General features: G+C 38.9%; 3 protein-coding genes across 3 annotated transcripts; 1 reads left to right on the forward strand and 2 right to left on the reverse strand.

The window, feature by feature from the left end:
* Positions 1-60,341: 60,341 nt before the first annotated feature.
* Positions 60,342-84,021, reverse strand: SHISAL2A (shisa like 2A). Its single transcript, XM_053470400.1, has 4 exons — positions 83,695-84,021; positions 76,199-76,338; positions 61,938-62,143; positions 60,342-60,459 (listed from the first exon to the last, which is right to left on the reverse strand). The coding sequence occupies exons 1-3, from the start codon at positions 83,967-83,969 to the stop codon at positions 61,959-61,961; spliced, it is 600 nt and encodes a 199-aa protein (XP_053326375.1). The 5' UTR covers positions 83,970-84,021; the 3' UTR covers positions 60,342-60,459; positions 61,938-61,958.
* A 6,360-nt stretch (positions 84,022-90,381) lies between these two features.
* GPX7 (glutathione peroxidase 7) lies at positions 90,382-93,881 on the reverse strand. Its single transcript, XM_053470401.1, has 3 exons — positions 93,430-93,881; positions 92,178-92,439; positions 90,382-91,028 (listed from the first exon to the last, which is right to left on the reverse strand). Exons 1-3 carry the CDS (start codon positions 93,556-93,558, stop codon positions 90,865-90,867), a joined length of 555 nt encoding a protein of 184 aa, XP_053326376.1. The 5' UTR covers positions 93,559-93,881; the 3' UTR covers positions 90,382-90,864.
* Positions 93,882-96,243: 2,362 nt separating this feature from the next.
* On the forward strand, positions 96,244-121,309 carry TUT4 (terminal uridylyl transferase 4). Its single transcript, XM_053470397.1, has 31 exons — positions 96,244-96,403; positions 99,704-99,798; positions 103,046-103,646; positions 104,469-104,617; positions 106,824-106,940; positions 107,467-107,644; positions 108,768-108,856; positions 109,316-109,367; positions 109,508-109,577; positions 109,874-110,000; positions 110,343-110,462; positions 110,733-110,942; positions 111,238-111,412; positions 111,652-112,295; positions 112,814-112,964; positions 113,622-113,708; positions 113,924-114,027; positions 114,143-114,200; positions 114,312-114,415; positions 114,844-114,933; positions 115,371-115,484; positions 115,620-115,697; positions 115,805-115,982; positions 116,110-116,157; positions 116,506-116,588; positions 116,808-116,923; positions 117,149-117,309; positions 117,945-118,042; positions 118,249-118,747; positions 120,335-120,496; positions 120,652-121,309. The coding sequence occupies exons 3-31, from the start codon at positions 103,139-103,141 to the stop codon at positions 120,741-120,743; spliced, it is 4,662 nt and encodes a 1,553-aa protein (XP_053326372.1). The 5' UTR covers positions 96,244-96,403; positions 99,704-99,798; positions 103,046-103,138; the 3' UTR covers positions 120,744-121,309.
* Positions 121,310-121,896: the final 587 nt, after the last annotated feature.

The raw sequence follows: 121,896 nt of genomic DNA on the forward strand, positions 1-121,896 counted from the left end.
CATAACACACACAATAACACATATAACACATATAACACACAGTGACATCACACATAACACACATACACACACACTTACAATGCACAAAACACAAGGACCTTTTCCTTGTTATTTGCCCTGGCCTTCACTCACTAATAGCATTACATTAACACTATAACTCACACTTCACCCTATAACATTTTTCCATCCACATACCTGCCAACAGACCCAACTTTTTCAGGGACAGTCCTGCTTTTTTCCAGTCCTGTCCCATCTAATTTAGCTAAACTAGGTATGCAAAATGCAAATACACATAGGTAGGTATAGCTCGGTAGGTAACGCTACTATAAACATTTAATAAATATAATCAAGTACTAAATAATAAATCTAACTTTAAAATACATTTAAATAAACCCCTATTTTTTTTAAAAAAAAAACATTAAAATTAAATTATTATTATTTAGACATAATCCATCTTTAACCAAACCAGTGCACTGCTACTAATCTTAAACATAACCGTACATTAACCCTAAGCTATTTTTTAGTTCTTGTCCAACATTTTTCCATCAGCATACCTGCCAACACACCCAAGATTTTGGTGGACAGTCCTGCTATTTTCCAGTCCTGTCCAATAAGTAAGTTGGGTTGTTGCAAAGTATGCCATTGTAAATAGGTAGCAAATGTTAGGCATGTAAAGTGGTCCAAAATCAATTTAAAAATGTAAAATATTCCCTATTCTTTTATTAAACATCTATGGACAGTACACCTCGGTATGTGTGTGCAACTCTATTGGTCGTTTCGGCAGGGGGCTCGCCTGCCATCAACGAATGAAGTGCATTCTGCAGTTCTGCAATTCACTCGTTGATGCCAGACCAGCCCCCTGCCGAAACGACCAATAGAGCTGCACACACGTACCTTCACGGCAGCTGCTGCTGCTGTGATGTGTTATTAACCCCGTATTAACCCCTGCTAGGCAGCCAGGAGGAAAACGAAGATTAAACGAGCACGAAGAATGTCCGCGAATATTCGCCCGAAGAGAAGACAGGAACGGGCGAATATTCGCGGAATACGAAGATTTTTTTTCCCCCGAAGACGAGCACGAAGACGAACACGAAGAGCCCCCTGGTGCCCAAGTCTAGTTTCTATGAAGGTAGAGGAGGTTTTACATGCAGTAAGTTAATTACAGAGGATTTCACAACTGAATAAAAAGAGGCTAATATTTTTGTCTCAAAATATGTATTGCGGTTCTAGCATGCCAATATATCAGGCCTTCGTTCTTTTATGAAGAACATTTGTAATTTATGTGTGTATAGTGTGACATTGAATGGCTCCAGGAAGACATTGTGTGTAGACTGTATTTTATGTATAAATGTATGGGTCCCTGGGGTGGAGCATTTGGAGAAATCACTGAAACATCACAACCAGGGCAAGGAGAGGCCATGAAGAAGACCCCTGAGCCAAGTGTGGCACTACCTACCTAGACCTGGGTGTTTCGTCTGGGTAAGGTTTTCCAGAGCTTGGCTTAGGGTCTGGCCAGGGACATTTAAGTCAGTGGGTGTTAAATGAATCTTTTATGATCATCTTAGGGAATCTTGGAAGACATAGAATGGTCCCCAATTCTGGATTTCTCTAACACAGAACCATAAAAGTTGTCAGATGATCAATTCAGCAAATCTAGTGCACCTATTATCCCCGCTAAAGAAACTTCTAATCCTTCCAGATCCTTCCTTTTATTTTGTGTCAGGATACCCATATGTCTAACCCACGCAAGTTTAAATTTCTTCACAGTTTGTATCACTATGAATCCGAAGAAGAATGTGAGCCTGATAAGGGAATAGTCACTTGGGTGAATTGGAACTCAATCAGTAAGTTTGATTTAAAAATAAGATCACCTGCTGTTCTAGCAATTTTGCATTCTGGTGCAGCTTAAAAACAGGTGATGGGGACACAAAGAATCTCATCACATACATACTCATAATTCGGAATAAATGAGACAAGATATACAATTTGCTTGTCAGATGAAATTTCCATCCATGTGGACTGGGCAAAAGGTGGAAAAGGTTCAAATTTAGGATGAACATTTAAAGCTTCAAGCTGATAATTGTTATTAAAGTGTTGTTTTGTATTGCGGTTGCTTATTAACGAATGACATATATAACACAAAGTTGATCTGTTTTGTAGGACAAAGATCTAGCATTTCTGGTGACCTTGTACATCCAGTGATGATTGAATGATATTCCTCTCAGACAGATGGGCAGGTCACAGATTGTGGGTAGAGGTCATTATTCTACACAACATTTTTAGAGGGCTTGTTAGGCGTTTAGTATCTCTTCCCATGATAACAACACATGAATATCCACTTGATAAATCCAAGATACATTCTGCTTAAAACGATATGGTCCATGTCTTTTTTGGAAATTAATAGCAGCGATCTAAGTGTGTGTTTGTCTCAAATTTGTATCTCAGATTTGTCTCTTTGCCACCCGAGACTCCATCTCTAGGCGTGCAATGGGAAGAAGTAGGAATCTATATTTTAGATGGTAGTTTTTAGATCTTTATCTGCAGGGTAACTTGCCAGTCCATTGATCCACATTTCTCCCTCTATATTACCCATACATCCTCTCTATAAAAGTAAATATGAATGGGAATGTGTATTGGGAAGTCAGGGCCTCTGCATGTTCTGTCAAGCCTGCCCTATAGTTCCACCACTGGTATGTCCAAATGAAGAATTGTATTTGCATACAAAAAAAAAAAGAAAGAATGGTAAAAAGAAATATTACAAATTTAGTTTTTTTGTGCAGTGAGTGACTAAAGATTCATTCAAATTTCTTTTTGTGTTGCAATTTTATACAATCATATTCAGGACATAGTTACAAAAAGTGCAATAGGGAAATGTAATTACCTCCTTGCAACCTTTTCATTTTTTAGAATGTTCACAAATACTGTAAGAATATATTTTGTTGGTTGTATGGCTATATGTTGATTGTGGCTAGCTAAGCATGGGGTGCGGGTAGCCTGTACTACACTACAAAGATGGTAGGAGTGGGCAAGGCCAAACAAGACCAGCTGACATATCCAGGGCAAACTTGGAGAATTTCCATTAGCATCTTGTGACAAGACATCACAATTGCATTTAGGTAACATTAGTGGCTGGTCTAGACTGATGAAACAGCCCTGGAACTTTAAGGCTAACACATAAGTGCTGCCGGTGGCTGGATATGTACAGCCAGGCCTATCCAACTGCTGCACCGGATCTGCCATTCGAGCAGTGTATGGCGATGTTGACCAGCAGGCCTCTGGGTGTTTGTCTCATGATATTTCACATAGAAGGCCATGTTAGGTGTACCAAAGATTTCCAACTAATATAGTCTATGCATGTTTTGGACATTTATTAACTAGTTAATAAAGATACCTCCCAAGTGACCTTCTTTTTGCCCTGAATCGCACCATTTTTGGTGTATTTGGATGATAAGATGGCCCAAGTAACTATGGACATTTATAAAATGCAATGTGCTCGTCTACAATTATTTTAATACAGACCCACAGTCTACATTTGCCATAAGCAACTGTACTTTGAAGCACCGGTTCTCCAGATCACCACAGAGCATTGAGGAACACCGCACTCCTTGCTGTTTCTCCTCCTTGTGGGGCTACCCTGTCCGCAGTGGGCTGCTCCCTGACATTAGTGGATCACCCAGTAGACCCAGATCCCAAAAATGGGGGGCTCTGGGTAGCTGGAGCCTGAATGTTTCCGGGGATGCCCATAGGTCTCTTTATATTTCGGTTTTTTCACTCTAGAGGAGAGGTCGAAATGCTTCTGGACAATTTCATACATTTAATAGTTCTCTGCATTACTCAAAGCCTCAATGTTTTTATAAACGTGAAGTATCCCTCTACCCTCTATTTCCATTACAATTATTTTTTTCTCTGTACCCAATTAAAAAATGATAATTAACATAATTTAGTGTGAGATAGTGAATGCTGCATTATACAAACAGGCATATTAACAAAACCCTTCATAAAACTTTAATTACACTTGTGCTAATTGCCAATCTCTATCTCCAAGGCATAGTAACAGATTTTAAATATAACAAACAGATACGTCTTTTTTTTGAAGCAAAACAAGGAATTGCATACTGCGGTTATTTAGGATGATTTCTGCATAAAAAATGAACCATTTGTACGGAGAACATTACGCTGTATTGACTGTTGGAGGTGATTATGCACATTATTCAAAGAGTCTAGGAAGCGCTTTAAAGCAAGTGGCATAAAAGAACAATGTCTCTCATTGCAAGAATTATAAAAATTACACCAAAAATCCCAAAGGTGGCTGCAAAAGAGTGTCCTTCAAAGCATTGCTTTCCTCCTGATGGGCACTAGACAAGAGCCTGGTTTTCAGCAGTCAATGGCAAGAGGAAGTACTTGCCCCCGGTTTGTTGCTTGCCTTTGCTGAGCCATTTCTGATTATGGGGAATCAATCAGACGAAAGTGTAAGAACGGAAGAAGGAATAGAGGTTCAAATACATGAGGTGGGGAGGTGCGTGGAAGGAAAGGGAGGATTAAAGCGTGGAGAATCTTGCTGCTCATGCATCATAGACTACCAACACCCTAGACTTTTCAGAAGTGAAAGGAGAAAAAGCACTGGAGATAACTATAAAAATTAACCATTCTTTGTGAATATTAATACAGCAGGTAAACAATTTGATATATGTAGCATTAGCTATTTATTTTATGTAACTCACACACAGACATACACCCACACTGATGGATACATAAACACATTCTCCCACACACAAACATACATTCATAAGTACAAACATGCAAACATGCCATCCTTCACACATGCACTATATGGACAAAAGTATTGGGACACCTGACCAGTACACCAACAGGGGCTTTTATGACATCACATTCTAAATACATAGACATTAATATATAGTTGGTTCCCCCATATGCAGCTTAAACAGCTTCCACTCTTCTGGGAAGGCTTTCCTTTGGGCATAAAAGCCTGGCTTGCAACCTCCATTCTAGTTCACCCCAAAGGTGTTCACTGCCCTTCTGGATGAATCTTGTGGAAATCCTTTCCAGAAGAGTGGAAGCTGTTTTAGCTGCAAAGGAGAGACCAATGTCATATGCATCTCTGTGGGTGTAATGCTCAGGTGTCCCAATACGTTTGTTCATATTGTGAATATCTTTACCCACATACATATACACAGTGCCAGACTTTTGATCTCCACATGGGGGGTTGTGGTGTGTAACCTACATCTTTCCAATCTCAAGTTAAAGCAACCATCCTTCTTAGCAACTTTTACCCTGGAGCCAAAGTCAATAAAACCAAGGAAAACAATGAGCAGCTTCAGCAAAGTACACTAATTAGGTCAAGTATTACAGACAGTGAAAGAACTGCTTAGTAATTATATAGTCCATAAATATGGGTACACGTTTGAGAATAATATAAACACCTTTTTTGTTTGTCAAAAGATGGCAGTAGAAGAACATAAACATAGCAGGATCATTTACAATATATATATACATATATATATTTATTTATTTTTTATGCTATTTGCATTAATTATCAGATAGTTATCATTGCTGCAATATTTCATCAAATTTGTATGCAATTTTTTGCACCTAACCTATCAAATAGCTTATTAGGGCAGTTATGCTGAGGTGGACCCCCACAGTAGGATGTCCCCATAGATGTGGTCAATCTCTCTGAATCAGTGGGTTCATTCATGCAGAAAAATTCTAAAGAGAAAAATATTTTAGAAAATAAGGATATTTCTCTTGATTTATTCAGTGTCCCTTTTCACATGAAAGCAAAAATAATTTCATTTTCTGTGTGAGAGCCCTAAAGCACAAAAATGCAGTCTTCGGCCCATATATAATTCACAGACTTCCAAAGCCTAATGTGAACCTCGAAGATAAGATGGCAAGTTTTGTTAAAGGGACGGTATAATGTCCCATACACCAGCTATCATATGCATTAAAGTACATATGATGGCTGGAGTGTCCCTTTCATGGTATGAGAGTATCAAACTTTAGTCAACAAGACTCACATCCACACTAAGGGGAAACAGCATAGGTAACATGTATATCATATCCAGCTGCCTGGTAGGAGTAGGCAAAATATCATAAAAGCCCCCTAGCCCCCTTTCTTTCATCTGTGACCAGACTAGTTGAAGATATAATGGGTCAGTTAATCAAATGTCTGCTGCAAAATCTGTTGCTGCCTAGTGAAAAGGCCTTCAAGAGAAAGGGGCCAGAGACTGGAAATATAATCGTATTTCTTTTTTTGCTGACTTTACTAATCTTCTTCCAATGAAACGGAATTTGATTTTAGGACTATATACAGAGACACTGCTTACGTCTTTTATTTATGTCGGGATTTATATTGAATATTGAGTATAATTACGTAAATTTATATATCTTTTGTATGGGTTGTATTACCAGATTTAAACTTATATAATGTATCTCGGTAAAAGTCACATACTATATTTATATATTTAGTGGCAACAAAAGGTAAGTCAACCCTTTGGAATGTATAAATGTATCTTAAAATATGATCTTCATCTAAGTTACAATAATAGACAAACACAATCTGTTTTAACTAATAACACCCACATGATTGTATTGTTCTTGTCAATATTGAATACATAATTTAAACAATCGCAGTGTGGGTTGGAAAAGTATGTGAATCCCTAGACTAATCACTTCAACAAAAACTAATTGGAGTCAGGAGTTAGCAAACCTGGAGTCCAATCAATGTGTTTTAGGACTACTTTGATATAAAAAACTCAAACATTTTGAGTTTGCTATACGCAAGAACCATCTGCTGACGTGAACCATGCCACACCAAAAGAAATCTCAGACATACAATCAAGAAAACATCATCCCAATGGTGAAATAGGGTGCAGGGAGCATTATGATTAAGCGCTGCTTTGCTTTATGCAGGTCTGATCTGCAGCTACCGGAAGCGCTTGTTTCAGGTTATTGCTATAAAATTATAGCAATTATTAAATGCCAAGGATTCCCTTGCTTTTTCCACCAGTACTGTGAATGGTGTATGTTCAATGAAGATATGAAAGATTACATTTTTGGGTGTGTTATTAGCTTAACCACATTGGGTTTATCTATACTTGTGACTTACACATTTTATGAACCATTAATGAAGAAAACCTGGAAATTCCAAAAGGTTCACTTACTTTCTATTTGCCCGTGTAACTACAGAATACTAGTGAAAATGAAAACACTCCCAAGAACCTGATAATTGATAGTGAAGATTGTACCTGGGGACTGGAGACATCCTATTGTTGTGCTATAGAGGATTTGACACATTGACACATTGAAATGGATTTACATTTTATAGTGTATGTCTCCTGGGTACAGCTGTATTAATAATGCATGCACTGTGATTATGCCTCTTGGACAGAATGAAAACACCAAACATCAATCACGTGTTTGACTTATGTTTAGTTGGACCTGAAAGAAATCTGACTGTGGGATAAACCACTCCATTACTAGATTTTAATATCATACGCGACAGTTTGCATATGCACAAGTTGTTCTATTAAAAAAAGCAAGAAATCTCATCCTATTAGATACAATTGAGTCCCCTTTATTTAAGTGGAATTTCCATCATGATATAGCCAGTATAACATGCAAATGAGTGTATGGGGGTCATCACCTGTTCAGTCATAGGTGGTGTTAATGGGGCTAGAATCAAGATCCAACTCTGAGAGTTCACTAAAGTTCAACCGTATTTACTGGGGGAGTATGTGATGTTTATTTTGTCTTGGCTGTCTATTTTCAGTTTCTAATGATTGATGCCTGGAATCTCCCACAAATGCTCCCCTGATGTTCTACGTTTCTGTTTTATATGAAAGCTGGCCATGGTGGAGTTAAATAGGGAACAAAGGGGCTCAAAGAGGTAGACAAAGGAGGAGGAGATAGCCAAAACTAAGATAGGAGTTACCCTCGTCAAAAGCCACCAATCCTTAGTTGGCAACCATAGGGTTAAGCATTATAATTAGACATGTAAACTAACTAAAAGGTAAATATATTTTTTTTAACCTTGAACATTTTAGGGAGGCCTGGCCCAGGGGGGAAATGACTCCAAGATCGGTCCATATTCTTCAAATAGGGCAGGACCGCAGTTGTGCCACCATAACCTCAATTACAATATTGATGAAACCAATGAAGGACATTTTTTATGAGAATACTATTTGTAGAGAGGATCTTTACACTAACAAGAAAATCCTTTTTATTAGAACCTCCGCCTCTGCGATTTCAGCCTCTGTGAATATAATCAGTTGAATTAAGTAAACACACAACATAAAATCTATTTTGTGAATGATAACATGCTATATAAAACCATCTGCGTATGTATCAAAGGCCTTGCAGTTGACAGCATTATTAAGCTCACATAATTTGATTCCATCTGACACCATGTATCAATGTCAGCCTTTTTGTTGAATATATTAGTTCTTGTCAATATATCATTTGTTTTACTAGACTTGGCAGCTAGCGGCATTTGAGAAAATTAAACCAGTGGTGAACACCACACATCATATGAAGTCACGTTTAGGACAGCATCAGGTCAGTAAACAGATAAGTATTAACAGGCCTCACAACTGGGACCTGCTACAGGAGATCATAACCATGTACAAAAGTTCCCTGCAGCCATGGCTATGCTTTCCTGGTATCTCAGCCCCTTCCATTCTCCACATAAAGCAGATAGTTTGTAGCAGGATATTTAACATTTTGGGCGCCAGTGGATGGTGTCCCGCATGCCAACTGTAAAAAGCAGCGGTGCGCAATTTCCCTAAAGTTTTTTTAACTTGCCACGTTAATAAAGATTCTATGAGAGTAGTTTTTTCTAGGACACACATACATTTCACATGTTAGGTGTCCAGGAAAGTATGTTTGACGTGGTCACCTCATCAGCCACCAAGAGCTAGCTAGTAGAGATGTCCAGTTCATGAACGAATTGAACAGATCCTTTTCAATGAACCCTCCAACAGACATCTTTCATTGCTCTCTTATGCTTTTATTTGCCTCAGCACAGGATATCCCAATGCAAAAGCCATGCCGCCGTGCAGTGCCATAGATAGGGTTAGATAGGGTTAATTTAATGGTCAGGACTGAGGAGTTAATTTAATAATTTAATATAATTGTGTTCATTTCAGTGAACCGATGACTCATAGTTCCTCTGAACGATTCAGTGAGTGTTGTGTCTAGGATCATATTACCAGCGCAGTTAATGATTCACAGACTGAACGGTTACAAATTCATCGTTCAGTCTACTGAACTGAATCATCCGGTTCATTGAAAAAGATCAGTTTAATTCTTTCATGAACTGGACATCTCTGCTAGCTAGCTCTTGGTGGCTGATGAGGGGGCCCAATGGGCAGTTGCTGCAGGCCCTTGAAATACACCTGGCAGTTTAAACACTAGGTGGACATTAAACAAAGCATTATAATTAGAATATGTACACTAACTGAAAGTTAAACAGAATATTCGGCAACTTTTTAACCCTTTACATGTAGGGGTGGCCTTGCCGGGGATAATGTCTTCCAGCTGGGGAGGCCTTTCTCATGGCACTGCTTCACCTGTACTCTGTCCATAAGGCAAACATAGCCTAGAACTTCTGAGAGAGAAAAGGGGAGGAGAGTGGTGGGGGAAGAAAAGGCAGAGAAGGTGAGAGCTAATATTTTTATACCAGAAATATGACTGGACCCACTTGTTAGTAAATCATTCAATACATAACAAGTTCACAGGATGCATGGTCTTCTATGCTGAAATCAATCATATCGTTTTTGAAGAAGTATGGTGTGATCATCTGATAATCCTATATCTCATGTAATCAATTCTAAGAATTCTTATTAAGAATTTTAAAGACTTTTGCACATGAGATGCTACATCTGACCCGTGATGCTTCTAATGCAAACTCATTAATGTCATGCCATATATTGAACTGCAATATTGATTGTTAACCACGTATGAACTAGATTTAACCTCAGTGTCAGCTCAGTGTCACTTTATCAAAGGGACCCAATGGCCTATTAAAGCAGCGCTGTCACCTAGATGCCGTTGCTAGGGGTAAGCATAGGGTTAGTGAAGCCTAGGCGCAGTATTTCTTCTGTACCCCATTCCCCTTCCCCCCGTAAATAACACATAAGCTCGCTCTAACACCATACACCAACACACACACACTCACTGTATACCATACACTTACACATATACACATACACACTCTCTCTCCCTCTTTAAGTGACTCACCTCTGACACAATACTCTGGCACCATATACTAACACACAAGCTAACACCATATGCTTGCACACACTCTGCAACACCATATGCTTGCACACACTCTGCAACACCATATGCTTGCACACACTCTGCAACACCATTTGCTTGCACACACTCTGCAACACCATTTGCTTGCACACACTTACTCTTACACAAAGACTTATCCATGAATATACATATACAGGCTCTCTCTCACCTTCTCCTCCTCTTCCTATTTTTCCCTCTCTTCCCCTCTCTCCCCGTCTCCCACCTGCAGTGCAGCTCATTTTCTCTCCTGTGTCCATGTATTTGTATGTATTTTTATTTATTGAGTACTAATTATTTATTGAGTACTAATTGAGTACTAATAGATTTACTCTACAGTGCTCTACAGTTTACAGTATAAACTCTGCCACCAAAAATTCAGTTGACATTTAATGACACACCATAAAATCTGCCTTTATATTGTATTAACATATTAGGACTTTATGTTGGAGGTTTTAAACAGGCCCGTGGCTATCTGGTACACCAGGAGGATTTTGGTCCAGTAGGGGGCGCTTGTGTTTTTGATCGGTTTTTCGATTTGAAATACAAACAAACAAAATACTTATGATAGTGTAGTATGTCAAAAAAGCCTCTCAGTATAAAAAGTGGTGTGTATGCACTCACACTTTAAATGAGATGATCAAGCCTTGTGTATAACCACCGCGTTCCGTGTAAGAAGCATATGTGGAAAAAACAAAGATATAAAGAACACAATGGTGTGGTATTTTCAGCAGGGTCTGGCACGCCAGAACGGATTTGCACTTACAGTCAGCCACCGATGTGTCAGGCGTGTAGGGGTTTGGTGTCCTCAATCCTTCCCGGTCACGTGCTTGTGTATGGGAGTAGTATATACATTGATCCACCACGAGGAGATATATATATATATAAAGAATGAATTTATTCTGGGCATATGCCCAATTTTATAAAATACACTAAATGTATAGGCTAAGCCTATACCGTTCTTTTAAAAGTTAAAACAATAAAAAATAATAAAGTAAAAGTCAGTAAAAGTCCAAAAGTATAGGGACGGGAGCTCGATCCGTCCGTTCCTCTACGCGTTTCGCCTCAAATGCGGCTTCCTCAGGAGTATTCTTCGTGTTGTTTCGTTGGTGTTTTTATGTATACGGGGAGCGCCATCTTTGGTTCCTGACGCCTGCGTGCGTCTGACGTCAGCGTGAACCCTCCTCTTTGCGTCCCTCTTTGTTGTATGAAGTATCGTCTGTTCGGTTCCGCCTCCTCCATCTAATGCAATCTGCTCCGTTCGTTTCATATCGCGTGGATTAAGGGTAAGTATCCGATTTTATAAGTGGAGAGAGAGAGGTTGTTAACCGAAGAACATACATGACGGCGTTTCTTTCCTAATCAAACAGAGATCGGACAATTTATTAATTCTATTTCTATATATTTTTTCTTTTTTGGTAGGTACGTTTCCCGTTTGGAGGATGGTTTTTATTTGCATTAGGGGAAGGCTATTCCCGAAGACCCAGAATGGGATATATATATCTCTTAAGTTTGTAAATATAATTAAACCAAGGTATTTTATGAGAGGGTAATGAATCAACCAGATCTGGGAAGTGGGTAAATTTTAGCAAATACGCTGTGGTCAGTAAGATATCCCTGTAAAACTTTTATGTGGAAATAAAATCAAGGTTTAAGAATGAGTAAAGAAAACAAAAAATAAAAAATTGTAAATAAAAAAAAAAAAAAAAAAAAAATGTTTCTGGTGTCTATTTCATTCAAGTATATGTATCGGTATATATATCTGTTCTATATCTTTTAAGGTAATGTACATACAATACACTGATGTCTATAGATGAAGAAGAACATGAAAAAACAAACAAATATTTTTTATCTGATGATCATACAAGAATATGTGTGTATTGAGTCCTCAATTAGACTCATACTGATCTATTTGTTAATTTATATATGTGCTAGGATGTCCAATTCCATGTTCAGACCTCCTTTTTTAAAGGTTTTTAATTTAAAAATCCACTCAGTTTCTCGTTTTGATAAATTTTCTATTGTGTTGCCACCTCTCCAATTCGGGGGGACCCAGTCTATACCCATAATTTTAAAATTTTCTATTGAAAATTTTGAGCATGTATTACAGTGTCTTGGGACACTGTGTTTAATGTTCTTATTCCTTATATTGCCTATGTGCTCTAGAATCCTTTCTTTTAGGGGTCTGGATGTCCTCCCTACATATTGGATCCCACACCCGCATTCTAATAGGTAAACTACATTTTTTGACGTGCAGTTTATAAAATGTTTGATTGCATATGTTTGACCTGTGATGGAGCCTATAAAATGTTCTGTTTTCCTGGGTAAAAAAGTGCACATTCTACAGTGGCCACATTTGTGGAAACCCTTGGGTTTGTCACCTAGAAAGGAATGTGGATTTTTCTTAGTGTCTTTTTTGGGTAAAGTGCTTGGGGCTAGTATAGTTTTTAGTGATCCCATTTTCTTAAAAATGATTTGTGGTTTATCTGGCAATACCTGATTAAGAATATCATCATTTTTGAGTATATGCCAATGTTTTTCGAGTATTTTCTTGATCTTGTGTGCTTGGGTGTTGTACTGGGTAAAAAAGGAGAAACTGTAGTCCTTTGGTATTTTTATGTCAGTTTTTTTCCTCGTTAATAATTGAAGTCTATCCGTATTGACCACTTGTTGCAGGCTGCTGTCTAACCTCACAATTGGGTACTTTTTTTCAATAAATTTTTGTTTTATTTCCTCAGCTTTTTCTTCAAAATCTTCATCCCTTGAACAGTTTCTTCTGATCCTCATCAACTGGCCTTTCGGTATATTGTTTAGCCATCTGGGGTGGTGACAACTTGTATAGTGAATATACCCATTTCCATCTGTTGGTTTTGTGTAATTTTTTGAGCATATCATATTTCCTTCCGAGAATAATTCTACATCCAAGAATTCAATTTTTTCCCTCTGGATGTTGGAGGTGAACCTTAAATTAAATTCATTGTTATTGGTGTATTGTATAAATGCTTTCAAGTCGTCCTCTGTCCCTTTCCAAATGATTAATACATCGTCGATGTATCTTTTCCAGAGCACCAGGTCCGCACTGTAAGGGTTGTTGTTCCATATTGCGTTGTTCTCCCATTCCGCTACAAACAGGTTAGCATAGCTCGGTGCGAACCTGGTGCCCATTGCTGTTCCACAAAGTTGGAGGAAGTATTCTTCCTCGAACCAAAAGTAGTTATATTTCAATATGTAACTAATACATTCAAGGATGAAGGACCTCTGTGTTGATTTCATGTTAACATCTCTGGATAGGGTATAGTTGATTGCATTGATTCCTTGTTCGTGGTTGATGATGGTATATAAAGACGAGACGTCCATGGTTGCCCATATCCATCCAGGGGACCACCTTATTTCTCCAAGGGTGTTTAAAAGGTGAGTTGTGTCTTTAAGGTATGCCGGGATCTTCGTAACATATTTTTGTAGAAAAAAGTCTACATACTCTGATGTATTGCACGTTAGGGAGTCAATGCCGCTGATAATAGGTCTACCTGGTGGTTTTTCTACATTTTTGTGTATCTTAGGAAGGAAGTAGAAAACTGGTAGTCTGGGATGTTCCTTTTTTAAGTAGTTGTGTTCCTTCTTATTTAGAACTCCTTGTTCTAGGCCTTTATCTAATATATCATACAATACTGTACTATACTCTTTAGTGGGATCTTTGCTTAATTTCTTGTAGGTGGTGGTGTCCTCCAGGATCCTCTTTGCTTCTAGTATGTAATATGAGCGATCCATCACCACCGTGGCCCCTCCTTTATCTGCCTGTTTTACAACTATGTTATGTTTATCTTTGAGAGAACGTAGGGCTTGTTGTTCTTTTTTACTTAGATTATATGTCTTGGTTTTGTTCCCTAGTTTCTCCATGTCTTTCAAAATCAAATCTGTGAATACACTTATGTGTTCGCTCTTTTCGTTATAGGGATAGAATTTAGATTTTGGTTTAAGTTCTGTATGTGTATATTCCTCTCCCTGGTCATGGTTATCCTGTGTTATAGTGATAATGTTGCTATTAATTCTATCTGTTTTATTGAAAAATCTTTTAATTGTCAATTTTCTCAGATATTTTTGAGTGTCTAAGAATAGTTCGAACTGATTAGGGCCTTTGGCCGGGGCAAATTTTAAACCTTTTCTCAACACCAATAACAATGAATTTAATTTAAGGTTCACCTCCAACATCCAGAGGGAAAAAATTGAATTCTTGGATGTAGAATTATTCTCGGAAGGAAATATGATATGCTCAAAAAATTACACAAAACCAACAGATGGAAATGGGTATATTCACTATACAAGTTGTCACCACCCCAGATGGCTAAACAATATACCGAAAGGCCAGTTGATGAGGATCAGAAGAAACTGTTCAAGGGATGAAGATTTTGAAGAAAAAGCTGAGGAAATAAAACAAAAATTTATTGAAAAAAAGTACCCAATTGCGAGGTTAGACAGCAGCCTGCAACAAGTGGTCAATACGGATAGACTTCAATTATTAACGAGGAAAAAAACTGACATAAAAATACCAAAGGACTACAGTTTCTCCTTTTTTACCCAGTACAACACCCAAGCACACAAGATCAAGAAAATACTCGAAAAACATTGGCATATACTCAAAAATGATGATATTCTTAATCAGGTATTGCCAGATAAACCACAAATCATTTTTAAGAAAATGGGATCACTAAAAACTATACTAGCCCCAAGCACTTTACCCAAAAAAGACACTAAGAAAAATCCACATTCCTTTCTAGGTGACAAACCCAAGGGTTTCCACAAATGTGGCCACTGTAGAATGTGCACTTTTTTACCCAGGAAAACAGAACATTTTATAGGCTCCATCACAGGTCAAACATATGCAATCAAACATTTTATAAACTGCACGTCAAAAAATGTAGTTTACCTATTAGAATGCGGGTGTGGGATCCAATATGTAGGGAGGACATCCAGACCCCTAAAAGAAAGGATTCTAGAGCACATAGGCAATATAAGGAATAAGAACATTAAACACAGTGTCCCAAGACACTGTAATACATGCTCAAAATTTTCAATAGAAAATTTTAAAATTATGGGTATAGACTGGGTCCCCCCGAATTGGAGAGGTGGCAACACAATAGAAAATTTATCAAAACGAGAAACTGAGTGGATTTTTAAATTAAAAACCTTTAAAAAAGGAGGTCTGAACATGGAATTGGACATCCTAGCACATATATAAATTAACAAATAGATCAGTATGAGTCTAATTGAGGACTCAATACACACATATTCTTGTATGATCATCAGATAAAAAATATTTGTTTGTTTTTTCATGTTCTTCTTCATCTATAGACATCAGTGTATTGTATGTACATTACCTTAAAAGATATAGAACAGATATATATACCGATACATATACTTGAATGAAATAGACACCAGAAACATTTTTTTTTTTTTTTTTTTTTATTTACAATTTTTTATTTTTTGTTTTCTTTACTCATTCTTAAACCTTGATTTTATTTCCACATAAAAGTTTTACAGGGATATCTTACTGACCACAGCGTATTTGCTAAAATTTACCCACTTCCCAGATCTGGTTGATTCATTACCCTCTCATAAAATACCTTGGTTTAATTATATTTACAAACTTAAGAGATATATATATCCCATTCTGGGTCTTCGGGAATAGCCTTCCCCTAATGCAAATAAAAACCATCCTCCAAACGGGAAACGTACCTACCAAAAAAGAAAAAATATATAGAAATAGAATTAATAAATTGTCCGATCTCTGTTTGATTAGGAAAGAAACGCCGTCATGTATGTTCTTCGGTTAACAACCTCTCTCTCTCCACTTATAAAATCGGATACTTACCCTTAATCCACGCGATATGAAACGAACGGAGCAGATTGCATTAGATGGAGGAGGCGGAACCGAACAGACGATACTTCATACAACAAAGAGGGACGCAAAGAGGAGGGTTCACGCTGACGTCAGACGCACGCAGGCGTCAGGAACCAAAGATGGCGCTCCCCGTATACATAAAAACACCAACGAAACAACACGAAGAATACTCCTGAGGAAGCCGCATTTGAGGCGAAACGCGTAGAGGAACGGACGGATCGAGCTCCCGTCCCTATACTTTTGGACTTTTACTGACTTTTACTTTATTATTTTTTATTGTTTTAACTTTTAAAAGAACGGTATAGGCTTAGCCTATACATTTAGTGTATTTTATAAAATTGGGCATATGCCCAGAATAAATTCATTCTTTATATATATATATATCTCCTCGTGGTGGATCAATGTATATACTACTCCCATACACAAGCACGTGACCGGGAAGGATTGAGGACACCAAACCCCTACACGCCTGACACATCGGTGGCTGACTGTAAGTGCAAATCCGTTCTGGCGTGCCAGACCCTGCTGAAAATACCACACCATTGTGTTCTTTATATCTTTGTTTTTTCCACATATGCTTCTTACACGGAACGCGGTGGTTATACACAAGGCTTGATCATCTCATTTAAAGTGTGAGTGCATACACACCACTTTTTATACTGAGAGGCTTTTTTGACATACTACACTATCATAAGTATTTTGTTTGTTTGTATTTCAAATCGAAAAACCGATCAAAAACACAAGCGCCCCCTACTGGACCAAAATTATCTTTTCTAACACCGGGAGAGTGTTATTACGGGTTGCAGCTGTGTATCCGGTTTTAAAGAAAGGAAAGTATTTTTTGTTATTCTTTCTTGGACACTTTATTGACACTGGTTTTCTCACAACTTTTCGTTTCTATATACACCAGGAGGATGCCCAGTGGCCATATGCTGAGTGAGCATAAAAATGTAATGTGTGGCCTCTCATATTCAGCCACACTTAAGTCATTTGGTGGCCACTGGCCTTAAAGTGCCAGAGTCGCCTTGTTGTCCTCAGTCTGGCCCTGGCTTGAAATATATTTTAAATAAAAACAGCCTACCCAATGCGAACCATGTTGGGCATTTGCCTAAACCTTTTTCAGCAAACATACAGCATCATATAAAAAGTAAGTTATTCTGCACTTTTGCTTCCCAATTGAATGTCAAGTTGTTTGAAAGAGTACGGCAGCCCACAGATGGATGAAGTCAGCTGAGCACATCTTTTGTTACTGCGTAAGATCGTGCGTAATAGTCAAAGCAAACTAAAGTAGCTAACGCACTAAAAGCAGAGTTTGAGGAATTTCAAATTCAACAGATATTGAGTGTACTTCAATCTAAATGCTTGACTAATCCGTTGTTTGTGAAGCTGCTCTGAAATTTCTTCGTTCACTTCAGGTCAAAAGTATTTGCCAAACTGAGTTCAAGCTATATAGTACGCAAAACCAATTGAAATATTTCCAAGTAAAATAAAAATAACTAAAAATATCACTAGGTCATCTTAATCATGATTGTCACATAGAGTTGTGCGGCCGTCTGTGTCTGGTAGCAGTTTTCTGGACCAAGTTATGTGTATTGCGTAACATCATTGACGATTGATGATTACTAAAATCAACCTTAATAGATTGTAAACTCTTAAGAGCAGGGCCCTTCTCTATTATTATCTCTTAATGTGTGGATATTCTTGACATGTCTGTATTTTGTCAATTAATCTTAATGTTCACAATCCTCCTGTTGCAATAGCAACAATCTGCTGCTGCAATATAAATATGATGTAATATAATAGTGTACAGGTCATCAATCCAACATAACATGCTGGAAATCACCACTGGTTATCTCCCCACTTTACTCATTACAATCATTATGACCTGCTATCATAGACCTACAACATTTCCATTACCATATCCATTTAAAGTTTACAAATGCAATCGTGGAATGTACCGTCAATGGACCAGAGGATATCGTTCCACATAACAGCGTCTTCTGAATGATATTCTTAATATCTTGTTCTTAGGTAGCTCTTAATCCCTACATGCAGAGTATAGCTTTCTACATTAGTAGGAAGGGGAGTTAATAAAGAGGCCTGAAGAAGTCTGTTTTTTCAAAATACGAGAAGGCGGCAGTCTATTTTTAATTGGTTTTACTTGAAATGTATGACTGTTGCTTTTGTTATCTGGCCATTCAGCATTAAAATGTTCAATTTCCCATGGCAAAGGAGGGATTAAGAAACTACATTTCAATTAGGGTATTATCCATCTGTAGGGTACTAATGCGATAAATGAAATTTAAAAAAAACAGATAAGTACGAGGTTTTTTCTCCTTACTTCTTTCATCAAAGATGTCATCCGTACACCTTTGAGCGCAGCCCTATGGACAGGTGCCCTATTTCTCCCGCAATAGATATGGCTCTAAATGGAATCCAGCTATCATGGAGATATTTGTGATGTAGGTGACAATACTTGGTAAAAGCTATTGAGGTTTTCAATTAAAGAACACGCAATAGACCTAATATGCGATATATCATTTGCTTTATTGAACTATAGAAAAATGTGAGTAATGTGAGAAATCCTCCTGTGTCTGAAGGTTTAATCACTAATGGTTGAGTTGACCCCAAAACACCCCAAAATGAAACTCATTATTTTAGTCCTTGGTACAGCTTGTAAAAGCTCTTTCACAAATTCTGAGTCCCGGTCCTCAGGCCCTTTCATGCCTGACACAGATATTGGGAGTATGAAATCGGCCCGTTCTTTAGAGGGATAATACCAGCAAAATAATTAAGCTCTGATTTACAGTTACTAGGAATTTAGTTTAGACAACTCCTTCTCCCAAAGCACCCCCCAATACTGAAAAATACCCCTATAAAAATACTAACCCCCACACACACACACACACTAAACCAAAATCATAGTAGAGATAACCTTTATCCCGATCATAATATAAAAAAAGTAGCAGAGGCTAAGATTCTATGAGATTTGGTAATTTTCTTTACCTAATGAGATACGTTTGCAGCAAATTCTATTTCTAGCCAGTCAGCTTCCACTGTAAATATTTTAGAACAACGTGCATTAGAAGTATTATTATTGTATTATATTCTAATTGTGCACTGAATGGCTGGTGATTGACCTCTGGAAGTCCTCCCATTTTTCTATATTTCAGATAACGACATGTTTTGAAGCAGTAATTGTTTATTATGTGACATAGCAGTACAAGCGCAGCAGATCTCACGACATATAAGCCGGAGAGAAACCGCGAGGAGATGCAATATGGAGATTTCTGTCTGTATACACACACAATGTTCAAAAGTTTGGGGTCACTTGAAATTTTCTTGTTCTGGGGGGAGGAAACTAATTTTGACCATTAAAAATAACGTGAAATGGATCAGAAGTACAGTTTAGTGGAGACAACAGATATTTAATGGAATATTTTCATAGGTGTACAGAAGCCATTTATCACTCCTATCACTCCTGTGTTCCAATCCCTAGTGTGCCCAGGAGTCCAATAGGGTCTTAATTTGGCAATGTCTCCAGTGCGTCTCTATGTAAAGTCATTGGTGTTATATTGCTGTAAAAATCTCTGGTTACCATATCTGTTATTCACAATGAGCCTGAAAAACACTTGACTTCCATTATTGAGTAGTCTCAGCTACCCAAAGACACAAATGAAGCAGGCTTGGGCTGGCCATCTAGCACACCTGGCAAATGTCCAGTGTGTGCGGCTGCACATATGTCATTTAGCAGCGGCTGGCCTTAAAGTCCAAGGCTGCCTAGTCATCCACAGTCCAGCCTCGGTGGAAGTTCTGTACTCTCATGATGTCTGCACCATACAGACAAAATGTAAAAAAATCACATTTTGAATTCTGTCGTACTGTGCCTGTAAATAACCCTTACAGAGCAGACACCCATGCTATAATACTATCAGACCCTGTGTGAAACCAGGTGGAAGCCCCTGATAGGACTATGCGAGATATTTGTTCTTAATCTCCTTACTGGCAGCTTGGTTGGGATTATATTTTTGTCACTTTATTATAGACTGTCATTCCTTAGTCGGCTGTGAGAGTAGGCGCTCAGAGGAACTTGGCACACACATTTAATATAAATAAAGCATAATATATATATAATTTATTTATTCAATTTAAAAAATGTTTATGGTGGGGAAATGGTCAGTTCATCAAAGACAACATCTTCTTCTCTGCTCCCTCTGATGTTTATTGGAGCATAAAGCCAGTATCTGGTTAATATTTTCCATCAGTGCCTGTCTACCTGCTGCCAGGATAGCATCATGCCAGCTCTATGACTTGATCCTTAACGTCAACCGAATAAATGTAACATTTCCCTTTTACATCTAAGAAATGGCATCTTTTAGACATTTTATTATATGTATTTAATTAGATCAGTTTGCGTTACATCACTTAAAGGGGACAGCCACTTCCATTTCTTTCCATTTCTTCTTTTAATGAATTGATCTGTCTGAAAAAACAAATAGGCCACATAGTGGCAACATGAATGTATTTGAACAATAAAACATTTAAAATTGGGATAACTGTTCCTTAAAAACACCCTTAGCCATGAAGTATCCTGAGAAAAGCAGCGCTCCTCAGCTGAGTATAGGTAGGTCGGTTAGTATTTTCAGTTAGTCCTGAAATTGACCAACTTTACTTTAAAATGTGTGATTATTATTCCTCTATGTTATTCCAGAAAAAGTATTACATTATAACATTTTGACTTGACCTTTCTTTAAAAAGATAAATATGGTTACTTGACATATGCTCAGATCAGACAAGAAAACTAATCCTTTTAGAAACCATCAAACTGTTTCTGTGGACACGGGTTGGAAGGGAAAGGTCACTACAGATCGTGTCACTCTTGGCCTTTGATAAGGGACTATTGGCAGAGACCAGGGCCGGATTTGGGATTACTAAGCGGCCATGCTAATTTAAAACCAGCTGCTGATGACCCAATCTGCCACTGGAGAGGCAGTAAGGGTAAGTATAGGGTGATTTTGCCCAGTTGCAGGACACGAGCACTGGATACTCAAAACATTAAAGCTTACTCCCAGGAGGTACTCTTACCAAGTAGTACTACTCTAGTCCCAGGAATTTACACTCCCCCACAGTGCAGAACGGAAGTCATTCTATGACATAGCACGCAGTTTTAAAAGGCTTTGTTTAGTTAAATGTAGGCTCTCGTAAACTCAGCTAATCGTTTCTAAGGAAAGCCTTGCATGTTGTGGAAATATCTGATAAGATAAGTTTGTCTTATCAGTGCAGGAAAGCACATTTGCAATAAAACCACCTGGTTGTACAGATATAATTATCTATTGCTTGCTGAGTGGTTTGAGCTCTCACAGTCCTACATTAAGTGAATGTTTGATTGTTGTATGCCTGTTCACAGAACAGCTTAGACAGTATTTTCTAAATGTCTCTATATACGTGTTTTGAGCAGCAGCTGGTAGGCAAGCAGGGTTGCGGAACAACACAAGCTCAGCCTCGATGGAGCTGATCCTTGGGCTTGGTGCGTCAATCCTAGTTCTAGCAGAGCTGGACCTCCCCTCTGTATACAGAAAGTCCTTGAAAGCACGCTAGCTCACCCAGCTTTTCTCCATGCCCAGGAAGAGCCAATATTTATGCTCCGTATGGGAACCAGTAAGGGAAAATCTGGGTTAAGGAAGAAGGAGCAAGTTCCGCATGGGTGTGGTTTGTGCATTTTGCATCAGAGCAGGGGCAGGGAATGGGCAGGTCCAGACAGAGGAGTAGGCGGGGCGATCTCAGCTCTTGCACCCTCTCCTTCATTCTTGTAGAACTGGGACAAGACAGGCATTGGGCTATAGACTCACTGCAGTGACAGAGCTTTCCACTGCAATATACTGTTGCTTTCTCTAGATGTAAGCAATTTTATAAAAATTTATGGACAGAAATTTTGGTGCATTTGCATCATTTTAAGCCAGAGATAGAGTAAATAATACCCCCTACCGCTTTGCAAGTCATTGGGAGTCCACATGTAATAAACTAGTCTGTGAGGTTGACACCCAATTTTATCTATCAAAAATTCACAATATAGTGATTGGATATGCTATTTAACTTAGTATTATAATAATAATAGCCTTATTTAAGCGATATTTTATTTTCTTCTTAATATATTTCTGATTATCACCCCATTGCACACGAAAAGCCTATTTACATAAGTAGATCATTACAGAGCAATTTTGCTGATCAAGAAGACGGCTGAAAGCATTTTCTCTATTGATGTCTACAAATTGCAGATGTAATTTTCACATTCTCACATGTTTCAGTCTCCTTTATGATTTGAATGTTTATGGAAAAAACACCCGGACTCACAAAATTATATCCACACAAAGAATCCATTTACAAACGTATACCAAAATATTTAAAAATATAGTGTTTCTCACACAATAGGATCTAGAGGATTGTTAGAGGATGACTTACAAATCCAATAAATAAATAAATAAATGCGGCTCTGGCACTTTAGAACCTAATCTGCCAGAGCAGCAGTTATCTAAGTATTGGCCCTATTGGCCCTCGGCCCACTGAGCTTTTGCACGGTACGCTGCTGACTACACAGCTATACCATGTAAAAGGGACACACAGTCCTGAAATGTTTTCCCTCTTGGTGAATAATACAAAAAATCCTTCACTCTGAATTATTTTGGAATACATGGTATTTCTGTTTTGTTTGCGAGATTGTATATTATATATTATCAATTTTTCATGATGTTCTGTTCAAACGTGTTTCACATACAAATGCTGTCTTCCCAAAGATTTCCCTAAAAAGATTCATCATCACCCCATTCAGTAGACACAGATCTCGCCTGAATGGTATGGAAACTCAAGTGAGCACTCCAGTGTTGCTCAATGAAACTACTGAATTATGTTTGTATATTTCAAGGAATAAAATAGATATTTCTATCAGAATATTAATCCTCCAACTTTATACTTCTCCGCATGAGTATTGTTAGTAGGGTGTATGCTACCATAGAGCGACGTTTGTGTTTGGATATTGCTATCAAGTAATGAAATAGCTTTTTAATGAATGCGGGTTTCATGGACTGCATTGGTCTACTGACTCATCTGTGGAGCTATTGAACACATACGGTGTTGGAGGTATTAAAGAAACGATGTTGAGAAAGTCTGACCTACAGTATGCATGCTGGGGTATTTGTATAGGGGTGTTGCCCTAGGCCTGAGATAGACAATACAGTTTCCCAGTAATGACATCCATACCTGGGAATTTTCAGGCTTCAGCTACCCGGAGCCCCTTTGCGGGATGCGGCTATGAGGTCCCGCTGATGTCACGGGTGGTCCCTCTAATGTTGCGGGTGGTCCCGCCAGCTTTGCGGTACCCATGCTATTTTTAAATGGGTAGTGGGCGGGGAGTGAGGTAGGCAGAGAGAACACTGATGTCTTGGCAGGAGATCAAACTCCACCCCAGAGGATCCAGTAATAGTGATTTAGACCCAGGCATGATCATGTGGCTGTAGACGCAATTGCAGCTTGTTTGAGGCTGGCCTACAAGGCCTAGTTGGTAAGCGTGTTGAAAGTGAATTGAAACATTTCACTGATTTCACCTGCTTGTTCGCTCTTGAAGGGGACACTTATGTGGTTGACCCTTCATACTGGCTGGTAATAGTGTTTTATAATCAGCTTCTCTGCAACCTGCAGTTTAGTGAATACATTTCTTTGTCTGAGTGCCTCTTTCACCTTTCCTAAAGTACCCCTCAGACTAAAATCAATTAATTAGATACTGAAAATGTGCTGTTCCCTATTATTTTAACAGCATTACTGGATAAAATCACTGTAACCTGACACGATACATGGGGCAATGGAAGAAAACAGGTTAGATTATTTGGAGTGTGTGAAATATCACATATTAAAGTCACTCAGCTTGATAGAGACAAACATTTAAGAGCTCCACAGCCATAATAGATAGCTTACTGTAAAGAATACTTGTCAGAACCCCCACTACTTCCCTACCTATTATCAGCTACAAGCCTTGATATTGTTCCTTGCTCATAATTCACAGGTCAGGTTGCAATATTATCTCTTAAAGAACAATTTCTAAGACAGCCTGTTTAACACCATAGTGCTACGTTTATTTCTATTTGTTCAAGGTCTTTCTTTGTTCTCATTGAATTTACTGAACTCTTTTATTCTTCCTTTTCAGATGTCGCCGGCAGAGGTTCTTTCCATCTCACTAAGAAATAAAATGCGGTACAATTTCAACATCGCTGTCCGCCAGATTAAACGACGTAGATAATTGTGCTCTTTAGTTTTCCCCATTTTTGAAATAATTTCATTTTCCGTGAATAAAAATCACCATTTTAGAATGATGTTATTCTGTGTAATATTTCATTGAATCTGACTGTACCTGGTTGCTGTGCTGTACTTTTCAGGAGCTGCATGTTGATGATATACTTGTACGTTCATGTTTATAATGAAGACACATTCTTCTGGGAAAATAGTAATTATTTTCTGTTTTAAGTCCAATTATTCTTCGCTTCCACTCTGGAGGTTTTTTTTTTATTTTTCATTTGAAGATTTCTGCTGTTTAATATAAGTTTGTGTTATGGGGAAAAAGCAACTCTACTTTTCTCTTCAAAGAAGCTAATTCAATTATCTAAAACATCTGCCTTCTCTTCAGATCTGACTATGACGCATTTGGCTTTTATTTTTTTCTGGAAGGCTCAGCGGCATTCCTTATTTCTTCGTTTCTTCAAAAATACTTCTTAAACCTGCATGTGTCCAGAGTCATAGTTATCTCTTTTCTTTAATATAATGTTTGTTTTAGTGTTTGTATGCAACCCTGCCGGTGATAAGAATATGTAGGATGTCCTTGTACACAAACATGAATTTGACACTCACTGGGGGGTCCAATATGTTTGATTTGATGAGCTGGAGGAAAGTTGTTGTCCCTCTCCATATAACTCCAAGCCTCAGAGTTTTTCTTTTTCATTTTTACTCAGCGGCAGCTATTCTTCTGAAATGTAGGGAGAGATAGTAGACGTTCAGTAAAGAGAGGTTTTCATCTTGCTCATAACAGGTGCTGTTATAATGTCTCGACTGTGTCATCTCAAGTACCATCAGATCAATGTGAAATATGACATCAGAATGAACTTTGAGAGGACTGTCTTTAATGATAATGGAGCTCTGGTACGGATATGGATGGTATGAGGTTTGGATATCATCTTTCCACCAGTGGAAACTATGTCTTAGCTGTGCCTGATATCAATTTCTATCATATGCATCTAACTGGGACAGAGGAATCTTACTTAATTTTTGGGGAAAGGGAGATAATTGGCTTTTCCTCCCCTGTCCTTGACCTGTGTTCTTGTCTATAGACAGACATGCTTTACTGTTTTGTATCTTTTCCTATAACGTATTAATATGATGATGAACCTTGGTATGAAAACACTCAAAGGTTCAGTAGTTTTGGAAATCTAAAAGAATACATGGTGAACCTTTTTCCTTTCTTTTTACTCCCTGTTGATTTAAATTTGAGTTTTAATCAGAGTCTTTGTGGCTCGCTGCACGTTCCAATTCTCTTTCATTTAGGTGCAAAGAATGACTTAAATGTCAGAAGCAGTACACGCAAAGGCTGTAACCTGTAAATAGGAATAATTTCTTTAGATAGCACTATTTTCTTGCCTTACCCTCCACTGTGACATTGAGTAATTTAAGAAATAGTGTTACGTTTGGGTTTATTTCTCAGCATCAACAACACACCTGGTATATTACTAGGACCACACATGTAGGCCAATCCAGCATGTTCCCAGGTATGTGCAGCATGTGCCATGTGTAGCATGTTATACGTTGTTCTGAGGACTGCTTGCATAAAATGCACACTCATTAGGGGGGCAGGCTTGGCGTTGGATATAAAAATCTGGAACTGCTTTGCAGAAGCACTCTAGTTTGGTCCTGCTTATTGTGATTGCTTTATTGGTTTCTGAAGTTCGACTTGATTCCTGGTTTGTCTGACTACTCTTTGTCTAATGATTTTGTACCTCGCTGACCTGATCCGTGTACCATACCTGGATATCGTGACTATGCGCTCTGTGTACCAACCTTGGCTTTGTCTGACTACCTGTTTAGTGTACCGAACCCGGCATTGGCTACCTACCTGTCCTGGCTTTCAGTGGCACCTGTCCTGGCATTTACCTGCAGTATTACCTACATAGGTATCTAGCTACTCTTGTAGTGCCTTGCTACTTACACTCATGGGATCGTCCAAGTCCCTGTCCGCTTTTCTTAGGGTTCAACCCTAAGGTGTTTTAAGGTGAAGAACTCTTTCGGTGAGCGCTCCTGGGTCACAGCAGTCGTGAAAGTCAGGTCATCAGTTTGGCCATTAATCAAACGTTTCCATCTTACAATTTTATGTAGCATAATATATATGATATTACTGTCAAATATCCCATGTGCTCTGTACGTAAAGGAAACTTGGTTGCCATCAATCTAATGTGATCCAGCACTAAATCAGCACTGGACAGTTCTTCATTTGTATTGCAGTCACAGTTTACTTGCACCATGCACTTGGAGTAATCGAGTGCCGGCTATTCTGCGAGTGGGTGCTCAGTTCCGCCTGCATCAGAGCTTCCATGGAAGGGCAATGTTTAAGATTGTTGGAACAGTTTGGGGAAGACCCTTTTCCAGCCCAGCATGACTTTACCCCAGCGCACAAAGCAAGGTCCATAGAGATATGGTTGGATGAGTTTGATGTGGAAGAACTTGACCGGCCGCACAGACCCCTGACCTCAACCCCATCGAACACCTTTGGGATGGACAGGAACGGAGATTATGAGCCGGCCCTTCTCATCCAACATCAGTGCCTGAGAAATGGAAAGTGTATTCAGAAAAATGTTCCATCTATATACAGCCTCGCATTATCTATTAAACACATGAAAATGTTGGACATAATTCAATTTGGGAGTTTTTTACTTTCCATTTCAATCCTGTAGCTGCATCATTGTCCGTGCACTTTTCTAAGTTTTTTTTTTCTGGTACAGCTCTTTTTTTCCTATCTTCCCATTTTCCTTTTATCTTTTAGATTACAAAAATCTTGTTCCGGGGAAGTGGATTTCTTTGTTGTTATTTTTCTTTTCATGTCGTCCTGAAATTAACTTTTTCATGTATTTTTTTATTGCTTTTATTCAGCTGGGTCCAATTCAGTTCCTAAGCAGATGTCTTCGCTCTGCTCTGTATATTACAGTGGTTTAAAAGAGCCCAGTTCCCCACCCAAACACTACAAGGGAGCTTCAAATGTCTGTGTGGGAGAAAAATCAATTAGGTTCTTATGGACCATCCTTTAATTTGACAATCAAACTACGAAAGCCAAACTTCAGTTGGATTTATAGCTTTTACATGCGTTATAGCACTAGACTGTGCTTGATGTTCCACATCAATATATATGGACTGACCAAAGGTATCTCTGGTAGATAAAACTTTAAACAATGCAAGATTGTATGTAATATCCTCGTGTCCACATTACATATTATACCGTGTCATGATTTATTCAACAAATAGATACACAGTTTTTTATTAGTGTATATTTTATTTAAAAAAAAGGCTGATAAACCATCTGTGTGTAACGCATCATAATCTTTGAAGCCAAAAATCAAACCAAGTAAACTAAAATTCTATTTTCTTTACAGGGACAGCAGATTAAATCAGAATATTTGCCTCTGTCTTCCACCCCAACTTCATTTTTAACCCCCCCCGCTTTTTTTCTGTTATTGAATCAGAACTATAAATCTCAGTGATCAGAAAAGGAAAGGGACAACTCCACTAAGTGTCCCAATGGTTAAAGAGACCAAAACCCTTTTGAGAGACAGTACACTGATTTTGAACTCTACTGGGCTCTCCAGCATACATCTGGAAGAACTTAATTGAAAAATCCATAAAGGAGGCAGCAAGGGTCTAGTCAGAGTTCTGCCTAAACCTCTTGGTAACCTTGAAACTCAGAGTGGCTTCGTCAGGGATTAAAAGTAAAACACACAAAGGTTCTTCAAGCAATGGGCTGAAATCTTAAAATCAAAGCAAGCCGGGGAACAGTTGCCCCATGGCCAACCCTTCCTTTGGTCATAGACTAAATTAGGATTTCACAGTATATATGGTAGTTTCAGTGGGTACACAGCCTGATAATGCTTCTTATCAGGCAGATTCACCCAACCCAATCCAACCAGTTGTTTGCACCTGTGAATTTAATGTATTTAATTATCTGATTAATGCTTTAAATTGTCTCTATCACGCTGGCCCGTTCTCTTTTTCTTCCTGAGCTAGTCATATATTTGGGTTCACTGGCAGAATACCAGCTTCCATCGTGGGAGCTTGCTATGATCCATAACACAATATCTCTCCAATGTTTGAAAATTAGAATGAAATAATATTGGACCAAGGATCGAAGATTGGGTGGTACTGGGAGAATAGTTTTTTATTTGTCTTTTGGCAACACTTTACACTTAGTAATAATCACACTTTTCTATTCTTATACAGTGTAGTAGGTCATTAGTTACAATGAACGCTGTGGGCATCGGGGAGCACTTTCTCCAAGTGATACATGCTTTCGCTTACCCTACAATTCCTGTAGGTTGTGTCTCCTATAAAATGCCTCAAACCCATTATTCTTTACTATAGAAATCACTCTAGCTCCTTTTACAGCATCTCAATCGGTTCAGATCCTTTCTCTTCTAATTCATTATTTCCTCTAGGGAATAGTTATCACAAGCTAGATAGTTACCTCTCTTGAATGCATTCTATTCACAAAGTCTCTCATCTTCTCTGATATTGGCTAGAGATAGAGAAGAAGCTTTTGTAACCATGAAGTTTATGAAAGCAAATCTCACAATCGTGCCATTCTAAAGCCTTAATAATGCGAATGAATAAGTAATGGTGATTGTGGCAGGTGCTGAAAGACTATAGAAGTTGTTGGCAGGTAATCCATGCATTTTTTTACATACTCAAAAGATTTGTAACAGAGCTGACTTTCCTGGGAGAATTAAACTGTTTAGGGCAAATTTGTAATTCTTTTCATTCTTTCACTTTGAAAATAGACAGATTGCTGCAGAATTCATAAAAGTCCTCAAACTTGAGGGTGGCACGCATAGGGATCTGAACAACCTTTATTTAATCTAATATGGATTGTGTTCAAATAAAATGTATCAATAATTCATAGTAAAAAAAGGAGAGCATAGGTTTATGGACATGGACCTAATGCTTAGGTAAAGTTGGTGACCCGAGCAGATTGCAACTTCCACCCAATGTCCTGTAATTTAAGTACTTTTTGGAGGTTGGAGGTTACAATTTTAAGGGAAAAGTGAGAACGGTTTTAATCCTGGTTTGGATCGTGGAGGATCAGTCCTAATTAAAATCTTGGAATTATAAAGTTTATCAATTTGTGTACTTTTAAACCATAACAGTGGCGTCTAGAGATTTGATACTATATTTAATTTTCGTATTTCACAGCACTAATAGGATCTTGCCAGGAGAATGGACAGAACATCATCTTAGCACTTTGAGAAAGCAGACTTTCCACCACTTTCGTGTGGTGGATTGATCGGAAGAAATGCAGCTACTGTCCACCACCAGATCATGAGACGTTCTCATGCCCTGTCATCAGAGCATAACTGATCCAGGCTGGGAGGCTGGGATCATTTGTAGGGTTCTCAGAGGCTCAACCAAATAGAAGAGGGGGCTATTAATGATTAAACTGTAGTGCCAACATCAGGTACCATAGTCCTAGGGGTCATCGCCAGACGTTTAATTTAAAGTTAATATGGAGCAATATAATTTATAATTACAACAATGTAGATTGTATAGCCTCAGTGTTAAGTTATTCTTTAAGTGGGATTTAATGAGTCATTTTATTGGGATAGGAGAGCCTTTGAGTTTCCATGAATATTTTATCACAACTTGATAAAGACCGCCTTCGTTAATGCATGTTACTTTAAATGGTATCAGAGATCTTTAAAATGACAAACGATATTACTAGTATTAATATGCAATAGATAAATAACTGCATCTAACCATATAGAGCATGAGAAATATCCAAAATAAAATGCAGACAATAGCAAATATAACTTACAAGACACGATGTGCTGCATTTGTGGCTACGCCAACCACTTGTCAAGTTTTAGTGTTTCAAACTTTGATTGTAAATCCAAAAAGGGATTAAAAATTAGAGATACGGTGTATAAATTAGGCCTGTATGCTGACGATGTTATACTTACCCTTATAGACCCAAAAACATACCTCCCCCGGGTTAGCCCCCCCATATTAAATTTTTTTACAAAAGATCATGGCATTTGTTAGATCTTTGTTAGATCAGGTTTGATCAACTGTTTTTTTCGTTAGATCAACTCTAAAATAGGCAATATTAACAATCTTTTTCAGGGGGGGCTAACCCGTAGCCAGCCCCCCCTCAACAAAAATTTCAACAAAATGTTACTGATTATGATAGCTCTACGTTAGATCAGGTTTGATCAGACAAAATTTTTGTTAGATCTAGTCTAATTACTGAGATATTGCATATTTATCAACTGAAATTTGGATTTTTTTTAATGGATCTTGGTAGATATTCGTTAGATCAGGTTAGATCAACAGCTTTTTTCATTAGATCTACCACGCAGGAGGCGGTATTCACAATCCTATTTTGTGTGCGGGGGATGGGTACACATACGGTCTGGCCCCCCCTCAACTGAAATTTGGATTTTTTTTAATGGATCTTGGTAGATATTCGTTAGATCAGGTTAGATCAACTGTTTTTTTCGTTAGATCTACCACGCAGGAGGCGGTATTCACAATCCTATTTTGTGTGCGGGTGATGGGTATACATAGGGGCTGGCCCCCCCTCAACGAAAATTTGGATTTTTTTTAATGGATCTTGGTAGATATTCGTTAGATCAGGTTAGATCAACAGCTTTTTTCGTTAGATCTACCACGCAGGAGGCGGTATTCACAATCCTATTTTGTGTGCGGGGGATGGGTACACATACGGTCTGGCCCCCCTCAACTGAAATTTGGATTTTTTTAATGGATCTTGGTAGATATTCGTTAGATCAGGTTAGATCAACTGTTTTTTTCGTTAGATCTACCACGCAGGAGGCGGTATTCACAATCCTATTTTGTGTGCGGGGGATGGGTATACATACGGTCTGGCCCCCCCTCAACTGAAATTTGGATTTTTTTTAATGGATCTTGGTAGATATTCGTTAGATCCGGTTAGATCAACTGTTTTTTCGTTAGATCTACCTACTCACAATCTTCTTTTGATTTTACATATCCATGCCTGTTCATTTGCACATCAAGCCACAGGTGCATACCTCTCAACTGTCTCGATTAATGCAGTACAGTCACGATTTGGAGGCTCTGTCCCGCTGAGCTCTACCTCTGTTCCATGGAATTCGGGATTCAGAATCCTGCGGGTCCTGGTCGTGTTCTCTGGTGCCTGGGTCACCAGAAAACGACTACTGGACATGCTCAGCATTGTACGCATGCGCAGTAACACTGCCAGCTTCAGTGACAGCACTAGCGCGCATGCGCGGTAACGCTGACACTCTGATCTTCACAGTTTAGGAAGAGTGATGGCAGCAATGCACATGCGCGCCAGCGTCCCAATTTGCCGAGATGTTGGGAGGTATGAGGTAATGTCATAAATAACAGACTCCACAGACACATTTAAAACACATTTTTCTCCGAATTTAGGCATTTTCTTGCAGTTTGCCTAACACAATGTATAGATAACTTTCAATATTTTTTATTCTCTGCATTCACAGTATGTGTACCCTTCCCCCGCACACAAAATAGGATTGTGAATACCGCCTCCTGCGTGGTAGATCTAACGAAAATAACAGTTGATCTAACCTGATCTAACGAATATCTACCAAGATCCATTAAAAAAAATCAAAATTTTCGTTGAGGGGGGGCCAGCCCCTATGTATACCCATTACCCGCACACAAAATAGGATTGTGAATACCGCCTCCTGCGTGGTAGATCTAACGAAAAAAACAGTTGATCTAACCTGATCTAACGAATATCTACCAAGATCCATTAAAAAAAATCCAAATTTCAGTTGAGGGGGGGCCAGACCGTATGTATACCCATCCCCCGCACACAAAATAGGATTGTGAATACCGCCTCCTGCGTGGTAGATCTAACGAAAAAAACAGTTGATCTAACCTGATCTAACGAATATCTACCAAGATCCATTAAAAAAAATCCAAATTTCAGTTGAGGGGGGGCCAGACTGTATGTGTACCCATCCCCCGCACACAAAATAGGATTGTGAATACCGCCTCCTGCGTGGTAGATCTAACGAAAAAAACTGTTGATCTAACCTGATCTAACGAATATCTACCAAGATCCATTAAAAAAAATCCAAATTTCAGTTGAGGGGGGGCCAGCCCCCCCTCATTAAATATGCAATATCTCAGTAATTAGACTAGATCTAACAAAAATTTTGTCTGATCAAACCTGATCTAACGTAGAGCTATCATAATCAGTAACATTTTGTTGAAATTTTTGTTGAGGGGGGGCTGGCTACGGGTTAGCCCCCCCTGAAAAAGATTGTTAATATTGCCTATTTTAGAGTTGATCTAACGAAAAAAACAGTTGATCAAACCTGATCTAACAAAGATCTAACAAATGCCATGATCTTTTGTAAAAAAATTTAATATGGGGGGGCTAACCCGGGGGAGGTAAAAACATCTGTATTTTTATTTATAAAAGAAATGTAAATTTACAGTGAGCTTTCGAAATGCTACAAAATCCCAGGCTATGCATATTTCTACTGCACAGGCTCAGCAGCAGGAATTGAGAGAATTATTTGATTTCAATAAAGGGAATAAATTATTTGGAAATTATATTATCTCTTAAAATGGAAGCGGTGTTAAAGGCTAATTATACAGGCCTTATAAGTGATATGCGGAAACAGCTAATTGAGTGGATGAATTTGATGGTTTAACATATTAAGGTCATTTGCAAAACAGTTTTTTTTTATTTTTTTTAGAGTACTTTCTCTTACAGCCCCCGACAGGTGGATTTTAGACGGACCATCAATGTTTTTTGTTTTTTTTTTGGCTAGATAAAAAAACCCAGGATATCTTATACCATAATAAAATAAGGCTTGGGTTTTCTTGATTTATTTAAGTACAGAAATGCAAGTTTATTGATGCATATAAATACATTACAATTGAAGATGTCCAGATAGGAACAACCAACCAAATTCTGGATTTGGAAAGTACAAAATAATGCAGCTATATCTGCTGGTGCTATATAAATAAAATGAAGCGTATATATATATATATTGTGGGACATTCACCCATCAGCTAAGAATGGCTAGATTTATATGTATTAATTGGTATGTATTAATTGGTTGTTTGGTCATATACTAATTGTTTTTTGATCTTAGTCATATGTGTTAATGAGTGTGGGACGATGTCATTTGAACTATGTAACTGACTTTATATGAGTGTAATAAACACAATGTATGAGATGATTACTGGATGTAGAATCTATTTGACGTGCTACAGGAAAATGGGTTCATCAACCAACAATAAGACTTTGAGCTAACTCTAGACGAGCTGGCGTGGGCTCAATCCGGTCTAATTTGTCACCTGGGAAGGAATGAGATACTGAAACGGAATAAGGTAACACCTCTCCCCATTGTGTCAGTAAAAACAGGAGAGTGACTGTCAGGTTTGCCCAAGGGTTGCAAATGCTTTGTTATAATACGGTTACAACTGAGAAAAAAAGCTGGAAATTAAAATCTCTTTCTTTTATCAACAGGTGAAATGATGTTAAAGAAGTGCTCCTGCTTATGCAGGGCCACTGCGGTTAATTGTGCCAAATAGTAGATAAAAGGAAGTGCAAGAGGCTAATATACTAAGTGAATTAAAACATACATGGGATAGACATATGGCTCCTAAATCTAATACAAGACCAAGGAGTGATTAAGGTCTGAGTCTTTGCATAAGGAAACATGGGCCGAGTAAATGGGTCGACTGGATCTTTTCGGCCCCCGAATTCTATGTTTTGATATCGCAATGCATTGTGAACTTGATATGTTGAAAATTAATGTTTCAACTCTCTGCAGCTTCTCTAGAATGTGACGGTTTAATGAACCCTCACAAAGAATACTGGTGTCAAACGGTGAGAGTAGGTATAACCCTGAATGGCAGCAAGGATCTCCGTCCATCTTGCAGAGAATATCAAATATTAATAAGTGCAGTGATTTAACCTAACACCCAAGCTTCTCCGTTTTAGAATGTGACACCTTTGCCTTCTTTTAATTTCCTAAACCGAGTTGCATCTTACAAACGACTTTGAGAAATTACTAGGAAGCCCAGGTACAAATCTGGAAATCCAGGTACAAGTCCGGGAAATCAATTTCAGCATGGAAAGTAAAAAAAAAAACAGAAAAACGAAAAACTACATGTGATAGGAATAGTCCCTGGTGGGTTCGCAGGGCTGTTCTTCTGGCTTTTTGCTATACGTTCGTACATTCGCAAGGATGTCAAGCCCAGCAGGTGTTTGATTTATTTTATTTAAGGTATCTGAGCCCCGTGAAAGAAGATGAGAAAATAATTCCAGGCTGTCCAGCTTGGGGTAAACAAAATATTAAATATTTCATGAGAAACAGGTCAAGACATTCTGGAATCACTGCTTCAGGGCAAATTCTTGAATTCAATTACACTCCTGTATTATTGCAGCCTTATTATACAGCCAAGCAACAATAACAAAGAAATAGTACACTGTGTTTGGCATTTTTAGTTACAGCGCTAACATATGTATTATTTAAAAAGTTAAAATATCTTAGTTCGCAAATGGAAAATGCTTGAAAGTGATAATTTGGCTCCGCTTTTAAATATAACAGCTTTAGAACTAAATGTAGCATTGAAAAGGTCATTCCTAGTGTTTTTGACATTCCCCGTGAACATGTTAATCATGAAAATTTGCCTCAATCATAATTTCCAAGTAAGCCATGTATTGGTAAAAAGGCCGCAAAATGGGGACTCTGACATCATCGGAGGCGGCTTAAAATGTCCTATTTTAACATTGAACCCAAGGAATCCATCCAATTTGCCTTGGCTGCCAAAACCCACGAAATAAGTGTTAATCAAACACAGTTTATATCATTCGTTCTATTACTCAATGTCTGAGACGGGCACCGGGCCGAGACAGCATAACATTAACAAGTCCATACTAACACGAAATACTTTCTGCTGATATCAGACTTTATAACGAGAACAAATGTATACATTACCTCCCAACCTTTTAAATTGCCAAAAACAGACACTTTGTTTAGGACTTTTTTACTTGACTTTGTGAATTCTCCATCGTTATTTATATAATCTAGGAAGGCATTTAGAAGAATAATAATGTTTTTCATTCACACAATTACATTTATTTATTCCCTGCAGTTTCTATACGCCGTGTTGTAACCTTCAGGGCTGTAGAACACAGATACACTCAGCAAACATTCTGAGATAATAATACAAAAGACGAACATCAGGCGGAGAAAGAAGGCGGAGAGGTTGGATGCCAAAACAGGGGCTGTGGCTTATAATCAGGGAAAGTTGTGAAAAGAGAGACTTAATAGCTGTTAACCCCTTAATGACAAGTACATGTACGGGCTCAAAATGCATTGTTTTCAATGGGTTTAGGGACTGCCCATTGTCCTAAAGGGGTTAAAAAACTGTGGAAGGGTTAATATTCACACATTAATGTTATCTCAATGACTGCCAATCTGGACTAGTCTGGTTACAAACGCAAGGAAAAATGGAACATAAGAAATGAATTCTATATTTCTTTCTTTTTTTTCTATATATTTTCTTATTTTTGTTGTTTTACGAGCGATATTTACATGTTCAAGCAGATGCCCCTTAAAGAATGTCCAGAAACCCTGTTGCTTTCCCATCACACCCGCATCCGGGTGGTTTGGGGTTTGTGGAAATGGGAACAGTCAATACTATGAACTCGTGTTTATTGTGTCACAGCAGCTACTAATGCATGTTTAAACACAATTGTTTTCTGCCAGATGAGGCCTGGGTAAAAATCTTTAAAAAAAAATCTATTTCAGAAAATGTAATGCTTTACTTCTGAAACTGATTTTTTTTCCCAAAAATGTCCCTGTAGGTTTATTGATTTTGTTGTCTGTATAGAGCAGCTTAAGGAACAATTGTAGCGGAGTGGTGGTTACGGATGACAGCGTGACGTCCCAGTACCATGCATGGTGGCTACTTTTACCATCAATGCCTGCATACAAAAGTATAAGTCCCCCATTCGCAAGCCCCCATGACTTATTTTTACTTCAATGATTTCTTCATCGTACTTATTATCACCATCATTAAATTCTTTCATTTCCTTGAAATAGCCACTGATTGCATCGCTATTGCTTTAAATTGACCAGGAGGTTCACTGGACAAAATTCTACAGGTCAGGTGTCTTTTTTTTGCCCCTGCCTGGAGACATCCATACCAAAATGGATGATGCTTTGGACAATTTATCCGAGGGCACCAGTCCACCAAGCATTTGCCCGATGGCTTGTGTGGACCTTGACAGTAAGCTCGTAAGAGACCTCTTTTCCTTCTCAGTATGTCTTGACAGTTATTCTCAGTTTTGGATATTGCTATTTTTAATGGAATTTGTAACAGTGTATTCTCTGCTATCGTACTGTCTTGAAGAATCTGAAGGAGATCTATAAGTAAAATATAATGTAACAATTAGAGAGTTACAACAGGGCAGACATGGACACCTACAATAACTTACACGAGAGCTAGAAGAACCCATGCCCAGAGGTGAGCAGAAGAGAGCCAGGGAGAGCACAACTGGAAGTGCTAAAATTAAAGTCAAACCTTTTCCCCTTTTAACCAGTGATACATATGGGAAATGTATGCCGTTCAACTGCATTTGGAGCATTGCTAAACTAGATGGATGCATTATTTATGTGCCCCTAGTTATAGTCACCCAATGCTGGTGGTTTATGAAGGTCTGCTAGGAGAACTGATACGCACATAGATCTGTATCTGGAGCGTGTGTATTGCATGTACCACTCAGTTCAGCACATATTAAAGTCTGTATATACAAGATCAGACAGGGCAGTTTAATATGAACCCTTCTGGCAATGGCTGTGGGGATCTGAGCCGAAACCTAAAGAAAAAATAGTACTCTGAATTTGAAAGTCTGGAAGCTTTCCTCCCTCTCCCCTCTTTGAAGATGCCCGAGGTTTAAAGAAAACTCTTTTAAAAACTCTTTTAAATTCCTGGAGCCTCCATTCCATGCAAAGGATTAAAGGCAAATATTCTACACCATGCTCTGAATGAATTTATTCTTCCAAATCCACCGGGTAAAACACATAATATTTGCAAAAACACTGTTTTGGACATTTTCGGATTCATTTGTTTTGGTAAATGTTATTATAATGCTTTCTAAAGCAAGTAATAAAGTCAAATGCCAAGTGACTTACAGCCGGTGGCTACTTCAAAACAACTTGAGAATAATTCTTATTTAATAGTATTGTTTTTGGCCTCTTGTTCTATAAATTGCAAATAAATTGTCAGCTCGTGTTTTCAAAAGGGTTATGTAGCAGCTTAGATCACACGACCCTCTATTTGGTCGCAATAGAAATGGGAGGTTTGTGTATTATAAAAAAAAAGTAACATTATCACCGAAGTCAAAAAGCTGCATGCCTCACGCATATGACAATTGCCTCAATATGTGATTTGTAACACCAGAATTATCAGATAAACGTTATATCATCATCTGTCCCCTAGAGGCATATCCTGTAAGTTCTCGTAACAGCATAGAATGATACAGCTGCTTATCAGATCACGGAGAGCATAAGGTTCCGCAGTTAACATTAACACTATATTCTATACCTACCGCTACTAGTGCTCGGCTATTTTCTTTATTTCTATGCTATTTCCAAATTTCTAAATCTATTAGACAGAGTAATAGATAGATAAATACAGGCCAGGACCGGCCATCTTGCACACGAACCAAACGTCCATTGGGCTTCTGGCCTACATCACCAAACTCACCCAATGTGCAGCTCCAGCGGCAGTCTGCTGCACTTATGTCTTCACCTTAAAGTGACGCGGCCATCCCATTATTGCCATTCTTCATAAAATATATCACATGGCAAAGCATGATCTGACTGTTTCCTATCTGGGCCATTAGAAATTGTATTAATGGGAAGCTATCATTATACTTGTGCATTTTTTTGATCATTGCACATGGCTCAGGGAAGTGGTCCTTGGACCATTTTACCTGACTAATGACCAGAGCTGAAAGTTGCCAGCCCTCCCCTGAGATAGACACTATAAATAATCACTATTGTGGTTTTATTGTTGTTTTTAGTTAATATTCCACTTTAAGTATTTGCATGGTTGAGTATATTTACTACATGGCAAGATGCTGCATTATCAGTTATGATAAGTGAATAGTAGCACATTTATCAGCCCTAAACTATATTTAAAGTTTGTGTCAAATGAATTGTCAAACCTTTCATACAATGTGCCCCTAGCCAGTTCAGAATTCAGCCAATCTGATTGATCTGGATTCTGACAGAACTGCTTAAAATGAAATACAAGCAGGTTATTTTTCCCAAATATGTCCTCCCTACAATTAATATTATCCCTCATCCGTATTTTTGGTTCTTTCCAAAGCTTTATTAACAAAAAGTATTTTTATCCTCAGGACATTACTGTAATGTAAAGCAAATACATGGTTTTAGGGGTAATAAAGATTCGTGAAGCATTAACTTAAATACGACTTAAAAATAAACAAATAAAACATAAAACACCAACTGATTCAGGCACATTTGTAGCATTTACTCTAATTTCCGAGCTTTTGCAGTAGTCGTATGTTTTATAGCAATTCTGACTTTTTAACCTTGACTTACATATGAATTACTACATGCTTGAAAAACAGCTATCAGCGGTCATGGTTATAATTATCCCATTTTAATTCATTGTTATTAACCCAGGCAAGTAAGAGTATCATTATACAGCACCAGGTTTACTTAAATTTTCTATGGGTTAGAAACATGCAGTATATATATATATATATACATATATATATATATATATATATATATATATATATATATATATATATATAGTTAATTTTGGACTTTTCCAAGTCTGTTTATTAGACTTTCATCAGGATATATATATATATATATATATATATATATACTGCTTCCTAAATATTTAGATCATCATTTTAAATACATAAGACATTAATAAGACGGTATGACTAAACAACAATGTTATAATAATTTATCTACATGGATTATTCTTTCATATATTTCTGAAATGACTATTTAAATATTTTAATATTCTATTAATATATACTGTATATATTATAAATTTATATATATTTATATATATATATATTCAACATGCATGTTAAATTTTATAGTGGTGCTACCTATGAGTAACTATTGTTAGTTTACATTATAAGGATAATATTTACAGTGATAGAGTATCATGGTGATGAGTCATTTACTAATTCTACAATCAGTGTACCAGAAATGAAACATTAATGTAAGGGTTATGTTATGGCGCATAGAATGGTCATTAAATATATATATATAGCCCATTATTAGCTATAGGAAAAGATTCTATGGAAAATAGCCTACTAAGTGGGATTTAATAATATTCTGTTTCAGTGTAATTTTATGGTTAATTTAATGTGTTATCGTAGTGAGAGCTGGGAGTTAGCATTAAGAGGTCTGCTTTACTGCATTTTAATGTATAAAGATATGCTCATGGCTTCAGCATAGGCTCCCAAAATAGGATTGTAGTCTATGATAGAGCGTTAATGACTCCTTGACTGTGCATAGGATATTAATGTACCCAGTGCCCAGGGTTAAGATTACTGTGGATTAGGAAAACAACTTCAGTGACATTGGAAGGTTAGGGATTCTAAACAGGGATTATGGAAGGCTATAAAAAAAATACACTATATGGACAAAAGTATTGGGACACCTGGCCATTCCACCAACAGGGACTTCGATGTCATCGATTCTAAATACACAGACATTAATATATAGTTGGCCCCCCCTTTGCGGCTATAGAAGGCTTTCCACAAGATTTTGGTGGATACATTTTAACATTGAAGGTACTTAGCTTGAAAATTGTAATACTAGTGGTACTTTATGCATGAAGCTGTCCTGAATATAAGACAAGAACAAGTACTGATTTAGGTCCGAGCCTTTAAATCAGGAAAAATGGGCAGACTAGATGAGCTACAAAAATAGACAAAAATGTTATTGAGATCAGGCTCATTTTACTGAAATGAATTCTTTATAACCATATTCCTTTTGCGATACACCAACGGCACACTATTACTGACACAGTTGTATGGAAAAAATCCAAATTGAACAATTAAATGAATGACTGTAATGCTGGACCAGCAGAAAACCAATTTGGGTTTTATTATATTTATTGTTTAATCTGCTGCAACACCTATAGCATTACAAGTTGTTTGTAAAATGGGGATAATTGCCCTTAATACACCCAAACATCTATATATATATATACCTTTTCCATATTGACTTTTAATTGTCTCAGTCCCCGGGAGACTTTTCAGAGGGAGGATGCAGAAAGAAATCTCAAAAAGGCTACAAATTTTCCAAGAATATTATCTGAGAAGACCTTGATTGTCACACAGAGAAATTGAGTGATACTGGCTAATTCATACAAGTGTGTGGCCAACGAAACACCAGATACTATATGTTCAACCACCAAGCATAGAGTAAATGGTTTTTTTCATTCACACAGAGAGCTAAAGTAGAAACAGAACAAATCAATCCCATCAATTTAATTAAATCTTTCAGTGTTGATCTACCACTGCCCCCACTAGAAGCACATAATCCCGAGGAAGTGAGGAGTCATCATCCACGCGATGTAAAGGCAGAAACTCGCTAGAGTTCTGGATCCAATTCCAAGTTGCCAGATTAAAAAAAAAAACAAAAAAAAAAACACCTTGAATGTCTCCATTTTTTATTAGCACAATTTTCTGTGATATTTTTTAATATAAAAAATTTACTCTTATTATTATCAATATAAATTATTATTCCTAAATTATATTTATTTGGTAATCTAATATGCTCTATCTAATAGATTTCTAATATTTTGTGTTGCAGTTACAGACACATTTTATATTTATATATATATATATATATATATATAAATATATATATATATTGTTTCATTTTAGTTGGAAAAAAAAATAAAAAATCCACACTGTCGAAGTAGAAGTTTTATAGAATATTAAAAACATATTATAAAGTGAAAAGAAAATACAAAGACATTTGTGGTTCTCAGATGGGCCAGATACTTCTTATGCAACTTATCACCCAGAGCTTATAACTTGCTATTGTTGGTTCCTGTAATTAAATCACCCAACGCGTTCCACCCGTCTCAGGGTCATTTCAGTTAGGCTGACAGTGTGCATAGAAAAAGACACCCAGCCCTACAAGTCAATCAATACACACCTTGATAAAACAAGTTTAAAATTGATTTTATGACACGTCTACCAAACAGAGATTAAATATGAATGCTAGGTATATTTGCAGGTATATTTTGCCATAATGATTAAATGCTGCAGGTAGCAATTATGTGGTGAATTCGGTATAAAAATCTTCTGCTAAAATTCTTCATTATTCATTAACTGAAGTTATCAGCAAACATCACTCGTCAATCGTTTTACCCTTGTTCTTATAATTAGATTTCCAGCAGATAGAAATGTTCCTTGGTTTCCCTTTTATGAAATCTTAGATTCACATCAGAGGTTATTTAATCTATCATCAGATTGCATGTGATTAAAATTAACTATCCATGTGAGTATCTAAAATGTGTCTTTGATCGTTAATAAAATGCTATTTCACGCTAACATAACATTGGATTTGAGTCTCTTTATTCTGTTTAGCAGAGATTGGTTTGGAATCAATTGGAGTGTCTTTTCATGAATGGCTGGGTTGGTGTCTGCATACCCAGGCTGTAAAATTGTCAAATGAGTCGAGAATTACCATTATGAGTATTCACTGAAATTCACTTGAACCTAACCTGTCTGGATTTGTCCAGGATTTGACCTTACAAAATCTAGGGAAAATTGTATTGTGATCAACCAAAGTCCGCATTCCCTAATACAAGAGAATACCTAGTAGGGATAACTCCACTAGATAGGCAGCTCAGGAATTATTCAACCTTGGCAGCTGAGATTCATGGCAAAAAACAGCAGTACTATCATATGAATTAATAGCCGGACATGACATCATCTTACCTTCTACTCCTCTTGCTGCCAACGCTAGCACCCATTAAAGAGGGAGAGCTGCTTCGCAAAAACAGGGGAATAATACTGAAAATACTGAGATAAGGATAAGTGGAAGTGGCTGCGTTCTGTGATAGTCGCATAAGCCAGGTTTATACATTTAGACTGCTTATATAAAACAGCTCTATATATTTATTAGGTGCACTCAACTGAAAAATGTAATATTTGGAAAAATTACAAGATGAAATAAAAAGATTCACAGGTAGTTTACTATAGTCTTATTTTATTTATTTGCCCAGGAAAAAAATTACATTTCAAAAGTGATAGAAACAAGGAATATTTATTTACATTTATTGCATTACATTTATTTAGAAAGTGCCAGCAGATTCCGCAGCGAATGACGACACGTTCTGGCGAATGGGGGGAGGTAAAGACAAGTGGTCCCATTGGAGCCTTACCTTACCTTACCATGTAAATGCATTGTAACAATATATAGATAGATAGATAGATAGATAGATAGATAGATAGACAGACAGACAGACAGACAGACAGATAGATAGATAGATAGATAGATATAGGTAGATAGATGGACAGATAGATAGATGGATGGATAGATAGATAAATAGATAGATGGACAGATAGATGGATAGATAGATAGATAGATAGATAGATAGATAGATAGATAGATAGATAGATAGATAGATAGATGACAGATAGATAGATGGATAGATGGGCAGATAGATAGATAGATAGATAGATAGATAGATAGATAGATAGATAGATAGATAGATAGTGAGATAGAAAATATCCCTGCACGTGAGCTAACAATGTGCTCTTAGATTATCCGTCTGCACGCAAGGGCCGTTAAGTAGATAAAGGACTTTGTCACCTATAAAAGTAAGTTTATATACCTTAAACTTTTAGAAGCGTATTACTTCATTTTTAGATTTCTAAAAATTAAATTAAAAGTGATTTGTTTTCTTTTAGCCTGATTTTTTAGTTAATTTGAAATTACTATGTAAAGAGTTAAATTACATGCACATGACCAGTGATAACGTTAGAGGTCTGAGTATTAAACTGAATTCTGAAGAAATTAGAAGAAAGGGCCAAAATTTAACCTCACCATATATAGAATAGAATCAAGCCTCGGTATAAAAAAACTAAAATTACCCAACTCAAGAGGGGCAGCCAGAAATTAAGGACACCCAAAATAAGATAAATCAAAAACATAAGTTAAATACTATGCCAAGGGCAATAGAGCAGACACAATTCTTACGAATAAATAGGACAATTATTTAATTCATTCTATAGTGAACGGTACAATTTACCCCCTAAGGAGAATAAGGAAGATATATTCAGAGCAAAAAGATAAATTTACCAATATCATTAGAAGAAGTCCAGACTGCAGTATCCAAACTAGTAACTAGGAAAACCCCCGGTCCAGACGGATTTATTAATCTCTTCTCTAAATTTTTTAGTCCTCAATTAGCAACCCATTTAACTACGACTTGTAACAGCATACTTCAAGAAGCAAAATCCTACAAGAAATGACACACGCTAATATTCTCCCTATATTAAAAACTGGAAAGTCACCCACAAACTATAGACCTATTTCATGTAGATATTAAAATGTTTTCTTCAATACTAGCCAATAGATTAAAAGAAGTTATTGACTCTTTGCTACATCCAGACCAAATAGGTTTTAGACCCTGAGTATCATTTTTTTTTTCTCTTTCATCTGTAACCAACTGCAAAAAAAGATCACTTAACTGCTGGCTCCCATGCCCCTCTCATCAGCCCGACCAATGCCCACCCTATTACCCCACCCATCACTCCGCCCATCACCCCACCCATCACTCCACCCATCACTCCGCCCATCACTCCGCCTTAAGATCCTTCCATGTGTATACCTTATGAGAACAGGGGCAAGCCTAGGGTTAATCGCCTCTAAGTGCTGTATTTCTTCAGGCCCCCCTATAACTAACACACACACACACATACAGAATTGCAAAAGGGTTTTCTAATGATAAAATAGCCTTTTAAATGTAAACTTCTATTAGCCAAAACAACGTGCCGCTGGAACACAGGAACCATAAAGGGTCTCTGTACACCTATGAAGATATTCTGTTAAAAAAAACAGCCATTTTGTTACTATATTAACAACCTCTGTACTGTATTTCTGATCCATTAGATGTTATTTTAATGAGCACATTTCAAAAACAATTACATTTCTGAGTGAGTCCAAACTTTTGAACAGTAGTATATACAGTATATAGAAAATCTTTATCAAACGGGTAAAATCATTTCTTACCCGTACTGAAATGAATGTTTGGGACCTCTCATCACACCTATTAATCACACACCACTCCCATCACACATCAGTCTCTCCCACTTCCCACCTGACATCCTTACCTTACCTGAAGATTTCCTTACAGCTACTTGCACAATGTGCAATATTACTATGGGGTCACGTAACATTACATTATGTGGCCCCAATATACTCCCCCCACTGTGAGTTGGCTGGTCCAAGTTAGATCTGCTCTATTTGTAGAATTTTGGGCAGGTGCAGGGGGCAGTTTCCCCAATGGCCTCCCGAGCTAGCCCACTCCTGCTGACCAGCATCCTGGACAGACCAAAAATAATTAGCACAAAATTGATCACTGTAAACAACTGTAAACAAAAAAGATGAACGTTTCCATTAAATTAGATCAGACTAGAAAGTAAATTAATCAGATCAAGGGCAGATATCATAAAGACAAACAAAAAACAAGGCATAGATTTTGCTGAACAAATAAATAAAGGTAACTTTAAAAAGAAAACTGAAAAATAAATACCTTAAAGTAGAATTATTGTTTTTGTCTACATTAATATAATGAAACATATTTACCATTACAGAATGCAAGCCAGATAAATTAATATTGGAATGTAAAATGTATCAGTTAGGATAAAAAGAATTGGTTAAACAATTAAAGATGATCAGAGACAGTTAGATAATACAAATTAGGGCTGTTTTTAGATAATATTTCATTTGAAGCATTGATTCTATGGAACAATCGGACAAAGATCGTTTTCTTTAATTAATTAGCATATTGAATGTTGGTCTAGGCATGTATCCAATTCTACCAACAACACTTCATCCAGAAAGAACTAACAATTAATTATTAGGAAAGCCAACAGCACCAGACTCATATATTTCTCTAATTTAATAAATTTCAATTCATTGAAAAGCAATGGATTAATACAAACGTGATTAAACAAAACATTTTTAAAGAAGAAAGAAAGAAAATTCCTATCCATTTTTTTATCTTCTTGTTGACCTTATTTAAGTATAAACCATGTAGATCTATTGAGGTCTTTGCCCCAAAATATTCAAGGTCAGTGCAAGGAATGTGCTGTTTTTCAATAAGACCATCCACTGATCCGTGATTAAAATGAGATGCAATTTATAGGAATTATATGATTTGGGCTAGCCCACCCCTGCTGACCACCATCCTGGACAGAAGGAAAATAGTGAAAGGTTTTTTCATACAGTATCAAAAGAAGAACTTGAAAAATAAATAATGGAAAGTAAAATAATCATTTTTGTCCGCATTAATATAATGAAATATAAAGAATATTTACTTTTAAAGAATGCAATCCTTCTACCTTATTAATGAAGATGATCATTTGAAAATTTTGATTTTGCCAACAATACTCTTCATCCAAAATTAATTATTGGAAAGCCAACTGCACAACACTCAAATATGTCTCTAAAATGAGAAATTTCAACTCATTGGAAAATTCTTGGAAATGAAGAGGGCCAGGATATTTCTGGCCATTTCTTGATCTTCTTGCTGACCTTATGTAAGTATAAACCATGTACATCTATGAAGGTCTTTACTCCAATATACTCAAGGTCAGTGCAAGGAATGTGCTGTCGCCCTGTTTTTCAATAAGATCATCCGCTGATACGTGATTAAAATAAAATGCAACTTATAGGAATTATATGATATGGAATTCACTGCCTAGGGAGGTCGGCCAATAAAATGTATCAGCTCCAACTAAAGGCTCCAATTTTATATTACGATACCATGCTGTACTAGCCTCTAGCACTGAATTACACATTTCTTCTTCTTGCATCGAAGAGTTAATAACACGTGTTATTTCATTTTTGTGTTTTGTTACACACATCAACAGAAGCATGTTTTACAGGCAAACCATTTGTCCACCAACGAAAGAGATGGATGGCAATTATAGATTCCTATACAGTAATTGAGCATCATTATAATGAGCATTTTAGTTCCAGCGCCTACTTGAAACTCATCCAGATCTCTTATCATAATTAGAAGTAATCCAACGACGAGAGATAAAAGTGCATAGATGCATTTAGAAAATCACCCCTGTGGCCGTATGGCTGGATGGTCCATAATGAAATGCTGGATAAATGGAGATTGTGGGTATGCCTTGTAACACGTGTGACTTTTCGTTTTTAGAAAGCAATATTCTGCGCTTGCCTTATTAATGCAACGTCGGAGATTTCCATCTCATTAAAAAAAGTCACTCAGCTTTCTCTTTTTAGACTAAACATCAACACTTGGTGATAGGAGGAACTTGAAGAGGCTTTAGGTCAATGCAGCTAATTGACGGGGATGTCTAATTATAACTTAGTAATTAGAGCGAGAGGTAGCTCTAGCGGGAACTACAGCATTTATTAACATTGTTACATGTTGTGCTTTACACAATTATAGAGCATAACTTTCAAATGTGAGAACATGTTGGAGTGGTATTCAATAAGGAATGCACCTACCGTATATTCAATTTAACTTCACGCAGTCAGCAATCAAGGAATTCTAAGTCTTTTTTTTTTGTGAAATACAGAAAGAAAAGGAATAAAGAACACTTATGTCTAAAATAACTCTTGAAAATGACCTCATTGTGAGGTCGAAACGTTGTTTTTTTTTCTTCCTCTAATAAACCTGGAACCTTTGAGTGCCTGGAGCCTTATTTATCTTTTTAAAATAACTCTGCGTCATAAACAATGTAAAGGGCAACATTTTCCAAGAATTATGGGTGGAAAAATTGCATGGAGACACACTTTCTTTCTCCCTCTCTCCCTCCACTCCCTCCCTCTTCCTTCTCTCCCCCTCACTCCTTACATCCAAGAAAACTTGGTTTTATTCCATTTTGTTCCTAGAACAGGCCTGCAGGCTGCTAATGCGATCCTTTACTTAAACTTATACCTCCATAAAAGATTGTCAGTCTTTGGGTGATATGACTGAAGCATTCTATCGTGTACCGCAAGGCAGTACGACAGTGAGTCAGAGAGTATACTGCGCCTGTCTAAAACATTACATTATATACCTTAAATAAATTAAAAACCTTAAACATTAAAATCTTTTAAAACAGAAAACATCACAGTAGCCTAGGGCCGGAATGCATGAGCCTGATACTCCCACCTACATACAGCTGGACAGGGGTATGGTGGGGCTACCCTGTATTTCACCATTAATATCAGCAGAGAAGGGCTGGTAGCTTGTAGCCCAAATGATATAGTAAGAAGCTCAGAGTACATTGGCAAGTCTTTTTCAATATATATTGATATTAACTGAAAAAAACGGGTAAATGGCCGTTGGGCCCGTGCCCAATGCAGAATCCCACGTACTTTTATTGCCACTCGCATGGCAGATCCCTTCTTTGAGTGCAAGCTGTGTAGCAGTATAATATCATTTTAGCTGCCACTGGCTGGAAATAGACACAGGATATTATAATTATTTGCAAAATGCTAAGAATTTTCAGAAATATTCCTTTAATTTATTCCATGTCCACAAACAAAAAAAATGTCTGCTCCACATCTCACTTTTATTGGAATTTTAATGGTGCAATTGCACATCTTAAAAGCTAATGCTGTAAAAGTAGAATAAAATGGTACATTAGCTTGCCCAAATCTATCATTCACATTGATATTTATATTTATCCACTAAATGTAACCCCAAGTGCCTCTTTTTACAAGGGACAGTCCTTCCTTCCTCCCTTGATTGTCCCTTGTTTCTAGGAGCTTAGAATATGGTAAATTAAAACGACTCTCTTACATGAGGACGTATCACTGCTGACCCCCCCTGTAGTGTTTCTATGGTGGACCTGAAAAAAATGGCATAATGGTCCCTTAAATCAAATGAAGGTCAATGATGTCCCTTAAATCAAATGAAGGTCAATGATGTGCCTAACAACAATGACTGCTCCCAGTATCAATCTCCCACCTCTACTGGGAAAGCAGGTAGGGGGGAGGTGAGTTAACATCAAAAAGGGACTAATTTCCGCCTAGGTTAAGAGCACTTTCTGTGATAACGTGTGCAGTGAAGGGATTAATATGTCACTTTTCTTACGACCGTTCACATTTGACCACTGTAACGATTCTCGTTCCATCGTGAAACTGTTTATGTTCCTTGAAAAAGCATTATTGAATACTTTAAATGAGCCATTATGGTCTGTCTATTGATTTCTGATTGGTGTAGATGATGCTGTCAGGTTCAATATCTGTTCTGTTAGATTCAGGGACATGTAGATGAGTTATAAGAATGGAATGAATATCTCATTATAATGATGTACTTGCCCGTAGAGGAGTATTATATCGTATGTAGGAGAGAGCAGAGCATTCATTTAGGTAAAACCTTCTAATAATGTACAATAACTGTAATTATTTTTAAGATGCTAGGTATTACGAGATGCAGAAAAATGGCATTGTATTACAGCAGGACCCTCTCTACCTAATGTATCCGTTTGTCTTAGTCTGTCAATTCTAATCATAAAATTGTCATACCCCTTGAATATATGCATTGTAAGAAGTGCTGCGTAAACTGTTGGCGCTATATACATTAAATATAATAATAATAATAATAGATCTAAAGCTCCTTGAATCCTCCCCCAGTTGCGTGGTTGACAATACATTTTGTGCTTCCAAACTGGAGGAGTGTGCTTGAATCTAAGATGTCGCAAACCTTTGGATTGCCAAACCCTCTTTCCTACCTTGAAATACATAAAATGTGTTAAAAATGCTGTTTTTTTTTTGTTTTTTTTGTTTTTTGAAATATATATATTTCCACAGCAGCTTTTTTTCATTTGAAGTTCTGGTGGAATAACACAGTTTGAGAAAATCATCCTATTATTATGCGTGGAGGAAATGATCATTAACTGTATACTCGATTCACATTTACCATGTAATTCAGTTCTCTTTGCTTTGTTACAATCAGTAATGATTAGTCTTAGCGCTATTCTAGTGGGAGATCTACAAACACACCTAAAAATGGCAGCATCTATTGAAATATGTATATGTGTAATCATATCCAAGCATGCATTTCAATCAGCCTATTAAGACCAAGGTTATGTATCTCTCAATAGCGTATAAGGGTCAAAACACGAAAAACTAATTAAATAAAAAAGAACAAAAAAATCAGCTGTCAACATATGCCTGACCCCTGGGATTGGTAGTCTTTTTCAAAGCAGTATCAGTGGTTACAACTAGACTTGTGCATTCCTATTCGGGCGAAGATGAAAACGAACACGAAGGGTGCGTTTTCGTTGTTCAGTCCGAATACCGAACATACGAACATGGCGGCGGCAAAACGTATATGAAGACGCACACACGACACGAAGAATCTTCGCGTTCATCTTCTTTTACTAATCTCCCTGGTCCCTTCCCCATCTAGTCTACCTTATCTACGCAGCATCGCAGTTCCACAGTGATGCTTTTAGGGCCCATTTCAGTGGGGTGGGTAGGGGGAAGCTTATTGCTGAGACATTTTGTGTTTTTTTTTGTGATTGGTAGCTGTTTATACATTAAAGAATTTAGAATGAAATGCATTTAAAATATATTTACGGAATTTATCACGTATCCTGCTCTTTTTAGTAGGAAAAAGAACCTGAGGAAGGTATGATTCACTCGTAGTAAGCCATGAAAATAATAATCTGTCTAGAAAAAAGGTCAACCGTAGTATATGGCCTGTATATATATTTAATATACTCAACATTTCTTTTAAATGTTGTCCCCATGTGATATATTGCCTTCAATCAAATCACGGTGGGATGTTACAGGAGATAAATTCCTGTCATATAACACATCTCAGAAACCCTACCTGTTACCTTGACAACTAATTATATTAATTGCCACTTTGGATAATTCGCAGCTGTGTTTAAGCAAACACATGAAATAAATTACACGGTGTAGTGCGATTATTATGTAAATGCAGGCAGGGGATTGGAGGGTTGCTTAATATTTCTGCTGTTATTAAAGATTGTTACAGCCTTGTTAATCCCAAACCATTTTGTTATATGATAGCAGAATTAATTTGTGATGTTAATACATTTATAAGGGAATATAATTACTAGATATTTTGACGATTATGTAAATAATAATAATCATTTACATACATATGTATATATATATAAATATATATATATATATACCATTACATGAGTATTGGTGGGTAAAGGTGATGGAAAACCCTTCCACTAAAATTTAGGGGTAGTAGAAGTATTATGAAACACTCATCTACAGACACCAAACAAGCCAGAAGGCTTGTTTTTCCCTCAGAAATCTCATGGTGCTGCCACAACCACAAGGGATTCTGGGTAGGTGCATGCAAATAAGGCCAACAACGATCACCTTTTGCCCCTATATCCACTTTATACATGGATCCCTTGAGAGTAATTGCCCGCTGTACAGGACAGCCTTTAGACAAAACTCGGGAAGAGGTGCAATAGCCAGATCACCGCTCATGGACAGCTGTTTCCCAGTAATATATCCCAGTTTTTGTTTATAACTTTAGGTTTATTTATAATGCTGCTAGCAGACACAATGGGATCATTTATTAAGTCCAGGGATTTTTTTCCTATATAGACAGCCTTGATCTGTATATCCAATTTAAATAAACAAAACAAGAGCACAAAACAGCTATTTTTATTGAAAGTAATTGAAATTTATTTGGTTTCTAGATTGCTGTGTTATATGGTGCCGAAGCCATCAGTTGAAGTGCTTATACTAGAATTTTAGATTGAGTTTATTTGGACTCCCTAGAGCAATTAAGTTCAGAATAGAGAATTGCAACTTTAAAACACCAGCGAGCATTAAAGAAAAGTGGAGTTTGTTTAATATTATTGCAATACACTGTTTATCTGCCGTCCTGTAGGTCACCATTGCGGACAGTCATGTGATGATTGGGTGAGATTCCCTACTCAAGTTGATTTTGGCTGAACTAATGCAGTGTGAGCTGAAGATGAGAGACATAATGTGAGTGAGTGAGTGTATATGTGTTAGTGTGTGGTGTTAGAGTGATGTGTGTGTGGTAGCATGTGTGAGTGTATGATTTGTATGAGGGTGCTGGGTTGTATAGCTGGAGGCATTAGTAGCAGAAAAAGATTGTTACGCCACTTTACAGATCTATAGTTAGCAACTATATATTCTGACCTAGGTTTAGGGCAGTAGGTCCAGGGAACAGCAGCCCCTCTGCTAAATACCAGTGAGCCACCACTGTGCCACTCCTGTAGAGGCTGGTTAAAATGGTGGCCACTGATCTTCCCAGCTGGCTCATTAACACTACTGAGCACTGTGCCTAATTGCCACAGTATCCATTGTCATTACCGTAGAGGGGGGCTGGGTAAGTTAGGACTAGGTTACAGCCAAAGGTTAAAGTACACAACTCATGGTCAGTATTGTGTACAGTGCTGGCATCCCGCTGATGTCAGTGGACAGTCATAGTAATGCCACTTTATCAGGAGGAATGACACTAAAGACTCTGAAGATGCACGAAAAGGCAATTATACGCAAGATAAACGTTATTTTCTAGATAAGCGCAGATGTAAGCAGCCGGTTCTAGGAAGGATCAAAATTCCTCGTTAATAAAAAATGAGATGATGTTAAATTCATCATCTGGATTTGATGGCTGGGTAATTAATAACCAATGAATTAAATCAACATGGTAATAGTGAAAGAACAGAAGTGTCAGCGTTTATTTGATTGAATTAAATTTCTCTGATAGCAATGAAGTGTGCTGTAAAGCTGTTTTATACGCGCCATCCCCGTGGATCGCCTGACTATCTGTACTGCTGATTCGTGGATTTCCCAGGTTCATAAACAGCGAGGCAGAATTCATTTTGTTGACTGATCCCGACTGATTTTATCGTTTGCCGCTATATTTGGGAATTGTCCCTTCAGATTCTTGCAGATGTTTATGGCTGAATAAGCGCATTATATCTATTAATTTCTACTTGAATAAATTATTACATTGTGTAATTAAATACAATAGTGACAAAGTCCCTCAAACTGGTATCCCTTCTAATGCTCTTTCCAATCATCATCCTCTTTACACCAATTCAAAATGCTAGTCATTAATTTTTTTCAGATAAATGTTATTTTAAAGATGACATTTGCCCTACAGGGCTATGCGACTGAGGGGGCCCATTGAAATTTTTAAGGACGGGTGGTGGCAGAAAGCTATCCAATTCCTTCCTTCTCAAGGCAATATTTGCATGTCCTTAAGGGGGAACTAACACATTTTTATTACCAATATCAGTTTTCGAAAATATTGCACGGTTTCCTATTTTAAAACAGTTCTAGCTCTTGCATGATGTTTTCAGGCAGTTGCGTATTAGCTGTTTGTATGCGTTCTAGCTCCGTTATCGTAGCCCAACAGTAGAATGGCTGAGCCTTAATCACCCAGCTGGGCACTCTGACTAACGAAAGTCAGTGCAGATCTCATTAGATAAACAAAACGTTATTTTTATTGCCATAAAGAATTAGCTCAGTGCAGTTTATAAACAGGGGTCGCCACCTAAAACATCACATGACAGACAGTAATGGCAGCCTCCAGCTGGACAGCTAAATTTTATTACAACAAAATGAGATTAAATCATGTTTTAATCAATGCTGATCTACATTATACAGGACTGTATTTCATGCTCATGAACGGATTACATCTGAACAATTAGTCGTGTATCTTCATACCTGACCTTCATCCATACTTTGTGTAGGTTACTTGACCGCACATGATTTGGAACATGGAACCTACTTTCATTAACACATAAAGTATTCAATGTTAATACGAGCTGAATTTACTACAATGTAACCAACACACAGTCCATTTATTATTTAATGTGCATAGCGCAAAACTTTGATATTTTCTCAAAATGTACTTAACGTTGTGACCTCATTAAACAATACCAACGATTTATGAATGTATTCCTCACACTAAATTAGCTGCCACTTAATACAAAAGTATGAATGAATTGAGGCTTGTTCCTGTTGATAATTCAGCCAACAATATTTTATGGAATGCTATGTTGATTTTTAGCACATAAGGCGTATCATGTTTACAATGTCCTATATCGGTGTCTAACAAATCTCATCAAAGCTGGTCCATCACTAGTTTCCTGGTATAGATTACAAATAAAAAATGCACAGGGCCACCTCCAAAATATTTTCTGGGTCTTCAGCAATATCAATGCATTTTTTTATCATGCCTATACTGTATATCCTAATAGTAACCTAACCCTATTGCCACGGTAGTAATGAGAAGTTGCTTCTTTGGAGAAAAGCTTTCTATACCTTAATAAGCTGTGCACCCCAAATCATGTGTGGGGTTTGCAAGGCTCGACTAGATATTCTTAGCCAATATATCAAGCTGCAGAGATAGAGTGAGGCTTATTTTATGTCAATAATATTTGCTACTCATTTTGTTTGATTCATTTTGGTAATCAGGGCTTGTGATTTGATTTCCTATCCTTTCTTTGGTTAGACACAGTTATTATAATATAATATAATAATACAATAATATAATAACTCATTGTTTTTACATATATGATGTTCTGCGTAACCAATAATGAAATATCGATGAGATGGAATGGGATAAAACAGGGCTGGGGTTGACTTAGGGGCCATTACACCTTAAGATCAGGGCCCACCGAAAAATGTATGTAGGCCTCTGGCTGGATATGCACAATCATAAGTTACACTGTATCTGCAGATCAGGAAAGTATGGGGTGCTAGGAGACAGCGCCCTCAGGCATGTTCATGGTGTGCCAAATGACCAGTACGGGCCTTGGGTATTTCATCACACAGCATACAGCATCAGCTATGGAGGAGAAACTCATCTGTGATGCTAGAGGTAAAAGTAAAGGAAATTGCATGGGTGCAAACAAGATCCACTTTTAAATTACAAGCTGTAAAGTAAAATAAAATTCAGTTCCAAAACAAAATGCTTTCTGTGTGTGAAATATGCCCACTTTACGTTGGAAGCCTGAGGAACTGCTATCAAGGCAGTCACGGTACTTTCACTTTGTCATGTTTAAAGAAAATGTAATAGAAGATGACACAATGTGTGCCAAGAGCGATTGTGAACAGAATGACAATCTAATTGTAATGTTACAAAAGGCAGAGAAGTCCATCTATAAATAGCCTGTCACAACATGCATGTGAAAGTATGTCTTTTCTTAAAGGGTTGGTTTAATTGAATTTATTGAAGTACCAAACACACGTTACACACCAGGCAATCTGCAACGCCCCACAGAACACAAACATCAGCAGCTTAACCAAGTACAAACAGTACAGCGATAGCATACATGTACTGTCAATAACTAAAGCGGTACACCTGAAACAGACAGTCATACAAAATACAAAGTCACAAGTAACAGTAATCATACCCTATAGTAAAAAATACAGTTAGCCAGACATAGATCTGACACAGTGACGCTCATAGTGATCATAAGCACACAGTGAGCCTGGCATATGTTATAAAGCATACATCGCATTGATATATGTTGAGCTAGACATTGAAAGTGGAACAGCATAACTCCCATCAGTATATACCAAGTCAAACATTGACAATGTTACAGCATAACTTTCTTCATTAAATTGTAAGCCAGACATTTAGCATAGTACAGCATAACTCCCCTCAATAAATACTAAGCCTGACAGTGGTACTCCATAACTACCATCATTACTTAGTGATCTAGATACAGACAGTGGTACAGCTTGATTGTACTGCAAGACTACCATCATTATATATTGAACCAGACAATGACAGTAGTATAGCATAACTCTCATCATTATATACTCTCATGCTCTCACTCATGCTCCCTCAGACTCTCAATCATGCTCCAACACTCACTCTTATTCACACTCTCAAGCTCTCATGTTCTCTCACTTTCTCACTTGTGCTCTCTCACTTACACTCGTTTTCTCATGCTCTCACTTGCTCTGTCACACACTCTTTACCTTTGAGGAAACACTGTGGTAGGACTGGTCAAAAGACAGGCATGTTGTTGGAGGGCCGCTGGTGAAGAGCCGACTGCAGCAGCGAGAGGTGAGATGAGCATACGCTAGGACACATGCAAAACAGGGACAGTTGGCAGTACAGTGTATGTGTTATACACAATTAATGTTCTAATGTTCTCCACTGAATTGCCACTGAAAATCTGAAATCACATTGGAATCTTTACTGAAATTAGCTTTTTTAACATTTTACTTTCTCACATAGTTACAGTTACTCAGGTTGAAAAAGAAGACACGATATCCATCAAAGACTGCAAATTGTAAGCTCGTTTGAACGGGGACGTGCTTACCTTTTGTGTCTGTAGGTGAAAATTGTTATATACTATCTGTTAAGTCCTGTTTACCCACGGTACAGAGCTGCAGAATATGATGGCGCAATAAGTCAGAAAATAATTAATAATAATATTAATAAATAAATAATAATAAAGTCCATCTGTTGATCCACGAGGGGCAAAAATACCCTATGATACCTTTATCTCTCATTGGCCAACGGTTGATCTCATTTCCCCTGGATCAACATTACCTGAGCTAAACTTTGTTATAAGCATTCATGCCTGTCTTCCTGTTCAACCATTTTTTAAGCATTAACTAAATCAACCTAAAACATTCCTCAAATGAACTGCCTTGAGTGAAGAAAAACATTTCAAATGAAATCTCTTTTGCACTAACCTAAAAGAATGCCCTTGTGTTGTATGAAAAAAATGTATATCTTGCTTCCTGTATTTTATAAGAATACTGATTTTTTTTACCATTTTAAATGTTCTTATTATATGTATTCAATTAGAAGTAAACAAACCTATTTATCTCTATCCTTGAGCCTGAAAATACATAATGTATATGGAATTAGTAGACTTTAGGTTTATTTCCTCTTCTTCACTTGAGCTTGCTAGTTTCTCTGCATTTATATTTTTTATATTGAACATGTTGATGGCACCATTTATGATTGTGGTGCTGCTCCTTTAAATTCTCTTGCATCTGTGTTCACTTTATTGATTATTTGGCAATTGTAAGAACATCGGTTTTGAAATAGAAAACAGGAAGGAACAAAATATAACATAATGTACCAAATTCATTTGCAATTGTTCATCTAGACAGAATGTATTTTAATTGGAAATATGAATTTACTTTATCAGCATGCACAGTTGGAGCCCCTAAGTTAAAGTAATAAGGCCTTCAGTTTGATATGATGATACAGTGCAAGAATGGCATTGTAGTTGGAAATATTCATCATTATTATTCTTAGAGAACAAATTAACATGTCCTCAGCAGGGCGGTAAAATGGAAAAGAGACTAATTTGTGTGTGTGTCCGTTTGTTATAATAGAGACAATTATATTCAAAGGCAATCTCAGAGCCAATAGGACTCTGGGCAAATATCACCAAATGCCTCAGCCTTGTATTACAGATAGTGAGAAGCTATGGCTGACTCTTCTCTAAAGAGATTATGATCACTAAGACACATTAGTGGGGAGAGAACAGGGGAGTGGGTAGTAGAGCCCTGCGCGGGACTGCTTTTTGAATCCCGCTCCCGCCCGCTCCCACAATGTGGGTGTTCCGCTCCCGCCACATTTGTGGCCAATCCAGCCCGCTCCCGCCACATTTGTGGCCAATCACGTCCGCCTCCTTACCTGATTTCACACGCAGTCCCGCAAGGCTGCCCTCGAGCTGTTCCCTCACAGCGTCTCTTCTCTTGCTCCGCCCAGGAACAAGGCGGAGTCACAGGAAGTAACGTCACATCACGTGACTCTGCCTTGTTCATGGGCGGAGCAAGATAGGAGACACTGTAATGGAGCAGCAAGAAGGCATCCTTGCGGGACTGCGCGGGATTACCGGGACCCGCAGGTACAGTGCCTGACCGCCCGCTCCCGCCCGCAGCCCCAGCAAGACCGCCCGCGCCCGCAAGTTTTTTTGGGCGGGACCCGCCTCCCAATGCAGTCCTCTAGCGGGTAGCTTATTTGTATGCAATATGGAAAATATGTCACTGGTCATTTCGGTATTAGAAACTGAGATAACGCAGAATCCTAGACACCCTAGGTTGAGTGCAGTCAGCCATGGCAGTCATGGCCAGTCCGGACCTATATTTTATTATCTGCAGTTCCAGCCCGCGATGACCTTAAAAATCATGCATCTGAGACAGCTATTCCTTGATTTCCGTATTGACTGAAAAACAAAATATATGAATTATTGAGGCACTAGATATACAACCTAAATCTATGGCTTGGTATTAAGAAAAGGGCGGCTAAAAGTTTAGGTAATTTTGTTAACTGTCTGAAAAATATATCCAGATATATGACATTGGCATGGAAGGTGGCAATGACTTGTTGCTGTAGGGGTCTACGTGGACAGGATCTTGTGTTGTGTCGGAGAGCGTAGTATGATGTCACGGTTTATGTGGATGGTTCATTTGTGTCCGGCGGGATTGTAACATAGTAGGAGTTTGTTATCTCACTAGTGTTAATATGGTTTACATATTTGATCTGTCATTATACAGATCCGACCTCGAAAATTGAATAAAACTTAATGTTTCTAGATTGCAACTATTATATCAGCAACCACCCCAAAACATCATAACTTTGTCTTTAGAATTTATATTATTTTCTGTAATTGTGAAAATCCGCTACAATAGTTATACTAACTTTTATAGGACAGGGTAGATTTGGATGCTCTGACTTCACTAACGCGACAGGGATGGCAAGCATGATACTAAACTTTACCAGAGTAAGAAGGGGAATGATGTATCGAGTAGAATTTTATCCTAGGTCTGTAGGATTATTAACCTCTAGTCACACTCACTTCGTAAAGATCACAAGACAAGTGTATATCAATGTGACACTATGATTATGGTTATAATTAAAATGCGAATGGATGGACTAAGATGAATGATTAGCTTTGTAGATTTGGGGCAGAGGGATTAGAACATGCATGTCTTTCTTCTGATCCTACAGCGTGTGAAGGGACTAAGAATTAAATTAAATAGCACATTTTTAGTTCGTTTTACTACATAATTTGAAGGTCTGACAGTTTCATAAAAATCATACAAATTATGAGTTTTATTTTTTTTCTGAGGTTATTAAAGCTCTTGCATTCAGAAACCAATTGCTATGTTAGTGATTTGCAATTAACAGTTTATATAAAAGTTTTAAATACATTGTTGTCTTTAGTTAAAATTAATGTTCTCATCATTTAATCTACCTTTCCCATACCTACCTTCACAACTCTCTGTAATTTTATATTCTATATTCCTTTTCTGTACTTCACACTTATTACAAAATGGTGTGTTTATGTGCCCGATTTACAGTGAAGGCCTGTTTTTGGGGTGCATTTGTCTTTATAGTATAGAAGAGCCAGTTTCAGCAGGTTTGATCCATTAACGAGAGACTGTAGAAGAATTCTTGAGACTCAAGGACTCTAGGATGTGTGTAAAGGAAGGGTTCCTCCAAAATTCCCATGGTTGTGCTCTTCCTTTTACACATACACATGTTTTCCCACACAAAATATACACACATTGCTGGATGCAGGGAATCACTTCCAACCAGACCTTGGATTTTGTCCCCTGACAGATTTTTGGGTTCCTACAGCCATGCCAAGGACCTTCTTGCGCATACTCAAGTAAAATGTTTGGTTGACCTGCCATGAAGACATTTCAGGGATCCCCACGAATACATTGCTCAGTCTGCTAAATACGATATAAGCTACAGGATGCCTCCTGTCTACTTTTAAGGCACAATAAATATGTATATATATTTTTTTGTTGTTCAGTGAAGTTGAAGGCTGCATGCCAGTTTGCAGCAAAGGTGCTGTTTAACCTCATTGACTTTACATTGCATTATGAAGAGCCAATGATTTTTCACGTTTTAGGTCATGGAGCGCTTGATTAGTTCTGGATAATACTCTCCGCTTACCTGGAAATTCTATCACTGAATAAATCAGGCATTATGTAGAGACAGCTTTCATAATGAAGTAAGTGAGATAAACCTGCAAGTTACCTTTGAACTCTTATTCTGGTATGAAGCGAAATATAAGAACTGGATCCTTTAATCTGGATTAACGCTACCGGTGTTTGTACATTGCTTTACAATTTACCCAGCCATACCCGCTAAGCATTATCGTTATCATTGCTTCCCCTGACTCTGTTCATAATTTTGTTGGTTCACAGCCATTACCTACCTCTGCTGCATTTTGCTTCTAATGAAACTCGTAATAATTTTGCCTTTTAAACCATTAATATAAGCACAGTTATTTGCTACATGTCACAGAACACATGCAGTCATATTTGGGTGTGTGCCAATTTTAACGAATACTAAAAAAGTCCTTACTTATTCACAGTATTCTCATAAAATACCACAGCTGGTCTTTCATTACAAATAAAATAAATCAATTTGATTTCTGTATTGAATAACACATCTGGAAAATGCACTTAATTTGTTAAGCGCTATCACACAAATGCCCCATGTTGTCTTTCTCATTGGATTTTTTTAATTAGCGGTTTCCAGGAAGCCAATATTAATAGAAATGCACAGACACAACGAATACAAGAACCAATAAGAACTTTTATTGATGGATTGTGGGAAGGTTGTGGTAAAAATGCTAAATTCTGAAGACTGAAGCCAGGATATTGTTGAAAAAGATGGAAATCTCACACATTGAGCTGCGAAAATAAAACAAAAGATGATTAGATCAAAGCAGCAAAAACAAGGGTCATATCGAAGGAAAGAACTGTATTTTTGCTCTGGAAAAAAACTTGTCTTATAATAGAGCAAATATGGTAATATGCTGCTATCTAAAACCTGGAACTGTTTTGTTGTTGTTTTTTTTGAACAGCATAGTATTTTGAAATCCTATTTTAATGTGATACTGGTGATAACTATGGTGGATAAAAGGGGAGACAGCATCCCCAAACCACATAACCTATACTATCACACCCAAATAATAATATCTACCCAAATACTGCCACCAAATGAGGCCACATAGCTAAGTCAGGGAAAGGTATAATACATATGGAATAATATATACTAGAAATAGGAGTATACAGTACTCTAAAGACACTTACGTTTCTGAGTCATTAGCACAGGCACCAATGTGTATGTGTTAGCATGAATGTGTATGTGTACATGTGTGTGTGAGAGGGAGTGTGTTTTAGCATGAATGTGTAAGTGTGTGTTAGCATGAGAGTGTATATGCACGTTGTTGCGTTAGTATGAATGTGTATGTGATAGGGAGTATGTGTTCACACGAGTGTGTGTTAGTATTAACATGGGTAAGTGTGTATGTATGTGTGTTGCAATGTCTATGTGTGTACTTGAATATGTGTAAATATGTGTGCCACCTTCACCTGATCGCTTCACCTGACACCCCTGCCCCCGTATTTTTATCCTCAATTTTATATAATACAGCAAGTCTTTTCTGAAGACCATGGATTATTGCAGTCAAAAACCTAATTCATAAATAAAATGCTTATATTTTCGCAATTAGAATGTATTTGTCCATTTTTATATGCATTTATATTCTGCAGGGTGTCTATTATTCTTTTAAAATTGATGAAAAATGTACAGTTCCTGTGGTATTTAGATGTAAACTCTATCTCTGGTGCCTTTATGTTTCAGCCTCTTCACCAGCCTGCAAAATGCTCTTAGACTCTTTATAAATGATGCTTCTAATTTATCACATCGTGAATTGTAATGTGTTCTTCTGTAGCTGGGTTTATATACCAGTTGTGCTAGGATAAAGCTTAGATGTAAAAGAATAACACAATTTCCATGCCATGTTGGTCCATAAAAATATGTGGTTCAAAAGCAAAAAGCAGAGACTATAATTTAGTAAGATTAACTTTGCGTGAATGGCAGCTTGTGTAGCCGACAGAAACATTTTCTTGATGTAATGACTCAAACTTTAATAAGTCGTCTTAGATTCAGGATAGCCATATGCCTGTTTAAATTCCCTTATTTTGTTAGCCTCTACCATCTCTGGTGGAAAGCACCTATCTCCCCCTCTCTCCTTAACTAGTTAATGCTTAACCAATTAACTAAACTGAGTCAGGGATGTCATCACACAAGTGTTTTGGGTCACAATGGAACCCTATTTGTTGACCCCTGCATTATGGCTGCTTTGAGAATAAGCCAAACATACATATCATATGGAATTCAGTGCTCATGAAGTTCCTTGCACATTGATTGTAGTCACTGTAGCCAGAAAACATCTCTGGAACAACCTATCGGGGTCCTGCGGCTGGTTATCACAGTCCAGTTTATGGCTCAGAAAATGACGTTTGAATCCATTTGGTGCGGTGGACTGGCTGGATCTGCTTGGACCCTCCAAGGAATTCTGTTCTGCGGCTAAAACGAATAAGAATTGATATAAGTTACAATAAATATTATGCATTCATCTGTGGTTGGAGGTAAATCAGTAAAGTATTTATTAAAGCCTAGAGCTTGAAGATACTAGGTACCTGCCTATTGTGCCTAATGGATAATCTGCCACTGTACACATATATCTATACCATCACACTTGTTATCTGCTTTCCTGCTATCCTGTATGAGGTATTTGTGCCTACATATAAGATTTGCCAGACTAACAAAATAAACCAGAAGGTACAATTGATGCAAATTCTGCTTGCTACTTTGGGGTTTACAGCATTTGCAGAAATATACAATGAGATTACAACACAACATATTTGTTAACACGTCTGCTCTGAGAGTCACTAAACACAATGTTACATGACCATGTGGTAAAATTGAGGCTGCTTGAACATTGAGGTGAAGGAAGGGGGTAGAGGGTAGGGAAGGATGGAATGAGTATGTATGTATGCTAGAGTGAGAAATAATATCTGTGTGAGCATGAATGTATATGTGCCAAGGTCTGCATGAATGTTTTTGTGTAAGTGGGTGTGTTAGCATGAGTGTCTAAGTGTGTAAGAATGTGTGTGTACATTAGTGTATATGTGTGAGTTACTATGTATGTTTGTTAAGTGTAAACTGGATTAACTCTATTGGTGTGCCACGGTATATATGAGTTAAAGAAGGGGTCAAGGGGCAGATGTGGCCACTTGACTTGACCTGCCCCCAGGCCAGCAGGTGCCCCTGCTTCTGATTCCAACATTGAAGAAAAAACTCAAACGTTTACTGGGGAATAAACGTTCACAACTACAGTTCAATGCCTATTCTTGGTAGGTTCTAAATAATTAGTTTGGAAGTGAATAATTAGTAGAAAATGCTACATTTTATTTGTAAACAGCTGAGGCTTAATCTTTCTGTGAAGACGTGTCGAATTTTCCTGCTCACATTAAAATCGGGAGGGCGGTTTGAAACAGTTCTCTTATCAATGAAGTAAAGGGCTTAGCCCATCCATCTCTGTCAACTCCTTGTCACAACTGGTCAGACAGCAAAAGCCTGGTGGTACGCAGCACGATGCCTTCAGATAAGGTGGCAGAAGAAGCGCATCCAAGAGCTATAGAGTGCACAAGAAATCGAGCTATTGAGGAACAGCAAGAATATTAACGTTCCATTGATCGTTTGCCTTTATCTGCCAGTAGCAGATTTGGGACACTGTTGTAAATTTGCAACAGAAACAATGCTGTACATTCCATTGGAGACCAAGTTAAGCAACTCTGTGGCCTCCCACTGGGTCAGAGAGCCTGATGGTTGAAATACTTAACTTTTAAGCTAAACATACTCCATTACATAGTTCTCACTATTGAGGCAGAGTTTACCTCTGTACGAAAATTGCCCAGGGCCCCCCAACTTCACCAAGCAACACGGTGGCACCTCTGCCCCAAACAGCTTGTGGGTGCCATCTTTCCCCAGCTTGTCATTACCCCCAAACGGATTTTCTGTGCAATAATTGCGCCCAAACAACTTGGCTGTGCATTCTTTGCACAGCAAAGCTGGAAAGCTGGAGTTTGAGTAAATACTAAACCATGAGTCTGCAGAGTTAGACATTTGAACTCACTGAGTTCAATATACAATATGAACATCCAACCTCTGTGATCTTTTCTTGCAGGAAGGGCTGAGCTCACCGTGTATAATGTACAGTTAAATGAGTGAAATGGTTTTAGGGAAACCTCTGCATGATAACTATGCATTATGAAGGGTGAGTCAACCGCGGTTTACAGGAGAAGTTTACTAAGCTGCTTTCTTGTAATGAATACTGTAGACAAGAGTTGAATTGTTCAGCTCCCATGCAGATCTGTTTTGTGAATATAATTCTAAAAAATATAAATTAGCATCTATGCATAAGCCATCTGCATCCTAAACCAACTGCATTAGCCACAAGGTTAGTTAAAAAAAAATTGTGTTCCCGGCATGACTTGAAGAATGTGAGCGTCGTGTACAATACTAAGAAATATTTGTAGTTGTTCGCTAACATACAAGGTTTCATATCATGAATTGAATGTCGTAAAGCCTTGAAAATTGTAAACATTCTCCAAATTCCTATCTGTTCTGGTGAGTAATAAATACATATACCATAAATGTGTCTGTGCACAAGACAAGACTTTAGGTGCCTCTGAAACATCCTTTGTTCCTCGTGGACTTGTGAGTGAGAGGTTAAGGGAGGTAGTAAAAGTATATGTGCGTGTTAGAGACAGAGAGAGTGTTAGCATGAGTGTGTAGGTTAATATGTGTACCAGTGCGTGATGGGGCCAGAAGCTACCAGCCCTCCTGTGCTTGTGCCATTATAGAGGAAAAAAGCTCCATTGACATATTAGGAAACTGCCACAAGGGCAGCCGAGAACCAAAGCACGAGGCAAACTGCCTCTGCATGACAGAAACACCAACCCCGAACATACAGTTCAGCCTCCATGGGCCTTGTCAGCAGGAGAGTGAGAGTGGGAGAGCAGGGGCATAACTAGTAACCAAACAGCTTGCCAGTGTCTCCAAACAGCTTGCCTGTGTCCTCTGTGTCCCCAAACAGCTTGTCAGCACCCCCAAACAGCCTGCCTGTGCCATCTGTGCTTAAAAACAAACTGATTCTGTCCCCAAAAAGGCCTACCTGTGCCATCTTTGCCCCCAAACAGCCTGCCTGTGCCCCAGCCCCCTTACCTGCAGGAGTGGTGTGTGTGTGTCTCTCCCTCTGTGCTTTGTGGAGACTGATCTAGAATGCAGGAAGTGGATGTGATGTCACTTCCTGCATGTTGGATCGGTCAGACACAGTCAGTGCAAAACCTATATTGTTTAAAATTATACTGTATATCAAAATGTTTAAAAACTTAAAAATGTGACTTTTATTATTTTCAAAAATCTCACAAATTGCTAATCCTTGACAATTAGGCTATTAGAGCAATGACATACTAGACTACTGGTTTATTAATGTGCACAGCTGGAATACATTTTAAATCCAGCAACTAAAACCTACAATTAATTTGTAATCCACAAAGCATTAGAGACATTTAGAATGCTCGTAACGGAGCTGTCCGGGGAGCTCAGTGCTGAACTGTCAGCATAGCCGCCAATAATGTCAAGAGACTGTCCATTAGCACAGCATTAAAAATATAAGAAGTCGAGGGAAAGGTCTCCAGGGCTTAGACTTCAATTGAAATACCCCTGCCTGCAACATGGGAAAACCAGCAAGGGCGGAAAGTTAGCCAAAACATCCTCTGTAATTAACTTTTAAGTGAATAGCTGGATATATAATAATATATAATAACCCTGTAATAATGTTCCAGTTCCCGTGCACCAGTCCCAGTATGTGAGCTCTTTTTTGTATCTTCTTGGCCCTGGGACACTTAAAACTATTGATCCTCCATCCCATGACTTTAAAATGCAATAGCAAAGCAAATAGAGGTTCTTTTACAGCGATAGCCATTCCCTTGTTGGGGTGATGATGGTTACATTACAATAAGTCATTTTTACAATGCATGTTTAATAATTCAGGCACCCAAGGTTCATTTCCATAATGTGTGCAACAAATGCGGCACATCTGATAGCAGCAGAACCAGGTGGAATGATGGAGCTCGCTTTCAGGGTCAGATAGTGGATGTGCTTATAAGAGTTTAACTAAAGGATTATCAATGAAAAGAAAGAGGAAAGATTTGGCTCAAGAATGGAGATTAAAGGAAACTTACTTCTACTTCTTCTTTGTTCAGAAAATGTACAGTTAGTTTTGTAGCAATTATATGTTTTTAACTTAAATTTCCGCTGGTTTATTACATCTTCCATAAACTTGTGTCAACCCTAATCCATCAGAGGATCAGAGAGTTCAGAGAGCAAAAAAAATAAATAAATAAGGTAGAGCTGAAACAACGAATCGATAAAATCGATAATAATCGATAACGGAAATCATCGATAACGATTTCCGTTATCGATTAATCGAGTGATCAATTCGTTGTTGGAGCACTCGGCTCCTTTTACTTACCTCCGCGAGCGTTCCCCGCTTCTGCTACACGCTCTGCAGTCTCCGCCTTCTAGCTACGTGACGGATGTGACGCGTTCCGGAGGTAAGTATTCTTCATGTCTATGTGCACGGATCGCACAGAGCCACTCGCACAGAGCGAATCGCTCTGTGCGAGTGGCTCCACTCGCACAGAGCGGTTCGCTCTGTGCGAGTGGCTCCACTCGCACAGAGCGGTTCGCTCTGTGCGAGTGGCTCCACTCGCACAGAGCGGTTCGCTCTGTGCGAGTGGCTCCACTCGCACAGAGCGGTTCGCTCTGTGCGAGTGGCTCCACTCGCACAGAGCGGTTCGCTCTGTGCGAGTGGCTCCACTCGCACAGAGCGGTTCGCTCTGTGCGAGTGGCTCCATTCGCACAGAGCGGTTCGCTCTGTGCGAGTGGCTCCATTCGCACAGAGCGGTTCGCTCTGTGCGAGTGGCTCCATTCGCACAGAGCGGTTCGCTCTGTGCGAGTGGCTCCATTCGCACAGAGCGGTTCGCTCTGTGCGAGTGGCTCCATTCGCACAGAGCGGTTCGCTCTGTGCGAGTGGCTCCATTCGCACAGAGCGGTTCGCTCTGTGCGAGTGGCTCCATTCGCACAGAGCGGTTCGTGAGTGTGGGTGCAGGGCAGAGTGGGGGTGGGGGTGCAGGGCAGAGTGGGGGTGGGGGTGCAGGGCAGAGTGGGGGTGGGGGGTGCAGGGCAGGAGACTGGGTGCAGGGCAGAGTGGGGGTGGGGATGCAGGGTGTGAGTGTGGGTGCAGAGCAGAGTGGGAGACTGGGTGCAGGGCAGAGTGGGGGTGGGGATGCAGGGCAGGGTGTGAGTGTGGGTGCAGGGCAGAGTGGGTGCAGGGCAGAGTGTGAGTGTGGGGGCAGGGCAGAATGTGGGGGCAGGGCTGGGTGCAGGGCAGAGTTAGAGACTGGGTGCAGGGGCACAGTGCAAAGTGCTGGGTGCAAAGTGCCAGTGCTGGGTGCAAAGTGCCAGGGCTGGGTGCAAAGTGCTGGGTGCAAAGTGCCAGGGCTGGGTGCAAAGTGCAAAGTGCTGGTGCAAAGTGCTGAATGCTGGGTGCAAAGTGCTGGATGCAAAGTGCCAGGGCTGGGGCAAAGTGCTGGGTGCAAAGTGCTGGGTGCAAAGTGCCAGGGCTGGGTGCAAAGTGCTGGGTGCAAAGTGCTGGGTGCAAAGTGCTGGGTGCAAAGTGCAAAGTGCTGGGGCAAAGTTTCTTGAACAGTAATAGTCCACCTCTTTTCAGAATGTTTGGGGTTATTTTGTTTCATAAATATTGTGTTTGGGTTCTTGTACTTTGAAAATATTGTTTTTTATTACATCATAACAAAATAAGAATGTTAATGTAAATTTTAAGTTGTTTTTTAACATCCAGTTCATTAAATTCTTTTAAATAAACGAAAAATTTGCATATTGTTTTTTTTATCCGATTAATCGATTAATCGAAAAAATAATCGGCCGATTAATCGATTATTAAAATAATCGTTAGTTGCAGCCCTAAAATAAGGTAGTTTCCCTTAGTTTTTTTGTTAATTACATTGAAAATACATACTAGGCAATTAATGGCTAGTTGGGAACGACCGCTGGCATTTGGGGGGGGGGGGGAGTCGTCCGTAGAATGGTTGATTGAAAGTTGGGAAGTTCAAATATCAAGCTGTGCATGTCTTCATAAAAAATGACGGTTAGAGATTTGTTCAATAAATGCCGCGGCCAATTTAAAATCCAATAAGCCTCAGTGTCGTAGCCAGTAAATGGCAGGTGCCTGGGTCGTGTTCCAGTTAATTCTAAATATGTTTGACGGGTTGAAGTTTAGGAATCTGGGAAGGCTGGGCCAAGTTCTTCCTCATTGGTTCAATGAGCCTCGCTGAAGTAGCTGAAGCTACTAATTAGACGTGGTGGCTACATGTCGTGTATTTTTAATAACTGAATGTAGTTGTATTAAGACTTGTAACAGAGATAGTTCCCCTTTAAGTCTACTTGTACAGGATAACCAGATCAAAGGAACGTATTCACTAAAATGAGAGTCTGAAAGAGGATTGTGCTTCTCAACGTCCCTATTCATCGTGAAGGGCCAACGCGAGCAAGTTTCCCCAGCAAAAAGTCTGAGAGGAGACTCTGAAGACATATGGCTGATCTAACTATACATTGTAGAGCGCTAGCCATATTCTTCCTGAAGCCCAAGCTCACCGGGGAGGAATTGAAACATAAAACTCTTTAGACCCCAAAAGTGGAATGTTCACATTACTACAACTCAAACAGACCACCCCAGCCTTTGATCATTTTGCTGAAAATTTGATTTTTTTCTCTAATTGTTTCTATAGTATATTGGAGGGAGAGGATTAGGGCTGCAACTAACGATTATTTTAATAATCGATTAATCGGCCGATTATTTTTTCGATTAATCGATTAATCGGATAAAAAAAACAATATGCAAATTTTTCGTTTATTTAAAAGAATTTAATGAACTGGATGTTAAAAAACAACTTAAAATTTACATTAACATTCTTATTTTGTTATGATGTAATAAAAAACAATATTTTCAAAGTACAAGAACCCAAACACAATATTTATGAAACAAAATAACCCCAAACATTCTGAAAAGAGGTGGACTATTACTGTTCAAGAAACTTTGCCCCAGCACTTTGCACTTTGCACCCAGCACTTTGCACCCAGCACTTTGCACCCAGCACTTTGCACCCAGCCCTGGCACTTTGCACCCAGCACTTTGCACCCAGCACTTTGCCCCAGCCCTGGCACTTTGCATCCAGCACTTTGCACCCAGCATTCAGCACTTTGCACCAGCACTTTGCACTTTGCACCCAGCCCTGGCACTTTGCACCCAGCACTTTGCACCCAGCCCTGGCACTTTGCACCCAGCACTGGCACTTTGCACCCAGCACTTTGCACTGTGCCCCTGCACCCAGTCTCTAACTCTGCCCTGCACCCAGCCCTGCCCCCACATTCTGCCCTGCCCCCACACTCACACTCTGCCCTGCACCCACTCTGCCCTGCACCCACACTCACACCCTGCCCTGCATCCCCACCCCCACTCTGCCCTGCACCCAGTCTCCCACTCTGCTCTGCACCCACACTCACACCCTGCATCCCCACCCCCACTCTGCCCTGCACCCAGTCTCCTGCCCTGCACCCCCCACCCCCACTCTGCCCTGCACCCCCACCCCCACTCTGCCCTGCACCCCCACCCCCACTCTGCCCTGCACCCACACTCACGAACCGCTCTGTGCGAATGGAGCCACTCGCACAGAGCGAACCGCTCTGTGCGAATGGAGCCACTCGCACAGAGCGAACCGCTCTGTGCGAATGGAGCCACTCGCACAGAGCGAACCGCTCTGTGCGAATGGAGCCACTCGCACAGAGCGAACCGCTCTGTGCGAATGGAGCCACTCGCACAGAGCGAACCGCTCTGTGCGAATGGAGCCACTCGCACAGAGCGAACCGCTCTGTGCGAATGGAGCCACTCGCACAGAGCGAACCGCTCTGTGCGAGTGGAGCCACTCGCACAGAGCGAACCGCTCTGTGCGAGTGGAGCCACTCGCACAGAGCGAACCGCTCTGTGCGAGTGGAGCCACTCGCACAGAGCGAACCGCTCTGTGCGAGTGGCTCCATTCGCACAGAGCGATTCGCTCTGTGCGAGTGGCTCTGTGCGATCCGTGCACATAGACATGAAGAATACTTACCTCCGGAACGCGTCACATCCGTCACGTAGCTAGAAGGCGGAGACTGCAGAGCGTGTAGCAGAAGCGGGGAACGCTCGCGGAGGTAAGTAAAAGGAGCCGAGTGCTCCAACAACGAATTGATCACTCGATTAATCGATAACGGAAATCGTTATCGATGATTTCCGTTATCGATTATTATCGATTTTATCGATTCGTTGTTTCAGCTCTAGAGAGGATTGTTTTGCACGACAGCTAAAGAACAACGAATGAAAACCATTGCGGATTGCAATGTAATGCCTGACAAAAGAGCTACTATTCCGTGAGTCGCAGTCCTTTATGTCTGTGGTCCGTCATATTAAGTGTCATAAATTTCCTTCGAGATTCCATGATATTTTATTACATTTGCAAAAATACAGAAACTTTACCCTTGGCAGACCCCAATTTGCCCTTAGAACTTTTTATTACATATCTCTTATATTTGCACGCAATTTCTCATGCCTCCCACTTGAGTTGCTCGGGGAGCCCATAATGAATATATATTGATTTATGCTGAAGCTCTGAATTTATGTAAGTATATGCTAGGGAATTTATTGTTAATGGGACTAAGACAGGGTATACATATTTCTCCATCACAGTTTGTAGGAAAAGGTTAGCCTTGTTAGCTGCCTACTATACTATATCGTTATCATTTATTCATCTAGATAGCGCCGTCGTATTCCAGAGTGCTGTACAAAGGGGTAAATACTGTTCTACAATGTCTCAAATATATTGTTTTATGAACTCGAGTGAAGTCTTGTTAATGCTTGATAATGTCGCCTTATCGCCTTGAGACTGTAAAACCGTAAAAAAAAAAAATATATGCTTTGTTTGTGAGCTTAATATGCTAAACGTGAGCCAACAAAGCAAAGCCATTAGCAATATTTGCAAGAAAATCTGTATTTTTAGATTCCATTTAGATTCAATATAAAGAACTGTCAGAGTAAGGATCTCTTCCTCTTCATGGTCTAAGTATTTTCAATTACTGCACAAAAAGCTTTGGAAGAACTGAATATATATGAGCGGATCTCCGGCATCTGTATCTCTTTCAGAGAAGCCTGCAACTTAATGTCAAAAGTGGCTCAGCGGCTCGGAGCGTTACCATCCCCCTGCTGCTTCCGAGTTCCAGCCGTTCCCATACATTTCATTTTCCTTTCATCGATGGTGGCAGCGCATCTTGGATTAGTCGTCTTCTGTTCGCGCGGATAAAAAAACATTTCCGCGATTATAGTGATCATATATCCCAGTGTCTTGGCTACATTGCTGAAAATGGGAACTAGAATAGAAACCTATTCTAGAATTTTAAAATACAAAATATAACCTTATCTTTTTTGACCGAATATGCCGTTTTTACTGCTCCAATCTATAGTTGCGTGCCCGAAACTCTAGGACAATATAATGAACGGTTTCGACTTTTTTTGACCACTGTTACCGTGAAAAATCTTAATGAAATAAAGGGACGTAATATATAATGCCTGAGCCCCGTGTATTATTCATGGTCCCTTCCTAACAAATGCACAAAATCCTTAAACATTGGAATCTAACTATAGCAAATACGCAACGTGCATACACAATTCTGCACATACACAGTAAAACTAAGCCTGAGATATGTTATGGTACTTAATGTGCATTTATGGTAATATAAGCAAAAAATATATATCGTTATGTGTTTTTCAGCAGTTCTAGCATCAGGAGAACTTGTTATTGAGCTCAGAAACCTGGAGGAGTGCATGCTATGTGCCTAATGCTGTACGGTGGTATTATGTTACCATATCACATCATGTTATAATAAATGTTTTGTAAATCAATATATTTTGAGCACTCCCCAACTTTTTGTTTATTGTGGTTTACGAACAGGGTCCATGAGGCACATTGGTTCAAAAGTCGTCCGTGACCAAGATTCTGCACGGGAGACATCGGCGCAACAGAGGATGGAAGAAGCCATGTCTGAAATCGCATTCACCTACATTATGTATAACGCGTCGGACAGAAAGTGCAAGCATTGGCATTTTTTCTGTCAATCATTCACTGGGTTATCCATCCAACAGCTGCTAAAAATGTGTTATTGGTGTTTCTGAGTACTAATCAAAAAGAGATACATAAAGGTAAACCTTTTAAACTGAGTCCATAGCATTTTGTAATCAATAAACAATGTTTTGGGTTTTTTTTTTTACCATAATCTAGTGTATTAACCAAATTATGTTTCTTTAAATCAAATAGTAGATGAGAGATTATTCAGATTTCGTAAAATTGCTGCTTTCTTGCTGTGCGTGTGACATGGAAATTGAACATGTACTTGTTCTGACCTTTTAAGGGCTGAGTAATAGTAGATTTTCTTGATTAAACTACCAGTTTAGATTTGGTTGTTCTGTAGAGATAGTTTATAAATGTTTTCAATTAATAACAGATTTTGCCATTAAAAAATACAAGACCTTCAGAAACAGTCTGTTCAACCTAAATTTACCTTCCGACTTCCAGCCCTGACTCCTTAGTCATACATTATTATTTTAATGCTAAGCAAAACCAAAAAAAAAATAATAATAATAACAAATGCACCGCTCCATCCAGTAAGCCAAAAATACACAAACGGCAAAAATGTCTCAAAATACTTTTCTGAATCCAAAACGTAAGCAAGTATTTTACAAATTGTAGGTTACCAGCTCCACAGTGTTGCATTTATGGGGTTCGCTGCCATTGGCCTCAGCAAGGGCTGTAACCCCAGCTGCCATTCTCAGACCTACAAAGCAGGAGAGGACCTCCTCTTCTGCTATGGGGTATTCTTCCTGCACAATGCGGAGATATGATGTCATATCCCAGCTCGCCACGTTACTTAATACATTGGTTATTGGGTCCTAGCGATGCAGCTGCTGGCCCCCCATACTAGATCTGCCACCCTAGGCTGAGACATAGTGGCCCAGATGAGAGTACGCCACTGTCCAGCAGTTGTATATACTTGCTACGTTATACAGAGCTTTAAACTTCAAACACAAGGCGGAATTATATCAACCAGATTTGTCCTTCACAAACTGGCTTTAAGCTTTTCAGAATCAAGAAATCTCTGGTGTAAAATGATTAAACTTGTTGACAGCTGCATGTCACGGATTAAACAGAATCAGTAAATGTATGTTGCGTAAACAATTTAATAATTAAAATAAAATGTCCAAAATATAATAAATAAAAAATTGATTAAATAATCAGCACAAATAATGGATTAAAAAAACATCCATTCTGTCTTTATTAAAGAAATCTGAAGTAGATTAAATCACAGATTTACGGGATTTTATTTAGATTTTAGTGTGTTTGACAGAAACATCAACCAGTTCTTTATTTAATGAAGAGTATTTTACTGTTAAGTTGTGCCATCTAGTTCTATTTTTAAAATCAAGGGGATTGATAAAATCTCTCCGGAAACCATGATTTTCTGCATATCATCCAACCTAACCTAAATTGTAAAACATATCTGTATCAGTTCATTTTACCAAACAGATCAAAGAGAACAAGTTGAGAAATGTAAGATTCCACCCCGATGGATCAAATCCAATGTGCTCTTTAGTTATGGACTAATACTGGCTAACCCAGGTAGCCTCCGTAGAAAACAGTGGATTGTGCAAGTTGCCAATCCTGCATTATACTCTAATATCAAGACAATTACTTCCTAGGCCTAGTAGATCCAGGCCATAAAACAGCATTGCATTCATCAACAGTTCTGGCCGTCCTTTACAACTATCCGTTTCTATGTGCGTTGTAACAAACATTTTACCTGATTTTGTCTCTCCAGCTCTTACCAACATATCTGTCAGCTATAAGCCCAGGGCTAAAACTAGCAACAGTAACAAAAAATATCAAATATGGAGCCCTATTCGACGTCTAAACTTAATTTTAATGACATTAGAAAAAAGGGAGTTGTAGAAATAGGTCAGGAAGTGTTCTCTTACGATACATCGAACAGTCTGTTCTTGCGTTTTTACCTCCTCATATTATACACCGGGAGCTATCTGTCACAGTCCATCTTGACTTTTGGGGCACGTTGACACTTGCTCCCATTAACCATATCTCAGCTGACTTGTGAACAGTCCCAATGAGTCAACCAAAGAAAGGAGCTTTAGGTAAACAGTTTAATTGAATATATAAACCTGTGTAAAAGTCAATATGACATTTCTGGGAAAGTTAAATTAGTTATGAGCTGCTGTAATTGACATTTAAAGAGGAGCGGTTGCCGTAACATAGCACATTCATCCATTGAATATAGTGCAAATAGTTTGTGGATTGTTTTGGAGATATTGGGCCAAATTCAATGACCTGTCTACTTTCTACTAATGAAAAAAACAAAACAAGGACTAAATTGTTACAAAGTGCCCATAGATTTAACTCCCTGGGGACACGGTATGTAACAAGCTCTAGCTGCTTCACCTTGTGTACCTTGTTATTTTCAATTAAAAATCACTCCATGGCTAAGCATCTTCAACCAAAACTCACAGGCAGCCAACTGAGATGAAAGTAATGAAACAATTCGGTTCAATTAAGCTCAGCTAATTTTAAAAATGTGTCCATATTCCCTTGTTTTGAAATGGAACTGAAATTCAACCATAACATACATTATATGACCAAAGGTATGTGGACACCTGACCATCACACCTATTTGGACATCCCATTCCAAAACCATGCGCATTAATATGGAGTTTCCTCGCCCCCTTTGGTATTATAATAGCCTCCACTGTTCTGAAAATGCTTTCCAAAAGATTCCGTAGTGTTTCTGTGGGAATTTATGCCCATTCAGCCAAAGGAGTATTTGTGAGGTCGGCACTGATGTTGGACAAGAAGGCCTGGCTTGCATTCGGCATTCCAGTTCATCCCAAATATGTTTGATTGGGTTAAAGTCAGGGCTCTGTGCGGCCGCTGGAGTTCAAGGCCCCATAACAGTCATACTCTGTGATACTGTGCCCCTAACTTTCAGAAGCAGTTTTTATGCGCTACACACTTCAGCAATAGGTGGCCCCACTATGTGAGTGTGTGTGTGTGTGAGTGTGTGTGTGTGAGTGTGTGTGTGTGAGTGTGTGTGTGTGTGAGTGTGTGTGTGTGTGTGTGTGTGAGTGTGTGTGTGAGCTACCGCTTTTTGGCTGACCATGTTAGTCCTTCCACTTCACAATAATAACACTTCAGGGCAGAATTTACATGAACTGAGTCACTGAGCATTAACATATATATATATATATACATTATCTCACAAAAGCGAGCACACCCCTCACATTTTTGTAAATATTTTATTATACCTTATGTTGCCACGGTTTAGACATTAATGGCTGTGTGTTGAGTTATTTTTAAGGGAACAGCAAATTTACACTGTTATGCAGGCTCTACACTCACTGCTTGGTAGCGTGCCATTTCTTCAGTGTTGTCACATGAAAAGATCTAATAAAATATTTACAAAAATTGACTCACTTTTGTGAGATCCATGGAAAAAATAGGGGCACTCGCAGGACTTCATATTAAAGTGCAAAAATATTTATTATGACCTAAACGAATAAATATTTTTGCACTTTAATACGAAGTCCGGCAAGTGCTCCAATTTTTTCCATGGATATATATATATAATTACTGGTAATTATTATTTTTATTATTTTTATTACTATTAATGGATTATGCTTTATTATAATCTGTGTACAGATCTCTTTGTCTGCTCCATCATAATCCAAATATGTTTCTCATTGTCTGCACGACCATAATCTTATGACCTGGTGAAAGTTTCACAATATTTCGAGTTACTCTCATCCTGCTCCATCATAAAATGTATAATTTATTTAGTGCTTGCTCCATCATAATCTATATACAATGTTTTAGTGTCCTCCATTATAGTCACCTATAGCATGATCTGAATATATTGCTCATTCATAATGAGTATATTAGTCTTACAGCCTGCATCATTCTAGTTTTCATGTTCTGTGCCTGTTCTGTTACGATCTGACACAATCTTATGGCACATGGCCTTACTCATCATCCTACCTGGAAACTTTCCAGGTTTCATTTGGAGTCTCCTAGTGAAGCACAGATTCTCAGGGGCCCAAGGTTGGTATCTTTAATCTACGAGTAGCTGAGTAGCGTTTGGTCCTGTCCAGGTCCTGCCAATTTCCACCTACTCTCTGCCCCTTCAAAGTCCAACTAGGGTTAGACCTGCTCTGTTATCATAACCCCAGGAGAAGGGCTACTATGGGCAGCCAACCTTGAGATGTTCTCGGGTATGCCTATCTTAGAAGAGTGCTCCATGTGTGTATTTTATTTGCTGTCTTCGTGTTTGTGTTATAAGTTTCCAGCTCACCTGCTGTCTGTAGGCTCAGCCCGGTGTCCAGTTTATTGTGTGGTTTGTTGCTGATGAACAGGTAGCAGAGAACACATACGGTGATGATAAATGCCAGCAGGACCACGGCTGCAATGGATAAACCAACCAGTGCCCCCACGCTGCAAAAACAGCAACATCATTATTATGGATACATAAAAAGAAATGCTTAGAAAAATACCTATTGACATTTTTATTATAATGATGTTGTTTACAAACTTGGTAAGCAAAACATAAGATCATTAATACAAAGCAAAGGAAAAGACTTTCCAAAGGAAAATGATGATGGATAATAATAACAATAATCATAATGATAATAATGCATGCTTTTAGTACAGTTCTTTAACCATAATCCATTGAATATGTTTTGGAAAATATATGTCTGGTGTTTGTAGATAATAATAGTGTTTAATAATGCTTCTACTACCCCCTTAATTTTAGTGGAAGGGTTTTCCATCACCTTTACCTACCATAACTTATGTAATGGTATATGTATATATATATATATATATATATATATATATATATATATATATATATATATATATATATATATATAAATTTATATATATATATATATTTTTTTTAAACTATATATATATATATATATAAAAATATATATATGTGTCAATAGAACCTTTATATATAGAGAGAGAGAGAGAACCTTTATATATATATACAGTATAATATTTAGTTACTTCTTATTAAAGAGCCGAATGATATTTTGGTGACTATAAATTATTCTATTCTATTCATCTAAATTTACTAATCAGGTGCTACCAGCATTTACACCTCTGGGACATTAAACATATTTTCTGAAGAAAGAATCTGGTTTTCTTACATCTAAAAGTACAGGCTGTTCTATTTCCTATTACCGTATAAAGTATTTAATATAAAGTATTCTGGCCATGGAACTGGGACTGGTGCTTCTTAAATGCTGCAAACTCTTTTGAAACTTCATTAACCAATTAAGGCATTAAAATAAAACCCACTTATGATTTCAGTATAGTAATACAAAAAGTACAGTACACAATTTGTAAGGGTATATTTAACAATAAAAGAACAAATGTACAACAAAAATGGAAAATTAAGCCATCTGTGGGAAATGTCCCTAACGATAATAATGGTGAACACTTTTTATGGCAGTAAATTAGCTCTCAGAATATAGCATGTGATTAAGGGCACTAATACATGTCATTTAATGGGGCGGCTGAAGGAAGCTGTTCAATTATAATCCATTAGGAAACAATGTGTTTAGAAATTCTGGATGAATGAAGCAAAATCAGTAATTAGCTAATTCTGTATTTGGAAAAATACGGCTGCAATTTGATGTGCGTGTACCCGTTCAAACGTTTGAGGATACTTTTATTTCCTTGAAAAATCAAGAATTAAAATAACATCAGGATGAAAAATACAGTGCAGGCTTTGTTAATGTCGTAAATGATTATTGTAGCTGGAAACAGCTGATTTTTAATGGAAAATCTTCATAGGCGTACAGAGACCCTTTATCACTCCCATCACTCCCGTGTTCCAATGGCACGTTGTGTTCACTGATCTAGGTTTAAGTTTAAAAGGCTGATTCATCATTAGAACCCTTTTGCAATTATGTTACAAAAATGACATGTCCTTGTCCTCCCTAAAAACAGCTATGTGACTTTTGAACAGTAGTATATACTATACATATATATATATACACACATAGAATGTTACTTCAACATACATACTGTGATGTACACAATAGGGAATTAGGGAACACTTTAAAATAAGGTTTTATGCTTATTTAGGTTGAGCCTCCAGGTACCATGACAGCCAGAACCTAAATCAGAACCAAAGAACAAGTCAAGTGGTAAGGGGGTGATTAGGGGGTGATTAGGGCCGAGTCAATAGAGAACATGCCGAGATGCAATACAAAAGGGAGAATTGTTAGAAGAGTTCGTGGAGAGTTGTGGTTTCACCTTCTTGACATTGATAAATATTACAAATACCCAACCCAGTTGAGCATCTGCTGCAGGAAGAGCTTGGCTGACCATCTTCTATAATCTATAGTTAAACCAGTGTGATGCCTTAAAGGTCTCTTCAGTTATTGAATTAAATATAATGCAAGGCCATCTCAGCATTTCTTGTAAGAGAACTTGCTAGTGTTGGCTCTTCATAATAATTGGTAAAGCCAGGAACTTGAAACCACAAACCTCCAGCAAACTCTCCCGGAGAACCCTCCCGTTAGTGAATGCACCCCAATATCCAAGGTCACCCAATAGGTCACCAACAAGACAGGAGGATATAGTCAGGTTTAAGTAAGAAAACAGGCACACAATTCCGTACCTAATGATAATATCGGAATGCCAAGCTGCACAGAGGCTTTGTAAAAGACGTGAATGCCCGCATTCAGTGACCCAGAAGGTGCAGAAGGCCGACAAGGTATGAGAGAGTACGGCGCCACGGTAGAGGAACCAGTGATGAGTAGTAAGACCTTGACACACACTGTACTTAGAAATAGACCTGCCTATTCTACGCACACCCCTGGTAATTGACACTTAGCTGTTATCATAATTGGGGACAGCGGAGGGTGATTCAAACAAATTGTGAATGTTCTGTGATTTAAATTACACAGTTTTAGCAGCTCCTGAAATTGGGTTCCATCACACGGTAACATAAAGAGTTTGATGCAATCTTTAAGAATGAGAGTTTTTAGGACCGTGTAGAAACTCAAATTCAGATAATATTCCTTTCATGTTAACAGCATATAGCGGCTACTGTACTTGGGCAATCCTAATATTCACCAGGTTGCTTTGTTGGTTGAAGAGATAGATGATTCATTGGCCTCAGGTGCAAATAATTGGTACTCACCATCCTGCTTTCTCTACAATATTAAAGGCTGCGTGGTGTTCGGGTCTCTTTCTTTTACAGTAAAACGTGTGATCGGAGAATGATGGCTTCAAAGGTCATAAAATGTTGCTTTGAGAGGAACTGCGGAAATTTGATCAAAAGGACGTTTAGAATAATATGGGCTGCAGCAGTTTTCTCGTGTACTGTTATCCTGTGGCTATTGTAGAATTAGTTTTGAGTCCTAGTAGTACTTTGTCCTTGGCATTTCGAACATTTCGTGAAAAAGGTATTTATAGGTAAAGCAGGAACAATATAAGTTTTAAGTGTTTGCAGCAACACATTATGGCCTAGGCTCACTAGACCTCAGGTGGCAGGTGCAGGAGGTGACAGCCCGTAAGCTGCTTAACAGGTAGAGAGATGGTATTTACTATCATATCCCAGCTATAAGGACAGCCGCTGGAGGTGAGTCTCCAAGGTATACACATCACTATTAAAAAAGGCAGTGCAAAGTCAGACCCTTTTTTGTTGTTCTGAAGAGAATTTAACTGGACTGGACTGGAATTAAACTTTTTTCCTCTCACATATTACATTTTTGTATGTGTGCCGATGATGGGTTTAGCATAATGTTTATTTTGATGTGTTTTCCAAAAATGCATTAGAAATGTGTAAGGATTTGGCTTGTGAAATCTCCCCTTCAAGACTCTGGTGGTTCCCTTCTCGGGGAAATGGACAAGAAGACCCAGCCCCAGAAAATAAAGACTGGGGATATGGGCTCCTTTGGAGTTTGGCATGGTGGGATATACCTAGACTGCATTCATTAGGGAAAGATATTAAACCTCAGATCTACACTACTGAGGGCTGATTACCGAGCCTCACACTCAGTGTGCTTCATCTCTATACAGGGAGTTAGGCTACCTGCAAGTCCCCTGCCCCTTTCAAGGCTCTTAGGGGCAAGTACCAACTATTAGGAGCATGAGAGGGAATACTCTGGAGGGGGGCATCTATGAGAAGTTATATTACGGCAATTACCCACAACTACATAGCTGGGGAATAAAATGTCCCTTACGAAAAAATTACTGCAGTTTTTCTGAAGTAATACTGCACTTTTACTGCACTTTTTTTTATATTGCAAACCTACAGTTGTACTTCAATGTACTGCAGCTTTATTGCATTTGTACTTCTGTACAAAAATAACTGCAGTAAAACAGCAGTACAGTGAAGTACAAATGCAGTAAAACTGCAGTAAATGTGCAGTAATACTGCAGTAAAAGTGCAGTATTGCAGTGTTTTCATGTCCAAAAAACTGCAGTATTACTTAAAAAAACTGCAGTAATTTTTTGTAAGGGGTGTGTCTGTGTGTAATGGAGGATGTATTATTAAGAGAAAGGACCCATTTTAGGTTCCCAGCTGGATGGGAGTTTTGGATTATTTTTAAATGCAAATTCTGACCCTTTAATTCCACTGGTAAGTATTGATCAGTTTTTGAAGAGTTTCTAGAATTAAAATCCAAAACATTTCATCAGATAGTACAGAACACCCAAAGAATTACACGACATACTCTCCAAGCCTAAAAGGCGACTCTACCGGAACTTTCAACTGTTATGAAACATCTTTCAGAGAACTGAGCTCAGGTGCAGTTATACCTGGGGTTGTGGACATGGTCCATACAGAAACTATGGAAGCCCTCCATAGTGTTAATGGGCCAGTTGGGGAGATGAGTGATTTTGCTTTTAACTGGCCCATTCGGCAGTGGTGTCGTAGAAAGCCTGAGACTCGCTGTTCTGTGGCAGAGGGGCTGCCCAAAATATGTCATTGGGTACATCAATGTGTATTTTAGCTGAATTCTGAGGTTTCCAATTTTTCTCTAGCCTATATGCCATGTATTGTATCAATTTCTCCTTTTCCCTTTATACACTGCTGTTTGGCATAAACTGTTAAAAAAATAGTTAAAAAGGAACATTACTAGGAAAGGAACATTTTAATCTTAGCTTAAAACAAACTCCACATCCTTAGATGGACCGATCATTTGATCCAACAGTGTGACTTCCAAATGAATAGATGAAATAGGTTTAATGTCAGGAGAACAAATCAGAATTCTACACTTCTGTATGCAGCAACGTATTTAAGAGAAGAAACTCGAAAGTTTTCATTTTCATGGTACGTCCCTTTTTAATCAGAAGACTGTATTTAAAAAAAAAAACACTTTATTCAGGACAAGGGTTCAGGAGGTCTTCTCCATTTAGTATACAGTCCTCTCCTTCTCCGCAGTATATACCGCTTATAGCAAGTTCCAGTGAAGATTTATGTTCTGCATTTGCTTCCTTCAGCAATCGTGAATAAGTGTCCTTCCCCGGTGAACTGTAGCCTATAACATGTAGCCGGGAGGTATTGATGAAATCTGTTGTAACAAATGTCACACATTTCCATGTAATTATATGTGCGGGTTGTAAATCGTTAATCTTGGCCATTCACCAAAAGCAACGCATGCAGAGCTGCAACAGACAAGCAGCAGGTTCCGAGAAGCAGAATGGAGCTCAAGGCAATTGGGAGCAGAAGTTCAGAAACCTCGCCGGGGGGGGGACATTTTTCATGTACTTCACTGCGAGCAAAGGACATTGGTGTTCTTGCAAGGACCCGTTTAGACCCCCTTGCGCATGCGTGGAATGGACTCCGATTGATTTCAATAGGAGTTCTCTCCTGCCACTGACTTATTGCTTCGAGCAGCCAGGCCAGTCAGTGAATATTTGTATTTATTTATTTTCATTTTGCATGCTAAAAAGACACAACATTTGAGTCTTAAGATATTATCACATGGGTTATACGTAGACACATCTGTTACAAGCCTTACAGACAGCCCCACACGACACAAATAGTACATAGGCCAAGCAGTTTAACATTCATACAGGAAATTTAATGTTCTTATTAAAGATTCACGAACGAAACAAGATTCATCAAGTTTTTTCTATGTATTGAATTTCAGAAATTCATTTTTCACCACTGCAGATCTCCCTTCCATACATACCTAATAGTCCTTTCTGGGGAAGTTTGTCAGAATACCTGTAGTTTGATGTTGCTATGGAAACTTCAGCTTCGTTTCCCATTGGTTGATGGGACTATACAATAATCCCCACCAAACACACTGTGTGATAATATATATATATATATATATATATATATATATATATATACATATATATATACATCCCCTAATGTAAAACTCTTATCACAGAACTCAGTTGCAATTTCCTTAAATAGGCAATTACATTTCTTCATAAAACATGGGAGATCGCACATTACTGATTTCCGCAGTTATAGGAGAGCAGGCTCTCTATATATAACACAAGGGACATGCACAGGCTGTAAGCACATCATTAGCACCCTGGAGCCTGGAGCCTCCGTTTTGCACTTTTTAGTTCAAAATTCTCACTTAAGTTGCTCTGGCCCATGGCTGGTGGTGGAGGGTAATTTTTTTAACCTACCGGCCATGGGCTGGGGGCAGAAATGGCACCAAATCACACTGTTCACAAGCACTGTTTTTTAGTTGTTTTAAGCATGCGCGGCTTGTTCCACTGAATATGCCACAGTGATGCCAGATCCTAGAGCTTTTTTGGGGGGCTGTGCCTTTTGCCTCCTTGAAGACTTCAGTGGGTCCTCTTTTCAGCCCTCCTTAGGTATTGGATGGGAGGGGGGGGCTGTCAGTACCCATTCTGCAATGTAAACAGTGTCACGTGTATACCACGTATACCATCCAACCCACATGCTGAACCCCTCATTGCTCATTATTAAACCTCGGGTCCTTATGCAGTGTTATATCGGACATGCAAATCTTACATTGGTAACTTAATTTTAGACTCATTTTTCACACTTTGCATCATTTTTATACACAAAACCCAATATGGTCATATTATGTATGTAGTGCATTTCATCTGATATACAGAAATGAACACATAGTATTTTTCAAATGTGTAATATTTTATATGTATACAGACTAATGTGCATCTGAGGAAGTATGTACAACCATTCCCTCTGGGTCAATGTACTCTTACATTACATTTATTCATATAGCGCCAGCAGATTCAGTAGCGCTGGTATACCTCACAGTATATATTCATGTTATTCATGGATCAAGTTATAAAATTCAGTTTGTAGTTCTTGGTATTAATTCACAAAGTCAATTTACAGAGCTTACACCAGAGCAGGACCTCTTCATATCAGATCAATATGTAGCTCAGCTTTTATAGACCCAATATAGTACAAAGCTGTACATTTCTACACTATAAACATTATATATAAATATATATATATATATATATGTATATTACATATTAACTTGTGTATTTTTAATATACAACAGTGTATTTTTTATTTTTACAAAGAACAGGACAACATTTGTATTCAGGGCTGTGCAGTTTACATACATGCTAAACACAGAGCCCTGTATGTGTCTATGTTGATGTGTATACTCTACTGATAAACCATTGTGTTCTACCTGTATCTTTGTGTAGTGTATATTTGTGTAATCATTGTTATAGTAAATATCGCCAATTGACCAAACACAATGATTAAGGGTGTCAAAAACAAAACTCAACCAACAGTGTCAGAAGAACTGACAATCTAACATCATAATACAATAATAGTCATTGGAGTCTTACCTCAACCACCACATATAGCTGTGTTCATATGGGAAAAAGCTATTAGGGTCATCACAGCAGTACTTGATATCCTTAAATCCACAGCAGTATATGGCCCCCAGGTCGCTGTCTGCCCTGGGACAGCTGAAAGCTCCCATCAAAACCTTGTCTGCAGTGGTGTAACTGGAGCACTCTGCGCTCATAGTCTGACTCCTGGCTCCTTCAGGCATAAAACAACATGAAAAACACAAGGGGGCAAAAGGGCAGCTGATAGATCGTGATACTTCCCAACCCATGAACAAAATAACTAACTGCAAGGCTTCCAGTACCAAGCAGGTATAAGGCACTCACAGCAGCATCATGAGCATCCCTCTGCTCTCATCAGGACCACACGCTCAGACCATACAGCTGCTCTGACAATCAACCAGATGCTCCCATTGTGTGTGTCTCTGGCTCCCTCTAGTGGTGACAGCATTTGAGGCATTTGTTTAAAATTATATGGTGTCTTTCAACTGCTACAATTCAGATTGTTGTTTTTTTTCTTTAAAGAGATGGAGTGCTATAATTAAGAGTGTTTTTTATTCTTTTAAGAGATGATGTGCTTTCTTTGTTGATAGACAATCCAAGCTATATCAATCTGAACAAAGTATGTTTAACCCTTTGCCAGTGAGACTGGTATTGCCACCTGAAATTAAGGTGGTAAGTAAACTTACCTAATGTATCAGTTCGAGTTTTGTCATCCTTCGAATAAAGGTACTGGAAGAAATGCTGCCTAAATTGGTGCTATATAAATAAAATATAATAAAACAAATAATAAGTGAACTCTCCAGACCAAACCTACTGTTTATAAACCACCCTGAAGCTTCAGTATGCAAATTATTTATACTGTCACACTATATATATATATATATATATATATATATATATATATATATACGGTATATATATATATATATATATATATATATAATATACTGTATATATTATAAAGGTGGATACAAGTTACATAAATATATTGACCATTTTCATATTATAGCAAATTGTGTTTTTATTATTCTTTAAAGTATAAAAATGAATCAAAGCTAATTTTAGTAAATCAAGGAATATTTGCCCAGGTTGGTAGTGCTTTCATCAGTTGGAACGAGGAGCAAAATTCAGTTTATTAGGAAATTCTCCTTATAAGTGTTGTCGGTCAGAAAATCAAACGCGGTTTAAATGTGTTTAGCTGCTGTAAAAAAAAAAAGAGGCAGTCGCTTTATGTTCTTGATAAATACTTTACATTAAAGGGGGTAGCCCATTGTATTTTTTATTATTTAAACTTTACTAACTGATCGTAGGTTCCTGCGGTCAATTGCTGTATTGTACTTGTCGTTGTCTGTAACATTTTCATCTTTGTACAGCGCTGCGGAATCTGTCGGCGCTTTATAAATAAAGTATAATAATAATAATAATATCAAGAGTGTTGGGCTTGTGTCATTGAAAAAAAAGTTCTTTAAAAGAATGTTCTTTTCTGTATTCACAGTTCCTTAAAATTTTCACTGCTAAACAAGATGTGTAGTAAGATTGATCTGTGTATGACATTGTATTAACCCCAGTGTCAAATTAATCCCTTTGTGCATTAAGTATGGATTGTAAACTTTACACAACGCTATTTTTTTAAAAAAATGCCCCAAGGTTCAGTGCTTCCATGTGAAGAAGAAAAAGGAGAATAGAATTTAATACATTTCAATATATATATATATATATATATATATATATATATATATAAATACATATATATACAAAATCATATAAAGATATGGGTATTTTTTTATACTGTATACTGAAATGTATAAAATTCTTCAATTCTTTTTATTCTATTATACTATTGACTTTTTTTATTTTTGTGGTGCAGACACACACCAAACTTATGACATAATTAAAAAATATACATTATTTGAAAAAAATAACATCTGCACATCATGTAAGTGGTATTGACATTCTGCTTGTGGATGTTTTGGGATTTTCTCTGCCGTAGAATTGCTGTGAAATCGTTTAGTTCCTGACTATGGGGTGTCTGTCAGCTGCTCAGCCTTCTGTGAGATTGACTGCTTCTTTATGGCTTTGTCTTTGGGGATCTTAGAAAGCAAGGGATGGGGGGGAAAAGCACAAATCACCATGAGAAATACATTAGAAATCACAAGAAATATTAAAGACGAACGACTGACAGAAATAACATTTTGTAATCTGGAAATTTCTTTCCATCCTCCAGATAAATGCAAATTTCTTACCCTATGGCACAGAGTTTCATAAGATTTATTTTTAAAATGGATTTTATATTTAGCACACTACCCCTTTAACTGAGAACATCTATAAAAAGTGTATCCCCTGCAACATAGGAGAGATATTAAAGCAGCCCTTTGCAGTATTGGTTGTGAACTGGTTAATTAATCCATAGGGTAACGGATAAGCTGGGCCGACTGGTGATCATGGAGTGGCCCTGGCTGTGTTTTCATGCAGCATCCGATCTGTTGGCGGAGAGGCCGTTCTGGTGAGTACGGGGCGCGGATCGCCAGCAGCCTGCCAGGCATTAGCTTGTGGGCCAGATGGCCAGTCCAGGCCTGTGGATAAGGATATAAAAACTATAAACATAACTGGGAACTCTTCAGGTATTGCTCGGAGTCTCCGGGTGAAGCACCGCTTCTTAGGGTCTCCGGGACACTATGGGGAAACTCCAGGTTATGAACGTCCCTCTCCCCACCTAATTCCCCTCCAACAATGGCATGTGTCCCACAACGTGGGACTTCCTACCCGCATCCCGCAAGGGGGCTCCGGGTAGCCAGAGCCAGAAAGCTCCCAACTATAAACATAAATTAAAAGTCCTAGACAAGCTGCTTGTTTTAGTTCAGTGGTTTTTATTATTATTATTACAAATTATTATCATTACATTCCGAAGAGCTGTAGCAGACTCTGTAGCCCTATTACAATAAAGGATAAAACAACATTACCAGTAAGATTAAAGTCGACAAAATTAACAATTACATGAACGCGCATAAGTCATGCTGGTACAGGAGGAGAGGGGGCCCTGCTCTCGTGGTCACATCCAGAAATGATCACTGAATGGGTCAATCTCAATATATTTTTCGTGACTGCGTGTTTTTTTTTTCCTTTGTAACAATCCCTGGTTTCTCCCATCTCCTGCCGGCACATGGCTTAGGGATAGCAGGTCCACAGCTTTTTAGTGATTACTTTTAGATGAGTTTTCTCTTTATAATCCTTTCATTTCCAGTCAGACTGCAGGAATCTAACTTGATCAGCTTCTTACAATCCTTACTGTCTGAGGAAGGGTTAATAAGCTTAACGTTCGAGATTTGAGTTTTAATTCATCTGTATTTGTTTCTCTTCCTCTAAAACATAACAAAAGGAGATCAAGGATTATAGTCCGGCTTTTTATTATTGGCATGAACTGTGTACCAAAAAAAGACATCTAACCGGTTTGGGAAGTTACACATAAAAAGCGTGTGGACTCCACAAACTCTTTAACATGTACCAGGTGATCAGCATTTAGTGGCTGCAGGGGGAAGTACGCTCAGTGCAGATAACAATATAGCAGAGCAGGTAGTTAACTGCAATACTACGCATCAGCATGTGGCTGAAGGGGACATACTGAGGCATTCTGGACAATGCTCTGCTTCCAACTTTGTGGGAACAGTTTGGGGAAGACCCTTTTCTATTCCAGCATGTCTGAGCCCCAGCGCACAAAGCAAGGTCAATAAAGACATGGTTGGATGAGTTTGGTGTGGAAGAACTTGACTGACCACACAGAGCCCTGACCTCAAGCCCATCGAACACTTTTGGGACCAACTGGAATGAAGATTGTGAGCCAGGCCTTCTCATCCAACATCAGTGCCCGACCTCACAAATGTCCCTGTTGGTGTAACGGTCAGGTGTCCGTATAGCGTAGCAGAACCTGGGCTGAGAGTAGACATGACCAAACGCTTCTCCTCTGTACAAGCCCAAGACCCCATGGAAGTCATCACATTTGTAGGTATGTTCATGTCATACACAAGGCGTAATGAGAACACAAATATCAACAGCATAATCTGGTATATACAGGCATATCATGTGTGTACATTTATGATTTCTGTCTGTTTGTATGCATTCTACCATAAAACTTCTGTTGATAAAGATCCGATGTGCATTTTATTGCGTACCATCTGTTGCTGTATATTCTATTAAGTACTGTTGATGTCATTTTTCATAAGCTGTCTATCTTTGATGTTAATTCTGTCAAAGGATTGTTTGGGACAAAACCCCAAGTGAGCACCAATGGTTCAGCAAAAGCCAACCGAAACTACTGGAGAACCAAGGAATGGGGGTACAAACACCTTCCCTTGCTCCTTTCTTTTGACTCCTATGGTGATGTACTGTGGGTATTTAAGGTTCGTTTTTTTCCATTGTTGTATAGACTGTGGGTACAAAACTGAGCCCTGATTAGGAGTCACAACACTAGATCAGTGAGGATCTAAACAACTCAATTGTGTTCCCTTAAATGTCCATTTAAAGGGTAGACAAGTACACCTGCTCCAGGTGTTGGCAACATGTCTATACAAGGACATCAGTGTCCATGGCAAGGGTTGTGAAGGTACATAGAACATCATTAGATCGTCCACCACAGACCCCAGTGAACGTCCACCATGAGCAACATTGGCAGCTATCCCTGATTTCAAGCCACTATTTTCGATACACCCCCACGCATTTATAACAATCTTCATGAGATCGATTACACAGAACTAGCAAGTTGCAGTTGATCATTTTCTAACGAGAAAACATCTTTAAAAAAATTCACAAAAATGTATTGCAAAAAAACTATTAAAAAAACATTGAGCTATCAAAAAGCTACGACATATCTAGGAAATGGAACAAATCACTCGAGAACACGGTGAACCAACACAAGTGAGATTGTGGGGTTTAAATCCCGTGTGCGTGATATGATTTAACAAAACCGATTTGTGCCCTTTGTGGGAAATAGTTAGAAGTTAGCTCAAGAGCTGCTTGTGTACTACAACTCTCATAAATCTCCACCAGCTTAAATCCTGCCTGAGCATCATGAGAGTTCTGCTTCGCAAATTTTGGAGAACTGTTTGCCACCTTTGCTCTTGGAGAGTAATTTAGTCTCTGGTAAAAATAACAAATCAGTAAAAAGGAACATTTTTAGGTTATAAATGAATACAGGGAGGTGGGTATTGTATCCCAGCACAAAGGGGACAGGAGAGTGGTTTCAACTCCTTCACTTCAATGTTCATTATGAAGGGCCATCGTCGGCAAGTTTCTAAAGCAAGAACGGCTGAGCTCGTCCCAAATAATACATAATTCACCGGGCGTGAAATATCACTGATTTAACTATACATTATGCAGGGCCAGCCAAGCTCTTTCTGCAGCAGAAGCTCACTGATGATGGGCATCTTAAGTAGAAAGCGATCAGGGAGTTGGAACTCTCCTGCAAGCTCTTCGGTCAACTCTCCTGTTAGCATACAGACCCCAATGGTAGAATGTTACTTTATTGGGGCTTCACTTTTGATAAGTAATGTAATATTAATATATAATATTGTACCGTTGATTGATACCTTATGGAATACGAGGCGGTAAACGTCTCTTCTTCCCTAGATATTATGCATGTTAGGATTCAACTGAAAAAAAGACTATTAATCTGTCACAAGCCTCTTTGGACCATCTTCTCTGTGACAGTCATGAGAATATCTCTGTATAAACACTATGACACAATATACAGTTACTGTTTCCAGAATGGTTCACGGGCTGTATTATATACCCATGTACTTACCCCAAATTCACCCTTCCTGACTGTATTTTCTTATTCTTTTAAGGTTAACGGTGACATTGAACACCTTGCATGCTTTAGTATTAGTCTTGCTGACGGATATGTGGATACTCGGGAGATAACAGCAATACATCATATGGCGTGATATTTGCCTATTGGTAATATACAGTCATATCACACATCCTAATGTTTAATCCAGCAGGCTAACCTTCCTTGGGAGCCGTGTGAATAAGTTTAATGTCTCCTTAATTAGTTTGTAATATTAAGACATACAGTTGGTTTCCTCTTTTTTTTACCATATATAATTACCTACAGATTCAACCACCACTTAGAATACATAATGAGCAGACAATTCCTCCAAGGGTATTCTCACCGAGCTTGGTCCTGTCGTTCAAAATAATTACTTTCTAAACCCACGAAGTAGATGGAAAACATAAAAACATGGCTGACGCTCCTTGTATTTATTCTTTCTTCAAAGAAGATGAATCAAAACTGGACTTATCAGTCTAAAAAAATATTTTGTTGTATCGCTATTTATGTCCACATCTAATGAAGGACCAAGTGAGTATGAAGTATGGACCATTAGTGGAACCAAGTATAGACTAAAGAACTGATGACGCACATCTGTCCAGTTACCCAAATGTTAATTTTTTAAGCTCATAAATACATAGTTTATAATATAAGGTGTATCTCATCTGGCTGTCTATGGGGCTGAAATAAGCAATTTGAAACATAGACGTTGATGGCTGATAAAGAACCCTTCTAGTCTGCCCACTGAAGTTGTAGTTCAAAATGGCTGACTCGCTAGCAGCTGCCTATTCCTTGATGCAAATCGCTAACGAGAAAATAACAAAAGTTAAAAAAAAAAAACTTCTAATACTTAATATGTGCACCTTGTAGATGTGTTTCAGTTTTATTAGGCACACACAATATCCACATTTTTACTTGATAGGGTTAAGCAGAACGTTTTAGATGTTAGTAAAAACAAATCATTATTTACATGACGCTTTGGTAAGAGAATAGCGAATGAATGTTGGAGAAACCCTTTACCAGCTCCCATAAGTATTGGAAGGAATGGAACATCTGAGCTCTGTCGTTCTCCATAAAGCAGCCTCATGAGAGAAACGTTAGCCGTGTGCTATGCTACATCTTAAGTGGTTATGGATGACAAAACGTCTTTAGGGATCGATATATCCATGGCAACCGTCAAAACCAATCAGACATTGTGGCTAGAGGAGGTTCAGTGAGTGACATGTCTATAAACGGAGTGTTCTGATTGGTCATACGTGACATTCATGTAAAAGTTTACATCGTAAGCGGGAATGCTGTGTCCTATTCCCTGAGCGGCCCGGGTGTGGAGGGTAAAAGTAACTTCATAGCTCTTCCTTCTTTTTCAGGATGATTTTCCTCACAAGTTCTGTGATATGGGGTCTGATCTCCTCCACAGACACGGATGGTCCCCAGGCATCCACCACTTTGCCATCGGCACCAACGAGATATTTCCAGAAATTCCAATCCGGCTCCTTCTTCGAGGTTTCTAAGCAAACGCAGAAAACAAAATACCTTCAATTTGCAAAGTTTGCGTTATTATCACAATGGAATCTCTTTAATGCCATCTGAAACACAGATACTCACGTATTATATTTCAAAGTACGGCACGGCACCATTTGCAAAGAGCAACAAACCCCAACAAAAAACAACGCGTGGAAATATTGGGGTGTTAAATCATATGCCCAGGACCTATCTATTGATTGCATTACGACAAATGCCAAAAGTCATCACTAATCTTTCATTCTCTAAGATAGCTGGGCTTTGAAAAGCATGGAATGGCGTTTGGTGATGAATGAAGCGCCACAGACTTCTTATTCCTGTACAGTGATGTATACAGGAATGTAGGTCGGCATTGACAAAAACCTGACTTTATCTCATTGTGTTCCAACAGGCTTCCTTTATCTGCAGACCTGGAGGCTGCCATTGTTGTCACCACACTGAGCTGACTCTTTATGGCAATGCTAGTGAAGTCTGTTCCTCCACAAACTTCTTTATACAGAGTCCTGCTGGGCGATTATTCTATTGTTTCCCACAGGCAGTATGATAAAGTGCCGGGTGTTTGTCTTGCAGACTGTGATGAGATAATGGCGCCAGAACTTTTGCAAATGTCTAATAAACATTATATTATGCAAAGACTAGAGCTGATTTAAAAAAGGATACAGAACAACGTTTTTGAAAAGGTAGATGGAGATGAAACTGCATTTCTGCTGCAAACTCCCACTTTAGTGAATATACCTAATAGTTGATATTTTCCAGCACTATACAAGGCGAAAGCCAGAACTGAATGTAAGCCCTATCACTTTATGCCAAATCCCGGGGGACTGAATAAATCACGGGCATTATGCAGAATTTGTGCTTAATCTGTAATCAGAGGGCATTCATGTCAATAGTTCTACCTGTGCTAATGGAGAACTAACTGTTCTTTTGATTGACAGGTGAGCACCTATCACATGTTTTAAGACCAAATACTATAACTTGACTTTAAAAATATAGAGTCATGTTTATAACATGCAAAGTTTTCCCTGTTTTACATTATTCCCCAGAAATGTGCTTTATAGATATGGCTTGTAGTTGGACAATACTGTTCTAGCTATAGCTGCATAGCACACAGGTGAGTGGTGTTCGTTCCCCTTACCAATTAGGTATTTGAAGGCAGCGTTGGCTCCTGAGCCGCTGACCGCTATCTTGCTGAACATGGGGAAGGATGCGCTGTAATTCTTCCTGGCAAAGCTCTCAATCTCCCGGTCGCTTTTGGGCTCTTGGTGGCCAAACTGGTTGCATGGGAAAGCCAGTACATTGAAGTGGTAGGGTCCCAGGTCGCGTTGCAGCTGCTGTAGTGCCTTGTAGTGATCTTCGGTGAATCCGCACTCGCTGGCAACATTGACCACCAAACATACCTGAGGTCAATAAAGGCTGGTTAGTAAGAAAGTGAGTGTAGGCATGCAGTGACTGTGTGATTATCTATCAGAGGCGATCAGGATTTTGAACATTTTGTAAGTTAAAATATATAAATTAACTTGGCTTTACTGAGAGGGTGGTAGATTAGTGGAACAGCCTCCAAGAAGAGGTGGCAATGGCTAATGCATGCACAGGCATATCCTGAATGAAAGAGGAGACCCAAAACTGATTAAGGAAAATAGGCAGACTAGATGGGACAAATGTTTTTGTGTTCAGTGAATGAATCTGCTCTTTCATTAACTTGTATTTGGGGAATTGGGTATAATTCAAATTGCAAATATTGATAGATCCCTTTCCAGGTCCTCATTTGGTCATTTAGATTGTAAGCTTGCGAGCCGGGCCATCTTAACAAGATGTATCGGTTCGTCTTAGTCTGTCAATTCTAGGTTTGCCAGAGCCTTTGAAAGTATGGACTGTGAGAAGAGCTGCGTAAATTGTTGGCCCCATATAAATAAAAGATGATAATAATAATAATAATAATAATAATAATAATAAAAGCTAGCAGCAATCACGTTTGAAATGGTCATAGACTCAGCTGCTGAGTGCTGCGCCCCCTGGCGGTGAAGAGTGGAAACTGCTGCAGAGACTGCTCTCGGTATCATGCCACGTCCACAGCCCAATGAAGAAAGAAAGCCCCGCTGGGGTAACAGGAGGGGGATGACACTAAAAGAGACAGACACCCGAAAAGAGACAGCCGCAAACACACCAGCAGCACAATATATTCTGATGAATTGTTTTAGTAACAGCAGAAATCCCAGCAGTGAAGAAGTAATGACTCTCATCTAACCACGAGTGGGCCATGGACACGCAAGTTGGGCTCTTGCGAGGGTAAATACGGAAAGTTCTAGCACAGAACGGCTGTAACGAGTATGTTACCGGATCGTTATATAATTAATTATAAGTAATGAGGAATATGAAGCCTCACTCACCGATCCCCGGTATTTCTCCAGTGCCACCAGCTTCCCCCTTATATTGACCACTTTGAAGGTGTAGAAGTCCCTGTCCTTCTGCAGGGACGGGGACACTAAGAAGAACAGGAGCAACACCGCTAGGAACATGGCACTGTATGCACTACTCTCCCTGCCGAAAAGTTTAGGACCACTGCTGCAAGTCGTCTGGCCCCGCGTATGGGAGGGGCCATGGGGGGCGTGCAGGGGGGATTACCCTCTGGATGGGGGGCGTCAAAATCACTGCATGCTCACACTGCTGTCGTGTACAGAGACCTTTAAACATACAGCAAACTACAGGCCAATCAGGAGTGACATCCAAACTGGATTACAACTCCCATCACAGGCATCTCGGACCAGTACCATCAGGAACTGACGACTACAGCCCATAGATGGGAGAGTGTGATAGGGGTAGTAGTTCATAATCAGCAGGTCTCTATAATGCATTCACAACCCCATGAAAACCCCATGTCCAACTCTACAATTAGTTATGTGATAATAGATGATCAATACATTATGTATCTACACACACACCAACACCTACACACACACACAAACCTACACACACACCTACACACCAACACCTACACACACACACACACCAACACCTACACACACACCTACACACACACACACCTGTATGTTGCACCCAAATGTACATCTCTAATAGACGACAATAGTAGACTGCGGATCCAGATCTCATATTGTTCTAGGACACATATACATTCCACATGTTCCAGAGCAGTCTGTGTAAAGTGCTGCCCTGCAGTATGTGGGATGCATAAATGATACCCCTCTGTGATTTTACACATACTGGTCCGCAGCACGTGACGTGGAAAAGACGGGAGGTGAGGTTACCCCACACTACAGATTCATATTACGGATGGTGGGAGTGTCGCTTTAATTATAATGTGACGTCTGAGCTGATAATGTGCCCGCTAGAGTGCTTCGCAAATACATGAAGAATGTCAAGCTGTGTGCGAACGTGCAGTATGTTTGTCTCTTCTAATACATACATACATTCATATATACATTCATACATGCCATACGTTCATACATACATACATACATACATATGATACATTAAAACATACGATACATACATACACACATACTATACATACATTCATACATACGATACATTCATACATACACACATTCATAGGGGTAGTTCATACATACATTCATACATACATTAATTCATACATATGTTCATTCATACAGTCATACGTTCATTCATACATACGATACATTCATACTCCCTTTCATCCAATAAACACTGGGGTTTATTCACCAAAACAAGAGTTTGCAGATGGGTTGCTGTTTTATGCCTCTCACTTCACTATTCATTAAGAAGGGCCAACACTGGCAGGTTCACGGAGGGCTGTGCTGGCCCTGTATGACGCATAACGCTCTTCACAGCCCTGGAACAAGGTTCCCTGGACATCCTGCAATACAAGGTCTGTCCCAGGGAATTCAGGGCTGTTCTGGGCAAGACACAACTCCTTAAACCCCTGTCAATGATACAAAAATAACACAACAATGAACATAAACACAAGCGATATTACACAGCCCTGGAATATACTCACGGGGTATGTTATATACCGGTATATAATTATATATACATTATGCCAGTAAAAATAAATGAACAGCTTTCATAATTTTATGAGTAATTAAAGAAAAAAAAAAAAAGGTCATTATTATAGAGCCCCGCAGTGGAGTTAGAGACATGCTGCCCCTTTGGCTTTTTACGGGCTACAGAACCCCTCGGTTATGTCCCATCAATGACATGTGAGACCCCCATGACTTCAATGTACCCCAATGCACTCTTTTATTGGCACGCATGTCAGTACGTTTATAGAAAATCAGATGCTGGGGCCATTCACGCAGCCCCTTATTATAGCTCGTCCCCCACCCTGGCCCAGATTGGCCATCTGGCAGAGAGGGCAAATGCCCGTTGTCCGCTGACCAACAGAGCCAGACTCTCACGCGTGAGATCGAGTGCTGCGCTACGTGAGCATAAAAACATCGGCCACACTCATGTCACCAGGCGGCCGCTGACATTAAAGTGCCAGGGTCACCCTGTCATCGCCTGCCCCCACCCCATATACCCTATGGCAGTGCCGGACTTGGGATAACTGCCCCCGGCACGCATGTTATTGCCACACGTAACCAGCCAGCGGTCGCGCACTGCAGGGCCCGATCTGTTGTTGGAGCGGCTGTATAAGTTATGTGGCCCTATTGGCCAGCGTTTGCCCGGTGTGCCATACGTACAGTCCGGGCCTGTCCTAAGTAAAACACGTCCCCTTATCTGAGCCGCCGGCTCATACCCCTACTATACAGCGTTTTCCCCATCATACCTCAACACCTGAAAAGGGCCAGAAAGACACTTCGTTTGGGGGCGTGGCTAGAGGCGGGACGGGGGCGGGGCATTCATTTTTACGTGACCCGTTGTATCTGGAAGGAAAATTCGTTTTATTAGTTGAATTTATAAACATTCCCCGCTGTTTGTAAACACAGAATAGTAACTCTTATGGCTGTAGAACCTCGCGATGCCCTCACACCCAGCAAACATTCTGACATCCCAACAACAGACGGATTTAGGTCCCAAGGAGGGAATGTCCCCCCTAAGTAAAGACATTTGGGTGGTATGCACTTCCATGGGGCAATCTCCCATACAAGACACTTACCCCCTGTCTGAATCACCCTCCTACCCCTCTACCGAGCGGCAATTGCCCCACTACTTTCTGTCCCCTAGTGACTGTGCAGGTCCCTCCCCCTCCCCATGATGCAGTTCGCGGCGGACATGGCGGCGGTGTGAGCTGTGTGTTCGGGGCCTGCACAGCGGGAGGAGCCGGACATGGCGGCCCCGCGTACAGCGCGTTACTAGCGCCCTCCGGGGGGTGCAATCTCTTCCCCTACCGACTCGCTGCGGCCTACTGAGCACCGGTCTCTGGTAGGCGCTTCCCCCCATACTTTGTTTATTAGGCCCGGGTTTGGAAGGAGCTGAGGGGACCGGGAGGGGGCGGCCTGGAGGTGTGTCTGTGTTTATATACATTTATGTGTTTACATATAGGGACCTGACGTATGGCGGCTTTTGTTTACATTGTGCATATATGTATATAGTTACAGTGGGAAGGGCTGTGTCATTGTGTTGTGTTTATCCTGCTGTGTTTTTTGTTGTGTGTGTTACATGTTGCTCTGTTTTTGGTCTTGTGTGTTTAATGCTGTTGTGTTCACATCTCAAGCCCCCTGTATGTTCTTCATATATAAAATTAAAGGGCTTTATGATTTATATTTTTCTGGAATGAAACTAAAAATATTGCCTCTCATCCCCTAATGTTCATTGATCCCAAACATTTGGCAGAAATAATTCCTTACCCTGTAAACTTTTGCCTCATTCATAGTGATTGCTGGGAGCACCCTATAGGTTGTTGCCATAGAAACAAAAAAAAGCATCTTTAGAAGTTTTATGTGGTTATACCTTTAGAGAAAAGAATGAGAAGATTAAATATAGAGAACCAGAGCGTTCTTTATTACAACACAGGCACAGCAACAAGCAACCATATCATTAAAAAAGTTGACGCATGTTAGGCCATACTGGTACGGATGGAGAAGACGGCCCTGGTCTTGTGAGCTTGCAATCTGGTCTTGTGAGCTTGCAATCTGCCAGAAGAACAAAGTGCTTTGCTTAAGTGGAACAGCACCTTTAATTCATTATATCATATTATTTTGAATGATGTGCTTGTTACATACGCATTCTCAGTGTGCAGCAGGTTTTTCTTATTTTTCCGGTAATATACGCTATTATCCTACGTATATCTTGGTGAAGCATATATTTGACATCCGATAAGAACCGTTCAGCCCATCTAGTTTGTCGGTTCCTGATGACGAGGCTGAGATCTTAATCATTACTTGGTCACGTCTTAGATTCAGGATAGCTTTATGCCCATCCCATACATAATTAAATGTCATAAGCCAATGCCACGGGGAGACGGGGTTCCATTTATCTACCACCTTTTAAGTAAAGTAAAAATATCCTTACATTATATCTAAACCTCCGTTTTAATGTAAATAATGGAAAATGTTGTCATTAAACATTGCTGTAGCATTATGCCGGGGGTTATATTGTGACATGCAGGATACTAGGTAAAACTTCTGTATTATGTTTTTATATTTAATTTCTTTACCAGTCCTGGAGACAGTGCTATATTGTATCTCTAGATTGTAAGCTTGTTTGACTAGGGCCCTCCTCACCTGTTGTTTCTGTAAATTGAATTATGTTATATACTACTTGTTATTTCCTGTTTACCCATTGTACGGCGCTATGGAATAAGATGGCGCTATATAAAAAACAATAAATAATATTACAGTAATAGACAGTAATCCCTTTTGTTAAATTTGGGTTTGCTCAATATTAGGTTACCTGCAGCGTACGCCGTTCTATCGTGTGTTAAGCAAACTGCTCTGTGTTTCTGCATATAATTCCGCACACTTTAATTTACCTTATTTTATATATTTTTGCGTTCCTATTGTTACCGTGCAAAGCGGATATCTGCCCAGAGATTGTACCTTTTTATTTATTTATTGCATGAACCGCTGACTGTTGCCGCGGATCGCAGAACAGCGTTGCGTATAGACCAACCGGACATTTCTTAATGCTTTCGGTGCCAATGTAAATATTAGAATATTTGCTTCCATGTGAGAGCAAATATATCCTCGGGGCTATTTGTATTTAAATGGCTTATTTTCTTTGAAGGAGGTCATGTTATTTCAGAAGACGCGGACATGCGCTCAGTTGCTATATTTAGCTCCAATTATTGGTTCGCTGTCCTGTCGGTAATCTGATTCTGGTAAAGAGCTGCCTGTTGTCCCCGTCCTACCGCCTACAAAATATGTGCGCGAAACACTGTTCTGCATGACTCCTCCACCTGGATAAACATAGATCAGACTTGTGAGTACGGCCGTATGTACGTTTTTTTTTCTAGGTGGAATGGCAGAGTTTCTACTACAGAAAGCTTTTCCATAAAGGGGGGGGGGGTGTACCTATCTTAAGACGTTAGACCTTGATTTGAAGTTAAGCTTTCAGATGCTGGAACACCTGGGTACTAGAAGTCACAATCGGTGGAATGACAATCATGAAGCCACTCATATAAATATGCATTTTTATCTTTTGGACTCATGAACTTGCTCCTCGTCTGGCTAGACACCCCAATTTTTTTTAAGAGATGAGGTCTCTTGCGTAGCGGCAGGGGTAGGCGGGTTGACGGGTTAGATACGTATGGCATCTAGTGAGTGAGATACGTCCCTGTTGGTTCTATCAAAAGATCGAGGACAACATATATAATAATGTAATATTACAGCCTGAGAAATAATATGTGTTCTGTGGTCATTGGAAGAGATGGACCTCCTTCTAGGGCCAACAATCCTCCTTCTGCACGTTACTAAAGCCCTTCGCAGTCCGCCCTGCCCAGCGTCACAGACGTGTTTATTTCCCCTTTTTTGTGGATTATTTTATTATAAGAGAATTTGTATATTGGCAATAAATTAAAGCTTCACTTCCTGCTTCTTTCGCAGCCACTACTTCTTTTAATACGGCTTCCATCGGCAGGTGAATAAACGCACCCTGCACCTCGAAGGGGATCTGTACGGCTCTTGGGCTAATTCAATTATTTTAGTGTGCTGTTTTTGTGTTTTTTTAATGGTCTTTGATTGTTTTGGAGGTACACTGTTTAAAAGCGAGGGACCTGTATAATCTCATGCAGATTTATAAGGTGGCAAAACTAGTTTTACTAACAAACCAGAATCAGCTGCCACCACTTGGGAAAAGTATGTCGATTCTCTTTACGTCGCTTATGAGCAATATGATCCCGGGATCTCAGGATCTCCCTTATTATAATATAAATGATATCGGTAAGGCATGCGGATATGTTTTTGGGAGTTATATGTATGACGCAACCTTTTCTCTAATGGTTAGATGTATCATCTCTCGGGCACATAACATATTTCGATCTGGAGAGAGTAGCGGATTAGTTTTGTTTACCCCGAGACTTTGAGAGTTGAGTTTCACTTCTCTTATGTGTCACCGGCTGATAGACGCTCTTGCCACATGTGACCTGATTTTCCGCCAGTGTAATCGGTTATTAAAGATAACCTTGTGTTCTCTGCAGCTTTGGGGAAATTCATTTTTCAAGCCTTTCTTTCTCTAAATACATGCTTCTAGTAACCATTTTCTTTCCTTTCTTCTCAAATCTAGGGAGAAATGAATAAAAGTGACTTCATGCTCTCGTATAACACAACAAACATTTCATTCTGGACAGCAACACAATAATATGTAAAAGAAGACTTAAGGTAAACAAAAGATACATTGTGACTTGGAAATGTAGCCTTACAGATGTCTGTTATGATCATTTACGGGTCAGACGGTAAAAACTAGGAGCCAGGAAAGGATACTGCTACAGAAATCAGTATCAAAACCAAGGAGCAGGATGAAAAAACTTTTGAATCTTATCTTTTTTCTCTTTTAATGTACGTTTTTCTTAGGGAATAGCCATATTTATATATCTTGTTTCCAGGTGAGATCAGTAACAGCTTGTCTGAGACACCATTTGCTGTTAATGGCGTGTGACAAACGTGTATTTTCCTGTCGTATGAAAGGCAGTGTTTTTGGTCTTATGTCTAGAAACCATTAAAAGGACGCCCGGCAATTATATGTACTTTAATTCATATGATAGCTGCATGTTTTCTCTACATTTTCAAAAGAATCCCCCAAATGCATGTGCCCCTTTCCCCATCTAAATGCCCTGCAGGAGATTTTTCCCTTAAAACTGTTGTTTTGCTTTGGTTTTTTAGTCCTTAATCTGTAAATGAGAGCCACATAAGTTTTCACAGATATATTTTCTTGTGGGCTCGCATAGCTGCCTGTACTTGGTGCCCAAAAAACAAGGATCATTATCACAACAGAAATAATATTTAATTTCACATAATGTATTAAATAAACTCACAGTAGATCTTTTCATAGTAATTTTGCCGAAATCAACATTTGGACATGCTGTTTCTTTTGACTTTTTTTCCTTCATCATCATTATCTGGTGCATCTATTTAATGTTTTGTTTGCCCTATTGAATATTATTTATTAAAAATGTATTATTAATAATATAGTTGCGACTGTTTGCCTCCATCAGTATGTCTTGTTAGAGAGGTCATTTGTGTAATATGACGGTGCACTATGATTAATAGACTCCGGCTACCATCATAAACAAATGTGTTATCACTTGGTGTGTCTGACATCTGTCATATGGCTTCTACCTACACAATTGACTTGTATGATGCAAAGTAGACTGATATTCATTGTAAACCATCCTCTGAAAGTAAGTTGTGAACGCCACCCATGTGCAGGAAAGCCAACCAACTCACTTGCAGTTTCCCCAGTATTGAAAAGTAAAGTTGATAGCTATCGTCACAATCCTGGTTATATTAAGTAAAAATGTGAAACATCAATTTTTTGGCTAATACTTTCACATTGTTTGATGTTTTCCCCTTTAAATTGTGCGAGGAGAACCGTGAAGAACAAAGGCTCCTTGGTTGTGGTGTGATTTGCTCAGCTGCTGACTTTAGGCAATATAAGGATTCCTTATAGCTTCTTCTTTTAGTAAATGAATGTGCGCTGATTGAGTCGTCACGTGAGCAGACTGTTCACTGACCCACTTTAAGAAGTTATAACTGTATGCCTTCCCCTGGCTTCCAAAAAAAAGGGAGCGCGCCCAAGCTATGTCTCTTGGAGTTCTTACCCGTTTCTATATGGCTTCCCTTCTGTTTACGTTCCTGCTGCTGGAACACATCATAAACCAGTATATTCCACCTACACACAGCCTGTTTTGGTATTTTATACTATATCAGGAAATGGATTTATAGTAACTCGTAAGTGTGTTAAATGTCATCATGCCAAATAATAAAGAGATTGCTTTTATTATTTTAGAGTTTCATACATAAGTATATAGAAAGCAAATATCCACAGTCCATATATATATTATTGTAAGAGTTACCGATGATTGATCCAGGGTCTAAACATTTCATAGACTCCATCCATCTTTAGCATTATTAAGGTGATGATGAAGATTTGGGCACAGTTGGTCCTACATGTTAGAGCAGTTGGTTACCACCTAGGTAGCTAACGCTTAATAAGATGCTTCAATATGGGAAGAAGTACCCAGACTCCTTGCATCCTCTATACACAAGCTATTCGATGACAAAAAAAAACAATTTCAAAAGTACCGTAGGCCATTCTTAGTTCCAAATTTCATCTGTTACGTTTATATTATTCCCTGCGATCTGTTACGGATAATTTCACTATAGACCAAATTCATAAACCAAGATCTCTCCACCCAGATATTATATCTTATGACGTTTTGGCCATTATAATATCCCCAGTTGAACCGGCTCAGAAGAATTGTTGTCGATCACCTTGTTCAAAAACAAACAAAGCAAAGACTCAAAGACTGTCATTCTTAACTTAATTTACCGACCTATGAAAGCAGGTTGTTTTGGAATGTTCGGGGACGAACACCCCACAAAGAACTTTAAGACATTATTAGAAATTCGAATTATGCAAATTCTAATGGTGCGAGGAAAACCAAAAATCCACATCCAGGAGAGAATCCACCGTATTCCAAGTTTGTTTTTAGTTTGTTTCTGGCCTCTTACATGGCGGTGGTTGGGTTTCTGCCTTCGATTTGGAGCCGTGGTTAATGGGTGCATGAATGAGCCGCCTGTTACGGTGTTTGCGTACGGCTTGCGAGTCTTGGCTCATCAGCTGGCCGTGCGTGCGGCAGAATCATGATGAGATTGCTGTGTGCTGGAAGGAGACGTATCAGTTTCACCTGTGTGCTTGGGACATATGACTATGATGCCCCCGTTTTATGTGGCAGAATGAGTCGGGAGAGGTATTTGAGCACTACCCGGAGAACTGTCATGAACGCTCTGTTCTAATTATAAAGTTAATTTATATGTACGCGCCCTCCATTGATGTTAGATGGGGAAAACACTGAATGATTTAGTGCTGTTCCCCTATTAAAAACATGTCCTTTTTATTCTGCGTCACAGCTGGTTCACAGAGACCTAAGAAGGAAAACAAAACACTCAGCCTTTGCACACTATTTGGAAAGACCCGAACCCTTCATGCAATAATGCTTTTCCGAGCAGGCAAGAGTATTCCATCTCTGTGTATTCTTGGGCTGTAAAACTGCCAGAGTTATACATTTATTAAACGGTCCGTTCCACTTACTCATCTCAATTCAGCTCTCGTAGCTAAAGGCAGCATTAGCAACGTCCTTCACAGTATGATTACAGGTCCAAACCTTTAGCAGAAGTAATTATTTCACGTAGAATTTTGCATAATTTCTATTTATTTATTTTTTTGCCAGGAACACATACTTATCATGTGACACAAAATCAGCCACTGATATGTGATCAAACCATGTAATTCCGTTTACATAGCGCTGTATCTTGGTCCTAATCAGGTTTTGTAGTGAATTGAGAGCTTTAGTGCGTGAGTTTAATGAATTGTCTCTCACATACCTAATGTTTGTTTCTTGGGCAGGTGAAGTGGGTCGTTGGCTTGGCATATGGACGTGAGAGCTCTGCGTTGACCTGACAACTGCTTCTTCCATGGTCTGAAAGTAGGCGCTGAAAAATGGAAGGTCTCTCAAAGCCTGCAAACCATGAACCAAGGAAGCCACAAGCTCGTAACGGCCGTGGCGAGAATAAAGGGGTGCGCGTGGTAACCAACCAGAAGCACAAACACAGAGGGGACAGTAAACCGGTCAGAGATACGGAAGGCAGCTCTCTGAACGTAACTAGGAAGGGGAAAAAGAATGAGCCCTGCGGAGGGGTATTAGGAGTCTCGACACCAGCCAAGGACAGTTCAATTAATTGCACCACTGGGGCAATAGACTCGGAACAGACTGTGCAGGATCAAAATCCAACAAGAGCTAAGAAATTACTTTCACCTCCATCTGGTAGCGTCAAGCAGCCAGCAGAGATGAAGACAGAGCAAACCCTTCCAAAATCTAAGGAACAGACTTCATGCCAACCCAAAGAGGTTTCGGATAATGTCCCGGGAACAATGAGGGGCAGCGTGCCACCGGATATTAGCGAGGAGCCGGCCGAGCATGATCAGAAGCCTTCTGTCGTACCTGGGAGTGAGTGTGCAGCTCCTATAATATTCCTATGTGCCAACATGTCAGTGCTGCAAAACTACATTATATAACAGAGGCAGGACTGCACAACTCCAGTCCACGAGGGCCACAAGCAGGCCATGTTTTTTTGGGGGGGGATATCCCAGCTTGATCTCAGGCACCTTAGTAATTTGCTTACTTGTTTTCAGGCAAGGATACACAGAATTCATGGGCTGAAACAGTGCTGTTTAAAGAATATCTGGTGAAGTTATCATATTAGAGGCCAATGTTTTTTTGTCTTATTTTGTTTCTTAAATGAGATAATATTGCCTTAAAGGAACATTTTATTGGTATATTTCTCTTTTAATGAATAATTAGTTAATATTGATTTACACCAGTTCCCTTTATTTGCGCATTCTTAGCAGCCTCTTCTTGAGAAATGCTTCTAGAACCCTTACATCGCACTGGGTTAGTAGACGTGTGATCCTGTACACTCGCCATCAGGCCATCCCAACGGATTGGTCACCATTTGTCAACTGTTGGAGACTCGTTCTCAACGTAGAGCCAGATATTGTGTCCAACCAGTGAAATTCTAGGTGCCGGGAAGCAATTTCTTGTCACCATGGTGACCCGGCATCTGGGGATTGTTGAGCCCTGACCTACATTGTAATGGTGAATGTGAGTCAGTTTAGTAAAATAAATAGTGTAGAAGGTAGTGATACTTAGGGTTGCATGCAGCAGCACACCTTGTGTTTTGTTCTTTTCTGGGGATGAACTTTAATGCAAGAATAGAAAATTAGCCTTTATCTGTCCCCCAAATCCTTAGCAATCTGTTTTGCTCTTCAGATAGTAGCACGGACAGCAGCTCCAGTATTGGGTCTGTTAATGCACAGCTCAAGAGCGCAACCGAGGATTCTACGCTAGCAGACCAGGAGCTAGGACTGAAACAGGCCGAAGAGAGGCTGCAGAGGGATTACATCTACCGTCTAGCGAAGGTAACACGTGTGGTAGGAAAAGCTATACACGTATGTGAAGTGTGCACTGTTAGGGATATTAATGAGACAAAATAGGCAAAACCAATATTTTATCACATACGCAAAATAACGACGCTACCAAATATTGTAGTACCACATCCACAATACTAATTTAAGGAGATACCCTATCTTTTATCTCCGATCCTAAATCCTTTCAGATCGCCGAAAATTATAATTCAAATCAGATATATATCACCAAATTAGTCAATCAAAAATATTTATTGTAAATACAATTTATAAAATCTATATATGAGTCAAACAGTGCATAATATAAAACACAAAGTTCTTAAAACATGTCAAAAATGAATCAATACAAATACAGTATATTATCGATAGTTATCAATATGAGTTACTACTTTATGAGTCTAAAACACAATTTCCATCCCACTCAGCAACCAAAAATTGATAATAATCAGGGCAGTAATAAAGATATCACTATCTCTCTAACATTAGTTCAACTAATATAACAAATTAAAAATAATTTAATTGTGTCTAAGAGTATTAGTGAAATTCCTAATAGATGCAAATAATGTCAAACTTCATCTATAGGTAAAAATACCTTTTCATTATTGTTATTATCACGGGTTATAAGCTGCAGTCTCACAAGCCCTCATATACAATAATGCAATATAGTACTTCCCAGAAACAGGGAATTCTATACGAAGAAGACAAAATTCATCTCTATTCAGAATAATAAAACAATTGTAATTACCACCACTTGTTGCTGTTGTCCCACCGGTCCTTGTAGAAATTAATCCAGGTTCATTGGCAAGAAATTAAGTGGAAAAGAATATAACTTTCTACCAGTTATATAGGTTAGAACTCAAAGTAATTCCAAGAGTGAAATATGGTGCCAGAATCTTAAGGTTCCAATTCTCTGGGGTAAATTTGGTGAATAAATCCGTCAGGGTCTGTCCATTTCAGGGTGCGATCTTAAGGTCTTTTTTTTTTTATTCAAGACATAAGCTTTTAAAGACAGGGCTTATTATCAAAGCCTCCACCTCTTGATTGGAATTCTCCAATCATAACGGTGGGTTTTACCCATTATAATTAGGATTTCTACTCATATTTACACCGTTGTAATTTCTTAATTTACCTGTGAGAGACGCTCTGGTCTAAGAATTAACTTAAAACCATTACATATGTGTTTGGAATTTATCCTTGGTCACCCTAATCGCCAAATGTTACTTCCTAGATAGTAACTCAGGTCTTGGTAGTCTTCCCATGTATCCCCCATTCCAAGTTACATTTCTAAAGAGATGCAGTGTCTACTCCTTAACCTTCTCATGGAAGATAACATTAATTGTATCATATATACGCTGAAACATCATTATACATGAATACTCCTTTGTTCTCAATTATAGAGGGAACAAGGACAAAAAGAAATAATCACTACATGATTAAGTAAAATAAAATGGCTCTGACTCCATTTTGTGTTCATGTAAAATACAGAATATATGGAATACATGTTTGCTATCATAAAATATCTGACAGCACAGGATACATGTGAATGGGAGGACAAGAAATCTCTGTGTTCTTGTGTGGATCTGTCTTTGTCCTCTCCTCCTTCTGGTCCAAACTAGTCCAGGACAGGCTAACTGTAGCCCTCTCCTTTGCTTGACTGCACCTTATTTCATTATCTATCATGGGCTTAGCACTTGCACTTTTAGATGAGTTCAAACATTGATATAAAATGGCATTTGATGCCTTATTACCCAGTATTAAGATCACGAAAGGAAAGAAAAAGGTTTGAATACACATCTGTACAATGATTTTGTGGTGTATGGAGGCTTGGATCAGCATACAGATGTAAATAAACATATGTCCACAACGCAAAATGCAGATGTCCTAGACTGATTAAAAGCAAGGGCGAGTTCGATGATGTTCTCAAGCCTGCAGTAACTTTTAAAAAAAAGTTTTTTTTTACACACAAGATCTAAATGTAATTGAAATGAAATGCATTATGGTTCCCAACATCTTTTTGACTGTCCCTCCTGCTTTTAAGGATGAATGTTGCTTTGGGAAGGAGCAGGGAAGGTGGGTTAAAGGGGCGGCTCCAGGAGGAGGTTGCGCATGGAACGCTTAGGCTTTAAACTCGATATCAGTCTATTGTCATTCTGATTGTGCAGGATGTTTACCAGACCCCATCCCCTCTCGCTTCTTTCAGAGATCCCCTGACTTCCCCAGCTACCAGTACCTCTGCAGACTCTGCTCTATTCACATCGAGAACGTCCCCGGAGCTCACAAGCACATAAAGGAGAAACGTCACAAAAAGAATATTCTGGTAAAGTTAGTTCGAAGTGAAGCCCGAGCTTTTCTGTGTTATTTCACCCCACAAGGCACATTTGTAGTTAGTGCGTCTTCCCGACTGTAGAGCTGGTAGTGTGTATCACAGCTCCTTACAACTCGGTGATAGAGATGTGTGAGCATCACCCGTCCGATGCATTGCACTGTGCTTGCAGTATTTTGGTAAGTATCCCTGGAGGGGGAGGGGGTTTTCGGGGGGCACGTTAAAGAAACTGGACAATTTAGAATGTTTGTAATAGTTTGATTACTGTAAACTTTTGGTTCACAAAAACAGTGAGCAGTATATTTCCAGCATTGCTCCTGCCCTTGGCCCTTAAGGACTTCATAGGGCTGAGATAAAGAGTACGGGGGAGGGGCAGTATCAGGGAGTCTATAGTTAATATACGAGCTTTTTAGTAATACTGCTAGAGCATGGCATTAAATTACATACCACAAATATTTGTTTTATAGAAATAAAAAACATGTTTTTGTGAACACTTTGACTTTTCCCCCACCCCGTGCAGGAAAAACAAGAGGAGAATGAGTTGCGCGGTCTCCCCCCACCGACCGCAGCGCAGATAGCCGCTATAGGGTTGACCCTGATAGACACAGCCAAGGAGAATGGGATATCTCAGGAGGACTTCCTGTTCCGCCAGGAAATCGTCATCAAGATGGAGAAAATTATCCAGGTTAAATTACCTGGTAAGTGTCCCATGCTGGTAAATTAGATTGCATATTGCAGTTGTATAGCATAGGTGGTTTATGCAGTCTGTATATAACATTAAAAGTGCTGGAAATAAAAAAAATATAGATATATTTTGCATCTATTAGTTATTTCTGCCCTTTCTACCCTTAGAACAGAGAGTTACCCGCTGAACTTGATTTGCAACAATGCGAGAGCACTCATTTGTTAATCAGTTAGGACCTGGGATGTAATAAGGAGTCACACTGCACATCTGGAGTATTTGTTTTCTCCTCGTGTGGGCTGTTTGTAATAAATCAGACTGTTTTTCTGCCCGGGGTATATTACTTCTGCCTGCATTAACATACCTTTGTTATGGGATCAGATTGCGGCTCGGCAACGTTAACTGAATTGTTCAGGGCTTCAGGCAAAAGTGCTCCAGGGAAACTTGATTGTATTAGCATATCTGTAGCTGTGGCGTTTACCTGCACCCGTACAGCACTGTGTACACATTCTGTTGCAACTGAATTCAAGATTGTTCTCTACACACAAGAACAGCATTTTTGGTATCATTTAAACAACTCCGATATGGGCATAATCATTATATCGGCAGAGCGCTTCTCCATAATTGTTAATTCAGCAGATACGTCGATGTGAGGAACCAGCATCCTAATTTTTTGGAGCTGCTTGGCGGTTTCACTTAGCGTGCAGATTTTCTTGAGAGTCTTGTTGATGTCCTGTACTCTGTCTTTGCTTGGGGGGCTTTATTTTAGTGTCGTGACCCCCTTTACCTCATGCTTAAAGAAGCAAACTCCGGGAAACCTTCCATGCCACAAATTGTGCATCGTATATTATGGCAATATAAAGTTATCGCCTTTATCTATAAATATGAATTATTCTGTTTCTCTTTTTATATATTATTGTAATGAGAGAGACAATGTCCATTGTTGTTCAGTCTGTAAGCTTGCGAGCCGGGCTCTCTCCACCTAATGTATCGGTTTGTCTTAGCCTGTCAATTCTCGTCTTGTCAGACCCCTTGAATTGTGTTAAGCGCTGCGTAAATTGTTGGCGCTATATAAATAAAAGATAATAATAATAACTGTCAATGACATAATAAACAAAGATCTATGTATTGATTTACAGAATGCTGTCTGCGCATGTACGGATCCTCCATGACCAAGTTTGCATTGAAAACAAGTGACGTTAATATCGATGTTAAGTTTCCTCCTAAGGTATATATGATCTTAACAGCTTTTGTCAATGTACCGAAGGGTCCGTCGTTGCATGAAAGTTGGCTTTTTAATACACCGTGAGAAACGGATTTAAAAACCGTTGCTTGTCCTAACGTTGAAATGTTTATTGCAGTATGTACGATTTTTCATTGAAAGGAAAGTTTGATTTCTTATAGCTTAGACGTGATTGTACATCGCCTAGGCTTCTGTTAGTCACTCGGCTTCAGAAAGGTGTACTCAGCCTTTACCGAGTACACCTCCTATATGTCTGCCTGTATCAGATGTGCAGAGGTTAAAAACAGGAAGTGAAGGGCAGTAGACTTCCTGTTGTGATGTTGCAAACATTTTAGCCCTCGCTATTCTGTTACTATGTATTTTATTTGCTTGCAGTTTCTTTTTGTGACTACTGTAGATTATAAAAATGCATTTTGCTATTATAATCATTATTTTTTTTAATAGCTGAGCCAACAAGAGGTTTTAATACAAGTACTGGAGATTTTGAAAAACTGCAGTAAGTATTTAATCATTTTTGTAGAAGTGAGATCAGCCGTCTCCCTGTAATCGCTTAATGAACCCCCCACGGCGTCCCGTGAAAGGTGTGATAACTTGCCATTATTCTTGGCCACTAAAGATTTTATCCTTTGTTTTCAGCTGGCTATGCAGAAGTGGAATCTGATTTCCATGCCAAGGTCCCTGTGGTGTTTTGCAAGGATGAACAAAGGTATATAATAAGCAATAAGTAATTTACTTTTCTACATATGGTATAGCAGTATAAGTCTCTAAGCCCACCAGACATAGATCTTCCTTAAAACTAAATTGTTGCCAAAAAGATTTTAGCTGCATAAACTTTAAAAATCCATTCTGTATTAGTGATGGTAATATGAGATGTCTCCAGTTTTATTTTTGCGTTGCCATATTTGTGGCATGCAAATCTAAGATCGGATGCTTATGACAATTGTTATATCTGTCCCCACTGCTATAAATTTGTGATTTTTGCACTTGTGCTTTTGTTCTCAGTGGGTTAACCTGCAAAGTGAGTGCTGGGAATGATACTGCGTGCCTTACCACGGAGTTACTGGCTGCTCTCGGTAGGCTGGAGCCTGTTCTCATCCCGCTGGTGCTGGTGTTCCGCTACTGGGCCAAGGTGAGTAACGTTTTTGGGGTCTCAGAGCCCCCGGGTTAAATGTCAGCTTGTCTGCGTTCCCCTCCCGCTAAGTTCCAATATAAGCATGTCTCGGGTAAGGAGAAATGTATAAATATATAAGAAAGGATATTCCCCTGTGCAGTTTTGTGCTGCAAAGTTAACAACTGAAAATATTTCAACAAAATTGTATATTGCGGTGTCTCGAACAAGGTAAAGGAATATAATTTGTCATTAAAAAAAATGTTAAATGACAGTTACTTTTGTTTATCTGTGTTTCAGTATTATATAATTGTTTTCGGCTTTTATAAATCTTATGTCCTGCGTCTGCTTTGTCTCTTCCAGCTTTGTCACATAGACTGCCAGATGGAAGGTGGGATCCCATCGTACTGTTTTGCCTTAATGGTGGTGTTTTTCCTACAGAAAAGACAGCCACCAATATTACCAGCATATCTGGGACCCTGGGTAAGGAAGTTAGGTGTGTGTAAGCCAGGTTCCCAGAGACCTGGCAAATGTTTTGAAGCACCACATCATAACCTGTCCATTTATTTAATAAGGACATGTAAGAAAGCCTCACGGCTGCTTGCGTTAATTCATTTCACAAGTTGTATACGGGTATACTTTTGTAAAGTCATAAATCAGATGATAAAGTCTATTAAATCCGTATTGAGTCATTACCTCACTCTGTCCTCGGACACATGACCTGATGGTAGCTCTGTGTCTCTTTGGTTGTAGATGGAAGGTTATGACCCAAAGAAGTTAGATGAATACCACCTGAAGGGTGTTTCTGAGGAGGGGTATGTGGACTGGGAATACAAACCAACAAGCAGTATCGACAACAAGAGTTCTTCAGCTGTTGATGGCGGGGTCAGAGTGGAACAGAACCACAGGAAGACATTGGCACCTGAAGCAGAGGCTGGGAAAGACAAGGACAAATTAGGAAAGGTGAGTCTTCTATAGAGGAAATTATCATTGCCATTTCAGAGCTAGAATTTTTTCAAAACCCACCTGTCACCAGAGCAAAAAAAAGGTGTATGTAGATACAACTTAAAACTTTGTGGTTATTCGGTTTGGAGACTCCCAACACCATTGTTTCATTCAGTATGTTCAGGCTGCGGTGTCTATGATGTTCTGAGTCTCTGCTCAAGCCTGTAAATGCCTAATGTGCACGTGGTGTACCAAGCGTGTTATGGTTCACTCGTTAGATCCTATATTCATTCTATTTATTTATTTCTTGCAGTGCACTTTGATGTTCGAGCAGCCTCTTCATGTGCCGATTGGTCAGCTTTGGTTGGAGCTGCTCAGGTTTTACACGTTGGAGTTTGCAATCGAGGAGAATGTGATTAGTGTGCGAGCACATGATTTGTTGAGTAGGGACAGCAAAAACTGGCCAAGAAGGAGGATAGCCATTGAAGGTAAGGTTCTTAACCCTAATTCTGTGTCATTCTGTAATAAGATTCCTTAATCAACTTAAACATTGCATGTGTGGGGGTTGCAATTCAGCTCTGTTCACAAAATCATTACAAAGCCGGAATAGATAATGCTATCCTCCTCCTGTACTGTACCCCCAACATTATTGCCCACAGCTGTGTTTTATTTTACTTAAAAAAGTAGGTTTTATGAAGTATGGGCGCCTTTGTTTTATTTTTGATAGATCCCTATGCACTAAAGAGGAACGTTGCAAGGAGTCTAAACAGCCAGATGGTCCACGAGTACATTCTAGAACGTTTCAGAGCAGCCTACAGATACTTTGCCTGTCCGCAAAGCAAGGAACGGAATAAATCTAGAATGGACAGTAAGAGGAGGAGGAAGCTAAACAGCCAGAAGCTTTCAAAACCCGGGGATCATGAGGTAAATGGCAGTCTCCCAGAAGGGGAAGCCAGCGATGGGAAGGAACTGGAACTATCTGGAAGAGAGGATGCTCTGGAATGCAATGGGGCAGATTGTCCTTTTGAAAATGAGATTACTGGTGTATTGCAAAGACTGCTAGTGGGTAGTGAGAAGGAAAACCATTCTACCCCCCCTAAGGATCAAAACGAGTTGGAGACACAATCAGTTGAATGCTTGACGGATGGAGAAGACATTGACTCTAATGGAAAAGACCCCTCAACTGTTACAGACTTACATGATACTACTGAAAGAACGTGTGACGTGGCCCTTCCCCAGCCTCTGGAAAACTGCTCAGACAACTGCACTTTTGCTACCTCGTTCCATCGCAAAGCCTTGAAGGATGAAGGAAACCTCAGTGAGGAGGATTTACACTATGTCTTTGACAAGTTTATATTGACTTCTGGGAAGGTAAGCCAGGATACCTGAGTCCTCTTTGTTATTCAGACCGCACAAACCAGGATTCTTTGACATTGCAAAATGCAGCGAGTGTTTCATTACAGGTCATAGTCCCTCAGAAAAAAAAATATTTTTTCGTGGAAAGGTGGCACAGTGGGGTATAATACTTTCAAGACCCAGATCTGCACACACGTGTGTGTGTGTATGTATGTATTATCTCAGATGTTCTAGCTTTTATCTCCAGGACATTAAAGCTTCTGTGAGCACCTTGATTACCTTTTCATATGCAGGATTTCTACATATATCTTGATTTTATTAATTTGCTAGCAATTTCATTATCAGAACGTTTACATCATGTCTTTATTCAAAATATTGTTTTGATGTGACTAGTGCTTATCCTCTTTATCTTATTAACACATTTGTAATGTCCCTGTCTTGCTTTAGTATCGGCTTATATTTACAGAACTAACCATATATAAACCCAAATATTGTCTATTGTCTATAATATGATTATTGTCATGTCTTCCCAGCCTCCCACCATAGTCTGCAGCATCTGCAAGCGTGATGGACACTCTAAAGATGAATGTCCAGAAGATTTCAAGAAGATTGACTTAAAACCTCTGCCCCCAATGACGCCCAGGTTCCGGGAAGTTCTGGACAGAGTGTGCAGGAGGTGCTATGGTATGTTGTGTGTCTCCTGTAGAACCGTGTGTGTAGACGAAAACTAGGGTAGTGTTTCTGAAGTCTTTGCTGACACCTCCGCTGTTTATCTAGGAAAGTCAATTTGTGATCATCGAATGAGATGAAGCCAAGCCCTTGAGAGCTGTGCATTGAATGCTTTTATTTTAATATAGAAGCCTCAGTTTATTTTCTTGTAGATTATGAAAATAAACCATGTGTCTTCAGGCTGGTTATTGTTTGTTGGAATCTTAATGTGAAGCCTGAAGACATTTAGACTGCTCTGGATCATTGACCATCTTCTCAGTGTTCAGTAAGGGAGAGCAACAGGTAACTTGAACATTTAGAGAGCTGTACAAATGAGCTTTACATCAAGTTAATGGAAGATGATACAATAACTTCATATTAAAATCTCAGCAGTCGCTTGCGCAATTATTTATAGAGCTTGCCTTCATTTTTATTAAAATATATATTTTTTTTTAAAGGGATCTGAGTATTACTTTACATAATGGGCTATACCCTCTGTTAGTCCAGGCCAATGTGAGCCATATTTGCACTGCATCATGTTTGTCAGATGAAAGTTGTTAATAGCTGGTATCATCTCATAATGTATAATATACAACGTAATGATCGTAGTTTGATTTTTCCCTTTTGTTTTAGATGAACTATCACCAAATGTTATCGAACAACAAAATCGAGAGCAGATCCTGGTATATTTGGAAAGGTTTATCCGTAAAGAGTTTATTAGTAAGTACAGTTATTCAAGTTTTCTAAACATATTTTTATAATTAGCCACTCATAAATGAAAAATGTGCATTGCTGTCTTTCTCATAAAAATGGGATACCCTGTTTTTTTCGACATACCCAAGGAATGTGATTAATTTATATTTGGTATAAAATTATTTAAAACAATTTATTATATTATATGGGATATGATTTAATTGACATGGTATCCTTCCTAGGTAATGCCAGACTTTGCTTGTTTGGTTCATCGAAGAATGGATTTGGATTCAGGGACAGTGACCTTGATATTTGCATGACCCTTGAGGGCCACGAAAACGCAGAGGTAAGAAATTAGACTAATAACTCACAAATCTGACCTATGAGAACACTCAATTTACAATTTGCATTTCTATATTTTTTAAAAAGTTTTTTTCAGATTTGTGTTTTTTTCCCCCCAGAAACTAAACTGTAAGGAAATAATTGAAGGATTGGCAAAAGTTCTAAAAAGACATCCAGGTAACACATTTTTAAAACTATTTCTTACAGATATTACCGGTATTTAACATACTAGTTTTATTACTTACTGACTTGTCCATGTACACTTTTTGTTTTGTCCTGATGATTTAGGTTTAAAAAACATTTTGCCCATTACCACTGCCAAAGTTCCAATTGTGAAATTTGAACACCGAGAGAGTGGCATGGAAGGGGATATCAGTTTGTACAATACACTGGTAAGTTTGTGCTAAGAGCTTCTTTAAACATTGTCAGCCAAGAGAAGAACATGCCAGCTTTCCTTTAAGATATGTAGGTAGTATCGTCCTTTTCTGGATTGTCACATACTGCTGGGAATCACAGGGTAACAGGAGGGTGCGCACGATTACATTTCATTCAAATGCAGTGGAGTCTGTTGTATATTTGGGCATGAACCTGACCTGGTCCATCAGTCACATTTGACCAGCTTTGCCATGCTGTCTACTAACTAAGCTAAACTTAGCCAAACTAATAATATTTCACCTAACTTGGAAAAGTAAAGCCTCACTATTATTATTAGAACTTCAGAGAACTTTAGTGAGCAACGCCAGAAATGTCTTCACTGAATAAGTATAAGTCGTGCCAGTGTAAGAAAAACAACGTAGAATCTTTTGAACTTAATTTGCAGGCTCAGTACAACACAAGGATGCTCGCTACATACGCAGCTATCGATCCTCGAGTGAAATACCTCGGATATGCCGTGAAATTCTTTGCCAAGGTAATTTTCTTGTCATATGGTACGCTATTTGTGATCGTGAATTCTCTATAAAAATGAAAGTGAGTTGAAGTCATGGGTTCATAGCAGAAGAATCAAATTCTGTTGTAACCTTAGGACAATGCCTTTTTCTAGCCGTGGCTCCCAAGCTGTAGTTAGATAGTTAGAATGTACTGTATAGATAATGTGACAGCTTATTTATTAGTGTGCAGTCTGTTAAATAAAATACATTTTGTATGCTCCTTTTTTAATGTTTGAACTATGCATGATGGAAAGTGGTTAATAAGACTGATTAATGCTGAATAAATGTTTTATAATGTTGGGCTCAAAGCTCAGTGTGTAATAAATGCCTGGTGTAGCTTGCCTGCTATAGTTCACATATTAATAATGAATCCTGTTGTTGTCATTTAACTGGTTGCTGCATGTTGTCTTCCTTCCAGCGTTGTGACATTGGTGATGCCTCCAGGGGTAGTTTATCATCGTACGCCTACATCCTGATGGTCCTGTACTTTCTTCAGCAGAGAAATCCTCCCGTCATCCCGGTGCTGCAGGAGGTAGGCGCACCTAGACAGGTGTAACACTTGTTGCCAGCCTTTTTGTGTTTTGTTTCCATACCTTTTGTTACTATAAATCTTTATCACACAGAAGCTTGCTTTCAACACGTTATTCCTCTTGTTTATCGTGTTCAGATATACGATGGACAGGAAACTCCCCTGAGGATGGTAGATGGATGGAATGCATTTTTCTTTGATAACACAGAAGAACTGGTGAGTGCAACAAACAAGTAAATATTTCCTCATTGCTCGTATTGCTGTGACTTTTTAAGTCTCGTGATATTACATTCCATATTGGGCTTCCTTTTGTATCTTCACAGCGATGCAGATTTCCTTCTCTGGGGAAAAACAAGGAATCTGTTGGTGAGCTCTGGCTGGGCTTCCTCCGGTTTTACACTGAAGAATTTGACTTCAAGGAATATGTCATCAGCATTAGGCAGAAAAAGCTACTAACCACCTTTGAAAAGCAGTGGACTTCAAAATGCATTTCCATTGAAGGTAAACTCAGTCCTTTTATGCGGTAGTTACAAGTTTGCAGAGATTTAAGTGTGTGTGCCGCGCTCGGGACAGTTCTTACCGGGGGGAATGACAATCCTAATTACTTGGCTTCTTTGCGTTGTTCTAGATCCCTTTGACCTGAATCACAACCTTGGAGCTGGAGTCTCTAGAAAGAGTAAGAATATTTCCATATCGTGATTTGAAGTCAGAATATCTTTAAATTTAGAGCAGGGCTATAACAACTGTTGCAGGAGCTAAGGTGGACTTACGTGCAACATAAGGAAAGCCCAAACCAAAAGCAAAGAGCAAGTCGGAGCTAGCTCAGCTCCAGCTTAAATTCTTCCTACTATGATGGTTCAATCAAACGCTTGTCCAGCTATACTGTATGCCTTCAAAAACATATCTTTTTCTGGAACCAGCATGATAATTTTGACATTTGCATGCATTTATAGAAAATGTTCTCCTGTTCTTTTTCTTTACACTCCATGAGCTTTACGTTTCATCTTGTATGTTTCCTTCCCAGTGACCATTTTCATCATGAAGACATTTATTAATGGAAGGAAGCTCTTTGGCACCTCTTTTTACCCCCAACCCATGTATGAAGCTGTAAGTTATTCTGGACTTTTTATCATATTGTTTAGTTTATTGCAGTTGTTGCTATTACTGTAAAATAATTATTTCACCATACAAATGAGTGAAAAAGTTCAACATTCACATATCAATCATGAATTTGCGCTCTTTTCTGATTGTTGCAATGTTATCTGTGATGATTTTAGGGTAACTTGTTCATTCAGTGTTTAAATGTCACACACTGTCTTGTCTTAGGAATACTTCTTTGATTCGAAAGTCCTCACAGATGGGGAGCTTGCCCCAAATGACCGTTGCTGTCGTGTTTGTGGGAGGATCGGCCACTACATGAAAGACTGCCCCAAACGCAGAAGGTGATGAAAAAAATGCCAGAAAGGATAGAAAAATTAAATTGCATAGTCATGTAAAAATATTTATTGCTGTTTTATGATACTGATGTTTAAATTAATTTGGCAGTGCCTATTATGTGAGCAGATGGGAGAAAGCACATGCGATGTTGATTGTACTAGAGATGTGAAAGAGGAGACGCCTGAAGCACCTTGGAAACAAAGATAAAAATGTTCAACTTTCTTCCCTAGGATCAAGAAGAAGGAGAACGATAAGGATGATGATAAGGACATGAAAGAGGAGGAGAGGGACCCCAGAGAGAAGCGGTGCTTTACCTGCGGGGATGTAGGTCATGTGCGACGGGATTGCCCTGAAAACAACTCGGTTCGGCAGAAAACCAATAACATACTTGGTAAGAAAAATGTTTTTCTTTACACGTTTCTGTTCTAGATGGGCTGTGTGTATTTATATGGCTGCTTTTTGCGTTTCTTGTATGATGACGTATGATGATTTTTCACATTTCAGCAAGAATGCCTCTTTTGGGGGAAACATGTTTAGTGTTTTGAATGGATCTTTCGCAGGCTATAAATTAATGTGGAGCTGTCCCTTTTTATAGTTCCTGCGTTTAGAGTATACAGTTCAGTGTAGACGATTTGAACAACAATCTGAACTTTTTCAAGATCTGCATGATTATTCCTCCCCATTAGGGTTGCAGATCCAGGCAACCGTTGTGAGATGCTGTGAGATAGCTTTCCCCTTTACACACATTTTAGCGCAGATCTCAGCAGTCCCGAATATACACAAAATCTCCAAAATAATTGATCAAACAAAAAGCACAAGTTAGATTTAGTTTCAATTATTGAGTTTAGTTATGCTAAAAGCTGCGAAGATGACAATTCTTTTGTTCTTCTTCTTCTTCTTCTTGATGTTGGAAATGTTGGAGATTTGGTGAAGTTTTCATGGATATTCCTTTTTTATGTGTCTTTATGACCTGTACTGTTAGGTATTCAGGACCATAACAGTATTTTACTTGTCTTGTAATTCCAGCTTCTCAGCTTTTGCACAGCTTAATCCTCCCTCAGCCAGTGCTGACCCCACTGCAACAACTGGAGAGACCAACCCGCACGCGGCAGGCGTCTGAATCTGTAAGTATTAGAAAGAATCATCCAAAGAAACAGACACACTATTACTCAAAGCTCTGCTTGCCGGTTGATGTAGGTGAAAATGATATAGAAGCGTTCCATTGTGTTTCAGCATTTTAAAGGACATTTTAATTCTAGGTTTATTTTTGATTCAGTGCGAACAGCGTAATGACTCTCGCTCTCTGTCACACCCCCCTTTCTTCCCATAGTCGGAATCCCATCATTCATCGTATTCTCCGCAGCCTCAGCCATTCCAGCAAAATTCAATAAACCAGACGCAGGCGCAGCAGAACAAAAACGGCCAGCAGCAACCTCTACCTGTCCATAAACCTCATCAGGTTCCGAGGCCCACTTTTAATTTTCCGCACTCTCCTCCCACTCACTTCTCTCCTCTGCACAATCTGGGACTGCTTCCTTTGCACCCCCAAATCCCCATTCCCAATAACTCTTGGCCGATCCACGGCCAGATCCTTCGATCTTCCTCTGGGAACTCTCCTCACTCCACTGGTGTCACTTTCCCAGCCAGGTCTGGTAGCAGCAGCCCCTCCTCAACTAATCCGAGCTCTGTAAATCTCAATGACCCCAGTATCATCTTTGCCCAGCCTGCTGCCAGACCTCTGGGGGTCCCCAACTCCAACCATGATGGACACTGGCACAACTCTCAGACCCCCAACTCACTGGTGAGCAATGGGACAGTGGGGAGCACAGGTAAATCCATGCCTTTATTACAAAACGTTGTGTGTATGCATCTGTGTTCACATGTAAAGGAAATTATTCAGATCATAAAACAAGATTTCCCCCCCAAAATGTGCACCCTGACACCAGTCTTAACAGGGAAGCCTTGAAATGCTTAGGTTTTAAATGCGGTGTTGGATACAGTAATGTAGCACGGGCTTTCTTTCACATTGTTCTTGCAAACCTTATCGGCAGACGTGGAGATTGCTTTTGTAGCCAGTCATGATCATTTAGTAAGATGCCCCACTCTTCAAATACCTTAATTAATCAAAGGGTCTCCCTGTGTGATTAAAACGGAGACATTCTATTGTTTACCACAGGGCAGTATTATAAGAACTTGGTGTGTTTGTGGATTGGGCTAAAATAACAGACTTAAACACCTACTTGTATCTACCACAGCTGCTAGACACATTGATTTTGGGGGAAAAACTTGTTAAAACACCTTCAAACAAACTGTGAAGAATAGATGTTGGTGTCGCTGATAACAGGGCACTAAACGCCAAACACATATTTCTTATTGCTCACGTCATTAGGAACCACTAAATGTTAAAGTAGCCAAACTTAAATCTCTTCCCCATTAGTATTTTCAGAAAATGAAGTGTATCTATTAAGAGGTACCTTGTTTTCTGTAGTTGCCCATCTGGTATCTCCTGTGCTACAGACACATGCTGGTGATGTCCGTGCATGCCCCAGCCAGTCAGCTGAGATGGTGCACAACCTGGGTTCTTTTGTTGCTTGTGCATGTCAAAAATGGCTGTTTTACCTCAAAGGGCAGGGCTGTTTGTAAAGAAAGGTGGCACTTTAAAGTGTTTGCAGTCTAAAACAAAACGTTGGGTCCTGTACGCGTAATGCTGTGAAATACACGGCTGCTTTAATAGATGGATCTATGTACAGTAAGCTATGAAAGTGTAGATCTGAGTCTTGTGTTATCTAGGGACAGTGAGATGAATTAATGATACATACACACGTATACTTGCAGTAAAAAAAAGGCCGACTGACTAAGAAAATCTGCGCTTCCTAGAAGCGCCAGACAATCAATAGGAACAAAATCTAGGGGACTAGGGCATCAATTAAACGGGACTGCACCCAAAAGCATAACATTTGATTGCTGACACAAGTTGCGCTTTGGCCGTGTATCCTATGTAGCAAATAATGTCTAGAACGCCATATTTTTACCTCCCGTCGTGTATTGCCCGCTTTATGCATTTGCCTCTTTACAATTGCTTGTAATATATTTAATTTAAAGCATCGAGGGATCGTTGGTCTTTGTGCCTAGCGCCACCTGGAATGAAATGCAGCCCTGATTAAGTTACAGAAGATGAAATATAATTATATTAAAAAAAAATATCATGATTGCTTATATTCTTACTGTTCCAAAGAATACTGAGTGTTTGCTCTGTCGTCCTGCCTTATGCTGACGCTTCGTATCACATTGATCCCTTTGGTCTTCTGTGTATGGATCTATGCTAATATTTTCCAAGTATGTATAAGTCGGCTTTTGAAATCATTCCTTTTACAGAAGGAGTTATTCAGTTTTTATTTTTATTTTGTGCCAAACAGATCAGGGATTCCAAGGACCATTCGGAAAGCCCACCCCTCCTTGGGAGCGCGGCGGTTCCCCCCACTACCCTCTGATCCCAGGATCGTGGCCTTACAACATGCCTCAGAACTTTCTGCAGCAGGGGCCGGCTGGCTATCATTCTAAAGCTTATTACCCACCAGGTACGTCTTCACAAACGCACTTAGCCCTGCTTCTAACAGCGCTGCAGATGCCGGTCCGTGTTTATTAGTTAGTGCTTTAATGCAATCAATATTTGCCCGTAGAACAATATATATATTTGCCTTGTTTAGCTTTTAACGCTATCTCTGTCTTACAGCTGCCTCCTTAATCCAGAACGGTCCACAGTTCGCCGTCTTATCACAAGGACACCCTCATCTAAAATCCAATTTCATCCCTCAAAAAAAGTGACACCATCGTGGCCAGTGGAACGGAAATCCGTGTGTGCTGGAAGTCGGGAATATGAATATTTAAACTCCTTGCCGCCTGGGAAGGCTTTCGAAATATGCTTCATGTAACAAGCTGGCCGGACGGAGGCCCCCTGGGAAGTAAAGACCTTTAACTTGTATCATTTGTACATACGTGAGCTTTAGTTTTACTTGAATCATTCCTTTGAGTGATGCTAATTTCTTTTATTTCATTACCCCATTTTAAGGGGAGCTTTGCATTTCATCCAGAGAAAATGTAAAAAAAAAAAAAAAAAAAAAATACAATAATAATAATAATAATCAAAAAATCCTTAAAACTGGGAGCATTTTAAATAAAATTGAGTTCTTTATTTTCTAGTAGCTTTGTTCATGAGTCGGCTGCTTCAAACTCTTTATAAATGTATATATTTTAGAAAATAAAAGAGGATTTAAAAGAAAGGAATGTAATTTTTTTAAATGTCTTTTATTATTTAGGTCTGAAGCAGGTGCCAAATATCTTTTAAGCTGAATTCATTTTCTTTGGTACCAATAAAAGATTCTTTTATCAAATACTGTCTCATGATGTGGAAAAAAAACACTTTTTTTATTGAAATTAAAGTCCAAGCTGCAAATTGTAACCTATTTGATATATTGGTTTCTTTATTTCTAATAAAATGAAGAATACAAATGAGATCTTACAAACTTTTCTCATTGTGATGTAATGGGAATAGAAAAGCACCTGGTGAAGTCAATAAAGCGGATTTATTGTAAAATTTAGATTCTAGAGAATTAGAATTAGAGAAATGTGTAATGGTTTATAGTGAAGGTATCTACAAAAATATTATTCAATTTCAACAAAGCCTAAATTGTTAAATAATATAGATTTGGTTTCCTATAAATTGCTGGTTTGTAAATATTTCTAACTCTAAAGCATGGACAGTTGGATCTTACGCCACTTTGCTACTGGAGATAAAAGGGCTTCATGAGTTGGCCAGGGGACCCCATACACCACGATATGGCAATATTCCCAAAGTATGGGAAACAGAAGAAGAGGAGCCATAAACGGAGATTTTGATGTAGGTATTAGAGTATAATGGCAGAGCTCTGTAGGTCTTCAACTTGTTCTTTGGTCTGATGCGACAGATATGCTTGTAAGG

This window comes from Spea bombifrons, chromosome 6 (genome assembly GCF_027358695.1).
Source record: "Spea bombifrons isolate aSpeBom1 chromosome 6, aSpeBom1.2.pri, whole genome shotgun sequence".
In the NCBI taxonomy this organism is placed as follows: Eukaryota; Metazoa; Chordata; class Amphibia; order Anura; family Pelobatidae; genus Spea; species Spea bombifrons.

Bases quoted from the DNA above. Each gene is read 5' to 3' on its own strand.
- SHISAL2A (XM_053470400.1), bottom strand. From the start codon at position 83,969: ATGGGTTGGGAAGTATCACGATCTATCAGCTGCCCTTTTGCCCCCTTG. The intron at 76,339-83,694 runs GTAAGACTCCAA...CTGTTTTTGCAG, and splicing joins AGCTATATGTGGTGGTTGAG to CGTGGGGGCACTGGTTGGTT. The intron at 62,144-76,198 runs GTGAGCTGGAAA...TATTCGTTTTAG, and splicing joins GCTGAGCCTACAGACAGCAG to CCGCAGAACAGAATTCCTTG.
- TUT4 (XM_053470397.1), top strand. From the start codon at position 103,139: ATGGAAGGTCTCTCAAAGCCTGCAAACCATGAACCAAGGAAGCCACAA. The intron at 103,647-104,468 runs GTGAGTGTGCAG...TTTGCTCTTCAG, and splicing joins GCCTTCTGTCGTACCTGGGA to ATAGTAGCACGGACAGCAGC. The intron at 114,934-115,370 runs GTAATTTTCTTG...TCTTCCTTCCAG, and splicing joins CCGTGAAATTCTTTGCCAAG to CGTTGTGACATTGGTGATGC.
- GPX7 (XM_053470401.1), bottom strand. From the start codon at position 93,558: ATGTTCCTAGCGGTGTTGCTCCTGTTCTTCTTAGTGTCCCCGTCCCTG. The intron at 92,440-93,429 runs GTGAGTGAGGCT...TATTGACCTCAG, and splicing joins TGGAGAAATACCGGGGATCG to GTATGTTTGGTGGTCAATGT. The intron at 91,029-92,177 runs GTAAGGGGAACG...GCGTTTGCTTAG, and splicing joins TGCCTTCAAATACCTAATTG to AAACCTCGAAGAAGGAGCCG.